General features: G+C 37.9%; 5 protein-coding genes across 7 annotated transcripts; 2 read left to right on the forward strand and 3 right to left on the reverse strand.

The window, feature by feature from the left end:
- Positions 1-14,957: 14,957 nt before the first annotated feature.
- On the reverse strand, positions 14,958-16,610 carry LOC137813790 (presenilin-like protein At1g08700). The gene has a single exon (XM_068616221.1). The coding sequence runs from the start codon at positions 16,608-16,610 to the stop codon at positions 15,363-15,365; it is 1,248 nt and encodes a 415-aa protein (XP_068472322.1). The 3' UTR covers positions 14,958-15,362.
- Positions 15,074-22,671, reverse strand: LOC137813793 (GDSL esterase/lipase At3g26430-like). 2 transcript variants are annotated; one of them, XM_068616223.1, is made up of 6 exons: positions 22,204-22,645; positions 19,130-19,422; positions 18,557-18,769; positions 18,239-18,408; positions 17,645-17,915; positions 17,218-17,567 (listed from the first exon to the last, which is right to left on the reverse strand). In XM_068616223.1, exons 2-6 carry the CDS (start codon positions 19,383-19,385, stop codon positions 17,305-17,307), a joined length of 1,173 nt encoding a protein of 390 aa, XP_068472324.1. In that variant the 5' UTR covers positions 19,386-19,422; positions 22,204-22,645; the 3' UTR covers positions 17,218-17,304. The 2 variants fall into 2 exon arrangements, with proteins under 2 accessions (XP_068472323.1, XP_068472324.1); XM_068616222.1 differs by lacking the exon at positions 19,130-19,422 and having other exon boundaries at positions 15,074-17,567; positions 22,204-22,671.
- A 13,298-nt stretch (positions 22,672-35,969) lies between these two features.
- LOC137813794 (uncharacterized) lies at positions 35,970-40,647 on the forward strand. Of its 2 annotated transcripts, XM_068616226.1 has the most exons (4): positions 36,019-36,407; positions 38,749-39,267; positions 39,660-39,799; positions 40,098-40,647. In XM_068616226.1, exons 1-3 carry the CDS (start codon positions 36,165-36,167, stop codon positions 39,762-39,764), a joined length of 867 nt encoding a protein of 288 aa, XP_068472327.1. In that variant the 5' UTR covers positions 36,019-36,164; the 3' UTR covers positions 39,765-39,799; positions 40,098-40,647. The 2 variants fall into 2 exon arrangements, with proteins under 2 accessions (XP_068472325.1, XP_068472327.1); XM_068616224.1 differs by lacking the exon at positions 39,660-39,799 and having other exon boundaries at positions 35,970-36,407.
- Positions 40,648-40,793: 146 nt separating this feature from the next.
- LOC137813795 (uncharacterized) lies at positions 40,794-56,670 on the forward strand. The gene is made up of 2 exons (XM_068616227.1): positions 40,794-41,558; positions 47,862-56,670. The coding sequence occupies exon 2, from the start codon at positions 50,348-50,350 to the stop codon at positions 51,302-51,304; it is 957 nt and encodes a 318-aa protein (XP_068472328.1). The 5' UTR covers positions 40,794-41,558; positions 47,862-50,347; the 3' UTR covers positions 51,305-56,670.
- LOC137815694 (uncharacterized) lies at positions 54,839-59,069 on the reverse strand. The gene is made up of 5 exons (XM_068618807.1): positions 57,969-59,069; positions 57,733-57,866; positions 56,892-57,688; positions 56,406-56,658; positions 54,839-55,970 (listed from the first exon to the last, which is right to left on the reverse strand). The coding sequence occupies exons 1-5, from the start codon at positions 59,067-59,069 to the stop codon at positions 54,839-54,841; spliced, it is 3,417 nt and encodes a 1,138-aa protein (XP_068474908.1).
- Between the last annotated feature and the right edge of the window lie 51,044 nt (positions 59,070-110,113).

A 110,113-nucleotide genomic window follows, 5' to 3' on the forward strand; every position in this document is an offset into this window, starting at 1 on the left:
AAAAAATAAAGAGGAAAAGTGAAAATAAGGAGAGAGGAGTTCTTGAAAAAGATTTATCATATCCTCATTCTCCTTCAAAAAAAGAGAAGGAAAGAAAATTCTTTGATAAATTGCTCCCTAAAAATTATTTTGCAGGAAATTTGAAGCAAGATTCAACATTTGAAAGATTTCGAAAGAATAGGAGCTATATTGAAGAAAGAAATATAGAGCTGGAGGATAGATACAATGTCATTATTCAAAAAGGCTTGCCTAAAAAATTCAAGGACCCAGGGAGTTTTAACCTTCCCGTGTCTATATGTGCTTTATTAGTAGCCAATGCTTTATTGGATTTGGGAGCAAGCGTAAATATAATTCCTTTGGCAATGCTGAAGAAAATAGGTGATTTGGAGATTAAATCCACCAAGATGACTTTAAAGTTAGCTGATCAAGTAACCAAGTATCCATATGGTGTGGTTGAAGATGTTCTCGTCAAGGTGGATAAATTCAAATTCCATGTGGATTTTGTTGTGATGGACATGAAAGAAGATGAGGAGGTTCCCTTGATACTTGGAAGACCCTTTATGAAAACTGCCAGAATCATAGTTGATGTCGACAAAGGAGAACTTCAAGTTAGAACTCAAGATGAGGAGGTAACTTTAAATCTTTTTTATGGTCTTCAAAATTTTAATGCAAGGGAAGAATGTGTATAGAAGGATGAATCAAAGAGATATTCCACCTTGAAATAAACAGGCGTCAAGCCAGATGACATTAAACGAGCGCTTACTGGGAGGCAACCCAGTCCATATTTTAGTTTTATGTTGTTTTATTACCTTTGCTGATTTCATTTAAAATAAAAAATAAAAAAGTAAATAATATAAAAAAAAATCCTATATGCCTCCTAATCATTTTGCAAGTTATGTATTTTAGACCTGGGGACAGGTTCTATTATTCAGGGGGGGCAGATCCAGCAAATGAAGCAAAACTGTAGATAAAGATTTTAACAAAATGCTGGATGACTTCTTAAGAAGAGAGGATTGAACAAAAATATGGTTTTATCTCTCTAATTCTCTTTTCTTTTTGAATTTTTTCTTATTTTATTTATTTTATTTTTCAGTTATTTTGTTTTCTGTTTATTTGCTTATTTGTTTAGTTTGTTTTTATTGCTTATTTTGAATAAATTTCTTGTTTTGTTAGTTTGGTAATTTTAAGTCTTGAATTATCTTTATTGACTAAATTTCAGTTTTAATTTGCTTGTTTTCTAGTTTATTTTTTTTTTCAAATAAAAAAGAACTAGAATATTAATTTTGAATTGTGGAAAAAAGAATTTGTGTTTAAATATTAAATAGTGAGATGAATTAGACACAGGTTAGAAAAGAAAATATGATTGAATCCCTATTCAAATGTAGTTAAAATTATGATACATGAAAATTTAACAGGATGATTGATTAGGACAGATAATGACAAGACAAAAAGGAATGAGACCATTTAAACCAAGTGAGTGTGTGAACCTGAAACAGTTTTTGAGAGTTTTACGGATGAATTGACAGTTGTGGTTGCTTAATTTTTATTTTTGTTGCATCATAAAAGAGCATGAAGATGATTGAGGCATTTGTTTGTGTTAATTAGGAGCCAGGGCCAAAAAGCCAACCTTTATATTAGAATTCCATTTTTTTTTATATATCTCCTTTGGGCTAAGAAATTTTTTGTTAATATTGCACCTTAACCTTTATTGATATAATTTCCTACCCTTTAGCATGTCTAAGGAAGGAGAACATAGAGGCAATACATATAGAAAAGGGAATGGTTGGTTCTGATTGTGAAAGTTCAAAAAGTTGAAAATAGGAAGAATTTTTTCCTATTATTGAAAACAAAAACAAAAAAAAGAAAAAAAAAAGAAAGAGAAACAGAAGAAAAAAAAAGAAATAGAAAAGAAAGATAGAAAAAATTTCATGAAAAGAAAGAAAATGAGGAAAAAGGTGATATCGAAAGAAAGTGGTAATTAGATAACATATATGTTCTCTATAATTGAATTGTAGGTATGTTCTTCTTCTTTAAGATGTGCCTTTTGTTATATAAGAAAAATCAATATTTTTTGGAAGCTCAGCCTCATTACAACCCTGGAAAAGACCTCAAGATTCATGTTTCTAATATGTTTGTGATTTGAAGATGAAATAAAAAGCAACTGTGATTTGTCATGAGTTAATGAAAATAGAGAGAAACACTTACCTGTGAGCATACGAGAAGATATTCCTTGATGAATTATCATTTGTTTGTTTTGATTTTATCTTGGAAGTTGATTTTGTCTATAATTTTTTATATTTTGAATTTGGAAGCATCATAAGTTTCTAATTTGATCTGTTGTTTAGTGAATTAAGCTGTTTGATATTTAAATTCAAATATATTCATTTACTTTGCTTGAGGACAAGCAATATTCTAAGTTGGGGAGAGTGATAAGTGTCTAATTTCAGTAATATTTCATATTAAAATATAGGCACTTATGAGGATTTATTGCTAATTTACATATAAAATAATCCCTAATTTATGAATTTATACCTTTTTATATTTTTTATGATCTTTATTTGAATAAAGAGTATTTTATTCCTAAATTTGGTGTTAATTGCAGATTTCTAAGGAAGATTGGAGATTTGGATTTAAGATGAATGATTTGAGCTAAAAAGATAAAGATAGAATGTCCGAGAATGGAAAAAGATGAAAAGAATGATTTTGCTTTTTTTATGTTTTATCATTTAGCCCATTAGCGCGACATAGGAAGCAACCTAACCCTAGAAAGCTAGGATAAATAGAGGGCTAGAGGCTCAATTGTAGTGTGCCAGATTGAGAGGAAAACACCATAGAGTGAATTGTAACCAATTGGAAGAATGGAAGGTGCTAGAAGTATGCGTAGCTAATTCTACCCTTTGGGATTGGGAGTAATCTGCTCAAACTCTAATGTATTGAGGTGATATCTTATATATTAATATTTAGTTCTTGATTGATTATTGGTATTGTTGTTTTACTTTTAACTTTCCGTGACAAATTGAGAATTTTAAATCTAACCGAGAGGTATTTTTAGGGTTTTGACCTAAACATCAATACTTAGCATATTTGAGTGCTAGGGATAGACTTGAAATGCTAATTGCCATTAACGTCTGAGTGTGATTCTAAGTTGTTTTTATAAATATGCGAGAGATCGATATTTAGGAAACATTCTTAAGGATTTTTATATGCGAGAGATCGATATAAATGAATTTTCTACGGGCATCAATTTCAATCAAAGAACTTAATATTAACATGCTAATCAAAATACATGAGAGTGGAAACCTAATCTTATTTTTCCAATTGAAGCAACTAATTCTTTGTTTGTTTTCTTATTTATCAGTGCCAACATCATCACTTCAAACTCTTTTTATTGTTATATTTAGCGAATATTGTACTCGATAATTCATTGTTCCTTATGAGATCGATATCCGTCCTTAGGGACAATTATTACTTCTGACATACGCGGTGCACTTGCCGTAAAAAAGTCAACACCTATAACTAAATATATTTGATGTTGTATACCCCTAAAAGGTGAAAGTTCAATGAGGTTTTCCTTAGGGAATATATCATCAAATTCTTTTAAAAACTTTTTCTCTTGAGGAGGTAGCTCACAAATTTCAGCAAGTGTGGTAGTGCATGCAAGTGTTCCTTTATAAGAAAGGAGGTCTGAAGGTTGTTCAGATAGAAGTATATTTTCAAATTTATTTTCAAAATTTTTCTTCTTTCTGAATAACCTTGTGGGAAGGAACACTCTTCTCCCGCACCTCAGATTGGTCCTTAAGGACTTTCTTTTGATTTTCTCTTTTTATATTTTCTTCACTCTCACTAGTTTCTTTTTCTTGGCTACTATTGTCATCTTTGTCCCTTAAGATCATAAATCTTTCATTGGGACACTGAGATGTTATATGACCATTACCAAGACATTTAAAACATGGAATTTCTCTAGCTTGAGTGTATGAGATATGCTCGTATTTGGATAGGTTTTGGGAAGGTTCTAGAGATGCTTCTTTTATATGTTCTTCCCCTCTTTGGAACTCATCCTTGTCATAAGATACAAAGTATGAACTTTGTTTTTGACTTGACTGTTTTCTCAAAATTTGTTTTTCAACTTTAATGCTAAGTTGAACCAAGTCATTTAAATCTATATAAGGTAAAAGTTCAACTTTGTTTCTTATCTCAAGTTTGAGACCACTTAAAAACCTAGATATGGTGGTATGGTTTTCTTCATTAATCCCTGCCCTTTTTATATATAACACCATCTTTTGCCAATATTCTTCTACACTCAGATTTCTTTGATGAAGTCTTTGGAGCTTATCCATCAACTTCCTGTTGTAATGTGAGGAAATATGGCGACATCTCAAGGCTCCCCTAAGGTCATTCCAACATGTAATGGGAGGGTCCTTGTGGAGATGTCTCTCTCTTTTTAGGGCAGTCCACCAATTCATAGCATTTCCTTGAAAACTTAAGGTGGCTAAGGGTACCTTTCTTTCCTCACTTACTCTATGGCAAGCAAACAATTGTTCTACCTTCATTTCCCAATCTAGATATGTTTCAACATTTTCTTTTCCATAGAAATGAGGTTGCTCTACCCTAACCTCCTTTGGGCTTTCTTGTCTTTCTTTTCTAGCTCTCGTAGAGGGTGGTTGATAATAGTCATTAGTTCTAAGGTTTCGTTCCCCAAAAGAATCATTCACCCTAGAGCTAGATGCATGAGAATTCTTTTTGGATTTGGTGTAATCATCTCTTTCTTTAACCATTTTCCACTCATCTTGTATCAAAGCAAATTGAGCATCCCCTTCTTTGAGTAGGGTCTCATGTTGCAATTGTCTATATGAAAATGCTTGAACGTCTTGTGCTATTTTCTTTCAAAAGAGATTTGATAGACTTTCCTTCAGTTTCATTAGAATGACGAGAATGAGAAGACATGGTTAAAGCTATGTGTTGTAAGTAATTTACCCCAAAAAAGACAAGGAGAGTAATGAAGGTAGCTTTCCACGAAAGAGAGGTGGATCACTAGGATCTCTTAAGTACCAAGTCTTTCCTTGCCAAAATCTATCCCTCAAGACTTTTCACAAATCTTTTTCTAAGTAATTTAGTTAGATCATAATTAAGAATGAAAAACACAATTTTATGCAAGAAAAATGCAAAGCAATTAAACAATACAAAGCAAGTAACTAAATCACAATTAAAGTTTACTAACTAGAAAGCTTTAAAGCTAGGCGTTCCTAAGGTGAGGCTTCTAAACACTTAGAGCCATTGAAGACACACTCACCGTCTAATGCGTAATTATTCCACTAATTAATCAAGGTTTAATGCAATTACAATTCAAAAGAAATACAATGGAAATTGGATTACAAAAGTAAAATTAGAATTCCTATTCTATGCACTCCTTTGATTTTGGTACTCCTTCTTGTTGTGACCCACACTTTGTATGTTTTTGTAATCTCACTTGTTGCAGCCCCTTGCTTAACCTCTTAAGATTAGTCAATTTAAATATTCAAAACAGTACCTACTAAGTAGGGATGGACTCACCACAAAGGTTAATTCCAAACTTAACAAGCACCACTTCGAAAATCTTTCACCAACAATAGAGGTCAACAAATTTAAAGCAAAGAACAATTCAATTTAGAAATAGGACAACAGAAAATGGAGTAATTGTATGACACAACTTGAAAGAATATTGAATAAATTTGATAAGCAAACAAATAAGGCACTCAATAAAAGGTGGCACACAAATTGAACCTAAGGAATGACACTAGAATTGATTAAGAAAACCAAAACAGTACTACTAAAAGTTTGAGGCACAAAATGCGTGACTTAAAATATTTATGCTGAGCTGTATATTTTGAATTTGAAATTTAAACCACAAGCAGTTCAAGATCTTAGCAAAATTTTGGCGCTGGAATCACACCAAAACAACGCACCAATTAATTGTGATAAATTTTTCAAGTTTGTTGCCAAATAACCGTTTTTGTCCGCGCCAGAATGCACACTTTTTTCATTTGATTTATCATTTTTTTTTCTATTTTGAATTTTGACTTACTTCTTTTTTTTCTTTTTTTTATAACACATCAACCTGTTTAAATCCAGAATTTCACAATTTTTCTCCAACGAATTTTAATTTGATAAGAAAAAACAGTCAGCACAGAATTAAAAACAGAGGAATCCTAATTCTGGAATTAAAAACAGTTTGAAGAAACTTCAAAAACACAATGGAATTGATGTATAAGAATTTGTATGGATCTATCACACAAATATGAACTCAAATCTAAAAATTAAAATGCACCAAAGGATCAAACACATAATTATAAATCTGGACTCAAATTTAAAATCAAGCAACCAAAATTATCAAAAACAACACTCCATGGAATTGATGACAATGACTTGACAAAACACAATTGGATTCAAAAATCAAAATGACTTAAATCAACACAATATGAACCGATTAAAATTGCAATAAAGACTTAAATAAACCAAAAACAGAACAGCAACACAAAACTATATGGAATCCTACACAAAATTGCACAAGGATTGCTCAAGAACAATTGAACAAGATGCACCGATTGGAATTTCCAAATAGCACACCAATTCAAAAGGAAAAAAAAAACATCAAGACAATAAGGAAGTGATGAACAACAAGGAATTAAGAAGAACAAAAAATTAAAATCAAGATAAGGCACTTATCTCTTGAAAACCATGGCTCTAGATACCAAATGATGGAAGAGTGTCTTCATGATTTGGAGATTTTGTTGATGATCGGCGGAAGCACAATGGATTGTAAACGAACAAGGCCCTCCTAAGAGGTGTGGTGGCCTTGGAGGTGCATGTTAGGTAGGGGATGAGAGTGGTAAGGCCATCTCTCTTTGGTAAGGTGAGAATTGAAGATAAATAGCCTAACCTAAGAGGTTTTGGGCAAGAAGTGAAATTGGCTCTAATTTGGCAGCAATTCACTAAGTATATTAATCTTGAATTTACATGAGTCAATCCCTCTTATTTATAGTGTTTAGAGAGCTGGAAATTCAAATGAAAGTGGAGGGAAATTCAAATGAGAAGCATTTGAATTTGGAGCCAATTCCTAGTCACAAGGGAAGTGTGACTTGGTTTCTTTTTTTGGCACCTCCTAAATCTACACCTACACCTTCTTTTTATGTCACATGGAAGGTGTGACTTATCTTTATACATTTGCACCTCTTATATCTATATCTACACCTTCCTTTATGTTCTACTAAAAATACTCAAAAGTAATTACAAAAAAAAGACATTCAATGATGCTTAGTTGGCCCAGATCTTCTATTTGTTGGCCTTGAGCCGAAGCTTGAACTTGTATTTCGGCTTGGGCTTGGGCTTGGGCTTGGGCTTCTTTCATGGGCTTGGGCCTCTTCCATCCTAGGAGACACAAAAAAGGACACGAAGAAGTCCATCAAGAAAAAATGTCCCATGTCCACTTAGGAAGACCTATATCTCTCTGATTTTGAGTTTGAGGAAGAGGCTCACATTTGTTTTAAGACACATATAGAAAACTCCTCAGATTCTAAAGATTCCGATGAAGATGTAAATCTTTCTTACCTATATTATGTTAGAGAAGCCTATTCAGAGTTAGTCTCGTATAATGCGCGTATCATAGCCGAATACAAGACATTTAAAAGAAAATTCAAAACCACTAGTTCTGAGTTAGAGAAATTAAGTAAAAAAAATACTGATATCACACAAACTAAAGATAAATTATATGAAGAAAACAAAAATCTAAGTCAAACTCTAGAAAAATTAAAAATTGATAAGCTAGAAAATTACAAAACCTTAGTTGATCTTAAGACTGAAAATTCAACACTCAAAATTATCCTAGAGAAATCTAAAATGTGTGAAAAATCCGTAGAACTTCTAATCAGTAACTTTAGAGGACCCAATAATAAAATTTGGATAAGATATGTAGAAAAGATGTCACCATGCATAGATGGATCTGCATCATCCTGCATCTACTATTACTTCGTCCAATGGTCATTCTAAGAATAAACTATGAAAAACTAACAAGGAAGGACCTCGATCTGTGTGGGTACCTAAAGGAAAAATAATACCTCTTGTAGGTGTACTCAATCCAACCAAGAAAACACTTATCATGGTACCTAGAAAATGGTTGCTCACGCCATAGAAATATCTATATTTCAAGACCTGAAATTGAAGAAAGAAGGGAAAGCAATCTTCAGTGGAAATTAGCATGGTCAAGTAATTGGTGGTGGTTAGGTAAGTCTGAAACATTTTATGTATATTAATAATGTCTTATTAGTAGACAATATTAAACATAACCTACTGAATATAAGGCAATTGTGCGACAGTGGGAACAACGTTGTTTTTAACAAAAACCATTGTTGAGTCTATCACAGTAATGGAACCAAAATGTTTGTAGCCAATAGACGAGGAAATCTTTACAAAATGGATATAGATGAGTTATCATATCAAATGGTCTCATGTCTTATGTCTGAAAAAGAAGATCATTGGTTATGGCACAAGAAGTGCAGTCATGCTAGCTTGAGATTAATCTTTAAGGTAGAAAAACATAATCTCGTAAGAGGTTTGCCAATAATGTCATTCAAAGACAATCTTCTTTCTCAGTTGTGTGTCAAAGGAAAGCAAGTCAAAAACTATTTTAAATGCAAAAATGATATTTCTACTCAAAAACACATTGAGTTGATTCACTTAGTCTTTTTTGGACCCACTAGAACAAAGTTTATTGGAGGAAAAAGATATGGTATTGTTGTTTATGATTTCACTGGATGGACACCGGTTAGGTTCTTACACCACACGGATAAGTCTTACAAGGTTCTATGTAAAAATTTTAAACAAATCCAAATTGAAAAAAGTTTATCAATTATTTCCATAAGTGATCATGGGGTGAATTTGAAAATGAAAACTTTCAAGTCCTTTGCGAAAACTATGGATTAACTGTAACTTTTCTACTCCCCGAACACCGAATCAAATGGCCAAGTCAAGAAGGCTTGGTCCGATGAGTTGTTTAATTAGTCATATAAATGTGACTTGTTCTTAAGAGCTTGGCTCAAATGCAAATAACTAGTTCAATCTAAGAACCCAAAAAACCTACAATTGGGTTCCTGAATTTGTGTGACTTGTAATATTCAGTACCGAAATGAGCGGAACAATTAACATCCATTTATAATCATGGTAATAACCACTTACAATTACTTTTTTTTTATGGAATGTAATGGAAATAACTAAACCATGTGGCCATATAAAACGACATAATCTATTGAATCAATTACATAGATATTATATAGGCCTAAAAGGCTATAAATACCGTCTTAAGGAGTATTCTTCACCACTCAATATTTGTTTACTCACTTTCACTCAAATATCTACAGACTCTTACTGACTTGAGTGACAAATAGTCTTTGTAGATAGATCGTCACACGATTTTCAACCATAAAGCTCAACAACCCTTCATAAAAGAATTCAATTCATTCAAACTACTCAGATATCCACCTCGAATGGCTCTAACTCATCCTCGGTAAGAAAACAAATTAAAACTACAATTGAAATTTTAAAACAACAAGTAAAATGTAGATGAATTCATGAATAAAAAAACTAAGTGCAACCATTAATCTGTCTAATGGACAATCATCTAGCAGACCGTCTAATAGTCATACCAATATAAAACTAAGCGTCTAATTGAATTATAAAAGACATAAATGTAAAAGCATAAATGTAAAATTATATATACGGAAATTTTAAAAAATTATGGTAAAAAGAAGAAAATTTCAATTCTAGAAACGTGAAACACCAAACAAAAACTATGGTCAGGTCATTTTCAACCTTGAATGCAAGAAACCTAAATCTAGATTACTTGTTTAATGAAGAAAACACAAAATCAATCAATTTGTATATTAAAAAAAATATTTTTAATCAATAACTAAATTCTAAAAGGATTTCAAAGAAAAAAAATAACTTGAATAGAGTATCATCTAACATAGTTTCGAATTTGCTATTATCCATTTTCAGAACTCCATTATCTTCCAAATGTAAAGTTGCAAAAGCAAAAATAATAAAGAAAAGTATAAGAACTCGAATAGATAAAATTGAATTGCATTAAACTGTAAAAATGGAAAACTAACTAACTATCATTTAGTAAGCATAAACGTAAGTACATGAGTGTATTTAAGTGAGTGTGCCTAAGTTGTGTCTAAAGTTCCATATTTATAAGGTTATGAAACTACAATTGGATTGGCCTAAACTAAAACAAAACTAGGGGGAAAAAATCTATTACAAAGATATAATATACTCCACTGTCTTCCAACTTCTAAATTGTCAAATGTTTTCCATGTCCAATAAATTTGTGTAGTTTTCTTCTTTTAGCTCAATACTCCAATCTTCATGATTTAAATATCCTCAATGAAGCTCTAAAAGTAAGGAACAAAGATCAAATCAAAAGAATATCTACAAAATCATAATCAACACAACTGATTAGACAATTTATACAAAGTTGAAAAGACAATTTTTATACAAGATTTATTACAACTATAATTTTTTTAAGAAAATACAAATCTATGCTAACAACTAGAAATAACAAAAATAAAAAAATGCCAAAAAAATGTAATAAGCCTATAAAAACATGAACAAATCAAGTGTGTTGTCATTTACCACCATGTTTTTAGCATATGTGAATAAGTTATCGTGATAGTATTGTTAGATAGAGACTTTGATAAATTTTTGCAACCACACATTGTCAAATTGAAAAACCCCATTGTTGAAGGTGGTGATATGAAATGACAATTATATAAAATCACAAGGATTGGGTAGAATTTGAGGGAAACTTGTTCTAGTTACCTAGTTACCTTCTTCCATTTTCATGAGCAAATCTTATTTTAGGTGCAAATTGGTTTAAAGCAATTGAACCCATGTAGTAGATTATGATTCCTTGAACTTAAATATTTTTCATAATGTTCAATTTGTTATGTTGTAAAAAGATGTGGATTATGTCCCTAAGCAAGCTCATTCCATTTTTGAAGTTTATAGTATGAAGTTGGTGGATCACAGTGTATAAACCTTACCATTAATCGATTTACTTGTGGATATGGAGCCCAAGTTAGCTTTTCTACTACGTTCATATGCTTTGAATTTTGCTACTCCAACTTCATTGCCACTTCCCCAATTCCATGATCATTCTATTCCTTTAACGAAACAAGTTACTCGTTAAGGTGAAACCATAGCGTTATTCTTATAGTAAAAAAGAAGAAATTGAGAAGTTAATGGTACATATACTTCATGAGGGAATTACTCAATCAAGCAATATGCTAAGCTATCAACACCTTTGATTAACTTTTTGCATAAGGATAATTTTTAGTGGAATGAAGTGGGAGCGATGTTGAGTTAAGGAAACCATCCCATTGCATATTTCTCAAAGAAGTTATCTATATGACTACAAAAATAGTCGACATATAGATAAGAATTTTATGCTAATATGGAGACGTTGACTGAGTTCAAAAGCATCTCTGTCTCATATACATAGTAGCTCATCCGTTGTGTTCACTGCTAGCCCCATTTTTTCATTCAACCATGAAATCCCCCTATATTGACACATATTTTTCTCAACATTCTCTTTCTTTGTTTTCTATATACATATCATTTGTTTAATCTCTTTCTGAATTAACCACTGCAGTGTCTTTTTCTTAATTTCTCTCCCAAGCCCCTTACAATGTATGTTATAGTTCTCATAATTTGACTTCATTTTCCTCAACTCTCTTAGAGCTTCTTTCGACATCAATTGCTCTAACACTTCCGTATCACCTTCCACCCGCTTCACCACTATTTTTTTTTCGGTATCATCCACAACATCCTAACATCTCCCATCTCCCATCTCTTTTCTATTCCAGAATACTTTGTTACAATTTCTAACATGCCTAAAACAATCACATTACTAAGGGAATGTAATATTTATTCTAACACAATCCCCCATGCTACTTACTATTTGCTAGTATTATTTTATGGTTCAAATCTTGTCCTTAAATCATTCAAAGGATTCGTAATAAAATGTACCCGTTTTGTCACATTGGTTGCTCGAAAAATTCTCCGCTGTAAAAGCTAAGATCTCCACCAGATACTTTGATGAATCGGTAATTATTACCACCACCACCACCTGTGTAAGTACGCCGGATTGCCATGGTAGTTTCCCTTAACACCCTTTTCTTGTAAGTAGAATTGGGACTAACCACGATAGTTTTGCTTTTTTTAATAGTTGACACACTTCAAACAGACCAAAATAGGAACACGGTAGTGTAAAAACGGCCTAATATTTTCAGCAACTAATGTTTATTTGATGTTTGTGATTACCTTCGTAATAATCTATGAAATGCCTGATGAATGTATTACCTACTTGTGAATTGAAAAAATGGAAGAGGGACTGAAGAAAGAAATTGAATCAAAGTGTTGACTGACCAAAATACAGATGTGACAAGGAAGATCAGTGAAATCATGTTTAGATATTAATGTCATGGGGCTTAACCCAACAATGTGGGCTTCAATTTGTATACAGTATACATACACATAGTATATATTTTAGAAATAAAAATATGCAAGCAAGTAATATTGAGTGAGGATTTTCTTTTAAATTGTTCGAACATAGAATGTTACTTGAGTGCATAACCCTTCTTACTAGGTATCTTTCACAAAGTATTACATCTATTATTCTACTGGTTTGGGATGAAGCAGGCACATCTACATCCTTATAATGATTTCCTCTTCCATTCATAACTAATTTTGTGGGTTTTACTCATTTCAAATCACTTTTGGGAAACAACCATAATTGTCAACTCAAAATAGCAATGCGCAGCAACCAACCCCAAAGTCACTCTATAGTGGGATGGCTATTTTAAAGACTCTGGATTCAAGATAAATAATTTACATTTCACACAAAAGCTCAAAAAAAAAACAAATTGAAGACATTTACTAAAAAAATTCATAGTAGAGACACAATAATCATCAGTTTATGGCATAGTTAACAAGTCAATAACAACAAAAGTCAGGGAGCATAAGACAGAAAAACAGTACACGTTATCGATTAAGCTGGGTGTCCTAGAAAAGGACTGGTTCGATCCCAAAATGCTTGGATTGGACTGCTGGGAGATGGTCACAAAATATGCAGGAGAATGCTGATGAGAACAAGGGAGAAACCAACATTAAGTTTTGATCTTACATTCTAAAAAGTTATTAGGTAACCAAAATTGAAGATATGTGCCAAACACTGACAACTCAGACACGGGTGAGCCTTACCAACCAGATTAACAGCTCCTGGTTAACACTTGAGAAACATAGAAATAAAGGCCAGGCCAGACTGTCATCCCAACACTAGACCAAATCGTATTGAACTCTAGATGTTTCAAATAATAAATACCTTTCCAATTTTATTTCTGATGTTGGCATTCCTAGAGGCATCAAGAAATCTGTCCAGCAAAATCTGCATGTAACCATAAAGCTTTTTCCCTATAATTTATTATCTGTTTGGTGCCAAGAAGCACCACAGAAGCTGTACATCTGAATCGGGAAATGCTTGATATGGAATGAAAGCTGTTGAGTTACCATCACATAAAACAGTGGTTGCGATGCTTATTAACAATGAAAGCTGATGGAATTCAAATTTATCTTTTGCAGAACCTTTGGTGAGCCAATTCGTACACACAAAAGGACAATAACACTTAGAAGCTGAACTATCTTAAAGGGTCATTAGGAAGAGAACTTTTTTTCAAGAAGCACATCATCTGCAAATAGAAGCCAAAACCAACATATTGGGTGGGAGTACTGCTCTGGTAGGGGGGGGTACCTATGATGACCATTGTACAAGAAATCAATGTAGTAGCAAGTAGTCAGAAATAGGATGTAAATCAATGGCCCATGGAATATGTGAGATTATGAGAATTGAAAGAATACTAAGGACATCTCCCACTCAAGGTTCATAATCAGGACCTTAAGCTTAAAACCTAGGTTTTAATAGAAACTCTGCTGGAACATGCTATGGCATGAGAAGATTTTAAATTTTAGACCCTATGTTCGTAGTAAGAATTAAAAATTATTTCTCATTTGAAAACAATAAAAATATGGGTTTTATAAGACTCTTATAGAACAATACTTACAAGAAGATTTTAAAAATGATGACATAATGAGATTCACATAAAGTAAAATAACACTTTATAGTATGACTCTCTTGCATTAGAGAAGACCTAAGAACTTATAGGTTGCGAACTCTAAACCTGTGAAAATCTACAATTAGAAATCTCCATAATTCGCAATCCTGTTTTCTATTATAGAATCAAGCATGTGAAAGCAGATACACACTTCATTAAAATGAAAAAAGAAAAATAGACAGATCTGCATGCCCTATGTCCTTACAAAAGAGCAAATTGCAAACATTATGAGATGATTTAGACAGCGAGCTGTCTTTGAGCACTTGAATTTCAGCTTACTGATAAGGACAACCATGAATAGCTCTAGAAAAGAAAGAAAAGATTGAAAAAAGGGAAGGACACAGTACACTAAAAGCTATCAATGGCATAAGAAGGGAACATTTAACCACTGCATGACTTAAATCAATCAGATCTTTGTAAATAAAGTTGTCTACAATCTGCAGAGAACTAACGGTAAGGGATGCATAAATACATCCTTACTTAAACACCATACACTTAAAATTATTGCATGAACCATGAAGTTTACTTGTGTGCAATATAGTACAAGCATATGAAGATCACTCTTTTCATGCACATCAGAATGTACTCGTGATACATAAACACAAATCACCAGTCAATGCTACCTACCCTCTTACTTAAAGTCAACAATTTCAACATACTTGAAACAGCCTTCTGAATTGTTTCCGGTTTGTAAGAGATATGCTAATCTAAAAATATGACGGATAATTTCCATTATTATGTCCATAAATAAGAACGTGAAAGGAAAACAGCTTGGAGGCTATAAATTGTATAAAATATCCATACATACACTCAAGTAGATGTAATATACTCAACGAATGCCAGAAATACCAACTTCCTCTCCAAATCTCATGTACATCAAAAGGCCAAGCCAAGGAAGACATTTCTTAATATAACTAGTCATTATTGTTTAGAAATTTACAATCACTAAAGAAAAGGATGTGGAAGAGGTTGGATTGCATTTCATTTCAAGCATCAGTTACAACACTATCTGTGAAAAAAGTGAGACAATGAGCACAAGTATATCACTTGCCGTAATGGATATAATCCTACTGAATCACTCCATGCAAAAAATTCCTTGTATATGAAACCACTAGAACATTCCTAAACCCTAGCCTGCCAAACCTGTATTTCTCAAAAACCTCAAAACATCATCAAATTGGTGGCAGTCCCAACAATGAAGGGCTCCATCAGCAGCCGCGTCAAAAAATAGAACAGAACCCCCAAGGCGATCGAAATTGGAAGCGCCGGCAGAGCCTGCCGGCACACGGACAACAAAATCAGTGTGCACCCCAGTCCCGAAATAATGGCAAGGTAACACGCATAAACTGTCATCAAATCATACATGGCAGCTCTCCCCACAAGAACACTGTAGAAAACGAAGTCCCCAAGGCCAAGCTTAATCCCCCTATCTCCACCAATCTCCCTCATCACCCTCTCCTCTTCCTCACCATCCGCCACCCCACCCATCTCAACAAGGGGAGACATCTCCTCATCAATAACAACCTCACCAAATCTCATTCCACCAACCAACGGGGACCTTTCCCCTTCATCGCTCCTACCATGATTCACATTAATGTCATCATCATTGTCATTATCAATGTTACTTACATTACCTCTAGAAACTACCTGAAGTTCCACTCTAGAAGCTTCCGAATCCGAAACCCCGGCGACTAGAAACCCTAGGGCGGCGGGGGTTCGGGTCGCGACAGTCGGACGCGCCTCGTAGACCAACGCCGGCAGCTCCTCGTTCCGGGTGGACGCCAAATCGACAAGGAGCTTGAGCGGGCCGCCGGGGGCGAGAACGGCGACCAAATCGTAGAGCGCGAGCGCGACGAGGAGCGTCCACGTGGTCCACTCGGGCAATTTGGTGAACCACGCGGCAACGATGATCCCGAGGCAGACCATGTACCCCTGGCGCAGCAGAATCGGGATCCCGCCGGCGAAGACGGAGAGGACTCCAACGACGGTGAAATTGAAGAGCAGAAGCAAGGAGGTTACCGCGTCGATGGGGATAGAGAAGCGCTGGAGGAGTGAGAGGAGGATAGATCCGCCCATGGAGGCGAGAACGAAGAAGGCGGAGAAGCGCGTGTAGTGGCGGAGGAAGGCGGTGCAGTTGTAGTAGTAGAGGAGGACAAGGAGGAAAGTGACGAGCGCGATGAGGCCGACGAAGACGACGGCGTTGAGGAGCGCGCCCTCGAGCTTCTGCGCGGTGCTGTCTGCGGGGTTCTCGGCGTAGACGAGGTTGGCGGCGGTTGTGATAGTGGCGGCGGAGGAGGAGGGCGAGGAGAGGGCGTAGACCAGGAGAACCACCAGGAACATGCAGATCGACACCGGACTCATGACGCCGATGATTTCAACGCCCAGACATTCCAGAACGCTCGATTCCATTCTCCCGACTTTTAGGGGTTTTTTTGGGTTTCTCTCAGCGCTCTAACACCGTAATATTAACAAACTCCATTTTCTTCTGAACCTTGCGTAAGAGTTTTCTTCTTTCTCCGCTCTGGCTCATCCAGAGTTGAGTTTTTCTTGTTTTTATTATCCAAAGGAGCAACTTTATCCCTTTTTAACTTTCACATTATTCTTTTACTCACTGCCCAATCCATTTACTCTATAAATCATTATTTTCCATTTATATCTATTTACCTTCCTTTTACTTCTCCAAACAATACATGCAATCAAAATCTTGTTTTTTTCATGTTAATAACGTGATATTTGTCAAGACAAACATCATTTTTACCTTATTTTTATTACATTTCACTTTATCGACTTAATATTAGTTATATTGAGGACAAAGCAAAGTCAACTCTGACTTAATTAAATTCATCTTCCACACATGTGCTTCACATATCATAATAATCAACTGCATACTTCAACATTTGTTTCATGAGTTATGAAGCAATTATGGTTTAAGCCCGCCTTAATATTTTTGCATGCCTTGTCTAGATCATCACAATCCTCATAATCTTCTTCAATATATTAAGGATCGACAAACGTCTTAGAGAGGATAATGTGTGACCCTTTTTCATTGAATATTTGTCAAAGATACAGAGAAAAGAGGACAAGGGTGTTAGCACCCTTTCATTCAAAGATGCTTATGACAAGCCATGTTCAAAGGAATAGGTGGATCAGAAAATGCACCATCAACAATCTGTTCTAGCACCCATTTGTTTGCAGCCTGAGTGTAATGAACACCATCCCAATTTACCCAAACAGATGGATCCTTGCATGGCTTCCCCACCAGAATCTCTTTCCCACGAATCTTAATCTTAGCACCACATCCAGTGTGCAAATTGTAGTTGTACTTTCCACCATGTCCACAACATGCCCTCAGTGGTTCCTCAAACCCTGCATTCAACAAACACAACTCATTTTTCCACACATTTTCACAAACTAAACAACTCCAAACCAGACAAAGGGTTTACCATGCTTCTTTGGATGACTAATGAGAGAGTACTTCACAGCGTAAACATCAACATAAGTGATGGCAGCCAAGGGAAGCTCTTTTCTGAGTTTAACCACAACCTCTTTCAATTCACGATTGAAGAACTTGGCCACTTCATTGTAAGGGGTTGAACATCCTGCTTTGTCCACTAATGATGGTTTTACTGGGTGAAGATCCATTATGTATGGCAAACAACCAACCGGACCCGTATTGTGAACCCAAAATGACCTTCCTCCATGATTATATACATACTAGCACCACCAAACAGATACACAAACATACATGTTATGTCATGCCCATGATATTAGTTTGTTTTCTGATTAAACTTTATGCAGTTCCTTTAGTTGTCTTCAATTTAAGTTTTAGTTCATATTCTTGTAAGAATATCACGTTAGATCAAGCCAAACATGTATACATAATTTATTCTCGAAATTGAAGTTACTTTTTAAGTAGTTTCTATTTTCCACATCCGAAAATGAAACTCCAAATGCTACCCTATCGGAATGCAAGAACTAAATAAGTTCACTTTTCTGTCTCAGCAACCAGAAATATCACATACATTAAAATGGTTTACCTTGATTACGTTCTTGAATTGATCCAAAACATCTGGAACATATGCTTTAACTTGATCCGTGGACATGTTGTGGAAGTAACCGGATGTCAAGTCATTTTGACCAATATCAAACGTGTATAATGCTTGAGAAAAGTCTTCTGCTTTTGGTAACAATGTTTTATATACTCCACCTAAGAGGGATGAAAAATGATCACGACTCCATAAACATGTTCACATCCTATTGTTGGAATCCATTCCAATATGCTCCAATTGGACATTACACATGAAGATTATAAGTAGATATGTTAAGGGAAAATATGATTCATGTGTTGCCATTACCTTTGTTGCGAAAAAATTGGCTTCTGCGTTGGAAATCACTGAATTGATTGAATTGAACGTCCAAAGAGAAAGGGCTGAACCCTCCAGTTTGATGAAGGGTTGTGTTCTGAGGTCTAATGGTGGATCCAGCAGTTGCAAAGTTGGCTCCATGGCTATAATTTGACCCCACAGAATCAAGAAATGCATTCAAATAAGGCTTGCCCAGCTTCTTAGCTTTTGATGCACAATATGAAAATGAAGGTCAAATCAATTGGCATTTTCCAAGATAAAAAACACTCTTTTAATTGAAATGGCATAGAAACTAAAGAGGAACAACAATATTTACAAACTATATACATTCATTCAAGACTCAAAATACTGATTTGAAATTTGGTTGAGAGAATCAAAGTGAACTTAGAAAAGTAGAGAGAAAAGGGTTGACACAGTGCATGATTAGATTGAGATAGCCCAAAAAGTTAGATGGAGTGGAATGTAAGAGTTACTGTCAACATAAAAACTAGTCTCTTTGAAATGTGACGAATTTGAATCCTTGTTAAGCATAGAGAAAGTAGAAAAGGGTTGAGTTAAAGAAACCTATGAAATCAACAATGAGACGACCATCACAGTAACGGCCAGCAGGGTGATGGAAGTAGGACTCTCCATGAGGAGGGCCAGATTGTCCAAAGGCTGCAGAGAGGCCTCCAGTGTCAGAATTGGAGTCACCAAAGTTGAAGATGGCAGGGAAGTGGCACTGTTTTGAAGCTGATACTGAGTTTCCAATATTGAAACAAAGTGCCACAGATACCACAACACAAAGGGTCATCAAGCTGCTCTCAGTGTTCAATTTCATGTTGTTGTAGCAACAATTGTGCTCTAAATTCAAAAGGCTGAGAGGAAGGAAAATGGTATGAAGTAGGGAAGACAAAGTAGGACCAAAGTACAGAGATGTATCCAATGATGTTACAAAACAACATAAAAAGGGGTGAAGTTTTGACTTGAGGACATGTTTTTGTTTGGAGTCTATCCATTATTTCATGGAATTGAAAAAAAGGTGTTATTTTCTTTTAAAACAAACATCTTACTAAGATTTTTCCTATTTTTCATCTCTTTCCATATGCAAGATGTCTAAAAACTACTCTTCAATTATCTATAATCTTATTTAATAATAAGAAATATGTTGCTACATCCACATGCTATTCAACACTTAATAAAGAGGATAAAAGAGAAAAATATATACGAATATAATAAGATAGGAAAAAAAAACAAATGAGAAGTGTTAATAAGATGTTTAGAGGTTTAAATATTAAAAAATCATTGCTCCATTCAATCTATCTTGTATCATTGTTGATCTTAGATAGAATTTTAATTGATTTTAATTTTAAATAATTTAGTTGTAAGAATTAGTTGTATTGTTAATAACATTTTATAAATGCATATACTAAAGAAAAAAATTTTAATATATTTTATTATTTTATTGGAGTGCTATTTTTATCTCAATTATAAAAAAGAATAAAGATTATAGAAATAAATCAAGGCCATCAATGTTCTCCGTGACTTTTTCAAGAGTAAAACAATATTTTTGCAATTCATCCTCACTTAAAGTTTTTATTTTTTTAGATTTATTTAAAATAATAGTAGTCATTAATTATATTAATTTGCTTCTTTTTTAGTTGCAAAATCAGATATCCAAGTTTTATAATCAAGTCATTTTAACATTTCACTCTAAATAAAAAAAATGGTTCAATCATTGTTGATGATTTTGAAAATTTTCTGTCAACAGTTGGAACAATTACTTGTATTGTTAATAATATTTTATAAATGCATATATTCTAAAAATAAATGCTATTTTAATATTTTTATTGAAATGTTACTTTTCTCTCTCTTAATCATAAAAATAAATCAAGAACATCAATGTTAGAATGCTCTCTATAACTTAAACTCTTAGTGTAAAATAATACTTTTGCAATTTATCCTCATTTAAAGTTTTAAATTTTTTAGATTTATTTGAAATAAAATAGTAGTCATTAATTATATTTTTAATAGTAATTATTCAATCAACATAGCTAATAATATTTATTAACTTTGTCCCCTTATATGATAAGCTAAAATAAAATTAATCAATCATAATTGTTGTTAAAAAACAATTTTAAGTATCTTCTTATTAAAACATATATTAGGATAATGTCTCGCATTCTATAAAATTTTAAATACACAAAATACGTCAAAAAATTTATATATCTTCAAAATTTAAACATATTTTTTATATGTTTATTATGATAGATAAAAATTCATGTGAATAATTATTTTAACACGTGAATTATATTATTAAAATTAATTTTAATTAGATGTATGATTAATTATATTGGTTTTTCATCTATTGTTATGATTATTTTTAAAAGCTAAAAAAAGGGACAAAAATGTTAGAAGTGCGCATGGTCCATTCATCACATGCATGCATTATCATTCACGGGTATTTGAATGGCCTGTCTATTACTTTATAATTTATCTAAATTATATATATATATATATATATATATGTGTGTATATATATATATATATGTATATATATATATATAGAGAGAGAGAGAGAGAGATTATGCAAAACCTAAGTAAAAAGGTTTTCATTTTCAAAAATGAAAAATTACATTAAAAATTGTCAAATTTATTTATTTAAACTTAAAAAAAGTTAGAAGTATGTGTTGCTATAATGCAACAATGCATTTAATATTCATAGATAGTGTTATTCTCAAAGTTGCATCAAATTTTGATTATAATGGCGATAATGAGAATAAATTATCAGTATCATCATTATAAACAAAAGAAAATAGAACTCAAAACTTCACACATATCACCAAAATTCACACAACTTAGGCCAACCTTATACACCAATTGTTGTAATTTAAGGATTTTATGCAAAAAAAAGGTATTTCATGTGATCTATAAAAAAAATTGACTAAGTGATTGAAAACATTGGAAAAATCCACGTATAGAGAGTAGTGATCTTTCAAAATGGCTTTATTCTTTTAAATGATCAAATTATGCATGATTCAAATAAAAAACTTAAAGTTTCAGGTTCTCTTAATTTTGCAATTGTATCCAAAGCAAATCGCTTAAATTAAAGAATGAAATTTGAGTACCGAGTTATGTGAAGAATCATAGTATACACTTTTTCAAGAAACAAATCCTTAATTAAGCAAAGAAACCCTAAACGACTGTTACGTACCTACAGACAAAGATGACCTTAGCAAATTTGTATCTTATGAATAGTGACAAAATCCAATGAATCTGTCGGTGGATTTTTCAATCAAAATACTATTCAATAAAATTAAAGAACTTGATCTTATCCAAAGTTAAGAAAATTTTCAATTATTTAAAAAAATTAAAATCAAGCTCTTTGAAAGTCATGAAACAAGATGGTTTAATTTATTATAACTAATGCAAGAAAAAGAAGAATAAGAACATTTACAAACTATATACATTCATTCATGACTCAAAATACTGATTTGAAATTTTCTTAGAGAATCAAAGTAAAAGTCAGAAAAGAAAAGGGTTTAGCAGTGCATGATTAGTTACTGTGACGATAATAAGTAGTTTGTTTGAAATGAAATATGTTGTTAAGCATAGAAAAAGTAGAAAAGGGTTGAGAGTTAAAGAAGGGAAGTAAGAACCTATGAAATCAACAATGAGACGGCCATCACAGTAACGGCCAGCAGGGTGATGGAAGTAGGAGTCTCCCTGGGGAGGGCCAGGTTGTCCAAAGGCTGCAGAGAGGCCTCCAGTGTCAGAATTGGAGTCACCAAAGTTGAAGATGGCAGGGAAATGGCACTTCTTTGAACCTGATACTGACTTTCCAATATTCAAACAAAGTGCCACAGATACCACAACCCAAAGGCTCATAAACCTGCTCTCACTCTTCAATTTCATGTTCTTTTGCCAACAATTGTTCTCTAAATTCAAAAGCCTGAGAGGAAGGAAAAGGGTATGAAGTAGGGAACACCAAGTAGGACCTAAGTAGAGAGATGAATCCAATGATGTTACAGAACAACATAAAAAGGGGTCAACTTTTTACTTGAGAACATGTTTTTGTTTGGAGTCTATCCATTATTTCATGGAATTCAAAAGAAGGGGATATTTTCATCATATCAATTATTTATTTCTCTTTTCTTTTCTATTTCTTTCCATATGTAAGATGTCTAAAACCCACTCTTCAATTATCTATAATCTTATTTAATAATAAGAAATATGTCTTTATAACAAGTGAGAATATACACTACAACAAGAAAATAATTCAATAAAAATTAATTTTAAAAACAAAAAATAATTAATTACTATAATGACTATATTAGAGACCATTTTAGAGACTAAAATATTTTTTGGTTTCTAAATTAGTTTGTATTATTGTTAAATAGTTTTTAAATTGGTATTTAATTAGTTACCAAGGTTTTAACTACCAATTATTTAGATTCTAAATTTGGTAGCAAAAACTTTGGTAGCTAATTAGATACCAATTTAGAAACTATTTAATAATAATATAAATTAATTTAGAATCAAATTTTTTTTAATCTCTAAAGTTGTCTCTAATTTAGTCACTATAAGAACTAATTAACTAATTATTTTTATTTCTAATAAAATTTGATTTCTATTCAATGATTTTCTTATAGTAATACTTAGACATCTAAGTGTTATTCAACACCAAGTAAAAAGAATAAAAGAGAAAGTTATATACGAATATTACAAGATAGGAAAAGAGATAACAAATGAGAAGAGTTAATAAGATGTTTAGAGGTTTAAGTATTAAAAATACACAAAATACGTCCAAAAATTATGTCTTCAAAATTTAAACATAATTTTTATATCTTTATTAATTATGATAGATAAAAAAAGTCATGTGAATAATTATTTCAACACGTGAATTATATTAGTAAAAGTAATTTTAATTAGATGTATGATTAATTATTTTGAAAGGGACAAAAACGTTAGAAGTGCGTGTGGTCCATTCATCACATGCTACAATGCATTCTCATTCACGGGTATTTTAATGTCCTATCTATCACTTTATAATTTTATCTAATATATACTAGTATTTAACCGTGCAAAGCACCGGATTTATTTAAATAACAAATTTGACAATTTTAAAAAATAGAAGAAAAACGAATTACAATTTTTTTTTCTAAAATTACAACTGATGTTATAAACCACAATATCTAGTATGCAGTTATTATGAAATAAGAATAGTTAGAGGAAGTAAACATTATATATAAGAATGATAATTGAAAATGATACAATAATCAAATTGATAAAATAGGTAAAACAATCACGGATAAATTATGTTGCAATACAAGTGATTTAATTTAAAAATATAATATATTTATTATATAAATTTAATTTCAAAAAATAAAAGAATTTAAAATAATAACAAATAATATAATACTATATATGATATAATCACTAACATTTAACATTTTATAAAACTAGTTCGTTTCCAATAAAACCAAACACATATTACTTATTATTAATAATAATAATAATAATAATAATAACTAAAATACAATAAAAAACAATTAAATATTATAAACGGATAATTGATGAAATAAATATTTTAAAATAAATATTTTTTAAAATTCAAATATTAGAAGATACCTCAATAGTTGGAATATAATGAATAAATATGATATTTTAGTAACTCAGCACATTAACATTTAAGAAATTGTTCTCGCCGGTTGACTCGCTCGCCGGTTGATTTGAACAGCAATTCCGGACCCTCCTATCTCCGTGTGAGAATCGCACCTCCTTGATTGAAGAATCTCTCACCTGCAAAGACAAAGGGCGCCTTGACGGCCGTTTGCACTCCGACGCTAAAGTCAATATTAGGGTAAAGAAACACTAAGTGTATAAAGTAGTTTCAGTCTTAGAAACTGTATACCTTGCTAGGGTTCTTAGTCCCCTTTATATAGGTTGAAACTAGGGTTTACCTTTGTTATGTTACCCATGTCTAGGGTTCCTTGGAGAACATCCTTGCGTCGCTATTACACAATTTTAGCATAATCTGGCAAATAGGACTTCCCTTAACTGAGGTGCAACGACTAACAGAATGGCCGCCTAGGTACCAACTTGTGCACCAAATCTCTCGCACCATCCATTCTGTGGGTGCCCTAAGTATTCACGTGTCATGCATGCAGCTTCCTTGGAAACCCTAACCCTAATGGGCCTTAGCGCCTCCAAGGACTATTTACTCGTGTCACACCTGGATGCGCTACACACACCACCTGCATAGATTCCTCGTGTCTTAGGGCTTCCTCCCATATCTGATGTTTTAACTGATAATTAGTGTTATTCTGGGGCCCAACTTACGTGGCCCACTATAGCTGTTCAGACCACCAACGTCTGATCTCTCCCTCTATTAGTGAGGTCCGATGTCGATCCCTGACGTCGATGTCCGAGGACTGGTCGGTACACAAACCCCTCAGTCTCGAGTTGTAACTTGTTTCAGCGAAGAAACTAAGTGATCGCCCTAGGTGACCTACGTGGCACTGGGTGACAGGATGTGAACAATACACCGAAGTGACATCTCACCATACTTTCTAAATCATCGTACACGTGGCAAGATCAACGGTTATCACTTGTTGGCGCTTGCGCTTCTTCGTATACTGTTTAAACCTTTACACTCCCTTTCACTGTTTTATTACTTTCACTTAAGCAAATCATTTCTCAAGCATTTCTCTCCTTCGAAATGCTCTCTCTTCTTCCTCCAAACTCATACCTTCATTCCCTACTTGATCAAAGGTATGATCTTTACTCATTGTTTGCTCTTACTTTATGATTTTGCTGCTCATAATATGCTATAACTGTTTTGGGACTGTTTATGTTTTCTGCATTTTAGATTTTTTGCATTATATGTTTTCTTTGTTCTTCGTTCACGAGTCTCTGTTTTTCTGGTTTTATTGAGTCACATCATCATCTTCTTCTAAACCTTCGTCTTTCTTCCTTTCTCCTCTTTCTTTTTAGCTCTCTTCGAGATGGCCAGAACCAAAACAGCACCGAACCCTCCTCCCTCTATTGACTACATAACCCTCTACCGTTGGGCTCCTAATGACCTTTTAGCGGAAACCACCAAATATACCTCCAACCAGGACGTAATAACGTACAAGGAGGGTGAAGCTGATGAGAAGTGTCGTGTCTTTGGGAGGGAGCACGATGCGTATGTGTCGCTTCGGCCTTGTGAGAAAGGCGAACCTGTGTGCGCTGATGATCGCGCAAACCCAGCTGGAGGACCTTTCTTCTTCATGTATTCCACCATCTTCAAGCGGGTCAAGCTTTGCTTGCCACTTACAGGGTTCGAGCGCGTGTTGCTTACAGAGGTTAACGTGGCCCCTACCCAGCTGCATCCCAACATTTGGGCCTTTGTAAGGGCCTTCATTATTTTGTGCAATCACTTTGGCTACACGCCCTCCGTGGACGTCTTCTTATACTTCTTCGAGGCGAAGAATCCCGGCAAGAGGTTGTGGCTGACCTTTAAAGGAGTGGCGGGGAAAGTTCTCCTAACTCTCTTCCAAGAATCCTACAAGGGCTTCAGGAAGAAGTTCTTCAAGGTGAGTTGCAGTGTCTACGACCCTACCCTTCTAGACGGATTTCCCCTCTATTGGGTGGAGAAGCGTAGACTTAAAAAGCCAAGGAGTCTTGATATGATTCCACTAGCAAGATAGAGATGATTCTTTGACATTTTATGGAATCAACTTGAGTTGGAGAATGAATAGGCACTTTTAATAGAATTGGATCAATGTTCTATGTTTCAAGAACTCACCAAAACTTGCACCAAACACCAAACTCACATGGAAGATCCATCTATTGCCAATTGAATCGATTAAATTGAACAAGAAGGCAAATGCACCGTTTAAAAAGCTTAAGAATGGAAATTGTTAGATATTATTAGATATAATTAGATATTATTTGATATTATGAGATATTATAGATATTGTTAGATATCTCATATTTATGTAATGGGCTTAGCCCATATGTTTCTTTTTCCTATATAAACATAACCCTATGTGTTCAATATACACAAGGGATTTACCCTATTCTTTCTTTTCCTTTAATATGGTATCAGAGCATAAGGTTAGAGTTTAGGGTTTAGGGTTCAATTTTTATTGGTGAATCCACTATTCACTGGAATTTTTCCAGCCACCACCCCTACCTTCGCCGGACCTTCGCCGGACCTTCGCCGGACCTTCACCGGAACTTCGCCGGACCTTCGCCGGAGACACCGCCGGAATCGCTGTCGGAGCCTTCATCTTTGTTGCTCCCGCCAATTAACCGGTGACTGGATTTGTCCTTATCTTTTATGGCTTCTTCCGCTTCCGCTGCCACTATGGCTTCTTCTTCCGTCATTATGCCGGATTCATCTATTTATACTAATTACGTCAATGTTCATCTTTCCATTGACAAATTGGATGGAACCAATTATGACACTTGGGCATCAGATATTAAATTATGGCTTAAGAGTCAAGGTTATGTTGATCATCTTACTCATCCTACTCTTGCTGAAAATGAGGTTGTTCGTTGGTCGAAAATTGATGCTCAATTATGCATTGTTATCAAATCGACCATTCACTCATCTTTAAAACAAATTTTTCGTACCTATGAAACATGTTCAGAAGTTTGGGAACAAGCAAAATTATTATACACCAATGATACTCAACGTCTTTATGGTGTGTGTCAAAATCTTCTCACAATTATTGCTCCCAAACGTCTTGATGGTACAATGGCAGAATATCTAGGTAAACTTCATGCTCTTCTTCATGATTTTAATGAGTTATTACCTCCTGCCTCTACTCCTTCTCAAGAACTAGAACAAAGATCCAAGTTCTTCATGTTATTGGGTTTACATGGTCTTCCTGATGATTATTCTCACGTTCGTGATCAAATTTTGGGATCTCCTATTGTGCCCAATTTTACTTCCACTTGTTCTACCCTTTTGCGCGTGCCAGGTAAACACACCGCTGATATAACGTCTCATGTTGATGACTCTTCTGCTTTAGTATCTCAGCATAATGATCGTACTCGCGCTCACAAGCCGGGCAAAGGGCGTCACAAGTGTGACCATTGTGGCAAACTTGGCCACAAAATTGACAGATGTTATGCCTTACATGGTCGTCCTCCTAGATCTGTTGCGGTTGCTCAAATTACCCCTGTGCAACCTTCTACCATGGACCATACTTCAATTGATACCCCAAGCCAGCCTGCTATTTTCAATGAATTTCTTAAATGGTATGAGGATCGTCAGAACCCTAGTTCCACGGCTTCTGTTGCACATTCAGGTACATCTTTTGTTGGCCTCACTCACTCCACTTCCCATGGCCCTTGGGTTCTAGATTCAGGTGCCACTGATCACATTACTGGTAATAAATCTTTTTTCTCTTCCCTATCTACTACGGGTTATTTACCTTCAGTTACCATGGCCAATGGATATAAGGTACCATCACATGGTGTTGGTACTATTAATCTTTTTTCATCTTTATCTATTGATAATGTTCTTTATGTCCCTGGGTCTCCATTTAACTTATTATCCATTAGTCGTCTCACTCGTTCCCTTGACTGTGTTATTTCTTTTACCAAAGATTCTGTTACTTTACAGGACCGGAGTTCGGGACGGATGATTGGCACCGGATGTGAGTCTCATGGACTTTATCAACTACAGATCTCTGCACATGTTGGCGCAATTATGGATTCTCCATCTCTCATTCATGCTCGGTTGGGTCATCCTAGTCTTGCCAAGATGCAACAGCTTGTTCCATGTTTGTCTAATGTGTCTACTTTATCGTGTGAGTCGTGTCAGTTAGGGAAACACATTCGTAGTTCTTTTCCTCGTAGTGTCTCACAACGTGCTTCATCTCCTTTTGCCTTAGTTCACTCTGACATTTGGGGACCAAGTCGTATTAAGTCTAATTTAGGATTTCAGTATTTTGTTACTTTTATTGATGATTATTCAAGATGTACTTGGGTATTTTTAATGAAAAACCGTTCTGAGTTGTTTTCTATATTTCAAATATTTTACAATGAAATTAAAAATCAATTTGGAATTTCCATCCGAATTTTGCGCAGTGATAATGGACGTGAGTATCTTTCTCATTCTTTTAAAAATTTTATGGCTTCTCATGGTATTCTTCATCAAACTTCATGTGCTTATACACCTCAACAAAATGGGGTAGCTGAGCGCAAGAATAGACATCTTGTTGAAACAACTCGTACTATTTTAATCCATGGTGATGTTCCTCAGCGTTTTTGGGGTGATGCCGTTCTTAGTGCATGTTATCTCATTAATCGCATGCCATCTTCAGTTTTAGATAACAAAATTCCTCATTCTATTTTATTTCCACATGACCCTCTCCACTCTTTACCTCCCAAAGTTTTTGGGTCCACATGTTTTGTTCATAATTTTAGTCCTGGTCTTGATAAATTATCTCCTAAGTCACACAAATGTGTCTTTTTAGGGTTCACTAGATCACAAAAAGGATATAAATGTTTCTCACCGTCTTTAAACCGTTATTTTATTTCAGCAGATGTCACCTTCAGTGAATCTTCCCTTTACTTTAAGTCTTGTCCTTCTCCTTCAATTTCTTCATCTAATCAAGTTAATATTCCTCTTGTTGTGCCTAGTGCACCTAACAATTCACCACCGCCGCCAACTCTTCAGGTGTATAGTCGTCGTCAACCGTCTCATCGTCCATCAGCAGACTCTATTCTGGTGCCAACACCTCATCCCCCTCCGGCTCCTATAGTTGAACCTCCGACTGTTGAACCTGATCTTCCTATTGCTATTCGTAAAGGTATACGTTCTACTCGTAATCCCTCTCCACATTATACTGCTTTGAGTTACCATAGACTATCTCAACCCTTTTATACCTGCCTTTCGTCTATTTCTTCTGTATCCATTCCAAAATCTGTAGGTGATGCCTTAGCCCATCCTGGTTGGCGTCAGGCCATGCTTGATGAAATGAATGCGCTTCAGAATAATGGAACTTGGGAACTTGTTCCTTTACCATCTAGGAAATCTGTTGTTGGTTGCAGGTGGATTTTTGCTATCAAAGTTGGTCCTGATGGTACTATTGATCGTCTCAAAGCTCGTCTTGTGGCTAAGGGTTATACCCAAATTTTTGGTTTAGACTATGGTGATACTTTTTCTCCAGTAGCAAAGATGGCCTCTGTTCGCTTATTCATAGCTATGGCTGCTCTTCAACAATGGCCTCTTTATCAACTGGATGTTAAAAATGCTTTTCTTAATGGGGATTTGCAGGAAGAAATTTATATGGAGCAACCTCCCGGTTTTGTTGCTCAGGGGGAGTCTTCTGGATTGGTATGTCGTCTTCGCAAATCCTTATATGGCCTCAAGCAGTCTCCTAGGGCTTGGTTTGGAAAATTTAGCAATGTTGTTCAACAATTTGGTATGACTCGCAGTGAAGGCGATCATTCAGTTTTTTATCGTCACTCGAGTGCTGGGTGTATCTATCTTGTAGTATATGTTGATGACATTGTTCTTACCGGCAGTGATCACCATGGCATCTCACAAGTAAAACAACACCTTTGTCAACACTTTCAGACCAAAGATCTTGGCAAACTCAGATATTTCTTGGGGATTGAGGTAGCACAATCCAATACTGGTATTGTTATCTCTCAAAGAAAGTACGCATTAGATATTTTGGAGGAAATTGGGTTAATGAATTCGAAATCTGTTGATACTCCCATGGATCCCAACGTCAAGCTTCTACCCAATCAGGGGGAGCCTCTTTCAGATCCTGAGAAGTACAGGAGATTAGTTGGAAGATTGAACTATCTCACTGTTACTCGTCCTGATATTTCCTTTGCAGTCAGTGTGGTGAGTCAATTTCTTAATTCTCCATGTGAAGATCATTGGAATGCAGTCATTCGTATAGTGAAGTACATTAAAGGCTCTCCTGGAAAAGGTTTGTTATATGGTCATAATAACCATACCAAAGTCGTTTGTTATTCAGATGCTGATTGGGCAGGATCTCCATCTGATAGAAGGTCAACTTCTGGTTATTGTGTCTCCATTGGTGATAACTTGATCTCTTGGAAGAGCAAGAAACAAAGTGTTGTGGCAAGATCTAGTGCAGAAGCAGAATATAGAGCTATGGCCTCGGCTACTTGTGAGCTTATTTGGCTTAAACAGTTACTTAAAGAATTGCAATTTGGAGAGGTTACTCAAATGACACTGATATGTGATAATCAGGCTGCTCTTCATATTAGCTCAAATCCAGTTTTTCATGAAAGGACAAAACATATTGAGATTGATTGTCATTTCATTCGAGAAAAGATTATATCAGGAGATATCAAGACTGAGTTTGTTAATTCAAATAATCAATTAGCAGATATTTTTACTAAACCCTTACGAGGACCTAGGATTGATTACATTTGTAACAAGCTGGGTACATATGATCTATATGCACCAGCTTGAGGGGGAGTGTTAGATATTATTAGATATAATTAGATATTATTTGATATTATGAGATATTATAGATATTGTTAGATATCTCATATTTATGTAATGGGCTTAGCCCATATGTTTCTTTTTCCTATATAAACATAACCCTATGTGTTCAATATACACAAGGGATTTACCCTATTCTTTCTTTTCCTTTAATAGAAATGAACAGAACAAATCAAGCTAGAAAAGAGAAGAGCCGAACATAAAGTGAAAAGGAAGCAAAAAACCGAATAGAATGAAGCTAAGACATGTTTAATAGTTCGTATAAGCATGGAAATGAAAAGGAAAAGATGAAGAAGAGATGAACTTATGAGGATGGAGAGCTTGGTTAATGGTCACGCCACTTGAAGTGTGAAGGTTCCAAGATAAGTGAGCAAATGTCGCCACTTGAGAGAACCAACACACTCAAGATAAGACAAGGTAGAGGAGAAGACAAAGTTCTCACACAATTCTCTCTCAAATTGAGTAGAGTTTCTCTATAGCCAAATTCCAATATGAATTGTGAAGGACCTAAGCCCTCCTTTTATAGGAGCAAGGGCCGGTCATATACAAAGCTTATTCTAGAAGCTACCTAAACTACTCCTACAAACACGCCCCCTACTAAGCTCACACCCCCAAGCTTCTATAATTTCCTAAACTAAAGCCTAGAGATGCTTTTACAAAAGAGGTGTCTAATGTTTCCCTCTAAGAACCTTTTATTACACAAGAAACTATAAAAAGAGAAAACAACCTTCCACTATTTCCTAAAGCCTTGAACTTGCTCCTTGTAAGCCTATGAGGTGGGCTAATGACTCCTTGAGCGTCTATCACTTGAGCCTCTACCTCTTCTTGTCCTTGATTATTGGCTTCCATTTCGTCTTGATCTTGATCTCCATCAAGTCTGGAGGACTTAACTCTGCAAGTTCGGGGGACCTGCGAGTTCTTTTCAAAGCTGGGGGCGGTGTTCGACACCGCTGAGCTAATCAAATTCGAGTTCCAACCCGTGTCCCTCAAAAAGCGTATTGGTACCCCCTATTTTCCTTGCTTTCATTTATCATGTGTGTACTTATCTTTACTTGTGTGTTTACTGATGATATGCCTCTTGTGTAGAGATGGTTCTTAACAAGGAAAAGAAGAAGAAATTGGCTGATTTGGTTGCCAAGCGCAGGGCTGCTGCTGGCGTGGGTAATTTAACCCCTGCAAACCCTCCCCCCTGCTACCTCTGCTCCCAACTCATCTAAACCAACCCCCGTTGATAAACAGAAGGGGGTGGTAGTGGAGACTGGCTCAGAGGATGAAGACACCTGCGTGGGCCTCGTCTTCAATAGACAAAGGGTGGATGATGTCGTGGCGCCTTCACACTCTGCTTCTAACGGCCACGCTCCATCCTTTAGGGACAACCCCCCAACGCCTCCTCTCCTCGTGACCTTATCATACATGAAGATGGGGGGAGAACGCTCCTGAAGGTGGCTAAGTTCCTGTTGTCGCCGATCTTCTGTCATCCTCTAACAAGCTCTTAGGTGCTTCCATAATAAGGAGGTGGTGGATAGCCTGAGTGAGGACCTCCTCTAGGACCGCGTGGCTCAATGCTTCGGGGAGTTCCTTATCGCGTCCAACCTCGCTCTGAGTAAGGCACGAGACTCTCAGGCTGAGACAGCGAAACTGAGGGAAGAACTAGCCCTCTAGGCCAAGACCTTCTCCAAGCGCGAAACGACCATGTATCAAGAACTTGCGAGCCTTCGTCAATCCGAGAAGGAGGTCAAAAGGCTTCTTTTTGAGAAGTCTAAGGAAGCCCTACAATCTGAGGCGAAGATCTTACCTCTCCGCAACGAGGTGGTCGGCTTGAAGGAGAAGGTCGAGGAGGCACAGGCCAAGATGGTCAAGCTGGAGGAGAGAGCCACTCAGCGCGAGGTCTAACTGGACCAGGTGGAGGGGGAGCTTGGCTAGAAGATTGAACTCTTCAAGCAAACAGAAGAAGAGCTCACCAACGACGTCGCCGACGCTTATGGCGCGGGGTTTCAAGATGCCATGGTTCAGGTTGCCTGCGTGCATTCTAAGATGGATCTTTCCCCATTCGAGGAAGAGAAAAGATAGAGAAACGGTGATGACAGAAAACCAAAAAATCAAATTGGAAGTAACTTTTTTGTAAAATATGAGGAAATGAGAATATAGTTTAGTTAATGCTTGTATGATTTTATTTAAATCCATAAAATTGTTACCGAAAAGCATCTTATGAGGACTTTCATCATTTACCCTATGTCTCCTCTTGTCGAGTCCTTCTTATCCCTCTAGTCACATGTTTTAATCATAATTTCAAAAGACAAATTAGTGTTTTGTTCTTGCCGGTTGACTTGCTTGTCGGTTGACTTGAACGACAGTCACTGGCCTGCCTATCTCCGCCTGAGAATCAAACCTCCTTAGTTGAAAAACCTCTCACCTGCAAAGACAAAGGGCGCCTTGATGGCCGTTTGCACTCCGATGCTCAAGTCAGTATTAAGGCAAAGAAACAGTAAGTGTATCAAGTAGTTTTAGTCTTAGAAACTGTGTACCTTGCTAGGGTCCTTAGTGCCCTTTATATAGGTTGAAACTAGGGTTTACCCTGGTTCTGTTACCCGTATCTAGGGTTCCTTGGAGAATGTCCCTGCGCCGCTATCACACAATTTTAGTGTAATCTAGCACATAGGACTTCTTTTTACTGGAGTGCAACAACTAACAAAATGGTCGTCAGGGTACCAACTCATGCACCAACATTGCGAGGCCATTTGTTTTATGGGTGCCCTAAGTGTTCACGTGCCATGCATGCAACTTCCTTGAAATCCCTAACCCTAACGAACCTTAGCGCCTCCAAGGACTATTCACTCGTGCCGCGCCTGAATGCGTTATGCACACCACCTGCATGGATCTCTCGTGTTTTAGGGCTTCTTCCCATCTCTGATGTTTTAACTGGTAACTAGTATAATTCTGGGGCCCACCTTACGTGGCCAATCATAACTGCTCAGACCACCAATGTCCGATCTCTCCCTCCCTCTGTTGGCGATGTCCAATGTTGATTCCTAACGTCGATGTTCGAGTACTGGTCGGTACATGTTTCACAAATTGAAATGCACATAAAGAGAATTACTGATTATTGTGATGGTGCGCGCAACTCCTTTTGTTGAGTCTTTTTCCTCCCTTTACTCACAAACTTCAATTACAATTTCATAAACACAAAGGTCAAAACATAGAATGAGATGTGAGAATGAAAGTATGATTTTACATGAAGGAGGAAAGGAAAGATAAAAGAGAGTGAGAAGTAGGGTAAAAAAGAATGTAAGAAGTAGAGTAGGGTAAAAAAAGGATGTGGGAAGTAGGGTAAAAAAAGAATGTGGGGAGAGGGAGTAGGTACGTGAATCAATTTTAAAATTGCTACTGTTCCGTCCGGTTGACCTGGGACGTCTTCGTGCGCAACCTCAACCGTCAGCTAGAGACTCCTTCCCACTGGTTACCTGTGGAGTCCTGCAAAAGAGGACAAAGGGGCGCCCTAGCGGCCGTTTGCACTCCGACGCTCAAGTCAGCTGTGCACCTCCGTATCGGAGCACCGTGAAAGGTACTCTGAAGGTGGTTAAATGAACTGTGTCCAGTATATATTTTCTCGTTCTGGCAAAGATCTTTCCCTAGTCCCTTGTGCGTAACCTCAAGGCTCGAGCAAGCAACTAGAGAGTTTCTGGAAAATTTGCCAAAAGTTCGAACCCCGTTCCCAACATTCGAGGCGCTATTTAAACTACTCCCGCATTTAAAGCGCCTTAAAGCGCATTTAATTATAAAACGCTCAGCGCATTTAAGACGTTCGAAACGCTTGGGAGCATTTATAGTACCTTAAACGCTCGAAACAGAAACTGTTTTAAATAACCTTAATTACCTTGTACCTGACAAAATGACGTTTCTATTCTGACTTGGCTGCTGTACACGTGGAGGGCCTCACAGCACCGTCACCCTTTCTGAGGGTATTTCCTCGTGTGAGTCCCCCTACCTGGGAGTGCAACTGCGCAAGGGGTGACTTTTTGGGTGCCAACTCATGCCCCCAAGCCTCTAGTCACTCACTGTGAGAGCGTATCTACCTTCCCCTCGTACCCTGTACCTGGCTGCCCCCGGGCGTGACCCCTCTCCTGGGTCGTATCTATCCCAAGGGCGTCTCTGGGCGGCAGGGGCACTTCACGAGTCAGGTTGCTCTATACTGGCGCTATTTCTATGGCCTTGAAGCCACCTTTCTCTTCTCTTTAACACTGTCCCCTGGTTATCAGGGTTTGAGGCCTTCCCACGGCGTCACCCCCTCCATGGTCTTTCCTACCCATGGGCATCGGGGAGCAACGCTGTGGTTGCCTTGCTCTTGTGTCATTTTACCTCGGCGACGCTCCACCTTGGCGACGCCTTCTAGGCGACGACTTATCTTGGTGACGCCTTATCTTGGCGACGCTCCCTCTGGGCGACGCTTCCTCTAGGCGATGCTTCCTCTAGGCGATGCCTGCACTTGACGTCACCCCCACTTGGGCGACGCCTTACGTTGACTTTGACTTTGACTTTGTCAACGCCCGGGTACGGGACGGTACAACTACAATAGTGGAGAGTAATTAGGAAATAAAAAAAATAATTCTTTCAAAATTCAAACAAAAGAGTAAGGATATCAACAATGAAATATATTTTTTGGAGTTAAAGTAAATGTCCATTAACCATCGTTTCAATTCAAAGTTTTACTTGACTCATTCTTTTCAAATGAACACAACAAATATATTTAATTTTTTATTTAATAGAAAAAAAGATCAATTAAAAAAATAAAATAATATATCAATATCTCCACTCTCCTATTAAAACGGTCCACATCTAACAATAAATATTAACAAATATATTTAATTAGAATACAAACTGTAAAAAAATAATATTAAAGTAAAATAAAATGGACGGACGTCGGAACCGAAGATTGTTCTAGATATTTGATTTGATATCTGAAGTGTTTTCTCCAAAATGAACACAACTCAACCACCACCGTCTGATTAAGCCACACCCCACCAAATCCAACGGTTGTTTCCTTCCCACCATATTTTTCAATTCTTAAGCGTTCGTGCATTCGCCACTCACTTGCTCCTTATCTCTCTGTTTCTCTCTCTCCCTCTCGTAATGGCCACTGTTTTCAGAACCCCCACTTTCCGGCCAACGCCTCCGCCGCCCACCGCCAAGTCGCCGAAACCCTCGCGCATCGCCGTTGCCTCGTTGAGCACTACCTGCTGGAGAAAACCCTCGCTCCTCTACTCCCTGCGGTTCCCTACTGTTCCCTCTCTGCGGTTCGTCAGGTTCGTTCCCTTCGCTTTCGACGGCGACACCGAGGCCCCACAGGTTCAGGAACCGGAGGTTCAGGTTTTGGTGAGGCTCTCCCTCTCTATCGCTAACGCTTTTGTCTTTTGTTCTTTGTTTATTAGCTTTGGAATTGGAACCAATTTTGAATTCTGGGTTTTATATTTGTTTGGAATTTTAGCATTTTCTGGTGCGGTACAAGAAGAAATTTGTTGAAATGATTATAGATATTGTGCTATAAAATCAATTAGCTGTGACATGTGAGAGTGTGAGGGGTGTGTTAAGATTCTACGTAAATTAGACACAATGGCCAATGCGCTCGTTATAATGACTTGTGTTGTACGATTATTCCCTCTTCAAATGTCTTTTGGAGTTGAGTTAGACCCAGTTCGTTTTCAATTCTAATATCAATCACCCAAATGTATATTTCAGTATGGTCTTGCGGCAAACTTTTTAAGTATGTCCACATGAGGTTTGCGATAAGGATTTAACTTAGATAAAATTCCGTAATGCGTTTTGTGTCACTTCCTAATCAGAATTGGTGTTTTATCTTTGAAGATTTGCGTATTTAAGCTTTGCATTCGAAAATTATGCAAATTACGGAGGTCAGACTCCAATTCTAATTAGAGGACGAGGACAAATAAAACCTAAGGAACTGTTTATAAGTTTGTTTTTGTCCCCCCCTACGATAATGCTTTGGGAGGTTGTCCAAAGATTGAATATAGGGTGTTAAGTATTAATGCTGCTAATTAATGTTTGAGGGTATGATGTAGTTTTTCTGTAAGCAATGCTGCACAGCTGGAATCTAGATAGGGTTTAGTGGGTTATGTCTGCCAAGGAGTATGGAAGGATTGAGTAAAATAAAAATCAAGTGCAGACAGTGGCTGGTTCTTCTGGTGCAGTAGACGAAGAAAGAAGAAGACTCTTGATGATATTGATCTAGTATTTAGGGAAAAGGATCTTGCATACAAAGGGTGAGGTTTGGCAGTTATAGTTCAAGGTGGGGACTTTTCAGACTTCGTGACATTCCTACCTGATCACTTGAAAATTCTAAAATATGATTATTAAACCTTTGTTGTCTAACTCTATACTCTTGAGTTTACGATTCTAGATAGAGACAATGGATTAACTTGGTACCAAACGCCTTTTTGGACAAACTTAGATAATCTCGTTAAACTTGTGTGAATTGGCACAAACTCTAATTAGAAACCTTAGAATGATTGGGTTTTTTCTCCTGCTTTTTACGCTTTGGCAATAGTGTTTTACTAGGGTTTGAATGATTTGGAGAAATTAACTCTTTCGAAATGTTTTCACTTTATGAACTTGTGTTTTTATGAATAAACTTTATTATAGAGTGCAGGTAATATGTTTTTAATAATTTTTATAGGTTTAATTGCTCAATTATTGGTCCCCAAATCTTTTGAAAATTTCAAGTAGGTCCCTTTAACTAAGGAAGTTTCAAATTGGGTCTTGATCATGTAAATCTTTTTGAGTCCTTAAGGTTGGTTTATCTTTTGCCCCACGATTTCTTCTTTATTGGTGGCTTGAAATGGGTAGAAAGTGACAATCTATGGCAGTTTTTGAAGGCCAAAAGTTGACAATCATAAATTGGCATTTTTGGTGGTTTCATCCTGCCAATAAGGAGGGAATAAGGAATATTCCGTGGAAGATAATGGTTAAACGGATTACTAACCCTAGGGACTTGATTAAAAAAAATACATGATTAAGGACCAAGTTGACCAACTCGTAGTTAGGGATCAGCTCAGTAATTAAAGCCTTGTTATAATATGGAATCTCCATGAGTTTACGTAAACTCATTAGTTTGACAACATCTTGTATTAAACTGCAGTGTCCTAGGCAGGCATAATTTACAAGAAAACAACCCTCTTACTGTAATATTGGATTTTTTTGCTACCTCAAGCACATTAGGTAAGTCAGTAGAACACGTAATCAACACCATATAACCCAAAATAGAACCAACATATATCACCTACAAAAATTAAATAAAATATCTTGAAATAAAAGAGATTACTCCGTTATAATCATTTTCGTTTCTATTGCTTGTTTGTCAACTATTTTACGATTCCTACTGCTTGTTTGTCAACTATTTTACGATTCCTCCTTGAGTTTAATTGAACTATCTAGTTTGACAACCTTGTAGGCAGGTGTTATGATATTTAGCATGTATCCAATTTTCCATCACTACACTACACGAATTACTCTTCATTATGGAGTCTGAATTTATCATTACAAGATTTTTGGCTCCACACTTTTTGGCTCACATGCAATTTTAGACTTTTCTGAGTATGATTTCACGCTTTAGGAATACACGTCATTTTGACATTTTGTAATTTGACTAACTTAATAAAGGAAATAGTGGGGGTTCTCATCTCATGTACTAATGTAACAGGATCCTTTAGATGGTGCTGTTGACGTAAAGGACAATGCAAGTGACAATGAGGGTAGCGATGCTGATGAAGCATCTGCTTCACCTTTCGTATTGTTACTTCAATCATACAAAGAAGCATTGGCTAGTAATGATGAAGTCAAAATCACTGAGCTAGAATCATCATTAAAATCCATTGAAGACGAGCAAAAAGATCTTGAAGGTAAAATAGCGGCTTTATCTGAAGAATTGTCAATAGAAAAGGTTCGGATTCTAAGGATTAGTGCAGACTTTGACAATTTTCGGAAGAGGACAGAGAGAGATCGCCTTTCACTGGTCACAAATGCTCAGGGTGAAGTTGTGGAAAGTTTATTGCCTGTATTGGATAATTTTGAGAGAGCAAAAACCCAGATTAAGGTGGAGACAGAGGGAGAGGAGAAAGTAAACAACAGCTATCAGAGCATATATAAGCAATTCAATGAAATTCTAACTTCACTTGGAGTTGAACCAGTGGAGACAATTGGAACACCCTTTGATCCATTGGTAAGCTAATCTGCATTCAGCAATTTCAATGTGTAGACTTGTAGTTAAATTCAAGTTTATCTAATTTTCAAGAAAAATAATCTTATCATTATAGAGGGGATAACGTTTTATGTAAAAATGAAACTGATAAATTTAAATTTTCTATTATAAAGGCTAGAATGCACCAAACTTTTATAATTGTCAATTTTTGTTAGTTGCACTATGCCCTTAATTTTTGTTCAACTTCTGTAATATAATGTATATTGTATTTGGATTATTACCATATATATCTTAGATTTTTTGTCTCTTCCCTGAAAAATATCTTATTTTTGTTTAAGAAAATATGTTTTGTATGGTTACAGTCTTCCATTACATTTTTTATGGCATAATGCTGTCATCTATGATTGATGCAGGCACGCAAACCTGTTGGCTCGAAATTCAATCATGTCCTTGATGAACTTTTTCAAACACTTCATCAAGCTTGTTCAGGTTTCCTGAAGACCTTGACACGCTTTTAACCCAAAGCAATTCTTGATTGTTTCGAGCCAACTTGGTGAGTGTAAAACTGCATCACAAAAAGTATCAAGGGAAAGAAGGTTTTAGCGAAATGTGTTGAGAATCTCATCTCAAACTCAAGATATAATGTTAGTAAATAGAGAATTACTTCCCGCTGGTTGGTTGTAAGATACTTTGATTCAAACATTTTGCGTCAGCTACGGCCTTGAATAAAACACTAGGACACATGGTTCTGTTATCTAGAAATTTTATTTTGTTGTTTCTGAAGTATTGGACTTCCGGGTCATAAGAACAAGTTTTTCTGATAAATTATATTTTCGTTTTACTTGTAAAAGCTCCATGAAGCGATTATGCGTGAGGATTCTGCTGAATTTGAGGATGGGATCATAATTCAAGAATTCAGAAAGGGTTTTAAACTTGGTGACCGTCTCTTGCGTCCATCAATGGTGAAGGTATCAGCTGGTCCTGGACCTGCAAAGCCTGAACAAGAAGCACCGCAAGAAGATAAAGTTAACACTGAAATCTCGGAGGACAGTAAAGAGATCGAGGGTGGGACAGAAGCAGATTCTGCTTGAGAGGTCAAAACTTTTGCCTGATTTCAGTTTTGAAATAGTAGATCAATTTTAATCTCCAGGAACATTATGTTGGCTGTAAGAGTTGCCCCAGAAAGTATTCCACTCAAGTTTCCCTTGAAAGAAAGTTAGTATTGTGAGATTTTGAATTATATTTTGAATTTTTATGTCTTTACATGTCTTTCGTAGAGATGACTAAATTTTCAGAAGTAACATTTTCCTGAAAGGAAAATTAAGTTGCAAATGTTGAAGTGCAGGAATCAGATTATTAATTCTTTGGTTTGGCAATGCAATGCAGCAATTATTTTGGTTCTTTTACAGCCTCAATAAACAAAGTCTTAGATAATGCATGAACTTAAAAAAATAAGTGTTGAAGGGAAGATATTTATGTACCTGATTTTTTTTAGATATAAAGGGAACAAATCCAAGTATCATTCTTAGTTCTTACACCATTCAGAATCCGTATTGTGCCAATCTTTGAAAGTGTTAGAGAATATGAATAGAGCTTCCGTAAGGAAAATGCTACCTTTTTACTGGATAATGGTGTCTTCGTTTGGCAATTGCTTTCTTTATCAGATGCTTTTGAATCTGCACCCAATTAGTTTCTGAAATTTCAACATTGTCCTTTATTCTGGTATTGAAAAATACACGAAAAAGAAAATTTGGAATAGATTTTTTGTGTTCCAAAAATTAAAGTAGAATTCTGATAAACAAAATCTGAAAATATATTTTAAAAAATAAAAATTCGAAAATGTATTCTGGAAATGTATTATGAAAATTCAAATCTGAAAAAACATCTAAATTTATAAATGTATTTAAAAGCATTTTAGTTATTTCACATAACATTGGGTGCATGCTAAAAAACAGTGGGTGCAGGCTAAAAGAATTGGGTGTAAGAAGCTAAAATAACATTGGGTGTAAGAAGCAATTGCCTTTTGTTTCTATATATAATACATCAAAGCAATTGCTTCTTGCATCCAATCAATTTTGATTTCCTTCTTGCATCCAATCAATTTTGATTTCCTTCTTGCATCCAATCAATTTTGATTGAAAGCCGATGAACTTTTTAAAATCTCATTGTATCCTTTTCTTTTTTTATTTTGAAAAAGCGTGTAGGGTGGGGTGCAGAGAAGCTTGATTTGTTTTTGGTGATGGTTTGAGCTGCAGAGGAGGAGGTTTTGGAGGGACCTTTTCAGGCTAAGGTCCGGTTGACATTGTTGTGAGGTAAGAATCCATTTAAACTGATTTTTCGCATTTCGTTCGAGCTGAGGTTGTTCTGGATATCGTTATCTGGAAGCCTAGTTATTACCTTACAGATACTGGTGTCTGGAAGCCATTATTAGTCACTCCGGATGCAAAATTTCGTAAGTATTTAACATTTGCAGTTGAAGCTTTTGGACGTTTATGTCTGTAGTGTAAAACTAACTTACGGACATCATTATCTGAAATAAGGTTCTACATTTCGGATGTACATATCCGGAATGATGATGTATGTGTTCTGGATTTAGGGATGCGGAATTATGTTTTTTGCGTTGTGGATTCATTTATCGAAAAGCTAAGTGATGGTTTTTTTAGCATTGTCAATGGATACAACAAACTCATTCATGGGAGATTAATGTGTGGCTAGGGGTGGCAAAGCGGGCCGCCCCGCCCCGTTTAGGCTTACAAAATGCGGGTTGGTTTTCATGACCCGTCCCGCATGCGGGTTGGCTCGCGGGCTGGCCCGCTTTTTTTTTCTTTCTTTTGGAACGTAGAGGAGGAGTGGAGGCAGTAGCGGTGTGCAGCAGCGGAGCGACAGTTGCAGGCGAAGCCACGCGCAGTCGCAAGCGAAGCGAGCGACGCTGCAAAGGAGAGTGTGTCGTGTGTTGTGTGCGTTTTTGGAACAACGTAATTGCGTTGTGTTTTGAGTGAAAACCTAATTTTCTTTCACTCAAAGTTGTCACTCCTCCACTGGACCAAGTGAAAACCTAATTTTCTTTCACTCAAAGTTGTCACTCCTACACTGGACCATTGTTGTGAAGTTAATTAATTTTTTTTATTTTTTTATTTTTTTATGGGCTAGCGGGCTAGCCTGCCCCGCAAAACCCGCGGCCCACGCGTGCCAGCAGGTTGAAAATGTCAGTTCGCCTTGCGATTTTTAGCGTGGGCCGCGGGCCGGCCCGTACGACCCACCCCACTTTGCCACCCCTATGTGTGGGATAGATTAGATGATGTTGATCTGGAGCAATCAATAACTTATAACGCGTTAGACAATGAACATAGGGCACATGAGTGTAGTGAGACATTTACTACAAATGAGGCATGGTAAATGTTAGGCTTGTGAATGTTATTTTTATGAATGATTTTAAAATTTGGCATATGTTGTTGTAGGTATTTCGTGATTGAGATGAGCTGTTAGAGTAGGCGAGAAGTGTTGGCTATATTGAGGTCAGATATATGGACGAGGCAACGAGGAAGGATGACCTACATATTATTATGTTGTGAGAGAGGAGGTAAATACAAATGATATAAAAAAGATGTAGATATCAGTCGAACGGGAAGTAGGAAGTGTGAGTGTCCTTTCAGATTGAGAGGCAAACCAGTGAAATGTGATCAAGGGTGGACGGTTGAATTAATTTGTGGTTCTCACAATTATGATTTGGCAGAGACAATGGTCGGTCATCCGTATGCTAGAAGGTTAAGTGTAGAGGAAAAAGTTATGGTTGAGGATATGACTAAAACTTCAGTAGTGAAGCTAAGAAATATTTTACTAACCATGAAAGTGAGAAATGAGAAGAATGTGACGACGATAAAGTAAGTTTATAACGCAATGAGTGTTCACCGAAGATCATAACGAGGTCACATAACAGAAATGAAATAGTTCATGTTGTTACTGGAGTGAAACATGTACATGCATGGTGTAGGTGTGAAGAGGTGTCGAATGTTGTACAAGATATATTTTGGACACACCCAAATTCAGTAAAGCTAGTGAACTCGTTTAATATTGTTATACGTACAAAACGAACAAGTATAGGATGTTGTTACTTGAGGTTGTTGGGATTATATCAACTGGTTTGACTTTTTCCGCTGCATTTTGTTTACTAGCAGCAGAAAAGGAAAATAATTTTTTCTGGGCCCTTGACAGACTTAAAGGGTTGTTTGTGAGAATTGATTCATACCCTAGGGTGGTGGTATGTAATTAGAATCGTGTTTCTTGAAGCTTATAATTTGCTTTGTCGATTTCACATCGATAAAAATGTGAAAGCAAAATGTAAAATGTTGGTTCATCCAAAAAAGGCTTGGGATCAAGTAATGCAAGCTTGGGGATCTGTTGTGGATTGTGATATTGTTAAGGCCTTTGTAGATCGTGTGAATGTTTTTCAAGTTCTCTGTTCTCCATGACCTATACTTGTTGATTATGTGATGGTTACATGGTTACGTCCACAAAGAAAAATTTGTGAAGGCATGGACAGATAAGGTCATGCACTTAGGAAACACAACAAGTAACAGGGTTGAGGCGGCACACTGGAGCCTAAAGAGAATTCTTTAGAATTCCATGGGGGATTTATGTTTTTGCTGAGATTCGATGAATAAGATGATTATTTTACAACATAATGCAATCAAAGCTTCATTCCAAAAGAGTCTGCATGTGGTCGGACATCGATTTAAGGTTACAGCTTACAAAAAATTGTTAGGTTTGTGTCAAAATATGCTTTGAACCTTATTGTCGAAGAGCTTGATAGGGTTAAATCAATGAGGTTTGATAAAAAAAGGTGTGGATGTAGTCTTACATGTACTCATGGTCTTCCGTGTGCGTGTGAAATGGCTTCATTTGATGTAGGTAGCATACCACTTTAATCAGTACATGTCATGTGGACTTGATTAAGCTTTGAAGATATTGCAACTGAATAATGTTCATATGAGTTGTCAATTGACAAAGAGTTTGAGGTGATCGCAAAGCGGTTGAAAGACTTGGACATTGCAAGTAAGGTTAACATCAAAACTAAATTGCAAGAGATTGTCTTTCTAGAGAAGACATCTATTTACACATCACATGATAAGGTCAAAATAAAAGGTGTTGTAAAGATGGCTCGTCCTACCAAATTCATGAGATTAACTAAGCGAGTCTCTTCTTATTTAGAACTGAAGTACTAGGACCACCTCGTCTTCTTCTAACCGATGCAATTGGTCGCACACGGCCCGAATTAGAAAGTCCTCCACCTTTAGTCCTCACCATCTTACTATTCATAAAAATAACATCCAATAAAAAATTAAAATGGAACAAAGATAGTATAAAAGAATAAATAAAAAATAACATATTGCTAAGTGCCTTAATCTTATAACACAAATTTTAAGGGCAGAGATAGTAGGAACATCAATGATCATAAAAAATCAATGCAAAAAACCCTTCCAGATCCCTTCATCCGCAGTTAATACGAATATTAATATCCGAAACTCATTCATAAGCAAGCCCTTTTGGATGAAGCCATCCGCAGCACATAAATACCTTTCACACAAGCATATATGGAAATCAAAAATGACTTCCGCACAAGCATATCCGCAATGCACACGCATGTTAAAACTGGCCTTGCGCAACAATGGAAGACCTTCGCGCTCCTGGGTTCGTCTTCATTCAAGGGGTCCTTCAGGTCAAGCCTTCATTGCCTAAGAGGAGAAATGCCAACGAGAACGAAGGTTGTTGGAGGCTGCTGCGTTGGTGCGAGAATGAAGGCTGTTGGCGGCTGCTGCATTGGTGCGAGAACGAAGGCTGTTGGATGTGTGATTGGGTACACAATTCAGTTAACCTAATTTCATTTTTATTAAGAGCATTTCAGTACTTTCGCATGCATAATTGGGTGTCAGTCTAATTTAATTGGGTGCAGGGAGAATCATCCTACATCAAACCCAAAGTAAATATCCAGAGAAAAACAAAAGAGTGGCTTTTGCTTTTTACAGTCCCTAATTACTGTCCGCACCTCCATAATTTTTAAATTGCCTCTTCTACCTTTTATGCTTTATTTCAAAGGAGCTACTTCATCACTTTTCTTGCTTACGTGTTCCGGTTTGATGGTAGTTTAAAGTTAGTTATGAATGAGTATTAATAAAATTTTAATGATTGTGAAACAGGTTTTGGGATTATTTGATCTATTCCGGCCGGTTGACCGGGATCGTCTTTGCGCGTGGCTTGTCCCTGCGAGCTAGGGCACCTTCGTCTTGCTCCGTCTATGGGTACCTGAAAGAAGTGGACAAAGGGCGCCCTCGCGGCCGTTTGCACTCCGACGATCAAGTCAGCTAGCGAGAAACATCAAAAGGGACACCCTTGAGAGGTGGTCGAGGAAACTGTACTGAATGACTGAAAAAACTGTGTGACTAAAACTGTGTTGCCCTAATTGCCTTGTGCTCACTGTGAGTGCATCGCGAAGACAACTAGGGTTTGCTCAGTGTATCTGTGTGTCTTAGGGTAAAAATCTGATCCCTTCAAATGCTCCCAAGGTCCCTTTTTATACACCTCTCATCTTTTAAAGCGCGTTAAAGCGCATTGAAAGCGTATAAAAACATTCCTTGGAACATTCAAATCTTAACTGAATGAACGCGTACCTTGGCAATCTTTCACTGAAACCTTTAATGAGCACGTGTGCCTTGCCACGTGCCCTTCTGACTTGATCGTTATTCTGTGCAGAGGGCCCCACAGCGCCGCAACTCAACTTAGGGTTATTCCATCATGTGAGCCCTCTTTCCTGCGAAGTGCTTCTGGCTCGTGGGTTAATTTTCTGGGTGCCAACTCATGCGTCCCAATCACTAGTTACTTGCCCTGGGGGTGGATCTACCTTTCCCTCGTACCATGCACGTGGTTCTCCCCTGGTTATGGCCCTCTCATGGGTCGTATCTGTTCCAGGGTCTCCCAGCGGTGGCAATGGTACTTCACGAGTCAGGATATCCCCTTCTGGTGCTAGACTTATGGCCTCGAAGCCACACTTCTCTTCACCTTCCTTCTGTTCTGTATGGCCGAGACTCGAAGCCTCTCGGGCGATGTCTTTACTCGGCGATGCCTCTCTTGGGCGATGCCTCTTTTGGGCGACGCCCCTGCGAGGCACTGACTCGAGTAGTTAACTTGTTGACTTCTCTTCCTTGGGTCCCTCGAGGGGCCCCCACCATGCGTTGACTCTAATCTTTGGTCAACGTCCCTGACGGGACGGTACACAAGCCCCCCAGTCTTGAGCTGAAACTAGTTTCAGCGAAAAGACTAAGGCTAAGGCCTTGCCCCCACTGTCCTTGCGATACTTTGATGACGCGTCACTCCCTGACTGGTTGACGTGACATTTTCTGCACCGCCGGCGCAACGCACCCTCGAGGACTCTGACGATGTGATATTCTCTGAGCAAGAAAAGTGACTCTTCAGGTCGTGCCTTAATCTTGTGACACGTGGCCCAATCGCACAGTGCTCCTTTTGTGTCCTTTGGCGCCTCAACTGTAATATTTGGGTCTTTGAAATCCCGTACTGGCACTCATCGTTTCTACGTTTTCGCATCTTCTTCGCACCGTTCATCTTCCTTCCAAAGAGTTCTTCTTGCGTTCTTTTCTTGTTGACTCTTTCCTTCTGCACTACTACTAAACCTTTCTTCTTTGATCTTTTAGTTCCTTCATTGACAGCTTGTGCCAACATGTCTACCAACCCTTCTTCCCCGAGAGTTAACCCTAAGGATCTTTACGCGTGGGCTTCGCGCGAACTTCTTGACGAGTGCTCGAGCTTACTTTCCGTCAGGGCCTGGAGGGAACATGTGGGGGACCCGAGCACTTACGATCACCGTGCCTTCGCGAAGAGGCACGATGACGATATCGCCGTGCTTCCTTGTACCCTAGGCGAGTCTGTGTGTGGGGACGAGCGGGCCAACAATGGAGTTCCCTTTTTCTACTTATACCAGGTGGTCTTTAAGTGCGTCGGTGTGCGCCTGCCTTTCTCTAGGTTCGAGAGAGAACTGCTGACGGAGATCAATGCTGCCCCAGCCCAACTGTACCCCAACAGCTGGGCCTTTGTCAAAGCCTTCGACATTCTGTTCGGTTTCCTTGGGTGTGCACCCTCCGTTGACATCTTTCTTCACTTCTTCGAAGTGAAAAGGCAAAGAAATAACCTCTGGGTGACACTCAGCAATGTTCCCGGTAGGGTCCTGTTAACCCCATTCTAGCAATCCTTCACGGGGTGGAAAGGCAAGTTCTTCAAGGTTTGCTGTTCCGACCTTGTGCCCTCTGCTCTGGACGACTTTCCCCTGTATTGGGTGGGGAGGCCAGAGCCCTGAAGTCCAAGCCTCTTAAGAAGTTGCCTCCGAGGGATCAGGAGGCTTGCCGGATCTTGGCGGGTGCTGGAGGCTTTGACGCTGCTGCCTTGATAAGCCTGGAATACAATGCTGAGGCCTTGGAAAAATACATATGTACGAGAAACTTCCCTTATGACCTTCCTATTCCTTGCTTTGGCTAGGTTTTTGCATGATTTTATTTTGAAATGCCTTAGTTGGTGCTCGTCTTTTACCATGCTTGCCCCTTTTTGCACAGGTTCGAAGATAAACAAGCAACAAAGGTTGTTGCTGACCCTGGCGTTGAGGCTCGAGGATGGGGCTTCTTCATCACCTTGCTCAAACTCCGGGGGCCACTAAAGAGTGGCCTGTTTTTGCTTTTCGTATGAACATTTGGACATGTACAGGATTGTCTTTTTGTTTAGTTCGCAACTATCATGAACTTTACTTGTAACCATAACTCTGGATTTACGCTTTGTTTTATGTTAAACGCTACCCGCTTCATTTTTTGCATGCTTGCGTCTGCTTTTGCTTTTTTTTTGTTATGCTTCGTGCGTCGCATTCAACACTCGCCTCCATCGTGTTTGATCTTAACCCTTTAAGTAGGGCGTGCTCTTCTCTTCTATTCTCCATTTTTCCCCTTCGAGTCGTGATGCATATTCTTCTCCCGATCCTTTTACTCATAGTCTCGCTTGCTCTTTGTACCTGTGAGGGATGTTTATACATTTGAGCTTTCTCGCCTGAACCTTCAACGACTTCAATCTGGGTTTACTAGAAAAATAGGCGATGCGCTTTTTTGGGCGATGTCTTTCTTGGGAGACGCCTCTGCGAGGCGATGACTCGAGCTGTCTCTTGGGCGACGCCTCAGCGGGGTGATGACTTGAGCGGTCAACCTATTGCCTCTGACCTTTGGTCAGCGAAAAGACTAATGGCTCGCCCCATTATCCACGTGGCATTTCTTGCTGACGTGACATTCCTTTGTTCAGTTTGACTTGACACTCTCTGAACATTTGACGCGACGTTCTCTGTGCTTGACGTTTTAAGTTATGCTTTAATCTCTTGACACGTGGCTTGATCGCACGGCTATTACTTAGCGCTTCTCGCGCTTCTCAAGTTAACGTTGCATCTTTCAAAAACGCGCGCTCCAAACCACTGTTTCATTCACTCTTCGCATTCTCTCCACTGTTCATCTTCTCAAGCTCTCTCTGCAACCCTCGCTTTCTCTCTTCGCATTTTCGGTCTCCAAATCTCCGATAGTAAAAAAGGTATGACCTTTTCTCCTTCACTGGCTCCCTCTTTAAACTTTTGTATTGCTGCAACTGCCTGGGACTATTTACTTTCGATGTATTTCTGGTATTCCCTTTCTCATTTCCCCGTCTCCCCCCTTTTGAACTTCTCGAGTGGGTAGGGATTTTCGTAGGGTTTTTCTCCTTTTTCTTCTTTACCTTGCTTGCTGAATCCTTTTCTCTTCTTCATTCTTCAGCTTCGCCAATGGCACGTACAAAAATGACGGCCAACCCCCCTCCCCTCAATGTTAACTATAGAGACCTGTACTCATGGGCTCCGGTCGAACTGCTCGACGAATGTTCGAGCCTGGTGTCCACCAAAGCTTGGAGGGACCACATAGGGGAGCCATGTACTTACGACCATCGTGCCTTCGGGAAAAGGCACGATGACGATATCACAGTGCTCCCCTGCACTCTAGGGGAGCTCGTATGTGGAGACGAGAGGGCTAATAACGGGGTCCCTTTCTTCTATTTTTACCAAGTCGTCTTCAAGCGTATTGGGACGCGCCTGCCATTCTCCCAATTTGAGAGGGAGTTGTTGACGGAGATTAACATTGCCCCGGCCCAATTGCACCCCAACGACTGGGCTTTCGTCAAGGCCTTCGGTGTCTTGTGCGGGTTCTTTGGATGCACGCCCTCTGTTGATATTTTCCTGCACTTTTTTGAAGTGAAGAAGCAGGGGAAGAGCCTCTGGGTGAGCCTCAGCAACATCCCTGGAAGGGTCCTCCTATCTCTCTTCCAACAATCTTTCAAGGGGTGGAAGGGCAGATTCTTTAAGGTTTGCTGCTCTGACTACGACCCCTCTGCTCTCGATGGCTTTCCCCTATACTGGGTAAAAGAGGTTAAGACCGTGAAGCCTAAATCACTGGACGAATTACACTCGAACGATCGAGAGGCTTGTCAGATCTTGACCAGCGTGGGGGGCTTCGAAATCGCCACTCTGATAAATCTAGAGTTCAATGCCGATGCTCTAGCAAAATATATAAGTATGAATGTCCCTTCTTATAACTTTCTGGCCTTTGTTTTTGTTGGATTCTCGCTTGATGCATAACTGGTCTGCTCTTTTGCATTTTAACTTTAGCCTGTGCCTAACCTCTGCTATATTTGTCTTCCCGGTGTAGATTCTAAGATGGATAGGCAGCGACGGCTGCGACTGGCCCAGGTGCTGAAGTCCAAGGAAGAGACTTTGGCGTCTCCACCCTCAACTTCTTCCGCACCTCCATCTTCTCCTAACCCCCAACCTCAACCTTCTACAACACCAACAACTCCAACAAACCCAGCTTCTCCACTTCCGAGTTCACCACCTCCTATCGCAGCCGTGCCTCTCGCTCTGGTCGAGGCGGGTGCTTCCTCAACCCCCCTTGACAAGGGTAAGAAAGTGGTGGAGATCGTTTCTGATGATGAGGACTCTGCTGAGGGGCAAGTCTTCAAGCGATGGAGAACCTAGCATGCCCCTCAGATGGTTACCTCCGCTGCTTCCTCCTCTCATGGGGCCGAATCTTTAAGGGAGGATCCGCCGAGCGCCACTTCCCCTCCTCAATCAGTGCATCAAGAGGGAGGGTTTGAAGCTGAACCCGTAGGCGTTCTTCCACCAGCCCCAGACCTTCCTCTCCCCATGCAAGAGTCATTAAGGGGATTTCTGAGCCTGGGATCTTCTGGTAGTCAAACTGAAGAGCCCCAGAGGGAGAGCATGTATTATTACATGGGCCTCTTCATGTCCTGCGCCTACACCTGGCACAAACAATCTAGGGCTAAAACCGCTCAGAATTCTGCCTTTCAAGCACTGAAGAAGGAAGTTGCTTCCTTAAAAGAGGATAAGGAGAAACTAAAAGAGGAGAATGAAAGGCTGGCGGCCCATTGGGGGCGTCAAGAGGGTGCATATAAGGAGTCACTGGGGGTGGCGCAGAAAGCAAGGGAGGAGGCCAACAAACGGCTGCACGAGGCGGCTCAAGCCCATACAGGGCTTCTCAATGAAGTGGTCCCCCTCCGCTCAAAGATCGCTGATCTTGAGGTGGCTGCAGAAACTGCTAGGGCATATCAGAAGAAACTCGAGGACCAGTGTGTGGACCGGGAGCAGAAGCTGGAGAAGACGGAGGTTGCTCTCGCGAACAAAACTAATGAGTGTTCCCGATTAACCACTGAGAATGCTTCCCTCCAAACCAAAGTCCAAGAGTTGACTTCTGCCCTGGCCTCCAAGGACAAAGAGATGACCGCTCAAGCTGCCACCTTCAAAGTCGCGGAGGAGAAGCTGATAGGGGAGGCTGCGACCGGTTTCGCCGACGGGTTCAAGTTGCCTGTGCAAACCTCGGCATCGATGTCTTTGGGTGCAGTCCCTTTAATGAAGTGGTTGATGGCAAGCTTGTTTCAGCAAATAACCTTCTCCTTTCGCTTAATTTGTAATCGTTACGAACCTTGACTTGTAATTGCAACCTTCGATTTATTTCACTGCTTCCTTAAACTTTATTTTCATATTCATGTCCGCTCCTAACTTCTTTCGCACTTTTATCCGTTTCTGCTTTCTTTTCTATATCAAAGGCCCAACTGGTACTTGCCTTGAACGCATTTTTTGTTGGCTTCGCCTTTATTCTTTAGGTAGCGCGTGCCTCTCCCTCTTATTCTTTCTTCTTAAGGCAGGAGGCACACCCTTTAATGACTCACGCTTCTACGCTTCTTCCTCTTGATCTTCTTTTTCTTTCTGAACTTGTGAAATCTCCAACCTGCTTCCTACTTACCTTTCTTGAGCCCAGGGTGCTCCTAGCCGAAGGCAGTACTGACCTTCTCATTGATTTAGGATGAAAAAGGGGGTCTCTTCTTGTTTGGCCTCGACATCGCTCACGGGCGTGGAGGTTTTATCTTACTTGTACTGGGCATCTACGCTTGGGAGAGACCTGCTCTGGGTGTCCTCAGCGTGTCGTCCATGGGATGTCTAAAACACCACGGTGTAACGTCCCGAACATCGGACGCTGGGGCTAGCTGTTCACTCTTGAGGAGGGGGCGTCCCGAAGGAATCCCTTAACCCCTGCTCAAGGACTAAGCGGCCGGACTTGAACTCGTACTGATACCTGACACCGGGGTTAGCTGTTCATACTTGAGGAGGGGGCGTCCCGAAGGAATCCCTTAACCCCTGATCAAGGACTAAACGCCCGGATTTTAACTCGCACTGATATCTAATACCGGGGCTAGCTGTTCATACTTGAGGAGGGGGCGTCCCGAAGGAATCCCTTAACCCCTGATCAAGGACTAAACGCCCGGATTTTAACTCGCATTGATATCTAATACCGGGGCTAGCTGTTCATACTTGAGGAGGGGGCGTCCCGAAGGAATCCCTTAACCCCTGATCAAGGACTAAACGCCCGGATTTTAACTCGCATTGATATCTAATACCGGGGCTAGCTGTTCATATTTGAGGAGGGGGCGTCCCGAAGGAATCCCTTAACCCCTGATCAAGGACTAAATGCCCGGATTTTAACTCGCACTGACGTACCTGGTATCTTTGATTTTCGTTTGATTGTTTGGTGGCGACGCCTCGTCTCGGTGGCGCTTTATCTTTGATGATGCCTCCTCTTGGCGACGCCTTATCTTGGCGACGCCTTATCCGGGCGACGCCTTATCTTTGCGACGCCTTACTTTGGCGACGCCTTATCTTGGCGACGCCCCATCTTGGTGACACCTTACCTTGGCGACGCCTCATCTTGGCGACACCTTACCTTGGCGACGCCTTATCTTCGTCTTTGTTTTTAATTTTTGATCTTTACATGAAAGGGAAAACTAAGGTATGAATATCTTAAACTTTTCTTTTCTTTATTTGGGTGACCTCGTTAAAAAACCCCCGGGGGGAAAAAGAGTGTCCCCTTTATAAACTTCGACTGGAAAGAACATCAACTGAAATAAAACTTTAAATTTGCTGCATTCCAACTACGTGGGATGGGGCTCCCTTCTAGAGTTTCTAGTTTATACTGATCCGATCGGTCATCGGTAGTCGATGACGTCAGCAGCAGAGAACCACATGGACCACTCGCGAGGTGACACGCGAATCAGGTGATAGGTAGATCGGTTGTCACTAACCAAATGACCACCGACAGATCAGGCGGCAGAGAAGTCAGGGGACAGATCACCCAGAACGGTGATCGGTGGTCAGTAACCAAGTGGCCACCAACAGACCAGTTCCCAGATGAACGCGGGAAGCAATAGAGCACCGATCAGTCATCGGGTGCATGGTCATCGGGGTCTCGTGTTACACGCAGTTAAACTGGGACTGAGGTTCCCAGCGTGAGCGTTACGCATGGACCTCGCATGAGCACATCTCAGGGAATCATGCACGAGAGTGGCCTGAGGGAGCTAGTAAACCAGTCAGTGATTGGTGACTTCCTCAACCCATTACGTGCGTGACACCGTGAAGGGTAAGCCGTTTACGCAGAGAGCAACGTTTGGTGAGTGTGCCTAGACCAGCCACACCTGGCGTTCTCCTAAGAGTATGCGATTTACCCAGATGGAAGAAATATCCTAAGTTACTCCGCAAGGGCGTAACTTAGGCACACAAGAGAAGCGCTAGAGCCCTTCCAGTAAGTGACACGTGTGTGGTTAGATGTGAGTTGCATGCCTCCACGTGTCATCATCTGAGAGGGGTGCGGTCCAGATAAAGGTGCACTCCGTACCACTAAGGGTACAGACAGGCGCAGCCAAGCGTAGAGACGCGCAGACATGCACAGACTCTCACGCTCTCACTCTACTGATTCTAGAGGTACGTTGTCGCAGAAAAGCGTAACAGGGTTCTAGCACATGTTAGAGAGGCATAACAGAATTCTGTTAGGCCCAGATGCAGGCAGAGACATAAAAGAGAGAATCAGGGTGAGAGTCGGGGATACGAGAAAAAAGAGAGCAAGAGTTTTTCACACACACTACTAGTTTTTCTCATTTGGTGGTTCTGTGGTCTAACTTGATCGTCGGAGTGCAAACGACCGCTAGAGGCGCCGTCTGTGTGTTTTGCAGGTCACGTTTGGAGATCCAAGAGAAGGTTCTGAAGGTGATTTTGCAGAGAACACAGTCGTGTAGACGGGACAGAGAGTGCTACAAAGCGATTCCTCCACGTTCGAGTTGTCGGCAGGATCATATACGAACCATTCCCTTTGGTTTTGGTTATTCTAAACGGTCCGGTCCACTTGGGAGATAATTTATTTTCTAGCTCGTAAGGATGAGCTTTCCTCATGACCAAATCGCCAACATGGAAATGTCGTAGCTTCACTTTGGAGCTATACTGCCGCTCCGCTCTTCTCTTCACAGCCTCTGCTTTGATCTTCGCTTCTTCCCTGGCTTCGTCTATCAGGTCCAGGTTCACCCTCTTTTCCTCGTTGGATTCCTCTGCTACGAAGCCTAGGAAGCGGGGTGAGCTTTCGTGGATTTCCACCGGGATCATGGCGTCCGATCCATATACTAAGCTGAAAGGTGTCTCCATGATGGAGGACTGAGGCGTGGTGTGGTAAGCCCGTACGATCCTTGACACCTCTTCAGCCCACGCCTCTTTAGCCTTCTCTAATTTGCGCTTCAAACCTCTCAACAAAACTCTGTTTGCCGACTCGACCTACCCATTCGTCTGGGGGTGTTCGACTGACGCAAACACCTACTTGATTCCGACTTTCGTGCATAGCTTCCCCAATTGTTGGCTTGCGAACTGGGAACCATTGTCTGAAATAAGACGCCTTGGCACCCCAAAACGACACACGATGTTCTTCCAAACAAAGTGTTGTACCTTGTGCGCGGTGATCTGTGCTACTGGTTCGGCCTCTATCCACTTGGTGAAGTATTCGATGGCAACGATCAAGTACTTCATCTGTCTTATCGCCAATGGGAATGGACCTAGGATGTCAATCCCCCAAGTATGGAAAGGCCATGGGCTGTGTATGGATCTCAGTTCTTCTGGCGGCGCCTTGTGCCAATCAGCGTGCATCTGACACTACTTGCAATGCAGGGCATATCGCACGCAATCCTCTCTTACTGTTGGCCAGAAGAAACCCGCACGTATCACCTTGGATGCTAAGGATCTTCCTCCCACGTGGCTCCCACAAATGCCTTCGTGAAGTTCAACCATTTTCCTGGTGCACTCGTCACCGCTTACACATGTCAAGATAGGGTGCGTAAACCCATGCCTGAACAATATCCCATCCACCAAGGTGTACCTGGCGGCGTTCCTCTTGACCCTCTTGCCCTCCTCCGACTCTGCTGGGAGAATTCCGTCCGCCATGTATCGCCTGTAAGGGGTCATCCAAGTGTCGCCTTCCTCCAAAGTGCATACTTGTACACCCCTTTCCTCATTTGGCGAGGCTGCATAAGTACTAATGCAGGGTGCCCTCGCCGTGTCTTGACTCAGAGAGCGATGGTTACGTGGAATTCCCCTTGCTGTGCTAACGTGGATGACATCTACCCTGTTGTCTGTAACAAACTTTCGCGGCGTTTTGAGGGTCTCTTGAATTACAGTCCTCTGCCTTCCCCCTTTGCCTGAGTTGGCCAGCCTGGCGAGCAGGTCAGCTCTGGCATTTTGCTCCCTGGGGACGTGGACTAGCTCAAACGCAGCGAAGGCTCTCTTCAACATCTCGACGTACCTCAAGTACGCGACCATTTGTGGATCCTTCGCTTGATATTCTCCCGTTACTTGACCTGTGACCAGCTGTGAGTCACTCTTTGCCAAGAGGTTCTGAGCACCCATTTCTTTAGCCAAGAGCATTCCAGCAATCAACGCTTCGTACTTCGCCTGGTTGTTGCTTGCTTTGAAGGCGAAGCGTAGAGCCTGCTCGATCAACACTCCATTAGGCCCTTCCAAGATAATTCCAGCACCGCTCCCTTGCTGGTTGGAAGACCCATCTACCGAGAGCATCCACTGTGCTCCTAACTCCACCCCTTCAGGGTCTCCTCCTGGTGAAAGTTCTGCCACGAAGTCGGCATAGACTTGCCCTTTGATGGACCCCCTGGGCTCGTATTGGATATCGAACTCTAACAACTCGACCGCCCAGCGAACCATTCTCCCCGCTACATCTGGCTTCTGAAGCACCTTCTGGATGGGGAGATTCGTCATTACCACCACTGTGAAGCTGTGGAAATAGTGGCAGAACCTTCGTGCTGAGAATACCACTGCTAGCGCTGCCTTCTCTAGTGACTAGTATCTCAATTATGGGCCTTGCAAGGCCTTGCTTATGAAGTAAATGGGCTTTTGCACCTGGTTTTGTTCTTGGACCAGAACAGAGCTAATGGCCCACTCAGTCACCGCAAAGTACAAGCGGAGGGGGACGCCCACTTGTGGCTTGCAAAGCACAGGTGGCGTCGCCAAGTACTCCTTCAACTTGAGAAACGCTGTTTCACACTCGTCTGTCCACGCAAAACAACTATTCCTCTTGAGGCATTGGAAGTAAGGGTGGCCCTTCTCTCCTCCAGCTGATACGAATCTCGATAATGCTGCCATTCGCCCTGTCAGTTGTTGAACTTCTTTCACTGAGGTTGGGCTCCTCATGGCGATGATGGCTGCACACTTGTCAGGGTTCGCCTCAATCCCCCTCTCTGTGAGCATGAACCCTAAGAACTTTCCTGCCTCTACGCCAAAGGCACACTTCTCTGGGTTTAACTTGAAGTGATACTTCGATATGGTAGCAAACAACTCTTCCAGATCAGCTGCATGCTGCCCTCTCTCGTGGGAAGTTACCACCATGTCATCTACGTAGGCCTGCACGTTCCTTCCCAGCATAGGTGCAAGGACCTTGTCCATCAGTCTCTGGTAGGTGGTGCCTGCATTTTTCAAACCAAACGACATTACCTTATAACAGTAGCTGCATGTCTCCGTCATGAACGCCGTTTTGCTCTCATCCCTGGGATGCATCTTGATCTGATTGTAGCCTGAGAACGCATCCAAGAAACTCAACATCTTGCAGCCCGAGGCGCTGTCCACTAATGCGTCGATGTTGGGTAATGGGTACGAGTCCTTGGGGCATGCTTTGTTCAGATCTGTGAAGTCAACGCACATCCTCCACTTCCCATCGCCTTCTTCACTAGGACTACGTTGGCTAGCCACTCAGGGTATTGTATCTCCCTGATGTGTCCGGCGCTGAGCAGCTTCCGTGTTTCCTCCTTTACAATGAGGCATCGCTCTTCGTTGAACTTCCTCCTTCTTTGTCTCACAGGACGTACCTTTGCGTCCATGGTGAGATGGTGGCACAAGAAATCTGGGTCAATACCTGGAATATTCGCCGCAGTCCACGCGAAAGCGTCTAGGTGACGTGAGATTACTGCAGCTACCTCTTCTTGTTCTGCTTGGCTCAGCAAACGTCCTAATTTGAACACCTTACCCCCTATTTGTCTTTCTACTATGTTATCCTCTGGTCGGGGTCGCTCGTTCTGTACATTCTTTGCAAGAGACCCGTTCGTGGGGTCTTCTCCCATAGGCGTCGGCCCTGCGGATGCATCGGTCATCGCCTCCTCTGGTCCTCCTTCTGTGGGCGAGGCCTCTCCGTGTACTCCTTCTACCGGCGAGGCATCGCCGTCACTCCCTTCCGTATATGCCTCTTCCATAGGCGTCGGTCCTGCGAATGCATCGGGCATCGCCTCTTCTAACGGTCCTAACTCCAATTGCGAATTTGAAATGAATGGTCGCTCAATCACCATGACCACACCCCTCTTTGTCTTTAGGCTATTTTCATAGCATTTACGGGCTTCTTCTTGATCTGACTTGATCACAATTACCTTACCGCTAAGATCTGCAACTTCATCTTCATGTGGCGCGTGGAGGACACTGCCCTCAATCTGTTCAAAGCAGGTCTTCCTAACAAAATGTTGTAGGCTGAGTTGGCGTTGACCACTAGGTACCGGATGTTCTCGGTGCGTGATGCTGTTCCATCAGTGAACGTTGTCCTCAGCTCCAAGTAACCTCGTACCTCGACTGGATTATCTGCAAATCCGTACAAGCATCCAGTATAGGGTCTCAAAAGATCAGGGGACAACTGTAGTTTGTTGAAAGTTGACCAGAACATGACATCTGCGGAACTGCCCTGGTCGACGAGAACCCTATGCACCTTCCTTCCTGCCGTGACTACTGAAATGACCACTGGGTCATTGTCGTGTGGGACCACATCCCGCAGGTCAGCCCTTGTGAAAACGAGGTCTGACTCCCATGGGTCGTCTGGAAATTCCTCTGCAACCGTACTCACTGACCTTACATATTTCTTCCATTGAGAGGCGGTGGGCCCTCCTCCAGAAAAGCCTCCAGAGATGGTGTGTACTTCTCCGTGAGTTGGGACTTCATGCGCTTGACCTTCCTCTGGCGTCGCCGGGACTGTGGTCGTGGTGGACCCAGCGAGATAATCTTTCAAGAAACCATTCTTCACAAGCTCGTCCAACTGATAGCCCATCGCCAAGCAGTTGTTAATATGGTGCCCAAACGCCTCGTGGAATTCGCACCATGATTCCTTGTGAGGCCCCAGAATTTTGTCAGACTTTACTGGTGGCCTCAACCTGTCAGCTATGTTGGGCACAACGATGAGGTCTTTGAGTTCCACCCTAAAGTTGTGCCTTAGTGGTCTACTTCCTTCTCTCCTTCCTTCGGCTCGACCCCTTGGCGGGGCCCTCCTTGTCTCATAAGTGCGCTTTCTGTCTGAGTTCCTTTTCTCTGTGGCAGCTTCGTGGACCCTAGCAGGTTGTGTGCGTATCTGCGCCTTTGGTCGCGCGGGTGCAGCAATCGTGCACTTCTCGTATGCCTCGCCCTCCGAGGCAATGTGCTCTACCGCTTGACGCCTTACTTCAGCAAAAGTTTTGGGGCGGCTGCGGTTGAGTGATTTGCTAAAAGATCCAGGACACATCCCCTTCCTAAATGCGTACACGATCATGGGCTCTTCTGTGGTACCTACCTTTACTACCTGCGCTCCGAAGCGACTTATGTATTCCTTCAGGGTCTCCCCTTGGAATTGTTTCACGTCGAAAAGGTCGTACGAGACTGGGGCTGAGGCTCTGTTGGCTAGATACTGCTCTCTAAATAGTCGTGAGAGCTGTGCGAAGGACGTGATGTGACCCTCTAGGAGGCAGATGAACCAATCCAGGGCCATCCCAGTCAAAGTGCTCATAAAGAGCTTGCATTTCACAGCATCAGAGCCGCCAACCAACATCATTTGTGTGTGGAACGCTGTGAGGTGTGCCTCGGGATCCTCCATCCCTGTGAAGGTTACCTAGGGCCCTGTGAACGTGTTGGGGATTGCTGTCTCTAAGATCGCCTGTGAGAACGGCGTTGTGAATTCCCTAGGTGGGTTGGCAGTCTCAGGCTCGTCTACATCGCGCCATCCACAACGTAACTCCTCATTGGCTCGGTGGAGTTCATCGTTTCTTGCCTGAGAAGCTGCAAGATGCGCCTGTATGCGCTCTTGCTCTGCCTTCGAGGCTGCCATTGCATCCTGCAGCCCTTGCATCATGCCCATGAGTTGTTGCATGGTCATCTCTTCGCTCCTAGCGCGTGCTGGTCTCGTGGTCATGGTTTTCTAGAAACTATCTCAACTTATCTAGGTTTTAAGAACTGGAACTGAGAAACTTGCGTGGTGGGACTGACGTTTTAGATCGGCCCCACGGTGGGCGCTAAATGTTCCGGCCGGTTGACCGGGATCGTCTTTGCGCGTGGCTTGTCCCTGCGAGCTAGGGCACCTTCGTCTTGCTCCGTATATGGGTACCTGAAAGAAGTGAACAAAGGGGCGCCCTCGCGGCCGTTTGCACTCCGACGATCAAGTCAGCTAGCGAGAAACATCAAAAGGGACACACCTTTGAGAGGTGGTCGAGGAAACTGTACTGAATGATTGAAAAAACTGTGTGACTAGAACTGTGTTGCCCTAATTGCCTTGTGCTCACTGTGAGTGCGTTGCGAAGACAACTAGGGTTTGCTCAGTGTATCTGTGTGTCTTAGGGTAAAAATCTGATCCCTTCAAATGCTCCCAAGGTCCCTTTTTATACACCTCTCATCTTTTAAAGCGCGTTAAAGCGCATTGAAAGTGTATAAAAACATTCCTTGGAACATTCGCATCTTAACTGAATTAACGCGTACCTTGACAATCTTTCACTGAAACCTTTAATGAGCACGTGTGAGCCCTCTTTCCTGCGAAGTGCTTCTGGCTCGTGGGTTGACTTTCTGGGTGCCAACTCATGCATCCCAATCACTAGTTACTTGCCCTGGGGGTGGATCTACCTTTCCCTCGTACCATGCACGTGGTTCTCCCTTGGTTATGGCCCTCTCATGGGTCGTATCTGTTCCAGGGTCTCCCAGCGGTGGCATGAGTACTTCACGAGTCAGGATATCCCCTTCTTGTGCTAGACTTATGGCCTCGAAGCCACACTTCTCTTCACCTTCCTTCTGTTCTGTATGGCCGAGACTCGAAGCCTCTCGGGCGATGTTTTTACTCGGCGATGCCTCTCTTGGGCGATGCCTCTTTTGGGCGACGCCCTTGCGAGGCACTGACTCAAGCGGTTAACTTGTTGACTTCTCTTCCTTGGATCCCTCGAGGGGCCCCCACCATGCGTTGACTGTGATCTTTGGTCAACACCCGATGACGGGACGATACATGATCTTAAAGTAAAATTATTTATAAAAAGGAAATCATTCTAGATCGGATAATCCGAAAGATAAATTTTAATTTTTAAATATGGGAAAGATAAGATTAGTATTGTAGATTATCTATTTTAAAAGTTTTCTTCATCATTCCAAAATTTGTGGAATCCCATGAATCCCTGGAAAAACTTGTATAGTATTTTTGTAACATAGGAAGTCTAACTTCTATAATGGTAAAATAAAATAGATAGCATGGTAAGAATACTATTATCCACAAACAAATCATTATGATGCAGTAGCATCAAAAATATATTTCAGCACCAAAATAGTTAACAATATATATGTACCAAACAAATTAACAGTGTAAGATAAAATTACGATTTGCTACAAAGAATCCAACCTACTCAAATTAGGATTGATAAATTTAGATTCGATCACTAATTTGTTAAATTTAATTTATGAATTAAAAGTTAAATCTAAGTTAAAAATTGAACTAATCAAATAAACAAACTAAACTTGAATTATATATGTTCAAATTAATTGATGTATCAAATAGTATATTCTGTATTACTAAATTTTGTATAATTAATTTTATTTTCTAATAAAGAAAACAAATAAAAAGATTTGAAATATATTTATAACTTTAAATTAAACAAAGTTACGAATTTGAGTTAAGTGATTCGTGAATTTAATAGAACTAAGTTTAAACTGTGGTATTTTTTAGGTTCAATAGAAGTAATAGATTTAATTAATTTTATCTTGAAATTATTTGAATTCAATATTATCAATCTTCAAAATCTGATATAAGGAAAAATCCAATTTAAACACAACAATTTAATATATTATAATATTTAAATTAATTTTTCTGCCTGTTTTATTTTAATTACGGGTGATTAATAAATTTAGATATAATTAATTTGAGTGTGTCCCCAAACAATTTTCATATTTTAGTCTATAATAACCACCAAAACTAACTCTTCTGTCACTTTTGTGGCTTCATTATTGTTAAGAGCTTTCTGTCATATCCAAAGAAACATTAATGTGAAAATCTACAAATAAATGAAGACAGTGTTCTTCCACGTCTTAAGAAGTATTTTATTTGTTATATTTACTTTTACATCAACATAAACTAAAATGTTCAAATTCAATCCAATTCATCAAATTTCCATTAAAAGTTAAATATTTTTATCTAGTTGACTTTATTCTATTCATGAAATGTATCATGTAGGTGATAAAATAGATAAGTCAAGGCAGTCCATAATTTTTTAATTTTTTTGTATTTTCAACACATATTTTAAAATTTATATAAATATTTTTAATTTTTTAATTGATTAATTAATATTTCTAATAAGATAAATTAAAATAATAATTATTTTTTTATGTTAAATTAATTTATTAAAATTAATAATAAAAAATTAATTTGTAAGTGTTAAGGATTTAAATTAGAATATTATTATATATTTATATTTTTCAACTACTATAATAAAGAAAATTATTCTTTTAAATTATTTTTATTTTAAAGTTTAAAAATCTGTATGGACAAGAGCTATGGGTTGGTTTTGTTGAATGCTAGTTTCAAATCTCTACATCTAAGTGTCAAATAACCTAATAAATTTATATTAATACTATTTGTATTTTAAATTTGTTACAATGTTTTTTTATTTGATCTGGTTATATGACGGAGTAACAAATCATTATTTTTAAATTTCTAATTATTATTTTAATCGTTTTTTATTATTTCCAATCATTATTTATAAATATTATTTATGTTTATTTTTTAAAATTATTATATATGATAATATAATTATTATTAATTAATGTTGAAAATTGAAACTGCAGCGATGGAATTTAAAGCTAAATCTCTTAAATGATAATTTTTTTAATCATTTCACCAATGAAGTAAGTTGTCTCTCATGTTATATTAATATTATACTTAGTATGATTATAATTATGAATATTAATATATTTGTTATTAATATTATTATTTATATTATCAATATTATTAAAACCATTAATATTAATAAATAATATTATTATTATCAATATTATTAATTTTATAATGTAAATAGTGTGCATATTTATTAGTTGTGATTATTATTTATATTTATGTTTAATATTAAAATTTGAATAAATAATGTTATTATTTGCACACTTATAATAATAATATAAATTTATAGTATATTATGAATAAAAAATATCATTATCATTATCATTACTAGCGGGAACACAGCACTGACGTGTATGTGTATCCACATTTTTTATTTCTATTTCTTTAGTATTTTTTTTTATTTTTCAAAAACAATTTCTATTAATAACATTAAAATGAGAAGTTAAAGAGTAGTGTGTATCCACATTTTTTATTTCTCTTTCTTTAGTATTTTTTTATTCTTCAAAAACAATTTCTCTTAAAAACATTAAAATGAGAAGTTAGAGAGTATACAGTTAAAGAGTAGGTTAATAAAATAGTGGAGAGCGGTAATTAAAAGTTACATATGAATGAATTTTCAAAATTTAAAATTTAAAATTACTATTTGAATTCAAAACCGTCTCTCAAGATAGAAAATAATTAAATAGAATTTGAGTTTCATATTTTTTTATAATTTTTAATATTTTATTAATTATGGGTAAGAATATATGTATTTGGTAATAGTTAAAATTTATTTAAAACTACAAACTCAACCGAAAAAATAATTAAATAGAATTTGAGTTTCATATTTTTTTTTAATAATTTTTAATATTTTATCAATTATAGGAATTAAACCAATATTTTTCATTAGGTCTATAAAGAACCAATAATATATGACAATCATTACAATACATATGACACCATTAAACAATAAACCAAAAATTCATCCTCAATTGTTTGAAAAATATTATATACAAAAGAAGAAAATGCAATGAAATCTGCTTCTCTTTTATTCACCTTGGACCCTTAGATCTGTATAGAGACTCGTTTAAATTGTTTCCATCTTTCGCACCCAAATCTAATGTTCCTTCGTGTTAGAACCTTACTATTGGGGGAGTGAGCGCGACAATCCTTCTCTGATTCCTCTATTTTGCTATGAATATTAACTCTCTACAATTAACAAATAAAAAACAAACAAAATATTAGTATAACATGTAAAACATAAATTTAAGAACACAATGACATACCCTCTCTACATAATGCTTTCTCTACGTAATGCTCTCTGGTGAGAGAACCTATTTTGAAGGTGGTCTCTAAAATCATAATTTTATGAAAAGTTAAGATGATTTCAAAAATCAAAACCTAAAAGAAGAAAATATAGAGGAAGAGCAAAGATAAAGAAATGGTGATGACAAAAAACTTAAAAATCAAATTGGAAGTAACTTTTCCGTAAAATATGAGGAAATGAGAATATAGTTTAGTTAATGCTCTGTATATAAGAAAATGATAAAAAAAATGGTAAGAAGAAGAGATGTTTCTTATTCTCTTATGTGTATTACATCACTTCATGCATAGGAAATATATAGGGAGTTTCTCTTCCCAAATTACAATCTAATTAGGTAGGATACTAATCATGAGATTCTATAATTATTAAATTAATTGCATATAATTGGGTACAATATCGTCAAATATTGCATATAATTTGATAATTATTATTTCCTTAATACTCCTCCTCAAGTTGGTAGGTGAAGATCAAGAACCCCCAACTTGTGTCGTAGCGTCAAAAATCGTTCCTTGCCCAATGCTTTCGTAAAAATATCTGCGAGCTGATACTGTGTCGGTACATATGAAGGACTGATTATCCCAGCTTGTAATTTTTCTCTCACAATGTGGCAGTCTATCTCAATGTGTTTTGTGCGTTCATGAAATACTGGGTTTGCTGCTATATGTAATGCCGCTTGATTGTCACAAAAAGGTTGAGCTGGCAAGTTACATGGCACCTTTAAATCCTGCAACAGATATCGCAACCAAACTATCTCCAAACAAGTATTGGCCATTGCGCGGTATTCTGCTTTCGCTGATGATCTTGATACGTTTGTCTGCTTTTTTTGATTTCCATGAGATAATAGAGGAACCAAGAAAAATGCAATATCCAGATACTGATCTCTGAGTTGTCTGACAACCTCCCCAGTCTGAGTTACAATAAGCTGTCAATGTCAGATTGTTTTCGGATGGCAATAGCAATCCTTGTCCTGGTGATCCTTTGATGTACTTTAGGACTCGAATTGCGGCATCCCAATGAGGTTTCCGTGGATCCTGTATATATTGACTTAGGGTCCGAACCGAAAATGCTATGTCAGGCCGAGTAACCGTGAGGTATATCAGTCGTCCCACGAGTCGCCTGTATTTGACTGGATCCTTTAATAACTCTCCATCGTCTGGTGTGAGTTTTAGGTATTGTTCCATTGGAAATTTGTCTGGACGAGCACCTGTGAGTCCCGTATCCTGCAAAATATCAAGCGCATATTTTCTTTGGACCATGTAAATACTAGCTTTGGAACGGGAAAATTCAATCCCTAGAAAATATTTTAGGTGTCCAAGATCTTTAATGCGAAATTGTTGTAATAAACAATCTTTAACACGCTGAATTTCTGTCAAATCATTTCCTGTCAAAAGAATATCATCCACATAAATCAAAAGGGCAGTAAATGATGAGTTATTCTGTCTTGTGAATAGAGAGTAATCTGTCTTGGACTGTTGAAATCCTACAGATTTAATCACATGAGAAAATGTTGAAAACCATGTTCGAGATGCTTGTTTGAGACCATAAAGGGATTTGTTGAGTCGACATACAATGTTCTCCCTCTGTCGATGATGCCCGGGTGGCAAGTCCATGTAAATAATTTCATGCAATGTGCCATGTAAGAAGGCATTTTGCACATCTAGCTGGTGAGTAAACCAATTTCTGGCTGCTGCAATGGTGCAAAGTTGTTAATTTTGCTGTTGGTGAAAAAGTTTCAGAATAATCGACACCTTCAATCTGAGTGTACCCCTTTGTGACAAGGCGCGCCTTATATCTGTCGACGCTACCATCTGAGTTGTACTTTATTTTATAGACCCATTTGCATCTGATGGGTTTCTGCCCAGTGGATAACGGTGTCAAGGTCCACGTTTGATTTAGCTGCAAGGCGGAAAGCTCTTCGTCCATTGCTTTTTGCCAATTTGGATCAAGGATAGCTTGAGCATAAGTGTGAGGTTCTTTGGTGGCTGTGATGTTAGCAAGATATGAACTATATGTAGAAGAAAATCGTGAATTAGAAAGAAAATGATGCATAAGATACCTGGTTCCATTCGGTCGGTCTTGGGCAGTGGTCGAATGATTGGCTTGGGATCCCGTTACGTAGTCTTGAAGCCAGGAAGGTTGGGTTGATGTGCGACTGGATCGTCGAACAGGAAGGTCGGTTGGAGAAGGTTTGGTAATGGGTGCTAAACTTCTTGGCATGGGAGAAGAAGGTTGGTCTACTGGAGGTTCATGTGTATTATGACGAGTAGGAGAAGTAGGTTGGTTTGATGGAGGTTCAGGTGCATTGTGACGAGTAGGAGAAGAGAGTTGGTTTGATGGAGGTTCAGGTGTATTGTGACGAGTAGGAGAAGAAGGTTGGTTTGATGGAGGTTCAGGTGCATTGTGATGAGTAAGAGAAGAAGGTTGATCGAGTGAATGTTGGACAGGAGTGGGTAAGTCAATGTCAATAGTGGGCAAAATACCTTGTAATGGAGGTGAGGATTGTGTCTGTGACTGTTGGCAGAATGGGAAAACACTTTCATGGAAGATGACATCCCGACTTGTAAAAAAAGTGCCTGCATCTATATCAAATAATTTGTATGCTTTTTGATTGTGAGGATAACCAATGAAGATGCATTGTCGGGCGCGCGGATCAAATTTTTGCTTAGGTGAAACAACAGTTGCGTAACAGAGGCAACCAAAAGTTTTTAGGTGAGAAAGTGAAGGTGGTTGATTATATAGTAGCTCAAAAGGTGATTTATTTTTTAGTAAGGTGATGGCAAACGATTAATGATATATGTGGCGGTTAAAACGCATTCTCCCCAAAATTCTAATGGTAAATTGGACTGAAATAGGAGGGCTCGTGCTGTGTTTAAAACATGTCTATGTTTGCGTTCTACTACTCCATTTTGTTGAGGAGTGTAAACGCAAGTGCGTTGACATTCAATACCTTTTTTGAGAAAAAAATCATACATTGAAATAAATTCCAGTCCGTTGTCAACGCGGATGGTTTTAATAGATGCCTGAAATTGATTTTGTGCAAATGTAATGAATGACTCTAAGAGATGTTGGGTTTCAGATTTGTGATTCATAAGAAATAGTCAAGTACATCTAGTATAGTCATCAACTATAGTGAGAAAAAAAACGTTTTCCAAAATGAGTTGGGGTTTTATGAGGACCCCAAATGTCACAATGCAATAGATTAAATGGAGAATGAGATTTTATTGTGCTTAAAGGAAAGGGTAGCCTTGTCTGTTTAGCTTTGGGACAAATACTACAATGATTATGAATGGGAATGAGATTTTTACTGATAGGGATAGGTAGTAAGGAAGATACAAGTTGTAGACACGCCGGAGAAGGATGTCCAAGGCGTTTGTGCCATAAATCAGGATTGGTCGATATTTGAGATGCGTGAGCTTGGTTTGGAAGAGGGGACATGTAGTATAAGCCTGCGTGTTGTTTACCTGAGCCAATCATCCTCCCCGTAGACAAGTCCTGTAAAACGCAACCATGTGGAGTAAAAACGACACAACAATTTAGTGAACTGGTTATCTTACTAATGGACATGAGATTTAAATTAAAAGAAGGAACACAAAGAACATCTTTGAGAGTGGACAAGAGAAAGGTAAGAAGAAAGGTAGGTAGTCAAGAAGTCAACGTAGTCGTCGAATGTAAAAGCGGCGTTCTGCAATGTAAATAAGCGGTTACTGCCGAGATGTGTCACCGCTAATATGGATCATCGCCCATCGCCTAAGTAAGACATCGCCTGAGTAAGACATCGCCAGAAGAGTCAACCCGCATGACGTAAGCATTTCGCAGAGAGGGGGCCCACACGATGGGATAACCCTAAGTTGGGTGGCGGCACTGTGGGTCCCTATGCACAGAATAAATGATCAAGTCAAAAGGGCACGTGGTAATGCCCACGTGCTCACTAAAGGTATCTAGGGAAGGCTGCATGCATGACACGTGTTTAATTAGGGCACTCGAACAGTATGATGGCGCGATAAATACAACGCTCAAGTTAGAGCCCAAGGGGCCATAAGGTTATACATTGCACTCCAGATAAGGGAAGTCCATGGGCCAGATACACTAAGATCCTAAAGATAGCGGCGCAAGGACCTTCTCCAAGGAACCCTAGATAATAGCAGGCAACGCAGAGGTAAACCCTAGTTTTCACCTATATATAGGGCACAAATAAGCCCTAGAGAGGGACGTTTTTCACAATTACACGAGTTTTAACCTAGTTCCCAGATAGACATACGGAGCACAAACCCTAATTGTTCTTGACGGCGCATCCGCTGAGAGCACAAGACAATTAGGGCAACACAGCTTTAGCCATACAATTTTCAGTCATTGAGATTATTATACAGTTTCTAGTTACTTTGGTGTTTCTCGCTAGCTGACTTGATCGTCGGAGTGCAAACGGCCGCGAGGGCGCCCCTTTGTTCTTCTTTTTTCAGGTACTGACAGACGAAGCAAAACGAAGGTGCCCTAACTTGTTAGAACAAGCCACGCATAAAGACGACCCAGGTCAACCGGCCGGAACAAAATTTAATTGTGCCAGTAGATGAGATGGGCGCAGTTGAGCCTGTGGGCAGATTAACATTTGAAAGAAATGATGATGAAGTGTGTGTGAAAAATTGTGAATAAGATGCAATGTGATGGGTTGCTCCGCTATCCAAAATCCATGGTTTCGTAAAAGCAGAATTAGAAGAGGAGTTATGGGCAAGCAGACCTGCATTTGCTCGGCATTGAAGCGTTGTACGAGGTTTCTATCGGACTCGTTACTGGTGCCTTCTTTGCCAGACATGATTTTTTTATTTAGGGAATAAAAATGGAGAGGCTGTCAGGGCACCAAGATCGGTGCTCTGATACCATATAAGAAAATGATAAAAAAAATGGTAAGAAGAAGAGATGTTTCTTATTCTCTTATGTGTATTACATCACTTCATGCATAGGAAATATATAGGGAGTTTCTCTTCCCAAATTACAATCTAATTAGGTAGGATACTAATCATGAGATTCTATAATTATTAAATTAATTGCATATAATTGGGTACAATATCGTCAAATATTGCATATAATTTGATAATTATTATTTCCTTAATACTGTATGATTTCATTTAACCCTTTAGTCACATGTTTCAATCACAATTTCAGAAGACAAATTAGTGTTTTACAAATTGAAATGCATATAAAGAGAATTACCTATTGTTGTGATGAAGCGCCCAACTTTTGAGTCTTTTCGTTCCCTCTAGTCACAAACTTCAATTACAATTTCATGAAACAAATGTCAAATTAGGGTTTCAGAAAGATTAATCAAAGAAATAAAAGTATGATTTTACATGAAAGTGAAAAGGAAAGAGAAAATAAAGTGAGAAGTATGGTAAAAAAAAAGAATGTGTTATGTGTACTGGAGAGAGAAAGTGGGAAGTAGGTACCTATATAGGAGAGAGAAAGTGGGAAGTAGAATACGTGGGTTATGTGTAGTGGAGAATTCATAAAATATGTTTCTTAAATCAATTTTAAAATTCTACAATTTTAATAAAAAAAGAATATCAGTTTAAATCAGGAACCAAATCTCCACTCTCCTGCTAAGTGGTCCACAAAATATTACAAATATCTTTCATTTTTTATTTAATAGAGAAGAAGATCTTTAAAACAGAAAAGTAACTAATCAATTCTCCACTCTCCACTCTCCAGTTAAATAATAACAAATAAAATAAACTTTAAAATTAAAAAATTATTTTATTAAATTTTGAAATTATAAAATGTCCAAATAACCAAAATAAATTAATACAATAAATTATTAAGTAAAGATAAAATGGAAAAAAAATTAAGAGCAGTTAAGAGGAGAATAAGAAATGACACAATGACCATAATACAATAATAAAATTAAATATTAATATAAGGATAAAATAGGAAAAAAAATAAGAGCAGGGGGAATCCCCTTTATATATAGGTATAGATGTCAAATCATTGTTTTCCTCTACAGTTTTCTCAATCATAACAACTGTTTCTTAAATAAATTTTAAAACTACTACGATAGTGGAAAGTAATTATGAATAATAAATGTAATGCACATCTCAAACAGTTCTTTCAAATTTAATATTAACTATTTTTTTAATTTTAAAATTTAAGTAATTATAAAATGACGAAATAACCAAAATAAAATATTAATATAAAGATAAAATAGAAAAATAAATTTATACAACCAAAAACAGTTATAATGAGGAATTTCCTCTATATATAAGTATAGAGTATTGATAACTAAAATAAATTAATAAAATAAAATATTTGTTAATATTTGTTGCTAGATAACTAAATAATTTATTTTGTAAATAAGGTTATATAATATTTTAATACTATTTTTTAATAAAATTACAGTAAAAAAATTAAGTTAATTATAATAAGATAAAGTATTAATTTCAAGTGGAAAACATATGTTAAAATATAAATATACTGAGATTGAATAATAAATTGTTACAAATTAAAAGTGATTAATTTTATAATAATTGCTTTAAAAAATATATTAAAATTGTAAAACTATTAACTAATTTTAGGAATTTTTTTCCTTTTTCTTATATATTTTCCATCTTTCATTCTTAAGATTTTGAATGTTTATACCACATTAATATTTGAAAAGTTAAAAAAAAATTGAATATAAAATAAATTAATTAGGATTAGTTATATAATTTTTCTTTAAATTATTATATATGTCACAATTGTTATCATTCAATTTTTTTTTCACATTTTGCAATCATAAATACACTCTTTAATAATTATATAAATATTAGTCTTTGCAAGAGAATTTGAAAATTATAAATATTAAATATTTATATTTATTTTTAATTAGACAATTTAAAAATTGTAAATAATTTTTTTAAATAATATTATATAATTTTTTAATACTATTTTTTGATCAAAGTAATTAAAGTAAAGAAAAGTAAGTTAATAAATAATAAGATAAGCATAGAAGGGTATTGATATAATAATTTCAAGTAAATTTCATATTTGTTAACAATATTAATTTATCTGCAAAGAAATTTATGTGATATTTTTTTTATTATAAAATTTAAGAGAAAAAAGAGAAAAATATCTAAAATATGAAATTGATCAGTTTTAAATGTAAATGATAATATTATAAAATACTTTTTTTAACTAATTTCATAAGATTGTTATTGTCTTTAAAAACTCACATATTACAACACAATAAAAATTAAAAATTTATAACTATTAATAAAACATGAAAAACATACTATCAATTTATTCCTAATCTTTATTCCTCTCTCAAGTTTTCTCTTTTTTCCTTATTAATTTTATTATTTTTTTTATGATATATCAGTTTTTCACAAAATGTGGGAAGTATGGTAAAAAAAGAATGTGGTAAGTAGGTACATAGGAAGGAAAGAGAGAGAAAGAAAGTGGGAAGTTGGGTAAGTGGTTTATGTGTTGTGGAGGATCATAAATAAATTTTAAAACTACTACAATAGTGGAGAGTAATTAGAAATACAGAGTTAGCCAACAATATTTTTTGTTGCAGTACTTTATATTTAAGTAAGATAATCTAAGAAAAAATATAAGAAATATAGTAGGAATATAAACTTAATTATACACCAGTAATATGCAGGTATGCAAACTTTAGAATAACATGAAATGGAAATTCAGCCTTTTTCCAATATTAACAAAAAAGTATGAGATTCAAAATCATGAGAATTAAAAGAAAATAATGTTGAAATGGTTGCTGCCCCTTCAAGACATGTGTTTGATGAAAACTTTTATGTACAATTCATGTATATTTCCTTTTGCTTTAAGAATGTCTTAGGTAGTGTTTAGAGGTTGTTTAAGAGTAGGCTTTTTGCTGAGTAACTCACCTCCTAACCACTGACCATGTGATAAGAGCAAACACAAAATTTCTTAAACTGTTTTTCACATGTTTTACAAAAAACATGTTTACTGCATAAAAATAAATTTGTTCTTTTCTAAATAAACAGATTCTTTTTTTAAACTGATGCCTTAGCTAAGTCTTGTAAAAATTAGATTTTGTGCATAAAGTATTTTGACTAAGTCTTCTACCTTTCAAAACGACTGTGTTTTAATAGTTAAGCTTTTTCTGTTATCGTTTTGAAAAATAAATCTATTCATCTATAAATGAATAGATTCTTTTTAGTCTGGTGCAAAGCTTATCTTAAACGGTTTTTAGTTTTTGTCCCTGCACCAGAATGGTTGACTAAGTCTCCTCACATAACAGATTCTCTAACTGCTTTTGAAAATAAATCTGTTCATTTTATTTTCAATATGTTCTTTTTATAACAGCTTTAACTGTTTTTCAAAAATCTGTTATAAGTTGGTTTTCTATAAAAAGAAAACTTGTTTCTGCGTTTAAACAAGAATCATACATTTGAGAAAACAAGTTTTACATCAGAGAATTAGCATGTGTTCTTGAAAGATTTCAAAAATCAAAAGTGTGCTTGTTCTTGTTTGGTTCCAAAGCTTGGTGAGAGGTGCTACTACTGTTTAAGCGATCTGTTCTACTAGTTTAAGGCAGATTTCTGCATCCTCTATCAGGTGTATTCGTTTTACATTTCATTTCTTGTAAAAGTGTGGTTGTAAACTCTTCTTGATAGGGTTTCTTGAAGAGTGTGTATGCTGAAATATGGTTTTTCAGCAAGTGTACCAAAGTTCTTGTAGGGTTCAAGAACAGTGGTGTTTGTGGTTGTTTGAATTGTGATTTAGTGAATTTCACCTTGGTTTAGGTGAAGACTGGATGTAGCTCAGTTGAGTGAACCAGTATAATTACCTTGTGTTCATTCTCCCTTAATCTCTGCACTCGAATTACTGCATATCTGTTAAAATGTCAAGAAATAAATCTGTTCAATAAAAAATAAACCTGTTCTTTCTGGGCTTATTTCATACTGTTCTTATTTTTTGGAAAAACTGTTTGATTCTGAAAAGAACATACATAATCTGTTAAAAGCCACTGGAACAGATTGATTGTGATAGGTTACTCAATTAATTGTCAAGCTATCAATTGAACCTTAATCACTTGCTTAAAATTGAAGGTTGCTGTTTTGTGATTCACTGGTTTTCTTTCTAATATCAGGGTGTGTGTGACTTGCAAATTAATCTGCATAATCTTGAGAATATTTTGGCTGATATAAACGTTTTTTTTAAACATTAACAGTGCCAAAATAAATCTGTTCATTTTCAAATAAATCGATTTATTTTTTGTATACTGTGATAAATACTGATTCTGCGAGAAGTTTTTAAAAGGTCAATTCACCCCCCCTCCCCCCTCTTGAAACTTTGGCACTATTAAACCCAACAAATAATACCATTATTGTGGAATACTTTTATACTATATTCAATCCTCTCCACTCATCACCCTTAAAAAATCAGACCAAACATTCCACGAATATGAAAATACATCAGTCAACCATGGTTGATGGTGCCTCATTGTCAAAATGGTCAATCACCGGTTCTTCAGATGCTTCATCATTAGTAGCCAGTGTTTTAGAAACAGGATGTTTTAGATGTTTCAGACTCAGATAGATTATTGTTGGGCTGAGCATCAACACCAACAACTGGATCAACTTTAATATGAGGAGTCACCACCTGATCTCCTTTGAATATATCAACCATCATGTCTAACACCTAGAAGACAAAAGATACTAATTAGGAACCAAGGTCCAATTGCCTTCTCTTCCATGTAATTTGCTAACTATCATAATTGAGAATCAGTAATATACTAAATATAAAATAAGATAATAATAATGATTTAATATGACAACAAAAGTGATTACAGATCTAACTGAGACATTCTCTCTAAACTCATCCAAAAAAACGTTAAATATAGAAATAATTGTCTTACCTTGCATACACTCAAACAAAACACATGAATAAGCAAACAATCAAATCGGTGTTACGTTAATAATCATTTTTCCAAATTAATGGGGGTAAAGATGAAGGAATATAGTAGAATGAGAAAAAGAAGAATAAAAGTGAAACCTGCTCCTGGAGGGTTCAAGCAAGCGAGGTCAGAATCGACCTGGTTGAGATTAGTGAAAGGGGTCGCGAAAGGTTGGGGAGAACAGTTGATTCTCCTTCACCTAGATCAGCTTCTCCATTTTCTACTTCTTCCACCTCCACTTGCTCTTCCAACAATTAAATAATCGAAATTATATAGGCTTCTTTTGTGCTTCTTTTACACTCTCGTAAGAGAGCATTGAAAAGAGTGGAGGTTGATGAAAAGACAATTGAAGTAGTGGATGAGACGGTTACTTTAGATTTTTTTAATAGTTGGTTATTGTAAATCGTTGTGTTTGGCCACTACTTACTCACGTTTCCTAATATTTTCTCTCTCTCTCTCTCTCTCACTCTCATAATTTGAAGAGACACTCTCTCTTTAAGCAATTGATCTCAAAAATAAACCTTCTCTTTTAATTCAAAACTGTTCCTCCATTTATTCCAAATATTTTTAAAAAGAAGGAAATTATGCAATAACCAAAATAATAAAATAAAACTAAATATTAATTTAAGGATAAAATAGGAAAAAATTGGAAATTTTTTTGAGAGCAGTTAAAGAGGTATAGGTATAGATATTAATATCATTAATATTATTAATATTATTTATATTAATAATATTAATATTATTATTTATATTATCCATATCATTAATATTATTAAAATAATTAATATTAATAATAATAATATTATTATTATCATCTGTACAGCCCTGGTAATCGGAAGTGATGACGTGGCACCAAGCTACAGTATAGGCATGTTGACGAGACGCCAGGTTGGCAGAAGGGAAGGAGGTCGGGGGGCTCGTGAAGTCGCCAGTTATTATGTTGGCGTGCTCCGATCTCCAGCACACCAGAACCGGCGGTCACCGGGTTAAAGATGAAGTCGCCAGATGTAAACTCAGGCGACCAACTGATTAGAGATCGCCGGAGCAAGCACATCGCCGAAGATGAAGGTGGTGCAGATTATGAAGGCGGCCGGCGAGACCACAGGGAAGGTGTACGAAGGCACCCTAACTCGCCAATCCCAGTAGAGATCGCGCTCCAAGTTAGCTATGCACTGGGCAGTACCATGCATAAGTAACTCAGCCAAAGGAGAGTCAGAAGCAGCACCCAAGTCAAGGAGGCTCCAGATGATGGCACGTGTACAGCTGGATGCGAGCCACGTGTCCAGGTCTGTAACTGCCAGGAGAGAGAAAGTGACCAGGTATTTAAGGGTTTCTCAACGAACTTTCAAGGTACGCACGTTCAGATTGTATTCTTTACGCTTGCGAGTTCTTGAGCATACTGTGAGAGAGAACATTGCACGGTTCCTTGAGAGTTCTTGAGTATTTGCTCTTGAAGTATTTGGTGGTTCAGTCACTGACTTGGGCGTTGGAGTGCGATCGGCCGCAGCGGCGCCGCTCTGTTCTTTTGCAGGTTCTTGAGGTGGATCGTGACGAAGGACGGAGGTTGAAGCGGTGCACACGTCGATCCAAGTTTGACGAGGCAAGTTCCAACGTTCTGGTCAACAGGCAGGATCATCATCAATATTGTTATTATTATTAATTTTATAATGTTAATAATGTGTATATTTATTAGTTGTAATTATTATTTATAAATATTAGTTAAGATTTTATAATTATTTTTATTATAATAATTTTTTTTAATATTACGTATATAATTATTATGATTAATATTTTTTATATTATTAAAACTATTAAGATTATTTATATTTATAATATTCTTAATATTGTTAATAAAAATATTATATTAATAATTAATAATAATATTCAATTTACCTTTGGATATAGATTCATGGATAAAATTTGTGCATAATGTCAAATTTACCCATGAATAGAGATTTGTAGTTGATAATTTGTAGGTAAAACTAATTTACTTACAGATTTAGATGTGTGGGTAATATTTTGTAGATAATGTTAAATCTATTTAGGAATTCAGATTTGTGAGTAATATCCGTAGATAATACTGAATTTACCTACGAATTCAGATTCGTGAAAAATATCCAAAGGTAATATTGAATTTACCTACAGATTCAAATTCATGGATAAAAATATGTTGGTAAATCTTATTTTTTTTAGTATGAAATGAAAAGTTAAACATTAAACATATTTTTAAAATTTAAATCATATTACTAAAATAACTCAATTCAATTTTCACTATCATCTTCAACCTTAATCTAAACTAATTTATTTCGGACCCCCCATTGATTAAAGATTATAACATTTTATATGGGTGTAAACCTCATGTTATAAACTGATTTTGTAAGATTGAATTAGACTTAAAGTTCACTTCTTAATATAGTACCTGAGTCATTTATATTCTATCCTAACAAGAGTTTGTTAGACTTATTAGGTCACCCCCTATCAGACCGTTATCGGATTATCCATAAATATATAGTGTACCTGTGTAGGGGAAAGGAGGACCCAGGTAACACAATTTGGTGATGTGTTGGTGCTTGTTGGTTATCCTCTGAGTAACTTCGGCCTTCCTTCTTTCACTATTGGACTCAAGTAGTCGGGGGTGTTCTTTCAGAGTAAAAACGTAGCTTACAACTTTGTGGAGGTTTTATTTATAGTGCTAGTTATGGGATTTCTTCATGATGGGCTGAATATAAGTTATTAACTGATACATCGTGATCCCTGATTAATAGGGAGGTGTGTTGTTTAAGGAATATCTATAATGTCTTTTAGTTAATTAATATTTGACTGATTTTGCAAAGATGTTTTCCCAAAACAATTTCAAGAAAAACAAGGTTAGAAAATGGAACAAATATGGTGCTGTAATGGAAATTAAAAGACACTCAAATCACTTCAAGAAATAATACTTCCCTCAACCAATCTGCTATTGAGGTTTTGGTAACTCTCAAATGAAATATGTCAAAGCAAACCACTCTTTCACAAAGCCAAAACACCACAAAACTTAAAGAACAAGAAAAGACAATCAAGAAAAGGTGTAAACAAGAAAGACTATAGCAAAAGGTATACCAGATATATGACATACTCAAAGAATAGTGAAGAAAAGACAAGCAAGAAAAATAAGGTACTCAATTAAAGGATGACACCTAAAAGAAACCTAAAGAAAAGCACTAGAATAGATGAAGAAAACAAAAAACATAACTACTGGAATTTTTTTGTAAATTGTGCGTGACTTTACAGATTTATCTGGAACTGTATAATGCAAAATGGAATCTGAAAATTAAACCACAGAAAGTTCAAGATCTTATCTCAACAATGGCACTGGAATTACACAAAAATATTGCGCCAATTAATTGGGATAAATTTTGTAAAATCACTGCCAGTTTACTGTATTTTTTGTGCCAGAATTACACACTGGACGTATTTCATTTATAATTTTTTTGTACTTGGAATTTTGATGTACTTCTTTTTTCTACTTTTTTATAACACTTTCAAGAACTCAAATCCAGAATTTCAGAAATTTTCAGTAATCACAGAAATTGCAATAAATCGAAGCAGTCAGCACATTTTCAAGAAAACAGAGGAAACCTAACTGGAATGAAAAACAGAATTAAGAACTTCAAAAGACATAATAGAATTGATGTTTCAAGAACTTGTATAGATCTAAAATGCAAGTAAGAACTCAAAACTAAAAAGAAAGCACCAAAGGATCAAGAAAACAAACACATAAAACTGCACTCAATTAAAAATCAAGAAACCAAAATTATCAACAAAAGGACTACATAGAATTGATAACATTTTTGGAGAAACATGACTTTGACAAAACTTATAGAGATTCAAAAATCAAAATGGCACAAACACAATGTAATAAGAACAAGAAAACAGCAAGAAATACCCTAAAACAGAAAGGTAAAGACAAGAATGTAAAGTTCTTGAATTAAAAGTGCCAAAACAATTCAAACATACACAAGAACACACCTAAGACTCATGATACCACATGATATGATTCCAATAACATGATGGAGATATGATATGACATGTTATGGATTTAACAAGAGTTGGAATATGATTAGGCACTTTTTAAGAATTGGATCAATGTTCTTAAACATTCAAGAACTCACCAAAACACAAGTAACCAAGCCAAACTCACATAGAAACCCATTTTGAACAACAAACCCATGGATAGAAACTCAAGAATACAACATATAACATTTATACCCATGGAGGACGTGACCAAAACAACAAGAACAACCAATTTGCATCGATTAAAATTGAATATAAGTGCAGCAAATGAAAGAGGACATCATAAGGAAGAGATTGCACCAATTGAAAGTGCAAACAAACAAGTAGAACAAAAATGGGTAATTTGGAATGAAGGGAAAATGGACTTATGTGGATGAAGCTCTTGGAATGTGCACGCCACTTGAAGGATGGTTGGCTTCAAGATGAGTGTTGTTGCCGCCACTTGAGAGCCCAAGACTTCACTTAAGATAAGACTAGAAGAGAAGAAGACACAAGTATCTCTCACAAATGTACAAGAGAAGCTTACAAGAGAAGCTTGAAAGGTTGCCTTCTAACTCCTATTCTAGCGCCTAAAGGAGTGTGAAGAGACACCTTTCTAGATTTTTCCTAAAACTAGCGCCTAAAGTGCTATACAATGGAGGTGTCTTTAAGGTTTCCCTCTTTAGCACATCCTAAAGCTATTCTATATTATTTACAAATTTATACAAAAAAAACTATAAAGAGAGATATTAATTGAAGCCCATTCTTGAATGCTTGTAGTCTTCTTGTTGGCTTTAGGCTTGGTCCTCTCTTTATTTAATTCTTCTTTAATTTTTGAGAAGACTAGAAGGAAGAACTTTAAATGCTTGGGTGGATGGCCTCTTCCTCCATTAGTGAAATCCTCTCTTACTTGATCTCCATCACGTTGGTGCGTGGCCCTTTCGTTCTTAAGGTCGAACAACATGACCTCGTAATGGAAGTTGTCCGAGTCGTTCATAAAGGCCCTCTTATCTCTGTCTCTCGTGTGCATCTAGATTTGATTGTATCCTGAGTATGCATCGAGGAAACTGAGAATATGGTGGTCTCTTGCACCATCAACTAGTTGGTCAATGGTTGGCAAAGGATAGGAATCTTTGGGACACGCTTTATTAAGGTTAGTGTAATTCGCACACATCCGCCATTTGCCGCTAGATTTCTGAACCATGACTACGTTAGCCAACCATGAAGTGTAGTGTGTTGTTTTAATAAATCTGACTTTCATCAAATTTTCTATTTCTTGTTGGGTGACTTTGTGTCTTTCCTCCCCCAATTTTTGCTTTATCTGTGGACTGGTCATGCTTCTATGTAAACAGACAAACGATGTGTGATGATTTCTAAACTCACGCCAGGCATGCCGATGGTAGTCCAGGCAAAAAGGTCAATGTTATTCATTAAAGTTGCGCGAATGGTCTTGAAACCGTTCAACTTTAAAGACGTTCCAATGTACGTCTTAGGTTCATATCGTATAGAGGTAATGGTTGAAGGTCCTCGCCTGCTTCCATTCGGGCATCGTCTAGTCGGGGGTCTAGGTCTACAAGTGTGACCATGTGTTTTCTTTATTGTTCTTGGGAGTATTTCTCCGTTGATCGCTCCCGTCTTCACGGCGACCGACCGCGTGGCAGTGATCTGTTTAAACGTCTGATAGGTTCCACCTTCAAACTTGCTACATAACATTCCAAAGCAGGTTTTTGGTCAACGTGAATTGTTGCAATGTCGCTGGTCGCAGATGTAAATTTCATCGCTAAGTGTGGGGTGGAGACTATTGCTCCTAGACAGTTGATAGAGGGACATTTGAGTAGTATATTATATGAGGTGTTCTCATTGACCAATAGATACCTGAACTTAATGGTTTTGCTGAGACATCCTTCGTCGCCGACCATAGTGTACAAATCAATATATCCCCTGGTGTCCTCTCGTTCGCCCGAAAACCCGACGATTTGCTTGTCATAGGGTTGAATTTCAGTTTTGGGGATTCGCATCTTTTGGAAAGTCTTCCAATATAGAATGTCCAGCGAGCTGCCCTAGTCGATCAACACTTTGGTAATTGCAAATTTATCTATATTTATAGTGATTACCATAGGGTCATCTTGTGCTGGATTTATTGCGGTGAAGTCTTCATCCGTGAATATGATCGGGGGCATGCGTTGTTACGGTCGAACTGGCGTAGAGTAGACCGACTGAATGGCTTTGAGGTGTTTCTTTCTTGTTGAGTTTGAACATCCGCCCCTTGCAAAGCCTCCTGCTATATAATGGACATCTCTAGGAATGCCAAGTGATATAGAACCGACGATGCTGTTAATGACTTCCTGGACTTTGCGTCTGGTTCTATTATTTCTATCAGGACTCTCACTCCGTTGTCTGGTTCGTCTGACCGGGCTTTCACTTTGTCTACGTTGAGTGGGACGTGTACAGTCATCTTGGCGACGTGGGTTTTCTCGTCCGGTTCAGTCGTGATGTTCGTTAGGGTTTTTTTTTTATCTCTTTATGACGATCGACGGTATGTGGAGGAGTCGGTTTTGATGAATTGACGAAAGTGTCCCGCCTGGAGGAGTTCCTCTATTTTTTCCTTTAATGCTTGGCACCCCTCGGTTGTGTGTCCATAATTACGGTGATATTGGCAACGTCTTGGAAGTGTCAGCGTTGCGCAGGGCCTGTGATTGTTTTAAGACCGGGATCAGTTCGGCTTGTAGAGCTTCGTCCAAAATCCTTCCCTTAAGGACAACTAGGTGAGTGTAACTGCTGAACCGAGGCCCTCGATTTTCTCTGAAGCGGTCATTCTGACCTAACATAGGTCGATTACTTCTGTCTTTGTCTTTTTCTTTCACCTTATTTGGGCCTTCCACTGGATGATTCCGGTGATAGTTAATGTGTTCCTCTATCTGCATGAACTTAGTGGCGCGGTTGCGCAATTCTTCCATGTTCTAGGCTGATCTCTTGATTAGACTTTTAGTGAACCGATTGGGCGGATAATGTCGACCAGGTGATGCATTGCAATTTCGGGCATTAAATTTCTAATGCCCATACATACTTTGCTGAATTTATCCATAAACGCCCGAAAAGTTTCTCCCTTTTCCTGCTTCACATTGAGGAGGGACAACGAGGAGGTGTGATGAGGTTGAATTGTTGCATACTCTGTGGGATTGGATTAGCTGGATTAGTTGGCAAAGCATGACACTACCCTCCTTGTTCATGACTCTCGAGGAGTTGTTGCAAGGATCTATTTTGCTTCCTTAGGAGGGATATTTCCTTTGCATGGCGACGTTGGTTTTCTTCATTGCGCAGTTGGTCCGCGACACTTTTTTGACGGAGTTCCTCCATTTGTGCCTGAAGGGCTCAAATCATGGTTGCTTGTTCGTCTGTCATGCGGTCACGTTGTTTCTTGTTGAGACCATAATTGCTTTTATTTATTGCCGAAGATCAAGTTTGCTACCTCGGTCCCATGGTGGGCGCCAATTGTACCTGTGTAGGGGAAAGGGGGACCTAGGTAACAAAATTTGGTAACGTGTCGGTGCCTGCTGATTATCCTCTGAGTAACTTCGAGCTTCCTTCTTTCACTGTTGGACTCAGGCGATCGGAGGTACATGCGATTGCACTCCGACGCTCAATTCAGTATTACTATTTTTGGGGTGTTCTTTCAGAGTAAAAAACGTACCTTACAGCTTTGTGGAGGTTTTATTTGTAGTGCTAGTTATGGACTTTCTTCATGATGGACTGAATATCAATTATTAACTGATACATCGTGATCCCTGATTAATAAGGAGGTGTGCAGTTTGAGGAATATCTATAATGTCTTTCAGTTAATTAGTATTTGAGTAATTTTGTGGAGATGTCACTACAAAAAAACATGTATAATACGACAATTATTTTTGTAAAAACTGACGTTTTTAACCTCCGCATTATACGTCTGTGGCGGTACCGCGTACCGCCAGAATTCTTGTCGCCACAAAGTTTAATGTGGCGGTCAATTGAGAACCGTTGTAGCAGACACCATATTATGCATTGTATAAAATGGCAGTTTTAAGCGTGTAATTGACGTCAGTTATAAATGTCGTAATTTAAAAACTAGGCAAACCAATTCTAACGTAAATAGTGGCAGTTTTAACCGCCACTTAATACAGTATAATATGACATTTATAATGCACTTTATAATTTTCATAATTTAAATATTAAATATTTAATTTTATTTTTAATATTTATAATAATTTATTTAATTCTGTTTTATAATTTGATTTCATAATATTAATTAATTTCATATTATAATTAAACTTTAGTACCCAATTATGTTTCATAATATAATTAAATTATAACATAAACTAATTTCACAATATAATTGTACTTCATAATATAATTAAAAATGATAAATATAATAATCAAAATATGACTTCATTCATTCATTGAGAGAACAAAGTTGATAATGTCAAACTAATCCAAACAACAAGTAAATTAAATTGTCAAAATATAAATTGTTTCACTTTCTAAACATATTACAACTAATCTCAATCCTAATTTGTTTTACTACCTCCACCTGATCTTATATTTTGGTTTGGTGATAGAGCACCACTTCCAACATCCTGTGTTTGGAATAAGTTAAAATATGTTTAGAATTAATTGACAATTTTTAAAAAATAAATGAAAACAATATTATAATAAAATCACATAATAATTGAAATGAGTGTCTGAAACAAACACCGAAAAATCAAATATAAACAACTCCAATACAATAATGTATACTAAAATTGATGAAAAGCACTTCAAAGACACTATCTGGATGAGGTAATGTGGCAAGATTAGACCCTACATGATAATCAAATAGACTAAAATTATAAGAATCAATGAAAAATAAATGTATAAAAGATGTTGCACATATATGCTATTCACACAAGTTAAGAGAAGTAATCCTTAAGCACATGTGATGTGACAAACACATTCTCAAACAATTATACCCCACGACAGTGGTAGTTTGGACCAGGAAGTTGTGTAGAATAAAATGTTATTATGCGAAGAACTTGAGAAGCCTGTGGTACACAATATGCAAAGGTTAGATAAAGGGAGAAAACTAGTGCATTAATATATATAAAATAGTACTTAAAAGCAACATTACACATGTGGCCAGCCTGCATTTATAGTATTGACTCATTCTAATTCATCAATCTATCACGCTAAGAACTCATCTATTCATTTAATATTCCCAAAAGATTAAACAATACTTTAATGAATATGAGAAGTGTGATCAAAACTAACAACTAAGAATGCTAAAACCCTGCACCATATGACAACTGTGTAGATCTTTCTACTCTTGAATATGAAAGGATGAAATGTCCACTACAAAATCACACATCAAAGAATTAAAATATGAATATTGGTTATTGGTGTTGTGATTTTGATTTAGGTTGTTTAAATATGTATTGGTACCTTAAGTGGAAACACGTAATTGTAAAAAACAATAAAACCAATTAACAAACATTCCCTGCCTCAAACTAGACAACAAAAGAAATCCAAAAGCTCGTGTATACAAATTCAATCTATTTGTGTAACCAATTTCTAGCTCCATACAAGTAAAGCAGTAGCCAAAAAATGTGATAGGAGAACCTTAAAAAAATTGTATTTCTTAGTAATTCAGGTCCATTTACTATTCGCATACACATACCTAGTCCCCATCACACAGAATAACAACTTAAACCCAAAATCTCCTAATATGCACCACAAACTACATGATCCATTTCGATTAGTTAGGATTTGTAAATTAGTCTATTTACCTTTCCCAAACCTTCATCTTTATCAAGAAGCGTGGAAGGTTTCCCTCTTCTGCTAGAAATCTCAACCCGAATGTACAAAAAGCATTAATTGAAAATCAAATCAACAACACTGCATAAGTTATCAACTGAATTAGATATAGGTAGGAATTGTTATGACACCGGAACTATCTGTTGGGTTTAATAGTGCCAAAGTTCAAGAGGGGGGGTGAATTGACCTTTTAAAACTTTCTCGCAGAAACAGTGTTTAACACAGTTTTACAGAAAATAAATCGATTTATGTGAAAATGAACAGATTTATTTCAGCACTGTTTTTGTTTGAAAAGCTTTTAATTCAGCAAGGTCAATCACAAGATTATGCAGTGAGAATTTCCAGCAACACACACACAAATATCAGATTTGAAAATCAGTGAAACACAAAACAGCAAGCTTCAATTTCAAGCAAGTGATTAAGGTTCAATTGATAGCATGCTAGTTAATTGAGTGACCTTTGCAAACAAGCTGTTCCAGTGGCTTTTAACAGACTATGAGTGTTCTTCTTGATGTCAAGAAATTTTCCAGAAATTAAGAACAATGAATCACAAAACAGCAAGCTTCAATTTTAAGCAATTGTTTAAGGTTCAATTAATAGCATTGACAGTTTCTTGAGCAGCCTATCACAGTCAATCTGTTCCAATGATTTTTAGCAGATTATTTATGTTCTTATCAGATTCAAACACCTTTTTCAGAAATCAAGAACAGTATGCACAGTGCCCAGAAAGAACAGATTTATTTTCAATTGAACAGATTTATTTCTTTGCTGTTTTATCAATTATGCAGAAACGAAATTGCAGAGAGAGAGAGAGAATGAACACAAGCAATTATACTGGTTCACTCAACCTGAGCTACATCCAGTCTTCACCAACAACAGGTGGAATTCACTAACACACAGTACAATCAAGTACACTTCCCACTGTTCTTGAAACCTACAAGAACTTAGGTACTCTTGCTGAAAAAAAACCTATTTCAGCACTCACACACACACATCCACTCTCCAAGAACACCTATCAAGAAGAGGATTCAACCAAACTATTACAAGTAATAAGAAGTGAAACGACTACACCTGATTGAGGTAACAAAGATCAGCCTTAAACCAGTAGGCAAGATTGCTAGAACAGTAGCTGCACCTCAAACCAAGCTTTTGGAACCAAACCAAGAACAAGCACTTTGTGATTTTTGAAATCTTTGAAGAACAAATGCTAATCCTTGAAAACACTTAACTCTCTACTGTCAAAACTTGTTTTTTGCAAATGTATGAACTGTTTTAATCGTTATTAAACTCAGAAACCAAGTTTGCATTTTATAGAAAGCCAGCTTATAACAGAATTTTGAAAAATAGTTAAAGCTGTTATAAAATGAACAGATTGAAAATAAAATAAACTGATTTATTTTCAAAAGCAGTTAGAGAATCTGTTAAGTGAGGAGACTTAGTCAACCATTCTGGTGCTGAGATAAAACTGAAAAACGTTTAAGCTTGACATGGCACCAGAGGCAAAAAGAATCTATTCATTTACAGATGAACAAATTTATTTTTCAGAACAAAAACAGAGAAAGTTTAACAATTTAAAACTCAGTCGTTTTGAAAAGAAGAAGACTTAGTCAAAATACCTGATGCACAAAATCTAATTTTTACAAGACTTTAGCCAAGGCATCAGTGAAAAAAATGAATCTGTTTATTTAGAAAAGAACAGATTTATTTTTATGCAGTAAACGTGTTTTTTGTGTAAAACATGTGAAAAACAGTTTAAGAAAACTTATGCTTGTTCTTATCACATGGCCAGTGGTTATGAGGTGAGTTACTCAGCAAAAAGCTACTCTTAGACACCCTCTAAGCACTAACTAAGACACACTTAAAGCAAAGCAAAATTACATGAAAAGTACATACAAGTCTTCATCAAACACTACATATAAGTCTTCATCAAACACAATCTTGAAGGGGCAGCAACCATCTTCAACAATCTCCCCCTGTTTGATGGAGACAAATCCCCATAGCTAACCTCATAGCTTTGTTGCTTTAAGCACTTGTACTGCACCAGATTTTAAACTAGAATTGCACCTGCACTGCACCAGATTTTAAACCAGAAAAAAACAGCAGTATTGCATAGCATATGAATTGGTTTAAAGGTGCAGAATTAACTCCCTGTTACAGCTAGCTTCACCTAGCATAGTGAGCTATTTTTCTCCCCCTTTGGATTCATCAAACAGCATATAAGCATAGGGAATAAAGGGATGTAAAGCAGAAACCACAATCATAATAGTTCAGAAACATAAAACCAAATTGTCAGCATTACAGAAACTTGAAAACTGATAATGAAAGCATTAAAAACAGAAAACTACTGATCCTTGTAGTAAAGCTCTGCAAGCTGTGCCTGAACTCCTTCAATCTGATGATCAAGGTGTTGGAACCTTGCATGAGTAGTCTCAAAGTGTGCCCTTTGTTCTGCAGACATGACATCAAGACGGTACAGCACTTGCCTCTCAAACATAGACATTGGTTCTCCACGGTATTCTGGACTTTGATAGGCAACTATGGCATTTGCAGCAACTTCCTCATGTTCAGATTGGGCAGCAGGTGAGTCATCATCCATAGGAATAGTTTCATCCTCATCTTCATGTTCTGCTTGAGTGTCCTTCTCCTTGAGGACCACCCACTTGTTTTCAATTTTGTGAAAACCCATTTTGGTGAGAGTTGAAGTATCAATCTCACTTACAGCTTTGATAGGGTCATTTCTCTCATTTGTAGCATCAATACCAAAGTAATCAATTAATTTGGAAACAAGAATAGCATAGGGAAATCTGTAATCAGCCAACCTTTTTGACTTGAGCATGTGTTCATTGACAATGAACACCCAGTTTACCTTAATCTGGTTCATGATGCAATATAGGAGAATAAGATCCTCTTCATGTAAGACAGCATGGTTTGTCCCTCTAGGAATCAGTTGCCAAGCTATGATGTATGCAACTAGACGTGGAGTGAGGTTCAAATGCCCTGCATGGAATCTGTTTATGCTCTCTGTAGGATTCCTCATGCAACTTTTGTAATATTGCAGCTTGTTGAATTCTGAAATTCCACTGGTATTTCCTTTCCCTACTTTCAGTCCAGCATATTTTATTCCAGCCACAGAATTCCACACCTCACTTGTGATCTTCATCTTTGTCCCTTTCACATAAGAGACAACATTCTTCCCATCCAATGTGAGGTTAGTATAAAACACCTTAACCAAGTCAGGATAGACATTACCCGTTAATTCCAGCATCTTTTTCAGTTTCTGGTGCTTCAACACAGTCCTTGTTTCTACCAGTTTTTCAGATTTCAGCCAGTTGAAATCCAGCACCTTGGGTATGTTGATCTGCTTCCTGCTTGTTTCATGAATGTAGGCATTGATGCCTTCTTCATTTCCAGCGAACCATCCTTCTAACACACCTTGAGAAGTGGTTTGCTTTCCCTTGCCTTTCTGTTTTTGTCTTGAAGACGAAGCCATGTTAACCTGAATTCTTGTCTTGATTTCAAATGGTGAGAATAGAAAGAGAATGGCCAATGTGGGTAGCAAGTATTCACACAGATTTATAGCAGAATAAATGGATTGATATGGCAGTTATGAGTGGATATACATGAAGATTTTATGCTTCTGAATTTGTGCAGAGAATCTTTGAAAATATGCACCAAATCTTTAGGGTCACGATGCATACACTCAAATTCTTATTGAGCACCCAAACCATCAAATCGGTTACATAACCATGACCAAAACCGTCAAAGGTACAGAGGTTAATGCCCACTAAGTCAGTCAAGCAGTCAAAGATCAGAATTTCTCTTTCCTAGTCATCAATGCGTATCAGTGCAGAAAATAAACACATTTAATTGCGAATAAACAGATTTAATTTTTTTTTACTGTTAGGTACAATTGACATTTATAATACCCAATTCATTAAGCAGAAAATTAAACCTATCTTTGGCTAATGGTTTTGTGAACAAATCAGCAAGTTGTAAATCAGTATCAATGAACTTAATATCACATGTTCCATTAGATATGTGTTCCCTTAGAAAATGATGCCTTATTTCAATGTGTTTGGTTCTTGAATGCATGACAGGATTTTTGGTTAAGTTGATTGCACTTGTATTATCACACAGCAGAGGTATATGGTTAAGTAAGATACCAAAATCATTCAATTGTTGTCTTAGTCATATAGTTTGAGCACAGCAACTCCCTGCTGCAATGTATTCTGCTTCAGCAGTGGAAAGAGCTACACAAGCCTGCTTTTTGCATTGCCATGAGATCAAGCTTGATCCAAGCAAATGACAGGTTCCACTTGTGCTCTTCCTATCAATTTTGCAACCTGCAAAATCTGAATCAGAATACCCAGTTAAGCTTAATGAAATGTTACCTGGATACCACAAGCCAACTTCTTTAGTTCCTTGCAAATACTTCAAAATCCTTTTGACAGCATTGTAGTGTGATTCTTTAGGAGCAGATTGAAACCTTGCACACATGCACACTGCAAACATTATATCTGGCCTGCTGGCAGTGAGATACAGTAGTGATCCTATGAGTCCTCTGTATTTGGTTTCATCAACAGAAATTCCAGCTTCATCATGATCCAAATGACAGCTTGTTGAGAAGGGTGTGCTGATTGGTTTACACTTGTCCATTTCAAATTTCTTCAGCAAATCCTTGCAATACTTTGCTTGACTCAAGAAAATGCCATCCTTGAGTTGTTTGACCTGCAAGCCTAGAAAATAGTTCAACTCACCCATCATTGACATTTCAAACTCACTCTTCATGACTTTTACGAAAGCTTCACACAATTCTCCATTGTTTGATCCAAAAATGATGTCATCCACATATACTTGGACTAGAATTGAGTCATCTCCTTTCTTCTTAATGAACAAGGTCTTATCTGATGTGCCTCTGTCATAGCCTTGAGAGGTGAGAAAATCACTTAGCCTCTCATACCATTGCCTAGGAGCTTGCTTGAGTCCATAGAGAGCCTTTTGGAGTTTGAACACATATTCTGGATGTTGATGGTCTTCAAAACCTGGTGGTTGTGAGACAAATACCTCTTCATTTATATAGCCATTCAGAAAGGCACTCTTCACGTCCATTTGGAATAGCTTGAACCCTTTGATGCATGAAAAAGCAAGCAGCAGTCTAACAGCTTCTAACCGAGCCACTGGTGCATATGTCTCATCATAGTCTATTCCTTCTTCTTGATTGTACCCTTTAGCTACAAGCCTAGCCTTGTTTCTGGTGATCACTCCATGCTCATCCATTTTGTTTCTAAATACCCATTTTGTTCCAATAACATTCATCTCAGGTATTCTAGGAACAAGAGTCCAGACCTCATTAAGAGCAAACTGATTCAGTTCCTCTTGCATAGCTAAAATCCAGTTACTGTCCTTGAGAGCTTCCTTCAAATTCTTGGGTTCAACTTGAGATACAAAAGCCATTGCTTCACAGAAATTGTTCAAGGATTTTCTAGTTGACACTCCTTTCTCAATGTTCCCAATGACATTATCAAGGGTTAAGTCTCTTGGGGTTTTCCACTCTTTTGGCAAACCTGCAGCTGCAGTAGATTCTTGTACAGTATGTGTATCAGCAGTATCAAAATGAATCGATTCATTTTGATTTAAAATAGATTTAAATTCATTACTGTCAGGTTCATCAGCAGTTTTAGATAGGCTATGATCAGTTTCATCAAAAACAACATGCATTGATTCTTCTACTATGAGCAACCTTTTATTGAAGACTCTATATGCATGACCATTCAAAGCATAACCAATGTGCACACCTTCATCAGATTTAGCATCAAACTTACCAAGATTTTCTTTGCCATTATTCAATACAAAACATTTACACCCAAATACTCTAAGGTGACTCACACTAGGTTTTCTTAAGAATTGGTCTTATTAAGGTCCTATTTAAGACATAACTTGCAGTATAAACAGCATCAGCCCAAAAGTACTTAGGAAGCTTAGATTCATTTAACATAGTTCTAGCAAGTTCCTCTAGTGATCTATTTTTCCTTTCAACTACACCATTTTGTTGGGGTGTCCTAGGGGCTGAAAAGGTATGAGTTATCCCATGCTTCTCACAGAACCTCTCAAACTTAGCATTTTGAAACTCTCCCCCATGATCACTTCGAATTGATTTAATGCAGCAACCATTTTCATTTTCCAGAATTTTTGCTAATCTCTTAAAGGCAGAATAAGCATCATGTTTATGTGCAAGAAATAAAGTCCATGTAAATCTAGAGTAATCATCCACAACAACTAAAGCATACAAATTTCCAGCCAAGCTAGCAACTCTAGATGGACCAAATAAGTCCATATGCAACACATCCAATGGATTTTTTGTAGAGACAATATCCTTTAACTTGAAAGAGGATTTGATTTGTTTACCTTTCACACAAGCATCACAAAGCCTGTTATCCTGAAATTTAATGTTAGGTAAACCAGAAACTAAATCTTTAGATTTCAATTTATTCAAGTGATTTGTGTGTATGTGAGCTAACCTCCTGTGCCACAACCAAGACTCATCACTTCTGGACAGCAAGCACTCATTTGAAGAGTTAGTTTCCATGATATTCAACAAGTAAATGTTATTCACTCTCTTACCAGTAAACAGTGCCTTACTAGATGAATTACTTGAGATTGTGCAGCCACTTGACTCAAAATTCACTTTGTATCCTTTGTCACAAAGCTGACTTATGCTGAGAAGACTATGCTTGAGTCCTTCTACATACAGCACATTCTCAATGGTTGTTGAATTCCTTGTTCCAACAGTTCCTCTGCCCAAAATCCTCCCTCGGTTATTATCACCATAGGTCACATGTCCTTCTGCTTTGAGCTTTAAGCTGGTGAACTTTGTAAGATCTCCAGTCATATGCTTGGAACAACCACTGTCCAAGTACCACTGGTTTTTCTTGCTTCCAATCTGCAAAACAGAAAAAAAAATATACAAATGGTACCCTTTTCAGTATAGGGTCCAGCACAGATTAACACCTTTTCTTTGGCAGCCATTTAGCTAAGTTCTTAGGAACAAGATGCTTTCTAGCAATGCAAGACCTAGATGTATGACCAGATTTCATGCAGTAAAAACAGGTTACATGAGATGCCTTTTTGCCACTGTTAAAAGCTGAAAAAACTGATTTTGCTGGAACAAAAAAACTTGAAAGCTTTTTGACATTGGTTGTATTTCCAGGGGTATAACCAAGTCCATTCTTATTGAAAACAACATTCTGTGATCCAAGGAGAGACTCAAGGTTTTCTCTGCCCTTGGTGAAATTGGAAAGGGTTTTCAGCAAATATTCCACTTGTTTTTCCAATCTTTTGCAGTTTTCACAGTTTTTAATAGAGGCATGCAAGCAAGTCAGTTCAAGGCTTACCAAATCTGTTTTGGCCTTATGCAATTCTTCCTCAAGTGTTTTTACTTTAGGTGCAAGCACACTATTTACCTTTTGCAGCTTATTGCATATTACAGCTAGCCTATTGGCTTCATCATGTGTTTCCTTGAAGGCAGCAAGCAAATCATCATAGTTATCAGAATCAGCAGAAAAATTACTTACTGATTCAGAGCTTGACTCCTCATCCTTCATCATGAAGCACAAATTATTCTCCTCATCTTCTGTTGAAGAGCTGCTAGTTGAGGATACTTCATTTTCCTCCCATGAGATGTAGGCTCTCCTTCCTTTATTCCTTTCAGATTTCTTGTTGGCAGATTTGTCCCTTGTTTGATTGTCTGGACAATCTGTTTTGATATGCCCTGTTTTGCCACATCCAAAGCAAGTATATTTAGAGGAATTTGAATCATTGGGTTTAGGATACCTTCTTTTCTGCTGGTTCCTGTTTTTGCTTTTCTTCCTCAGGAATTTGCTGAATCTTTTTGTAAGAAGGCTGATTGTATCATCATCTTCAGCATCTTCTTTTTCTTCCTTGATCTCATCCAATTCAGTTGCTTTCAGTGCAAGCCCTTTGGGTTTTCTCTCTGTTGTTTCTTGCTCTTTAAGTCTTTTAAGCTCTAGCTCATGCTCCATCAGCTTTCCAAACAGTGCAGCAGTTTCCAATTTTGACAGATCACGGCTTTCAGAGATAGCTGTCACCTTTGGTTGCCAGCTTCTGTCGAGGCACTTCAATATCTTTGTGTTGAGCTCCTCTCTGTCAAATTCTTTTCCCAAGCCAGTGAGGTGATTCACAATGTGGGTGAATCTCTTCTGCACATTAGCAATGCTCTCCTCGGGTTGCATTCTGAACAGCTCATATTCTTGGATGAGTGCATGTTTCCTTGACCTTTTCACATCTTCAGTACCTTCATGAGTCACTTCTAAGACTTCCCACATCTCCTTAGCTGACTTACATTGAGATATCCTGAAGAACTCATCCATTGTCAATGCAGAGGTTATGATGTTCTTGGCCACAAGATCATGTTGAGCCTTCCTCCTTTCGGTCTCATTCCATTCTGATCTTGGCTTTTCCACTTGTTCATCCTTGACAACCTGCATTGGCACATAAGGTCCATTGACCACAGCTTCCCAAATTAATGCATCAATGGATTCCATAAAAATTCTCATTCTAACTTTCCAAAATGCATAATTCATTCCATTAAACATAGGTGGTCTATTAACAGCAGAACCTTCAGCAAAAAGCACATTGAACTCAGACATTATTACAAACAAACTTGATTAAAATACAAGTCCTAGCTCTTGATACCAATTGTTGGGTTTAATAGTGCCAAAGTTCAAGAGGGGGGTGAATTGACCTTTTAAAACTTTCTCGCAGAAACAGTGTTTAACACAGTTTTACAGAAAATAAATCGATTTATGTGAAAATGAACAGATTTATTTCAGCACTGTTTTTGTTTGAAAAGCTTTTAATTCAGCAAGGTTAATCACAAGATTATGCAGTGAGAATTTCCAGCAACACACACACAAATATCAGATTTGAAAATCAGTGAAACACAAAACAGCAAGCTTCAATTTCAAGCAAGTGATTAAGGTTCAATTGATAGCATGCTAGTTAATTGAGTGACCTTTGCAAACAAGCTGTTCCAGTGGCTTTTAACAAACTATGAGTGTTCTTCTTGATGTCAAGAAATTTTCCAGAAATTAAGAACAATGAATCACAAAACAGCAAGCTTCAATTTTAAGCAATTGTTTAAGGTTCAATCTGTTCAATCTGTTCAACAGCATTGACAGTTTCTTGAGCAGCCTATCACAGTCAATCTGTTCCAATGATTTTTAGCAGATTATTTATGTTCTTATCAGATTCAAACACCTTTTTCAGAAATCAAGAACAGTATGCACAGTGCCCAGAAAGAACAGATTTATTTTCAATTGAACAGATTTATTTCTTTGCTGTTTTATCAATTATGCAGAAACGAAATTGCAGAGAGAGAGAGAGAATGAACACAAGCAATTATACTGGTTCACTCAACCTGAGCTACATCCAGTCTTCACCAACAACAGGTGGAATTCACTAACACACAGTACAATCAAGTACACTTCCCACTGTTCTTGAAACCTACAAGAACTTAGGTACTCTTGCTGAAAAAAAACCTATTTCAGCACTCACACACACACATCCACTCTCCAAGAACACCTATCAAGAAGAGGATTCAACCAAACTATTACAAGTAATAAGAAGTGAAACGACTACACCTGATTGAGGTAACAAAGATCAGCCTTAAACCAGTAGGCAAGATTGCTAGAACAGTAGCTGCACCTCAAACCAAGCTTTTGGAACCAAACCAAGAACAAGCACTTTGTGATTTTTGAAATCTTTGAAGAACAAATGCTAATCCTTGAAAACACTTAACTCTCTACTGTCAAAACTTGTTTTTTGCAAATGTATGAACTGTTTTAATCGTTATTAAACTCAGAAACCAAGTTTGCATTTTATAGAAAGCCAGCTTATAACAGAATTTTGAAAAACAGTTAAAGCTGTTATAAAATGAACAGATTGAAAATAAAATAAACTGATTTATTTTCAAAAGCAGTTAGAGAATCTGTTAAGTGAGGAGACTTAGTCAACCATTCTGGTGCTGAGATAAAACTGAAAAACGTTTAAGCTTGACATGGCACCAGAGGCAAAAAGAATCTATTCATTTACAGATGAACAAATTTATTTTTCAGAACAAAAACAGAGAAAGTTTAACAATTTAAAACTCAGTCGTTTTGAAAAGAAGAAGACTTAGTCAAAATACCTGATGCACAAAATCTAATTTTTACAAGACTTTAGCCAAGGCATCAGTGAAAAAAATGAATCTGTTTATTTAGAAAAGAACAGATTTATTTTTATGCAGTAAACGTGTTTTTGTGTAAAACATGTGAAAAACAGTTTAAGAAAACTTATGCTTGTTCTTATCACATGGCCAGTGGTTATGAGGTGAGTTACTCAGCAAAAAGCTACTCTTAGACACCCTCTAAGCACTAACTAAGACACACTTAAAGCAAAGCAAAATTACATGAAAAGTACATACAAGTCTTCATCAAACACTACATATAAGTCTTCATCAAACACAATCTTGAAGGGGCAGCAACCATCTTCAACAATCTCCCCCTGTTTGATGGAGACAAATCCCCATAGCTAACCTCATAGCTTTGTTGCTTTAAGCACTTGTACTGCACCAGATTTTAAACTAGAATTGCACCTGCACTGCACCAGATTTTAAACCAGAAAAAAACAGCAGTATTGCATAGTATATGAATTGGTTTAAAGGTGCAGAATTAACTCCCTGTTACAGCTAGCTTCACCTAGCATAGTGAGCTATTTTTCTCCCCCTTTGGATTCATCAAACAGCATATAAGCATAGGGAATAAAGGGATGTAAAGCAGAAACCACAATCATAATAGTTCAGAAACATAAAACCAAATTGTCAGCATTACAGAAACTTGAAAACTGATAATGAAAGCATTAAAAACAGAAAACTACTGATCCTTGTAGTAAAGCTCTGCAAGCTGTGCCTGAACTCCTTCAATCTGATGATCAAGGTGTTGGAACCTTGCATGAGTAGTCTCAAAGTGTGCCCTTTGTTCTGCAGACATGACATCAAGACGGTACAGCACTTGCCTCTCAAACATAGACATTGGTTCTCCACGGTATTCTGGACTTTGATAGGCAACTATGGCATTTGCAGCAACTTCCTCATGTTCAGATTGGGCAGCAGGTGAGTCATCATCCATAGGAATAGTTTCATCCTCATCTTCATGTTCTGCTTGAGTGTCCTTCTCCTTGAGGACCACCCACTTGTTTTCAATTTTGTGAAAACCCATTTTGGTGAGAGTTGAAGTATCAATCTCACTTACAGCTTTGATAGGGTCATTTCTCTCATTTGTAGCATCAATACCAAAGTAATCAATTAATTTGGAAACAAGAATAGCATAGGGAAATCTGTAATCAGCCAACCTTTTTGACTTGAGCATGTGTTCATTGACAATGAACACCCAGTTTACCTTAATCTGGTTCATGATGCAATATAGGAGAATAAGATCCTCTTCATGTAAGACAGCATGGTTTGTCCCTCTAGGAATCAGTTGCCAAGCTATGATGTATGCAACTAGACGTGGAGTGAGGTTCAAATGCCCTGCATGGAATCTGTTTATGCTCTCTGTAGGATTCCTCATGCAACTTTTGTAATATTGCAGCTTGTTGAATTCTGAAATTCCACTGGTATTTCCTTTCCCTACTTTCAGTCCAGCATATTTTATTCCAGCCACAGAATTCCACACCTCACTTGTGATCTTCATCTTTGTCCCTTTCACATAAGAGACAACATTCTTCCCATCCAATGTGAGGTTAGTATAAAACACCTTAACCAAGTCAGGATAGACATTACCCGTTAATTCCAGCATCTTTTTCAGTTTCTGGTGCTTCAACACAGTCCTTGTTTCTACCAGTTTTTCAGATTTCAGCCAGTTGAAATCCAGCACCTTGGGTATGTTGATCTGCTTCCTGCTTGTTTCATGAATGTAGGCATTGATGCCTTCTTCATTTCCAGCGAACCATCCTTCTAACACACCTTGAGAAGTGGTTTGCTTTCCCTTGCCTTTCTGTTTTTGTCTTGAAGACGAAGCCATGTTAACCTGAATTCTTGTCTTGATTTCAAATGGTGAGAATAGAAAGAGAATGGCCAATGTGGGTAGCAAGTATTCACACAGATTTATAGCAGAATAAATGGATTGATATGGCAGTTATGAGTGGATATACATGAAGATTTTATGCTTCTGAATTTGTGCAGAGAATCTTTGAAAATATGCACCAAATCTTTAGGGTCACGATGCATACACTCAAATTCTTATTGAGCACCCAAACCATCAAATCGGTTACATAACCATGACCAAAACCGTCAAAGGTACAGAGGTTAATGCCCACTAAGTCAGTCAAGCAGTCAAAGATCAGAATTTCTCTTTCCTAGTCATCAATGCGTATCAGTGCAGAAAATAAACACATTTAATTGCGAATAAACAGATTTAATTTTTTTTTACTGTTAGGTACAATTGACATTTATAATACCCAATTCATTAAGCAGAAAATTAAACCTATCTTTGGCTAATGGTTTTGTGAACAAATCAGCAAGTTGTAAATCAGTATCAATGAACTTAATATCACATGTTCCATTAGATATGTGTTCCCTTAGAAAATGATGCCTTATTTCAATGTGTTTGGTTCTTGAATGCATGACAGGATTTTTGGTTAAGTTGATTGCACTTGTATTATCACACAGCAGAGGTATATGGTTAAGTAAGATACCAAAATCATTCAATTGTTGTCTTAGTCATATAGTTTGAGCACAGCAACTCCCTGCTGCAATGTATTCTGCTTCAGCAGTGGAAAGAGCTACACAAGCCTGCTTTTTGCATTGCCATGAGATCAAGCTTGATCCAAGCAAATGACAGGTTCCACTTGTGCTCTTCCTATCAATTTTGCAACCTGCAAAATCTGAATCAGAATACCCAGTTAAGCTTAATGAAATGTTACCTGGATACCACAAGCCAACTTCTTTAGTTCCTTGCAAATACTTCAAAATCCTTTTGACAGCATTGTAGTGTGATTCTTTAGGAGCAGATTGAAACCTTGCACACATGCACACTGCAAACATTATATCTGGCCTGCTGGCAGTGAGATACAGTAGTGATCCTATGAGTCCTCTGTATTTGGTTTCATCAACAGAAATTCCAGCTTCATCATGATCCAAATGACAGCTTGTTGAGAAGGGTGTGCTGATTGGTTTACACTTGTCCATTTCAAATTTCTTCAGCAAATCCTTGCAATACTTTGCTTGACTCAAGAAAATGCCATCCTTGAGTTGTTTGACCTGCAAGCCTAGAAAATAGTTCAACTCACCCATCATTGACATTTCAAACTCACTCTTCATGACTTTTACGAAAGCTTCACACAATTCTCCATTGTTTGATCCAAAAATGATGTCATCCACATATACTTGGACTAGAATTGAGTCATCTCCTTTCTTCTTAATGAACAAGGTCTTATCTGATGTGCCTCTGTCATAGCCTTGAGAGGTGAGAAAATCACTTAGCCTCTCATACCATTGCCTAGGAGCTTGCTTGAGTCCATAGAGAGCCTTTTGGAGTTTGAACACATATTCTGGATGTTGATGGTCTTCAAAACCTGGTGGTTGTGAGACAAATACCTCTTCATTTATATAGCCATTCAGAAAGGCACTCTTCACGTCCATTTGGAATAGCTTGAACCCTTTGATGCATGAAAAAGCAAGCAGCAGTCTAACAGCTTCTAACCGAGCCACTGGTGCATATGTCTCATCATAGTCTATTCCTTCTTCTTGATTGTACCCTTTAGCTACAAGCCTAGCCTTGTTTCTGGTGATCACTCCATGCTCATCCATTTTGTTTCTAAATACCCATTTTGTTCCAATAACATTCATCTCAGGTATTCTAGGAACAAGAGTCCAGACCTCATTAAGAGCAAACTGATTCAGTTCCTCTTGCATAGCTAAAATCCAGTTACTGTCCTTGAGAGCTTCCTTCAAATTCTTGGGTTCAACTTGAGATACAAAAGCCATTGCTTCACAGAAATTGTTCAAGGATTTTCTAGTTGACACTCCTTTCTCAATGTTCCCAATGACATTATCAAGGGTTAAGTCTCTTGGGGTTTTCCACTCTTTTGGCAAACCTGCAGCTGCAGTAGATTCTTGTACAGTATGTGTATCAGCAGTATCAAAATGAATCGATTCATTTTGATTTAAAATAGATTTAAATTCATTACTGTCAGGTTCATCAGCAGTTTTAGATAGGCTATGATCAGTTTCATCAAAAACAACATGCATTGATTCTTCTACTATGAGCAACCTTTTATTGAAGACTCTATATGCATGACCATTCAAAGCATAACCAATGTGCACACCTTCATCAGATTTAGCATCAAACTTACCAAGATTTTCTTTGCCATTATTCAATACAAAACATTTACACCCAAATACTCTAAGGTGACTCACACTAGGTTTTCTTAAGAATTGGTCTTATTAAGGTCCTATTTAAGACATAACTTGCAGTATAAACAGCATCAGCCCAAAAGTACTTAGGAAGCTTAGATTCATTTAACATAGTTCTAGCAAGTTCCTCTAGTGATCTATTTTTCCTTTCAACTACACCATTTTGTTGGGGTGTCCTAGGGGCTGAAAAGGTATGAGTTATCCCATGCTTCTCACAGAACCTCTCAAACTTAGCATTTTGAAACTCTCCCCCATGATCACTTCGAATTGATTTAATGCAGCAACCATTTTCATTTTCCAGAATTTTTGCTAATCTCTTAAAGGCAGAATAAGCATCATGTTTATGTGCAAGAAATAAAGTCCATGTAAATCTAGAGTAATCATCCACAACAACTAAAGCATACAAATTTCCAGCCAAGCTAGCAACTCTAGATGGACCAAATAAGTCCATATGCAACACATCCAATGGATTTTTTGTAGAGACAATATCCTTTAACTTGAAAGAGGATTTGATTTGTTTACCTTTCACACAAGCATCACAAAGCCTGTTATCCTGAAATTTAATGTTAGGTAAACCAGAAACTAAATCTTTAGATTTCAATTTATTCAAGTGATTTGTGTGTATGTGAGCTAACCTCCTGTGCCACAACCAAGACTCATCACTTCTGGACAGCAAGCACTCATTTGAAGAGTTAGTTTCCATGATATTCAACAAGTAAATGTTATTCACTCTCTTACCAGTAAACAGTGCCTTACTAGATGAATTACTTGAGATTGTGCAGCCACTTGACTCAAAATTCACTTTGTATCCTTTGTCACAAAGCTGACTTATGCTGAGAAGACTATGCTTGAGTCCTTCTACATACAGCACATTCTCAATGGTTGTTGAATTCCTTGTTCCAACAGTTCCTCTGCCCAAAATCCTCCCTCGGTTATTATCACCATAGGTCACATGTCCTTCTGCTTTGAGCTTTAAGCTGGTGAACTTTGTAAGATCTCCAGTCATATGCTTGGAACAACCACTGTCCAAGTACCACTGGTTTTTCTTGCTTCCAATCTGCAAAACAGAAAAAAAAATATACAAATGGTACCCTTTTCAGTATAGGGTCCAGCACAGATTAACACCTTTTCTTTGGCAGCCATTTAGCTAAGTTCTTAGGAACAAGATGCTTTCTAGCAATGCAAGACCTAGATGTATGACCAGATTTCATGCAGTAAAAACAGGTTACATGAGATGCCTTTTTGCCACTGTTAAAAGCTGAAAAAACTGATTTTGCTGGAACAAAAAAACTTGAAAGCTTTTTGACATTGGTTGTATTTCCAGGGGTATAACCAAGTCCATTCTTATTGAAAACAACATTCTGTGATCCAAGGAGAGACTCAAGGTTTTCTCTGCCCTTGGTGAAATTGGAAAGGGTTTTCAGCAAATATTCCACTTGTTTTTCCAATCTTTTGCAGTTTTCACAGTTTTTAATAGAGGCATGCAAGCAAGTCAGTTCAAGGCTTACCAAATCTGTTTTGGCCTTATGCAATTCTTCCTCAAGTGTTTTTACTTTAGGTGCAAGCACACTATTTACCTTTTGCAGCTTATTGCATATTACAGCTAGCCTATTGGCTTCATCATGTGTTTCCTTGAAGGCAGCAAGCAAATCATCATAGTTATCAGAATCAGCAGAAAAATTACTTACTGATTCAGAGCTTGACTCCTCATCCTTCATCATGAAGCACAAATTATTCTCCTCATCTTCTGTTGAAGAGCTGCTAGTTGAGGATACTTCATTTTCCTCCCATGAGATGTAGGCTCTCCTTCCTTTATTCCTTTCAGATTTCTTGTTGGCAGATTTGTCCCTTGTTTGATTGTCTGGACAATCTGTTTTGATATGCCCTGTTTTGCCACATCCAAAGCAAGTATATTTAGAGGAATTTGAATCATTGGGTTTAGGATACCTTCTTTTCTGCTGGTTCCTGTTTTTGCTTTTCTTCCTCAGGAATTTGCTGAATCTTTTTGTAAGAAGGCTGATTGTATCATCATCTTCAGCATCTTCTTTTTCTTCCTTGATCTCATCCAATTCAGTTGCTTTCAGTGCAAGCCCTTTGGGTTTTCTCTCTGTTGTTTCTTGCTCTTTAAGTCTTTTAAGCTCTAGCTCATGCTCCATCAGCTTTCCAAACAGTGCAGCAGTTTCCAATTTTGACAGATCACGGCTTTCAGAGATAGCTGTCACCTTTGGTTGCCAGCTTCTGTCGAGGCACTTCAATATCTTTGTGTTGAGCTCCTCTCTGTCAAATTCTTTTCCCAAGCCAGTGAGGTGATTCACAATGTGGGTGAATCTCTTCTGCACATTAGCAATGCTCTCCTCGGGTTGCATTCTGAACAGCTCATATTCTTGGATGAGTGCATGTTTCCTTGACCTTTTCACATCTTCAGTACCTTCATGAGTCACTTCTAAGACTTCCCACATCTCCTTAGCTGACTTACATTGAGATATCCTGAAGAACTCATCCATTGTCAATGCAGAGGTTATGATGTTCTTGGCCACAAGATCATGTTGAGCCTTCCTCCTTTCGGTCTCATTCCATTCTGATCTTGGCTTTTCCACTTGTTCATCCTTGACAACCTGCATTGGCACATAAGGTCCATTGACCACAGCTTCCCAAATTAATGCATCAATGGATTCCATAAAAATTCTCATTCTAACTTTCCAAAATGCATAATTCATTCCATTAAACATAGGTGGTCTATTAACAGCAGAACCTTCAGCAAAAAGCACATTGAACTCAGACATTATTACAAACAAACTTGATTAAAATACAAGTCCTAGCTCTTGATACCAATTGTTGGGTTTAATAGTGCCAAAGTTCAAGAGGGGGGTGAATTGACCTTTTAAAACTTTCTCGCAGAAACAGTGTTTAACACAGTTTTACAGAAAATAAATCGATTTATGTGAAAATGAACAGATTTATTTCAGCACTGTTTTTGTTTGAAAAGCTTTTAATTCAGCAAGGTTAATCACAAGATTATGCAGTGAGAATTTCCAGCAACACACACACAAATATCAGATTTGAAAATCAGTGAAACACAAAACAGCAAGCTTCAATTTCAAGCAAGTGATTAAGGTTCAATTGATAGCATGCTAGTTAATTGAGTGACCTTTGCAAACAAGCTGTTCCAGTGGCTTTTAACAAACTATGAGTGTTCTTCTTGATGTCAAGAAATTTTCCAGAAATTAAGAACAATGAATCACAAAACAGCAAGCTTCAATTTTAAGCAATTGTTTAAGGTTCAATCTGTTCAATCTGTTCAACAGCATTGACAGTTTCTTGAGCAGCCTATCACAGTCAATCTGTTCCAATGATTTTTAGCAGATTATTTATGTTCTTATCAGATTCAAACACCTTTTTCAGAAATCAAGAACAGTATGCACAGTGCCCAGAAAGAACAGATTTATTTTCAATTGAACAGATTTATTTCTTTGCTGTTTTATCAATTATGCAGAAACGAAATTGCAGAGAGAGAGAGAGAATGAACACAAGCAATTATACTGGTTCACTCAACCTGAGCTACATCCAGTCTTCACCAACAACAGGTGGAATTCACTAACACACAGTACAATCAAGTACACTTCCCACTGTTCTTGAAACCTACAAGAACTTAGGTACTCTTGCTGAAAAAAAACCTATTTCAGCACTCACACACACACATCCACTCTCCAAGAACACCTATCAAGAAGAGGATTCAACCAAACTATTACAAGTAATAAGAAGTGAAACGACTACACCTGATTGAGGTAACAAAGATCAGCCTTAAACCAGTAGGCAAGATTGCTAGAACAGTAGCTGCACCTCAAACCAAGCTTTTGGAACCAAACCAAGAACAAGCACTTTGTGATTTTTGAAATCTTTGAAGAACAAATGCTAATCCTTGAAAACACTTAACTCTCTACTGTCAAAACTTGTTTTTTGCAAATGTATGAACTGTTTTAATCGTTATTAAACTCAGAAACCAAGTTTGCATTTTATAGAAAGCCAGCTTATAACAGAATTTTGAAAAACAGTTAAAGCTGTTATAAAATGAACAGATTGAAAATAAAATAAACTGATTTATTTTCAAAAGCAGTTAGAGAATCTGTTAAGTGAGGAGACTTAGTCAACCATTCTGGTGCTGAGATAAAACTGAAAAAACGTTTAAGCTTGACATGGCACCAGAGGCAAAAAGAATCTATTCATTTACAGATGAACAAATTTATTTTTCAGAACAAAAACAGAGAAAGTTTAACAATTTAAAACTCAGTCGTTTTGAAAAGAAGAAGACTTAGTCAAAATACCTGATGCACAAAATCTAATTTTTACAAGACTTTAGCCAAGGCATCAGTGAAAAAAATGAATCTGTTTATTTAGAAAAGAACAGATTTATTTTATGCAGTAAACGTGTTTTTTGTGTAAAACATGTGAAAAACAGTTTAAGAAAACTTATGCTTGTTCTTATCACATGGCCAGTGGTTATGAGGTGAGTTACTCAGCAAAAAGCTACTCTTAGACACCCTCTAAGCACTAACTAAGACACACTTAAAGCAAAGCAAAATTACATGAAAAGTACATACAAGTCTTCATCAAACACTACATATAAGTCTTCATCAAACACAATCTTGAAGGGGCAGCAACCATCTTCAACACTAGGGACTCCTTCCACTGATTGCCTGTGGATTCCTGCAAAAAAGAGGACAAGAGGCGCCTAGCGGCCGTTTGCACTCCGACGCTCAAGTCAGCCAGCAAGAACACCAAAACTGTTCACCACTCCGTCTCTGAGCACCGCGTATGGCACTCTGAAGGTGGTAAGAAATAACTGTGTACTGTGTATTGTGTTCTCTCTCTCAGGCAAAATATATTCCCCAGTCCCTTGTTCGTAACTAATGAAGCAACAAGCAAGCAACTAGAGAGCTCTGGTAAATTTGCAGAAAGTTCGAACCCTTTTCCCAACATTCTCTGCGCTATTTAAACTTCCCAAGCATTTAAAGCGCCTTAAAGCGCTTTAATCGCAAACGTAACGCACTCATTAAAGCGTTAATTAGAAAACGTAGCGCATTTAAGACGTTGAAACGCTTGGGAGCCATTATAGTACTGAATGCTCGAAAGGGAAACTGTATTGAATGACTTTTAATTACTGGCACCTGATAAAGGGTGTTTCTAATTCTGGCATGGCTGTCGTACACGTGGAGGGCCTCACGACCCCATGACCCATCTGGGGGCGTTTCTGCCCATCTGGGGACGTTTCTACGTGTGAGTCCTCTGCTTGGAGAGTGCTACTGCGCTAGGGGTGACTTTTTGGGTGCCAACTCATGCCCCAAGTATCTAGTCACTTATTTTGAGAGCATATCTGCCTTCCCGTGCCCTGCACCCGGTTGCCCTGGGCGTGACCTTCCTCTTGAGTCGTATCTTTCCCACAGGCGTCTCTGGGGCGGCAGGAGCACTTCACGAGTCAGGCTGCCCTACACTGGTACTATTGCTATGCGCTTGAAGCCACCTTTTCCTTCTTTATCACTGCCCCCGGGCCGGTTATCGGGACTGAGGCCTTCCACGGCGTCGCTCCTCCATGGTCTTCCCTACCCATGGGTATCGGGGAACCACACCGTGATTGCCTTGCTTTAGCACTGTTTGATCTGGCGACGCCTGGTGGGCGACGCCTTCACTAGGCGACGCTTCACCTAGGCGACGCCTTGCCTTGGCGACGCTTCCTTTGGCGTCTCTCACCTAGGCGACGCCTTGCGTTGACTTTGACTCCACAGCCGTTGACTTTGACTTTGACTTAGTCAACGCCCGGATACGGGACGGTACAGTTTTCAAAAAACTGTTATGAAAACATACATTTAATCGGTTAAAACCATGATTTAACCGGTTGAATGGTTTTTATAATTACAACTGATTCAAAAAAATAGTTTAAAACACCTTTGCCAGCTAAGCGACAAACAACGATTATCTCGAAACTTTATCGGATTTTTTCCCTTGCATGGAAAAACACTTTAATCTTTAAAACAGATTGAAATAAGCTTTGTTTGAGAATCAATACTGATCTTAGAAAGATTCTAAACCCCATAACAAAACCTAGACCTAAACATAACACAACTTCAGGCTTCATGAGGATTTGATACATCAAAGCTTCCATCTTCAACACAACTTTCCATCGATCAAGGTGTACATGCTCGAATTTCTTGATTGATTTTTCTGGCCTCTATGGGCTCTAGCGGGAGTATTCATCAGCCAAATAGCGTTGGTAGGGTGTCATCCAAGTTTCTCTTGTTTTGACTTGGTAAACCTGTGGACGACCTTTCCTCAGCAACTGGGTACACGCTTATTCTACACGCGTTTTTAACGTTTCCTGTGTTAACGACCAATGACTCCTCCTCACCCCTTCCGATGTGCTGATCTACTGGATTTCTGCAATGTTTTTTGTGTAGTCCGAGGTGTCCTCAGGGTCTCCTGAATAACTGTCCTCTGTCTACCCCCTTGCCGAACTAGCGAGCTTTGCAAGCAAGTCTGTTCGGGAGATTTGTTCTCTGGGCACATGGACTAACTCGAAACCTCAAACGTCTCCCTCAGAACCTGGATGTATTCTAGATATGTAGCCATCTGGGGGTCTTTAGCTTGATACCCCCATGATCTGATCTGTGACTAGCAATGAGTCACTCTTTGCCAACAAACCTTTCGCACATATCTCTTTTGCTAGCAGCATTCCAGTGATCAGGGCTTCATACTCTGTCTAGCTGTTATTGGCCTTGAAAGCGAACAGCAGAGCCTGCTTAATTAGCAAGCCATCTGGTCCTTCCAAGATCACTCCATCCTCACTACCTTGTTGGTTGGAGAAACCATCTACGGAGAGTACAAATCTGAAACCTGCTCCTTCTTGGTGTGTGGCTGCCGAGGAGAGCTCTACGACAAAAGTCAGCATAAAACTAGCCTTTAATGGGGCCTCTACGCTCATATTGCACATCGAACTCTGATAGCTCTACCGCCCATCGCACCATCCTGCCTGCCACATCTGGGGTTCTGTAAGACCTTGCGAATTGGAAGGTTTGTCATCACTATTACCGTAAAGCTCTGGAAGTAGTGGCGAAGTCTTCGCGCTGAGAACACTACTTCCAGAGCCGCTTTCTCTATGGCTGGTATCTCACTCTAGCCCCTGCAATACTTTGCTAACATAGTAGATCAGCTTTTGCACCTCGTCCTGTTCTTGCAGCAGAACCGAACTGATCGCCTTCTCTGTTACTCGAAGTACAGGCGGAGTGGAGTACCTAGCTGTGGCTTGCACAACTGGTGGACTGGCCAGATACTCCTTCAGCTTTAAGAACGCCTTTTCGCACTCTCTGGTCCATATGAACCTGTTGTTTCTTTTCAGGCACTGGAAATAAGGATGCCCTTATCTTCTCTTGCTGATGCGAATCTGGATAAAGCAGTCATGCGCCCTATCAACTATTGCACCCCTTAACTGAGATCGGCCCTCATGAATATTATAGCAGCGCACTTCTCAGGATTCACCTGTATCCCAGGTTCAGTGAGTAGAAACCCCAAGAACTTTCCTGCTTCTACTCCGAATACACACTTCTCTAGGTTCAGCTTCAACCTGTACTTGGCTATTGTGGTTATAGCTCTCTCTAGGTCTGCTACGTATTGCTCCTTTGCTAGGAGGTGACCACCATGTCATCTACATACGCTTGGACATTCTGCCTAGCATGGGTGCTAACACTCTGTCCATCAGCCTTTGGTACGTCGCCCTGCGTTTTTAAGCCAAAGGGCATCACCTTATAACAGTAACAAGATAGCTCAGTCATGAAACTTCGTCTTGCACTTGTCCTGGGGTGCATCATGATCTGGTTGTAACCAGAAAAGGCATCCAGGAAGTTGAGTGCCTGCAGCCAGACGCACTGTCTATCAAAGCATCATACTGGGCAGCGGGTAGGAGTCCTTCGGATAGGCCTTGTGAGGTCTGTGAAGTCGACGCACATCCTCCATTTCCTGTCGGCCTTCTTCACTAGCACAACATTGGCTAGCCACTCAGGGTACTGAATCTCCCTGATGTGGCCAGCCCTCATCAGTTTCTTTGTGTCTTCTCTGACGACCGACGCCTCTCGTCGTTGAACTTTCGTCTTCTCTGGCGAACAGGTCGGACCTGGGGTCCATGTGAGATGATGACATAGGAAGTCAGGATCTATGCATTGTTTTGTCAAAGTTTCAACTCTCGGTCTAAATATTACAGTAGTATTAATATAATAGTTATTTCAAAATATATGCAATCAACTTCTGTTTTGCATCACTTCATTTGAAGTATATATGTATTATAATAAACATTATTCCATGTGGATACAACAACCCTCAATTGTGTTGAAGATGGTTGCTGCCCTTCAAGATTGTTTGATGAAGACTTGTATGTAGTGTTTGATGAAGACATTTATGTACTTTCCATGTATTTGTGCTTTGCTTTAAGTATGTCTTAGTTAGTGCTAGAGGTTGTCTAAGAGTAGCTTTTTGATGAGTAACTCACCTCATAACCACTGGCCATGTGTTAAGAACAAGCATAAGTTTCTAAAACTGTTTTTCACATGTTTTACACAAAAAACACGTTTTACTGCATAAAAATAAATCTGTTCTTTTCTAAATAAATAGATTCATTTTCTTCTCTGATGCCTTGGCTAAAGTCTTGTAAAAATTTGATTTTGTGCATCAGGTATTTTGACTAAGTCTTCTTCTTTTCAAAACGACTGAGTTCAAATAGTTAAACCTTCTCTGTTTTCGTTTTCGAAAAAATAAATCTGTTCATCTGTAAATGAATAGATTCTTTTTCTCTCTGGTGCATGACAAGCTTAAACGTTTTCAGTTTTATCTCTGCACCAGAATGGTTGACTAAGTCTCCTCACTTAACAGATTCTCTAACTGCTTTTCGAAAATAAAATCTGTTCATTTATTTTCAATCTGTTCATTTTATAACAGCTTTAACTGTTTTCAAAAATCTGTTATAAGCTGGCTTTCAATAAAGTGCAAACTTGTTTTCTGAGTTTAAAAACGATTCAAACAGTTATACATTTGCAAAAAAACAAGTTTTGTCAGCAGAGAGTTAAGTGTTTTCAAGGATTAGCATTTGTTCTCAAAGATTTCGAAAATCAAAAAGTGCTTGTTCTTGGTTTGGTTCCAAAAGCTTGATGTGAGGTGCAGCTACTGTTCTAGCAATCTGCCTACTGGTTTAAGGCTGATCTTGTTACCTCAATCAGGTGTAGTCGTTTCACTTCTTATTACTTGTAATAGTTTGGTTGAATCCTCTTCTTGATAGGTGTTCTTGGAGAGTGGATGTGTGTGTGTGTGTGAGTGCTGAAATAGGTTTTTTTCAGCAAGAGTACCTAAGTTCTTGTAGGTTTTCAAGAACAGTGGAAGTGTACTTGATTGTACTGTGTGTTAGTGAATTCCACCTGTTGTTGGTGAAGACTGGATGTAGCTCAGGTTGAGTGAACCAGTATAATTGCTTGTGTCATTTCTCTCTCTCTCTGCAATTTCGTTTCTGCATAATTGATAAACAGCTAAGAAATAAATCTGTTAAATTGAAATAAATCTGTTCTTTCTGGGCACTGTGCATACTGTTCTTGATTTCTGAAAAAGGTATTTGAATCTGATAAGAACATACGTAATCTGCTAAAACCATCTGAACAGATTGACTGTGATAGGCTGTTTAAGAAACTGTCAATGCTATTAATTGAACCTTAAACAAATTGCTTAAAGTTGAAGCTTGCTGTGTTGTGATTCATTGTTCTTGATTTCTGAAAAACTGTTTGGTTTCAATAAGAACACTGATAATCTGTTAAAGGCTAATAAAACAGGTTTGTGTGTAATAGATTGTCTCACTAATTGTCAAGCCTTAACTGAACCAAATCCACGAATTGAATTAAGGTTTGCTGTTTTTGTGTTACACTGCTTTTCAATCTGATATCTGTGTGTGTGCATCTGGAAATTTTATCTGCATAATTTGAGATTAACCTTGCGAATTAAAACTTTTCAAACAAAAACAGTGCTGAAATAAATTGTTCATTTTCACATAAATCGATTTATTTTCTGTAAAACTGTGTTAAACACTGTTCTGCGAGAAAGTTTTAAAAGGTCAATTCACCCCCCCTCTTGAACTTGGCACTATTAAACCAACAATTGGTATCAAGAGCTGGGACTTGTAGTTTAATCAAGTTTGTTTGTAAAAATGTCTGAGTTTAATGTGCTTTTTGCTGAGGGTTCTGCTGTAAATAGACCACCTATGTTTAATGGATTGAATTATGCATTTTGGAAAGTCAGAATGAGAATTTTTATGGAATCCATTGATGCATTAATTTGGGAAGCTGTGGTCAATGACTTTATGTGCAATGCAGATTGGTTAAAGATGAACAAGTTGAAAAGCCAAGATCAAGTGGAGTGATACTGAAAGGAGAAAAGCTCAACATGATCTGGTGGCCAAGAATATAATAATTCTGCATTGACAATGGACGAGTTCTTCAGAATATCTCAATGTAAGTCAGCAAGGAGATGTGGAAGTCATAGAAGTGACTCATGAAGGGATGAGGATGTAAAAGATCAAGGAAACATGCACTCATCCAAGACGTATGAGCTGTTCAGAATGCAACCAGGAGAGAACATTGCTGATGTGCAAAAAAGATTCACCCACATTGTGAATCACCTCAACTGGCTTGGGAAAAGAATTTGATAAGGAGGAGCTCAACATAAAGATATTGAAAGTCCTCGACAGAAGCTAGCAACCAAAGGGACAGCTATCTCTGAAAGCCGTGATCTGTCAAAATTGGGAACTACTGCACTGTTTGGAAACTGAGGAGCATGAGTTTAGAGCTTAAAGACTGAAAGAACAGGAAACAACAGAGAGAAACCCAAAGGCTTGGCACTGAAGGCAACTGAAATTAGATGAGATCAAGGAAGAAAAGGAAGATGCTGAGATGATGAACAATCAACCTTCTACAAAAAGATTCAGCAAATTTTGAGGAGAAAGCAAAAATAGGAACCAGCAGAAAGAAGGTATCCTAAACCCAATGATTTAAATTCCTCTAAATATACTTGCTTTGGATGTGGCAAAACAGGGCATATCAAAACAGATTGTCGACAATCAAACAAGGGACAAATCTGCCAGCAAGAAATTTGAAAGGAACAAAGGAAGAAGAGCCTACACTCTATGGGAGGAAAATGAAGTATCCTCAACTAGCAGCTCTTCAACAGAAGATGAGGAGAATAATTGTGCTTCATGATGAAGGATGAGGAGTCAAGCTCTGAATCAGTAAGTATTTTCTGCTGATTCTGATAACTATGATGATTTGCTGCTGCCTTCAAGGAAACAATGAGGAACCAATAGCTAGCTGTAATATGCAATAAGCTGCAAAAGGTAAATAATGTGCTTGCACCTAAAGTAAAAACACTTGAGGAAGAATTGCATAAAGGCCAAAACAGATTTGGTAAGCCTTGAACTGACTTGCTTGCATGCCTCTATTAACTGTGAAACTGCAAAAGATTGGAAAAACAGTGGAATTTTGCTGAAAACCCTTTCCAATTTCACCAAGGGAAGAGAAAACCTTGAGTCTCTCTTGGATACAGAATGCTGTTTCAATAAGAATGGACTTGGTTATACCCCTGGAAATACAACCAATGTCAAAAAGCTTTCAAGTTTTTTTGTTCCAGCAAATCAGTTTTTTCAGCTTTTAACAGTGGCAAAGGCATCTCATGTAACCTGTTTTTACTGCATGAAATCTGGTCATCATCTAGGTCTTGCATTGCTAGAAGACATCTTGTGCCTAAGAACTTAGCTAAGTGGCTACCAAAGAAAAGGTGTTAATCTGTGCTGGACCCATATACTGAAAAGGGTACATTTGTATATTTTTTATTCTGTTTTGCAGATTGGAAGCAAGAAGAAACCAGTGGTACTTGGAACAGTGGCTGTTCCAAGCATAATGATGGAGATCTTACAAAGTTCACCAGCTTAAAGCTCAAAGCAGAAGGACATGTGACCTATGGTGATAATAACCGAGGGAGGATTTTAGGCAGAGGAACTGTTGGAACAGGGAGCTCAAAACCATTGAGAATGTGCTGTATGTAGAAGGACTTAAGCATAGTCTTCTCAGCATAAGTCAGCTTGTGACAAAGGATACAAAGTGAATTTTGAGTCAAATGGCTGCACAATCTCAAGTAATTCATCTAGTAAGGTACTGTTTACTGGTAAGAGAGTG

Source organism: Phaseolus vulgaris, chromosome 1 (genome assembly GCF_000499845.2).
Source record: "Phaseolus vulgaris cultivar G19833 chromosome 1, P. vulgaris v2.0, whole genome shotgun sequence".
Taxonomy (NCBI): domain Eukaryota; kingdom Viridiplantae; phylum Streptophyta; class Magnoliopsida; order Fabales; family Fabaceae; genus Phaseolus; species Phaseolus vulgaris.

Coding starts and splice junctions, on each gene's coding strand:
- LOC137813790 (XM_068616221.1), bottom strand. CDS start 16,610: ATGGAATCGAGCGTTCTGGAATGTCTGGGCGTTGAAATCATCGGCGTC.
- LOC137813793 (XM_068616222.1), bottom strand. CDS start 22,459: ATGAAATTGAAGAGTGAGAGCAGGTTTATGAGCCTTTGGGTTGTGGTA. Junction 18,770..22,203: donor TCTCATTGTTGATTTCATAG/GTTCTTACTTCC, acceptor GTGCATCAAAAG/CTAAGAAGCTGGGCAAGCCT. Junction 17,568..17,644: donor TAGTCATCCAAAGAAGCATG/GTAAACCCTTTG, acceptor TGTTGAATGCAG/GGTTTGAGGAACCACTGAGG.
- LOC137813794 (XM_068616224.1), top strand. CDS start 36,165: ATGGCCACTGTTTTCAGAACCCCCACTTTCCGGCCAACGCCTCCGCCG. Junction 36,408..38,748: donor AACCGGAGGTTCAGGTTTTG/GTGAGGCTCTCC, acceptor CTAATGTAACAG/GATCCTTTAGATGGTGCTGT. Junction 39,268..40,097: donor GAACACCCTTTGATCCATTG/GTAAGCTAATCT, acceptor TACTTGTAAAAG/CTCCATGAAGCGATTATGCG.
- LOC137813795 (XM_068616227.1), top strand. CDS start 50,348: ATGGTTACCTCCGCTGCTTCCTCCTCTCATGGGGCCGAATCTTTAAGG.
- LOC137815694 (XM_068618807.1), bottom strand. CDS start 59,069: ATGGAGGATCCCGAGGCACACCTCACAGCGTTCCACACACAAATGATG. Junction 57,867..57,968: donor CACACGACAATGACCCAGTG/GTCATTTCAGTA, acceptor AACAAACTACAG/TTGTCCCCTGATCTTTTGAG. Junction 57,689..57,732: donor TCACGCACCGAGAACATCCG/GTACCTAGTGGT, acceptor ACATTTTGTTAG/GAAGACCTGCTTTGAACAGA.